Below are 144,179 nucleotides of genomic sequence, written 5' to 3' on the forward strand. Positions count from 1 at the left end.
AGCCTAGGAGGTCGGAACGTCACAGAGGCAGATTTAAAGGATCTCCTTTGAGTCCTAAGAAAAAGAAAGGAAAGAAGAAGTCCTGATGTTATTTCTTTTTTTGTTTTTCTTTAATTTATTTTTGTGATGTTTCTGATCATTTCTTCCCTTAATGTCAAGTGTATGACAACTATAGCAAGGAGAGCTGCAATTTTTAAATTATTATCTGTATGTTCTGCTAATATTTTTTGTTTGTAGGAATGTGGTCTCTCTGAACATCCTAAATGTGCTGACTGGGAATATGGTCCTAAAGTGTGGTCTTGTTCTTCTGATAGGAATGGGGGGGTGGGAGTTTTGTTTAAGGGGTTTAGTTTTTCTATACTTAATGTAGTTCATATTGTCCCAGGTCGGGTACTTTTGGTTAGTTTTAGTTTTTGTGGGACTGTTTTTCGTTTATTTAATGTATATGCTTCTCCAAATAGGGTAGAACGTTTGCTTAATTTTGAAACTTTAAAGTTTTTTCTGCCAGGTCGAGAGCCAACTTTTTTGGTTGGGGATTTTAATTGTATTATTAAGAATGGGGACAGAGAGGGTGGGAGTGATTGTAGGGTGGATAGCTCAGGGAAGTTTTTACTTGATTTGCTTAAATCTTTCAGTTTGAAGGATGCCTTCGGGTCTGTTTCTTTTTCAGGGGAGGGTTTTACTTTCTTTAGTTATAGTGGTGGGATAAAATCTCGAATTGATTTTTGTTTTTTATCTAAATTTTTATGTGTTGATAATTTTTCTTTAAAGCGGATGCCCTTTACGGATCATGCTCTTTTGATGTGTAAGGTGAATTGTGATTTGAAGATCAAGTATGGTAAGGGTGTTTGGAAACTGAATGTGGATTTGTTAGAAGATGAGAAGTTTAAGCGTCAGTTTGTTTGGATGTATGAAAGGTGGCGTGAAAGAAAATGTGATTTTAGTAATGTGCTTATGTGGTGGGAATGGTTGAAGGTGGAAATAAAGAGGTTTATTATTAAGAAAGGCTGTGAGAAAGCTAGAATGGAAAGGGAGTTGTATGATAAATGGTATCTGAGGTTGTTGTATTTGTATGAATTGAGAAATTGTGGTATTGATGTGCATGAGGAAATTGCTGAAGCAAGAAAGATAATTAAAAAGTGTATGCATGAACAAGGAAAGAAAATTGTTTTTATGGCAAGATTGGAGAAAATGGAAAAGGATGAGTCTTGTAGTAAATATTTTTTTAAGAAAGCTTTTGAAGGAAAGACTGGTTTTGTTAGTGTTTTTGATAAGGTTGAGTGTGAAGTTAATGGTACGGTTTTGCGTGAAGTTCATGAGTTTTACAGTGAGCTGTATAAAGAAAAAACAAGAGATGTTTTATTGGAAAATGAGTTGTTGGAAAACATTGAGATTAAGTTGGAAAAATATGATAATGATTTGTTAGAAAGGGATCTAAGTTTGGATGAGATTGCAGAGGTTGTTAGGAGTTTTAAGAATGGGAAGGTACCTGGTTGTGATGGTTTGCCTGTTGAATTTTATACTTGTTTTTGGAATTTGATTGGGGTTGATATGTTGGATGTTTGTAAGTTTGTTTTTAGAATGAATGTTTTGCCTGTTTCAATGAGGAAAGGTTTGATTGTTTTGTTATTTAAAAAGGGTGATAAGAGAGATTTGAGGAATTGGAGGCCGATTACGTTGTTGAATGTTGACTATAAGGTTATTGCAAAGGTGTTGGCAAATAGAATGCGTGGAGTGATTGGTAAGGTTGTGGGTGAAGAGCAAGTGTGTGCTGTTCCTGGGCGTCAGATTTCTGAAAGTTTGTTGTTACTACGTGATGTACTGTGGTATGTGAGGGAGAGGATGAGGTCTGTTGCTGTTGCTATTGTGGATTTTGAAAAAGCGTATGATAGGGTAGTGCATGATTTTATGTTTCATGTTTTAGAACGTTTAGGTTTTTCTGGTAAGATTATTGGATGGTTTAAATGTTTGTATAGTGATATTGTGAGTCAAGTTCAGGTGAATGGTTTTTTGACTGAGGAATTTTGTGTTAAATCTGGAGTGCGTCAAGGATGTCCTTTGTCTCCTGTGTTATTTGTATGTGTCATTGAGCCATTATTAACTAGTTTGAGGAAGGATAAATTAGTTAGAGGTGTGAGTGTTCCTGGTAGTAATGGAAGGTGTTTAAAAGTGATTGGGTATATGGATGATGTGAGTGTGGTATGTGAGACTCAGGTTGGTTTGAGGAGGGTGAAAACTTTAGTTGAATGTTTTTGTATGGCAAGTGGTTTCAGAGTTAATTGGAATAAGTGTAAAGTTAAAGTTTTTGGTAATGATAGGGAGATTGATTCTTGTGGATGGCCTGTGACTGAAGGTGCAATTGAGGTGTTGGGTGTGAAATTTGATGTGGATTTGAAAGGTTTGGAAAGTTGGGAGAATGTTTTTGATAAAGTGAGTAGAAAACTTCGGTTTTGGTCTTTAAGGACTTTATCTTTGGAAGGAAAAATGTTAGTTATTAAATCGGTTTTGATCCCTATTATGTTATATTTGGCGTTAGTTTTTCCGCCACCTGAGAGGATTTTTCGGAGAATTTTGAGAGTGTTGTTTTCTTTTTTCTGGAGTTCTGGTATGGAGCGTTTGAAAAGAGATGTTGTTGTTAAGAGTAAGAATGTTGGTGGTAAGGGTTTTCCAAATGTGGAGAGATTTTTGGCTGTGAAATATGTTAGTAGGTGTGTGGTTCTGAGTGGTAAGGATAGCATGGCTGGTTGTATGGTAAAGTATGCTTGTGGAAATGTTTTAAGACGATATGGTTTATTTGAGATTGATAGAAAGAAACCGGTATGTTTTGCTGTTCTGTGGTTTTATGTAAGGGTGGAATGTTGGATTAAAAAATATGGTTTGGAGAATGTTAGTAGGGAGATGTGGTGTGCAAACAGAATGGTGTTGAAAATGTTGGAGAAGAAGGAAGGTCTTGAGTTGATTGGGGGTTTGAATGAAAATGAATGTGTGTTGGTATGGAAAAATGTGTGTAATAAGTATTTGATGAATAGGCAGAAAGATATTAGTTGGATGAGTGTGCATAAGTGTTTGCCAACAAGGGATTTTCAGAGAATGCGTCGTTTAGTGGCTTCAGAAGTGTGTCCTAGAGATGGTTGTTTTCAAAGCGAGAGTGTTATTCATTTGTTTTGGAATTGTGAGTATGCTAGGGATGTTTGGAGAAGTTTGAAAAGGATGATTAAGGGTTTGACTGGAGTGCAGTTTTTTACTTTTAATATGATGATGTATGGTTTGTGTGGAAGTGGTGTGGAAAAGGAGAAAGCAAGATTGATATGGTTGTTGGCATGTTGTGTGAAGGAGGTTTTGTGGGATGTGCGTAATATTTTGATTTTTAAGAAAGAGGTAGTTACTGTAGGTAATTGTGTGGGTATGATCCGTGGGAAGTTGTTTTTGTATTTTTCTTTTGATAGGAGACGAAATGGGGAATTAGATTCGGAAGGCATCTGGAAGACAAAGAAGTGGAAGGATTGGATTATTTAATTATTTTTTTTTCCTCCAGTTTGTTTTTGTCTGTATTGGAAATATGTTTAATTTTATTTTGTGTGATTATTTAAGTTTAATGTTTGCATTTTGTTTTTTTTCTGATGACAAAAATTTGGGTCAATATTTCAGTTTTGTAACACGAGATATTTTGTTTGCTTTTGTTGTTATGATTTTATTTTGTATATATGCATATATGATTATTTTTCTAATAAAAGAATTACGAAACGTACGTCTGGGGTTTTGCTGTTTCTCTTGTTCAGAGAGGGATTGCCTGGTATTTCGGGGCTGGACTGTACTGTGAAGTCAGGATCAGACTGATATGCTACAGGAAAGTTCTTCTCTGTGAAAGGCACATATTGAGCAAAAAGAGGCTGCTTCTAGGGTGGTAACTAGCCATAGAACAAGCTATTATGCTATTGTTCGTTCCCAGGTTGAGCGCTTCTCTGTTTTTATTTATGCAAATTATGACACTTGGGGAAGTCTCCCTAAGTGTGATGCGGGAATCCAGACGTGGACCCGTTGCTCAGTGTGCCTAGAGGGATATGGCTGCACCTCACTGACGAGGCCCACAATAGGCCGAAACGTACGTCTGGGGTTTTGCTGTTTCTCTTGTTCAGAGAGCGATTGCCTGGTATTTCGGGGCTGGACTGTACTGTTAAGTCAGGATCAGACTGATATGCTACAGGAAAGTTCTTCTCTGTGAAAGGCACATATTGAGCAAAAAGAGGCTGCTTCTAGGGTGGTAACTAGCCATAGAACAAGCTATTATGCTATTGTTCGTTCCCAGGTTGAGCGCTTCTCTGTTTTTATTTATGCAAATTATGACACTTGGGGAAGTCTCCCTAAGTGTGATGCGGGAATCCAGACGTGGACCCGTTGCTCAGTGTGCCTAGAGGGATATGGCTGCACCTCACTGACGAGGCCCACAATAGGCCGAAACGTACGTCTGGGGTTTTGCTGTTTCTCTTGTTCAGAGAGGGATTGCCTGGTATTTCGGGGCTGGACTGTACTGTGAAGTCAGGATCAGACTGATATGCTTCAGGAAAGTTCTTCTCTGTGAAAGGCACGTATTGAGCAAAAAGAGGCTGCTTCTAGGGTGGTAACTAGCCATAGAACAAGCTATTATGCTATTGTTCGTTCCCAGGTTGAGCGCTTCTCTGTTTTTATTTACCCAAACAGTTTCTTGTTCATTCCTGTGAGATCACCAAGATGCCTCATATTCTATTCAGTGAGACATCTTTACAATAGCAAAACAGACATGAAAATACTTTACAATTACAGACAATTACATAAACTGTTTTGTATGTGCATTTCCTAAGTGTTACAGTTGTAAGGGAAGAAAAGGGAGAGGCGCATATTAAGTATATTAAGGGGCTTAGTGAAGCTGAGGCTGTGAGTATTTTTCATAAAAAGAAAAATTCAAGGACAAGGGGTCATGGTTTTAAGCTGAAGGGTAGTAGATTCAGGAGTAATTTGCAGAAGCACTTCTTTAAAGAAAAGGTGACTGATTCATGGAATAAACTTCCACAAGAGGTGGTAATTACAAACCCTGGGGGGGGGGGGGGGGGGCTTTAAGAATGCCTGGTAAAAGCATAAGGCTGTCCTACAAACTAGAAAAGTTTTTTTTTTTTTTTTCACTTTTCCTAAATCATGTGACAGCCATCAGACAATCACAAATGCATATAGTATATTCTGTGACTTCTTGCACATACTCAGTAGGAGCTGGTGACTTAACAAGTGTAAATATAAAAAGACTGTGCACATTTTGTTTATGGAAGTAAATTGCAAAGTTGTTTAAAATTGCCTGCTCTATCTGAAGCATGAGTGTTTAATTTTACCTGACTATCCCTTTAATTAAGGGACATTAGGTGAATAGGGAGTATTTTGGTAATGGGGTTTAAAGGGACAGTATACTATAAAATAGTTTTTCCCTTAATGTGTTTCCAATTACTTTTTTATTAGTTGCAGAGTATAAAATGTATGAGATTTGCTTTTTTAAGGCTTATTTGTGTATATGAATGAGCTGATTTTTTGTTTTGAAGCCACAACCTAATAAAATGGGTTGAGCTTGTAGGTATAATCAGATCTCATTACTTTATCACATTGTGTACATATACATGCTTCTTTATCTTATATCTGTCCATAAAACAATCACCAATGCTTGGAGATAACAATGGAAAAACAAAATGTATGCTTACCTGATAAATGTATTTATTTCTGGATATGGAGAGTCCACGACATCATCAATTACTAGTGGGAATATCACTCCTGACCAGCAGGAGGAGGCAAAGAGCACCACAGCAGAGCTGTTAAGTATCACTTCCCTTCCCATAATCCACAGTCATTCAACCGAAGGGAAATGGAAAAAAGTAATAACACAAGGTGTAGAGGTGCCTGAGATTTAGTCAAAAATATTTGTCTTAAAATAAATTTAGGGTGGGGTCTTGGACTCTCCATATCTGGAAATAAATACATTTATCAGGTAAGCATAAATTTAGTTTTCTTTCCTAAGATATGGAGAGTCCACAACATCATCAATTACTAGTGGGAACCAATATCCAAGCTTGAGGACACAGATGACTAGGGAGGGATAGGAAGACAGGCAGACCTACACAAAAGGCACCACCGCTTGAAGAACCTTTCTCCCAAAAGAAGCCTCGGCTGAGAAAAAAGTATCAAATTTTGAAAATTTGGAAAAAGTATGCAGAGGACCAAGTTGTAGCCTTGCAAATCTGTTCCACAGAAGCTTCATTTTTTAAAGCTCAAGAAGAGGAGACAGCCCTCGTGGAATGAGCCGTAATTCTCTCAGGAGGCTGCTGACCAGCAGTCTCATAAACAAAATGAATAATACTTCTCAACCAGAAAGAAAAAGAAGTAGCAGTAACTTTCTGACCCTTACGCTTTCCAGAGAAACAAACAAACAGGGCAGAAGACTGGCGAAAATCCTTAGTCGCCTGTAGATAAAATTTTAAAGCACACACAACATCCAAGTTGTGCAACAAATGTTCCTTATTAGAAGAAGTGTTAGGACATAGAGAAGGAACAACAATTTCCTGAGTAATATTTCTATCCGAAAACACTTTCGGAAGAAAACCTAACTTAGTACGAAGAACCGCCTTATCAGCATGAAAGATTAAATAAGGCGAATCACACTGCAAAGTCGAGAGTTCTGAGACTCTCCAAGCAGAAGAGATAGCAAAAAGAAACAAACCTTCCAAGATAACAACTTAATATCTATGGCATGCATTGGCTTAAATGGAGCCAGCTGCAAAACTTTAAGAACAAGGTTAAGGCTCCAAAGAGGAGCAACAGACTTAAGCACAGGCCTGATTCTGACCAGGGCCTGACAAAAATATTAAACATCTGGCACATCCGCCAGATGTTTACACCAATAAAGGTATATATGCCCTACTTTTTGGTAAATCTTTCTAGTAACAGGCTTGAAAGCATGAATCATGGTATCAATGACTGACTCAGAAAAAACACGCTTAGACAGAACTAATCCTTTAATTTCCAAGCAGTCAGCTTCAGAGAAGTGAAATTTGGAGAAGGAATGGACCCTGAGTTAGAAGGTCCTTCCTCAGAGGCAACCTCCAAGGTGGCCGGGATGACATCTTCACTAGGCTTGCATACAAGATCCTGCGAGGCCACGCAGGAGCTATTAGAATTACAAATGCTCTCTCCTGTTTGATATGCGCAAAGACTCACGGAAGAAGAGCAAACGGAGGAAACAGAGATGCCAGACTGAAATACCAAGGAACCGCCAGAGCATCTATCAGGGTGGCCTGTGGATCTCTTGACCTTGAACTGTACCTTGGAAGCTTGGCATTCTGCTGAGACGCCATCATATCCAACTCCGGCACCCCCCATTTGAGGGTTAACCTGGAGAACATCTGCAGATTGAGAGCCCACTCCCCGGGTTGAAATATCTGTCTGCTCAGGAAGTCCACTTCCTGGTTGTCCACCCCTGGAATGTGGATGGCAGATAGACAGCAATTGTAAGCTTCCGCCCACAGAACAACCAGAGCCACCTCCTTCAGGGCTAAGGAACTCCAAGTTCCTCCCTGGTGGTTGATGTTAGCCACTGAAGTGACATTGTCCGACTGGAACCTGATAAACTGGGCTAAGGACAACTGAGGCCAAGCCATCAGCATTGTAAATTGCTCTCAACTCCAAGATATTTATGGGGAGAGCAGACTCCTCCTGAGTCCAAAGTCCCTGTGCCTTTAATGAGTCCCAGACAGCTCCCCAGCCCAGCAAGCTGGCGTTCTTGGTCACAATCACCCAGAAAGGCCTCCGGAAGCATGTGCCCTGAGACAGATGCTCCTGAGAAAACCACCACGGGAGAGAGTCTCTTGTCGCCTGATCTAGATCTATTCTCTGAGACAGATCCGAATGGTTCCCTTTCCATTCTCTGAGCATGCATAACTGCTGTTAGGATTTGCTAAGTTATTATAGAAAACACTACTACAACAGCTTACTGCCAATGTAGGACCACTCAGTCTCACACCTTACCTCGGATTCCCACAGATTGAACTTAAGGGAACCCTGATATGCTCATTGATCTGAGGGTCACTACAGCAGGGTAGCTGAGTGAATACGGAACCTTCACGCAACAATGACTGCAAGCAGCAGAAAGGAGAGTAATTCATAAGGGAAAGCAACTTCAACAGTAGTGAAAGAGTTAATTACTGCAGGTGCTTTGATTCACTCACACAAGCAGTGTAACATAAAGTTTATGCAGCAAGCTTTAACAAGCACACCAACAATCACACAGCACTTTGTTATCTGAATGAACTAATCAAGCTGAGAGCATTATATAATCCATAATTTGATAATGAATGTTAGTTATATCCAAACTTGTTCAATGAAAGTATAAGAAGCTGTGTTGGTCACTTGAAACAGATAAAGTTGAAGTTATACAAACAGTCATTTGCGAACAGATATGAGGGTAAACTGTGACTAAGACCAATGTATGCTTAGGAAGTCTGTTTATGAAAGAATGGTAGCAATATATATCTTTATCACAGTTGTTTGTATGCAAATTAGTAAGTAGATAAAATAGATAAATGCATATTTGTCATCTGTAGCATATATGATTCCTCAGCAGGTGTGCGTTACACAGATAATATGGCAAGCTTGCAGATAAATGGAGTTGCAGTAGTACACACAGTTCGTATAATGCAAAATATACAGACCAGTATTACAGGAGATGGCAATGAGCAGAGTAATACTGTTACCAGACAGCAAACAGTCCCAGCGGTACCACAGCGAGCCTGAGTCTGAGCCGCGGCGGGAGAATGTAGGGCGTGACGTCACACGCTGCAGGGAGTAACTTCAATACAGGAGAGACACAGAGGTCTCTGACTGAAATAAACGGTGAAAATCTCCAGGCACAAAAGAGCACAAGCAGGTAGATTCAAGCAGGCAGAAACTCAGGGTGAGTTTAGAGAGCAATGTAATGAAATACAAAGTTGTATAAACGGCAAGGTCTCTTCAGAAGCAGCTTGTCACTGAGCAACAAATTACCAAGCAATGAGTTCTGTTGGGAGGTGCCTTAAATAGGGCTAGTGAGTTCACTTTCTTAAAGGTATAGCATAACCAGAGATGAATCCCTGACAGGACACCCCCCCCAAGGAGCTGCTCCGCGGATCAAGGACCAGGACGATCAGGATTTCTACGATGAAACAAGGAGACAAGACGGGGAGCAGAGACATGAGTGGAAGGTTCCCAAGAGTCCTCCTCCGGACCAAACCCTTTCCAACTGACAAGATATTGGAGTTGATTATGATGGTAACGAGAGTCTAAGATGGACTCAATTTCATACTCCATGCCATCAGTAACTCAAGGATCCACCATGTCATTCTGAGTTGTGTCTCTCATTGTACAGTACGGTTTCAAGAGTGAAACGTGGAATGTGGGATGTATCTTCAGAGAATCTGGTAGCTGAAGTGTTACAGCATTAACATTTACAACCTTTTGTATTAGATAAGGCCCTAAATATAAAGAAGCGAGTTTTTTAGAAGGAACTTGTAACCTCAAATGTTTAGTGCTTAACCAGACTTTGTCGCCAATCTTGTAATCTGGGGGCTTGGATCTACGTAGATCATAGTGGTGTTTCTGAACAGCCTGAGCTTCTTGTAAGACTTGTTTCAATGTTGTGAAATTAGTGGCAATGGTGTTAACAAGATCGTTGACTATAGGCATATCGGAATTGTTGATCTGATTTGGGTAATATGAAGGATGAAATCCATAGTTGATATAAAATGGTGTCATTTTAGTTGACAAATTTACAGCATTATTATGGGCAAATTCAGCAGTAGCAAGTAGAGAATGCCAGTTATCTTGTTGTTGGGTGCAGTAGCAACGAAGATACTGTTCTAATGTTTGATTTGTCCTTTCTGTTTGACCATTCGTTTGTGGATGATAGGCGGTACTCAATCGTTTGGAAATATTGAGAGAGGAGCACAGTTGATTCCAAAACCTTGAAGTGAATTGCGTACCTCTGTCTGTGGTAATTGACTCAGGTAAACCATGTAATTTCACAATGGGATTCAGAAAAAGTGAGGCAGTTTCGGATGCTGTAGGCAATCCTCTATGTGGTAGGAAATGCGCCATTTTAGAGAATAAGTCCACTACTACTAATATGGTGTTATAATTAGCAGATGAAGGTAGGTCAACAATGAAATCCATAGCAATCGCTGCCCAAGGTCTATCTGGTACTGGTAATGAGAGAAGATAACCATATGGGCTCTTATGCTGATGTTTCTTAGTTGTACATACCACACAGGATTCAATGTACTGTCGAATAGTATCATGCATCTTGGGCCACCAATAATTCCTTTTAAGCAAATGAGCAGTTCTATGAACTCCAGGATGACCAGCCAACAAAGAGTCGTGGGCAAAAGCAAGTACTTTATTCCTGAGAGAAGGAGGTATATACAATAGAGTGCCATGGTAATATAAGTTGTCTGAATGTTTTAGTACATCCAATTGATCCAAAGATGAATCATTCCTTAAATGTTCTTGTAGAGTGGTTTTAAAATCAGTTGTGAGACAGATAATTCTATCCGAAGGTATGATAGATGAAGGAGAAACCAGATCAGTAGGACGAGGGTCTTTTCTAGATAGAGCATCGGCTTTCATATTTTTGGATCCTGGTCTATAAGTTATAACGTAATCAAAACGAGAAAAGAACAAACTCCAACGAACCTGGCGTGCAGTAAGGGTCTTGTTTGATTTTAAATATTCTAAATTACGGTGATCAGTATAGATAGTGATTGGATGTGTTGCACCCTCCAGGAGGTGTCGCCAAAACTCCAAAGCTGATTTAATTGCAAGAAGTTCTTTATCACCGATTCCATAATTAATCTCCGCTGAACTCATGGTTCTAGAATAGTAGGAGACAGGATAAAAAGGTTCTTTATCTGAGTGTCTCTGAGATAGAACAGCCCCTACAGCAAACTCAGAAGCATCAACTTCCAGCGTAAATTGACATGTGGGATCTGGGAATTGTAATATAGGGGCTGAGATAAATTTACTTTTTAGAAGATTGAAGGAATGGTCAGCATCTTGATTCCAGACAAACTTAATTTGTTTACGTGTTAGCGTAGTGAGAGGTCTGACAATAAGAGAGAAATCTTTGATGAACTTTCTATAAAAGTTTGCAAAGCCCAGGAATCTTTGAACATCTTTTTTATTACGTGGAATAGGCCACTTAGTGATAGCGTCCACTTTGCTCGACTCCATTGAAATTCCAGCTGGTGAGATGCAATATCCAAGGAATGATATGGTGTTTGTGTTAAAAATACACTTTTCAAGCTTTGCATAGAGATGGTGTGCCCTTAAACGTGTTAACACTTGTTTGACATGTACAATGTGAGCCTGTAGAGAATTTGAATAAACCAAGATGTCATCCAAGTATACGACAATACAGACATCTAACAAATCATGAAAGACATCATTTATAAAACATTGAAATGTCGCTGGGGCATTGCACAACCCAAAGGGCATTACAGTGTATTCATACAAACCGTATCTTGTACGGAATGCAGTTAACCATTCATCCCCTGCCCTCATCCTGATCAAATTATAGGCACCTCTGAGATCTAGTTTAGTAAAAACTGTGGCACCTTGTAAACGTTCAATAAGTTCAGGTATGAGGGGCAGGGGGTATCTGTTCTTTTTTGTGCGTTTGTTCAACTGCCTATAATCGATAATAGGCCTAAGACTGCCATCCTTATTTGTTACAAAGAACATTGCAGCAGCTGCAGAGGAGGTGGAAGGTCTAATAAACCCTTTTTTCAAATTGTCATCTAAATATTGTTTTAAATGATTTAACTCTGGCTGTGACAACGGATATATGTGACCGTATGGTATGGAGCTTCCAGGTATAAGATCAATAGGACAGTCATAGTCTCTGTGTGGAGGTAAGGACTCAGCCTCTTTTTTATCAAAAATGTCAGCAAACTCACTATAGCATTCTGGTAGCTTATGTTCAGTGATTTGACAAAGTGTGTGTACCCCAAAACAGGATTGCTTACAATGATTTGAATCGAAAACTACTGATGCTGTAGACCACGATATAGTGGGATTATGTTTTATTAACCAATTCAATCCAAGGATTAGTGGATAAACAGAAGATGGAAGGACATCAAACGAAATAAGCTCTGTGTGTCCTGAAGGGGTAACCACTTTGAGTGGAATAGTGTGGTGAGTTATGGGACCAGAGCTAAAAAATGAACCGTCAACCAAACGAATAGCTAGTGCAACATTCTTTTTTATTAGTGGTATGTGATCATTAACAACAAAAGTGTTATCAGCAAAATTCCCAGAAGCCCCAGAGTCAATTATGGCCTGAACGTTTATCTTCTGATGGGACCACTGTAAGGAGACATAAATAGATAGATGAGATTTTATGCTGTTAACCAAATTAACTGTATGGTCATTAGATGAAATCTTACCCTTCTTTTGTCTAATCAATGAGGGACAGTCCCTAACTCCATGGTTCTTTTCAGCACAGTATAAACATAAATTTAGAAGCTTACGCCTTGCTTTCTCTTCGGGTCTTAAGGGTCCCCTAATGACTGCAACATCCATGGGTTCTTCAATGGATCTAGTGGAAACTGTGGAAGGAGGTGAGTGATGATAGTTAGGAGTCCTTCTGGTGGTATTCTCCGAATAAGATCTTTCTGACTTCCTTTCCCTAAGTCGACAATCTATGCCAATAGAGAGAGTCATCAAGGCATCCAAGTCCTCTGGAATCACACCCCTTGCCAACTCATCCTTAACTGCATCGTTTAACCCCAAACGGTACTGATTGCGTAAAGCAGGAATATTCCAAAGGGTGTCAGGAGCCCATCTTTTGAATTCAGTAATGTAATCTTCTACCATTCTTTTGCCCTGTCTTAAAGATCTAATGGCAGTTTCAGCAGTATTCTTCTTATTGTGATCTTCATATAAGAGAGACATAGCAGAGAAAAATTCTTCTAAGGAATTTAGAATGGGATCATCCTTTTCATAAAAAGCATTGGCCCAAGATCTGGCCTCACCTCTGAGAAATGAAATTACAGTTAGAACTCTAATCCTGTCAGTTGGGTATGACTTAGGTTTCAGAGTAAAAAGCAGAGTGCAGGAATTCCTGAAATCCCTGAACATAGATCTGTCGCCAGAGAACTTTTCAGGCGGACTAACAATGGGTTCTGGGGTTGATTCAACATTGGGAGTTTTGTTAGCAAGATGATCATTAATAAAAAAAATTATATTCTGATTCTCTAATTGAATATCCCTTAAGCCTTGAATCATGTGATCCATACTCTGAGCTAGAGAACCAACTCTCCTGGACAGTTCACTTATGTCCATGATTTTAGCTGTTAGTAGTATTCTTTTTTTAAGGCTTGGTAATATGTTTGGATTTGCTAAGTTATTATAGAAAACACTACTACAACAGCTTACTGCCAATGTAGGACCACTCAGTCTCAGACCTTACCTCGGATTCCCACAGATTGAACTTAAGGGAACCCTGATATGCTCATTGATCTGAGGGTCACTACAGCAGGGTAGCTGAGTGAATACGGAACCTTCACGCAACAATGACTGCAAGCAGCAGAAAGGAGAGTAATTCATAAGGGAAAGCAACTTCAACAGTAGTGAAAGAGTTAATTACTGCAGGTGCTTTGATTCACTCACACAAGCAGTGTAACATAAAGTTTATGCAGCAAGCTTTAACAAGCACACCAACAATCACACAGCACTTTGTTATCTGAATGAACTAATCAAGCTGAGAGCATTATATAATCCATAATTTGATAATGAATGTTAGTTATATCCAAACTTGTTCAATGAAAGTATAAGAAGCTGTGTTGGTCACTTGAAACAGATAAAGTTGAAGTTATACAAACAGTCATTTGCAAACAGATATGAGGGTAAACTGTGACTAAGACCAATGTATGCTTAGGAAGTCTGTTTATGAAAGAATGGTAGCAATATATATCTTTATCACAGTTGTTTGTATGCAAATTAGTAAGTAGATAAAATAGATAAATGCATATTTGTCATCTGTAGCATATATGATTCCTCAGCAGGTGTGCGTTACACAGATAATATGGCAAGCTTGCAGATAAATGGAGTTGCAGTAGTACACACAGTTCGTATAATGCAAAATATACAGACCAGTATTACAGGAGATGGCAATGAGCAGAGTAATACTGTTACCAGACAGCAAACAGTCCCAGCGGTACCACAGCGAGCCTGAGTCTGAGCCGCGGCGGGAGAATGTAGGGCGTGACGTCACACGCTGCAGGGAGTAACTTCAATACAGGAGAGACACAGAGGTCTCTGACTGAAATAAACGGTGAAAATCTCCAGGCACAAAAGAGCACAAGCAGGTAGATTCAAGCAGGCAGAAACTCAGGGTGAGTTTAGAGAGCAATGTAATGAAATACAAAGTTGTATAAACGGCAAGGTCTCTTCAGAAGCAGCTTGTCACTGAGCAACAAATTACCAAGCAATGAGTTCTGTTGGGAGGTGCCTTAAATAGGGCTAGTGAGTTCACTTTCTTAAAGGTATAGCATAACCAGAGATGAATCCCTGACAACTGCAGAGCTCTCAAATGGAATCTAGCAAAGGGAATGATGTCCATGGAAGCGACCATCAGACCAATTACCTCCATACATTTAGCCACTGATGGCCGAACAGTAGACTACAGAGAGAGGCAAGAGGAAAGAATTTTGGATTTTCTGACTTCTGTCAGAAATATTTTCATAGATAGGGAATCTATTATGGTCCCTAAGAAAACTACCATTGTAGCTGGAACAAGGAAACTCTTTTCCAGATTTACTTTCCATCAGTGGGAACGTAGAAAAGACAACAAGATCTATGTATGAGAGTTTGCTTGTTGAAAAAATAGTGACTGAATCAATATGTTGTCCAGGTAGGGCGCCACTGCAATTCCTTGAGACCTGATCACTGCCAAGAGAGCCCCCAGAACCATTGAGAAAATTCTGGGAGCTGTGGCAAGGCCAAACGGAAGAGCCACAAACTGAAAATGTTTCTCTAGAAATGTGAATCTCAGGAACTTGTGATGATCCCTGTGGATGGGAACATGAAGATACGCATCCTTCAAGTCTATGGTTGTCATGGACTGACCCTCTTAAGCCAGGGGAAGAATGGAATGAATAGTTTCCATTTGGAAGGATGGTACCCTGAGAAAGATGTTGAGACACTTTAGGTCTAAAAAATTCCCTCCTTTTTGGGAATCACAAAACAGATTTGAATAGAATCCTAGACCCTGTTCCCTTATGGAAACTGGAACTATCACTCTGCTGAACAGCATCATCCTGAGAGACATTAGACTTAGAGGTAAAACACAGAACTGCAAAATTGAAACAATTATTGCCTCAATACAAAGCAAGCATTTAATAACATACACAGAGTCTTTTCAAAAATAAGCTGTGAAGGATTTTTTTTTATAAATTATACTTTAATTTGAAAGGTACTGTTACTTTAAGAACAGGATTTCTCCAGTCTACTTCTAGCCTACAATAAAAAACAAAGGGTAAACATTGCCCCTTTTAATTTTAATAGTCAACTCAGGTTAAGGCTAGAAAAGTAGGAATCAGATCTCTTAAAACCAATTCTACCAAAAGCCGGTATGCACCAAGAGGGAGGTACCTGAAGCGGTTTTAATTTCTAACAAAAACAGAAAATGTCGGCATCACTGCAGACACTGCTCCGCTAAAGAACTGAAGCTTAAAACGGATCACGTGACTCGCCGGCAAGAAACAGCGCAGGCAAATCACAAGCGCACGTTTCTATGCTGAGCTCCCTGCTATGAGTCTGTAATGGCGGATAAGATTTAAAGTGCGAACCACTTAATTACACTTGAGACAATACAGTTACCACACATATAATATTTCACTGTTCCAACTCACTCAAATCATCCGAGCATATCACAAGCTCAGCAGATTGATCATATCAACAGAGTTTTAAACCAAGGCAGTGTAAACAGCCTCCATATAAACAAACACCCTTGTTACGATGAGATCCCACTGAGAGCAACGCAGCATTATTCTGCTTGCCGCTGAAAAACTTGGTGAGAATTATAGCTACCTATAAGGCTAAACTAAAGGAAGTGTATAACAATAAGCATGCCTATAAAAATTACAATAGCCACAAAAAATAAAGGGGAGAATACTTTACAAAGTAACAACCCCAAGACTCTAGTCAATAGAAGTGCCTGCTCCCTGCCTGCAAATATCCTTATAAAGGATATATATGTCCCAGATAATGTTGCAGCTCAACCTAATTAAGTGCACAGTCTCCAATACCTAGAAGACAAAAGCATTTACCTGCAATCCAGCCGTCCGGCAGGAGGACAGCTTACAAGGTGTGAAAGGACCCATACTCCTTAGTCCTTACAAGGACCTGTAGAAAAAAGAAGGAACAGAGTAAGCCTACTCTGGCTTTCTATACTATTGTAGCAAAATGTTAGGAAAACGCAGCAAGGCCCACCTGACAAGTTCCTAATTGCTTTAAAGCCGCCCCTACTCTACTGCAGAGATTGACGTGGACTACAGCTATACCCAAACATCTTGCTTGTAGCGAAAATAAATCCAATTTTCCTCAGACACCAAAACTTCAACTCCTCCATTGATGAAGGCAAAGAGAATGACTGTGGATTTTGGGAAGGGAAGTGATTGTTAACAGCTCTGCTGTGGTGCTCTTTGCCTCTTCCTGCTGGCCAGGAGTGATATTCCCACTAGTAATTAATAACGTTGTGGACTCACTATCTTAGGAAAGAAATTAACATTTTATTACCTTCTATAACCCACTGGGAGTGTAATTTCTTCTACTGGCCATGTTAACACAGTATAGCCTTGAGGCCAAAAGCTTTCAGAACGGGTGGGCATACCACAGGCTAAATAAACTATTTTAAATGCCAATATAAGGGTAAAGGAAATACTTGTAAACAATTTAATACACTCCAACAGGTAAAGTGGATCATTGGGAACAAATTAAAGGTGAGAAAGTTTTTAAGTAAACTGTCCCTTTAATGCTTTATATATATTACCCACAGTGATTTATATTACAGTACTGTTTCAATGCTGATAAAGGTGTTTATCTTCATCCATTATAAGAAATTAAGGTCGCTGATGTATTCCATTGACTCAAACAGATTAAATGTCTTGATATGTGATGGGATTAAAATAAGGGTTTAACTAATGGGCAATTTTTAACAAATAGGAAAAGCTGTGACATGACTATAGGTTTGCATAATAGATGTAAAAAAATCTTAGTGGAGCATAATGGCCAATAAAGACTGGCGTCAGGTAGATAACAGGTGCTAAAAATAAGTGGCTGATACACAGACAGTAAGCAGATGGAAAAGCCAAAAAGCTGGGTGAGACTCCAAAAGACACAAAAGATATAACGGCTGTGATAATAATTTATATAAATATGAGCCTCACTTCCAGACAACCACCGTTAAACGTAGGTAGGGCAATAAGCCAAAGGATACCTCAACCGCTCGCCCTATACAGAACACTGCGACAGGGGAAACAAGCCACTCACTTAAAGTGTCATAAAACAGGTTGAGATCTGTGCATAGCCTAAAAGGGCTAATTAATTTAAAATAGTTTGCATAAATATTTTTTTTATTATTGAATTAAATAGCAATGATACATGTTACATGATATGCTATACATAAGGTATGATTTACATTTGCAGTTAGTTACATAAATAATGTCCTTTGGAAGGTTTTACGTATAAAATGCTTAGATATACTTAGTAGTTGGCACTATTTTAATGTTTGTATAATTGGACAATATTAACAAAGCTGTTGTGGTGTACAAGATATCAAAAAATAAATCCCAAGATAAAGAAAATCAAGATGGTTGTTACCAGCAAAGTTCTGTCAGCAGGACTGCTGAGAACAATGTCTTTATTTCCCTGGTGAAGTGTTGACATTGGCTTGAATAATGTACTAGACTAATTTTTGCCAAAAGGAAACTTTATGGCCCAAAAAGATTAAATTTCCCTCGTTTTTCAGGCTTCATCTACAGTGATGTCTCTAATCTAAGTAAAAGGTTTCTCTTCAATGAACCTCAATGAAAAGTATTCACAGAATTCATACACTTGGGATAGGGACAAGCACTATTTAACCCTTTGAGTGCTAACGATGGCTCTGCAAACACCCACCTTAAGGGCAATCTGGGGGCTTCCATCTACTCCCACCTGGCGATCTGGCCTGAATAGTGAGAGACATCACTGGGGCTTCACAATTTGTGCAGTGACGTCATGTGCAATGACATGATAACGTTACCGTGCAACTTTATTAAATATTAACAATGGACAATATAGGGAAATGGGGGCATGCTGCTTAGAAGCCTGTACATACCCCCAACTGTCACGATTTGGGTGGGACAGTCCCGCTTTCAAGGGTCTGTCCCGCTGTCGCGCACAGCCACCCTTAAGTCCCGCATTGCCCCCGGTCCCCAAGACACTCAGTGGTTCACAATTCGTAAACAAAAAACTTTCTATTGACTCCTATGCTGTCACATGACCCAAATACTTTTCCAATAACAGATACATGCTGCTGCAGTGCTAAAGTAACTGAGGCACCGTGAAGCAGCATATATATATTATTGGATCGCAGCAGGCACAGCTGATGATCCTCGCGTAGCTGATGCAAGTGCTGCTGCCTACTCCGTGGGAAAACATTCCCTGGCAAACACCAGCAAGGTCTGCTTGCTTGTCCACTAGCTTGATAATGTATATTCACAGGTGTCACTGACTAATCCTGCACAGTTTAGATACACGCAGTAAAGGTCATCACCTACACATCCCATACACACATTCTTTCCTCCTTATTCAAGTGCAGCTGCAACGGAGGGTGACATTTGATTCAAGGCAGGAGAACTCAGAGCAATTGGTGCTAAGGAGGAGCAAGGGAGGGAGGGAGTTTGGAGGGCTGGACTCGATCGATCGTATACTACAGATTCAATCAAAGGTGAGGAGAGAGAGAAATGCTAAGGACAACACAGTTTATGTGACAGGGAGAAAAACAGCCAACACAGTGAGAGAAATATGGAGAGTGACAGAACATGTCATAGGGATCAAAGTTAAAACGACAAGAATAGTAAAAGGTTTTATAGAGAGAGAGGGACAGAGTAACTGATTGCAGTATTTGTCATGATGCCGAAGTTAGCTCCTTATTTGGCCAGCTTCTTATGTCTCAGTAATTCGGATGTTAAATGACCTGTTTTGAAACTGTTTGCATAAGTGTCTTTATACTAATATTTTAAACCATACATAGATATAATTATTTCCATGAGTATGTCATCTTTATTGGCTGCAGTCCAGCATTAATCAGCCTGTAGTCTCCATTGTACACTTGTTATTTGACAGTGTTAGCAGGCCTGTGACTTTGTTATACAAATTCTCTAATGTAGTTAAAAAAAGCTATAGAGAGAGACTAATATTTTCATTATATATTTGCTCTGTAATCAGGGCCGGTGCTAGGATTTTTGGCCACACAGACGAGGATACAGCCCCCCCATTACATACCATCCCATTGCTAGTTAAAGGGATATAAAACCCACATTTTTTAGAGCATGACATTTTAAGCAACTTTCTAATTTACTCCTATTATCAATTTTACTTCATTCTCTTGGTATCTGTATTTAAAAAGCAGGAATGTAAGCTTAGGAGCTGGCCCATTTTTTGGTTCAGCACCTGGGTAGAGCTTGCTGATTGGTGGCTAAATTCAAATCAATCAGTGGTAACGCAGCATAGCAAATCAAACTGTGGTAGTGCAGCATAGCAAATAAAACAGTGGTAGTGCAGCAAAAGCAAATCAGACAGTGGTAGTGCAGCATAGCAAACCAGACAGTGGTATTGCTGCATAACAAATTAGCAAGTGGTTGTGCTGCATAACATATAAAACAGTGGTCGTGCTGCATAACAAATCAGTCAGTGGTTTTGCTGCATAGCAAATCAGACAGTGGTTGTGCTGCATTATCAAATCAGACAGTGGTTATGCTGCATAGCAAATCAGACAGTGTGTGTGCTGCCTAGCAAATCAGACAGTGGGTGTGCTGCCTAGCAAATCAGACATCTGGTGTGCTGCATAGCAAATCAGACAGTGTGTGTGCTGCCTAGCAAATCAGACAGTGGGTGTGCTGCCTAGCAAATCAGACAGTGGGTGTGCTGCATAGCAAATCAGACAGTGGTTGTGCTGCATAGCAAATCAAACAGTGGTTGTGCTGCATAGCAAATCAGACAGTGGTTGTGCTGCATAACAAATAAGACAGTGGGTGTGCTGCATAGCAAATCATACAGTGTTTGTGCTGCATAGCAAGTCAAACAGTGGTTGTGCTACATAACAAATAAGAAAGTGGGTGTGCTGCATAGCAAATCACATGTAAGAAATCACATGTAGGAAATACAGATGCTCTAGTCTAAGCTCTAAACAGACAACTGATGTGTGTAGTGGGGGTTTTTACTATATGGGGTAAAGTATTTCTGATGTGTCTAGTGTTTTTTTTTTACTATATGGGGTAAAGTTTTAATTATGTGTGTAGTGGGGGTTACTGTATGGGGTACAGTATAACTAATGTGTGTAGTGGGGGTTACTGTATGGGGTACAGACAGTATAACTAATGTGTGTAGCGGGGGTTACTGTATGGGGTACAGTATAACTAATGTGTGTAGTGGGGGTAACTGTATGGGGTTAAGTATCACTTATGTTTGTAGTGGGGGTTACTGTATGGCCCATACAGTAACCCCCACAACACACATCGGTTATACTTTACCCCATACAGTAACCCCCACTATACACATTAGTGATACTTTACCCCATATAGTAACCCTCACTACACACATCAGTGATACTGTACCCCATATAGTAACTCTCACTACACACATTAGTTATTCTTTACCCCATACAGTAACCCCCACTACACACATCAGTGATACTTTACCTCATATAGTAATAACCCCCACTACACACATCAGTTATACTTTACCCCATACAGTTTGGAGTAAAGTATAACTGATGTGTGTAGTGGGGGTTACTGTATGGGATAAAGTATAATTGATGTTTAGTGGACCAATATGAAAGAAGCTGGACATCTTGTCAGCCAGCATGGTCACTCATGGATGGTCTGCACGCCCAGCAGTGCAGCACCAAAGCATGTGATGGGATATGCCCCCGCAACATGTTGCGCGCACTCCCGCACCAAGTGCCAGGCATTAAGGGCAGGTAAGCCAAAAACAGGCTCACTCACCTCTGTCACACCCGCGACGGCAGGCCAGGTTGCAGCCCTGCAAGGTGTTAGCAGGGATGACTGGTGGAGGGTGGGTGACAGAGCGCCACACACGCACATTATGGTAGAGCCGGAGGAGGAGGAGGCGGAGCTTATACCAGCATGGCACACTGCTGGTCTGGCACCTTAGGGAAAGTTTGGGAAGCTGCTGCCAGCTGGGCCCTCCTAAGTGGCACATCTCCAGGGTCCGGTGGCCGCAAATGGATTGGTTTATGCAAACTTTGGGAGCCTGGAAATTCCGCCGCTGATAAAATGTAAAAAAAATAATTAAATAACACTGCTCTCCAATTCTGCGCGTGCTGGGGCGCCCTAAGGCAGTTGCCCAGATTGCCTTTATGCAAGCGCCGGGCCTGTCTGTATTTGAGACTGTTTACATGTGTGTGGATATTGTGTGTCTGCATGTATGTGTATGCTGTGTGTTGCTGTGTATTTGAGACTGTGTACATGTGTGTATATGCATTGTATGGTGTGTGTTGCTGTGTGTGCATGTTTGTGTATTTATGACACAGGATTTACAGGATTTTTTAAATGTAGATGAGTAGATGTTTTTTATTTAAAATTGAATTTACATTACATAATTTTCATGATTTTTTAAGCCACTCCCCATCGCTGCTCCTGGGGGGGGGGGGTGTCCCTCTTTTGAATTTGGAATTGTTGGGAGGTATGCCTGTATCTCAGGCATCTAAGCAGCTACAGACCCCCAAGTCCCACTGTTGGAAAGGTAATCGTCTAACCTTTCCAATGGTATAAGTCTTGGGAATCTGGAAAAAAAGTAAAAAAGTAAAAAATAAATATATTTAAAAAAAGTAAAAAAAAACAAACAAAAAAAAAACCTCAAATCCATCTTAGCACCCAGGTGGGAAATGGCTTAGCGCCAATAATAGGGAAAAATTACATGCAACAGGGTTTTAAAAAAAAAATAATCGAATTTATATAGATACTAGGTGATAAGCCTGCCCAGAAGGCAGTCTATGTTTAAAAAATACAAACCCCCAAGTTAAATTTACAAAAAATAAAAAAATAAAAATTACAGAAAAAAATAAACAAAGCTATCCAAAATAAAAAAATTAAACCTAAACTAATACCCCTATAAAAAATATCCCCCCCAAAATAAAAACACCCCCTAATTTAATACTAAACTACCAATAGCCCTTAAAAGGGCTTTTTGTAGGGCATTGCCCTAAGTTGAACATCTCTAAAAAATACTAAGTCCCCCCTAACAGTAAAAAAACCCACCCACCAAACCCCACAAAATAAAAAAAAAATAACACTAAAAAAACTAAACTACCCATTGGCCCTAAAGGGGCATTTGTATGGGCATTGCCCTTAAAAGGGCATTCAGCTCTTTTTCAAGCCCACAAAAAACCCTAATTAAAAAAAAAACAACCCCCAAAAATTAAAATAAAAAAGCCTAAACCGAAGCCCCAAATAGGTACTCACTGTTCCTGAAATCCAGCGGAGAAGGTCTTCTTCCAGACGGATCCATTATCTTCTATCTTCATCGGAGTGAAGGCGGCGTGGAGCGAAGGTGTGGAGCTGTGTTCCCAATGCCTTTTTAGAGGTAAAAGAGCTGTTTAACTTAGGGCAATGCCATACAAAAGGCCCTTTTAAGGGCTATTGGTAATTTAGATTAGGGGTGTTTTTATTTTGGGGGGTCTTTTTTATTTTCATAGGGATTAGGTATAATTTTTTTATTTATTTTTGATAATTGTTTTTTTTTCTGTAATGTTAGACTTTTTTATTTTTTTGTAATTTAATGTTAGTTTTTTTTTAATTTTAATTGTAATTTAGTAGTAATTGGGGTTAATTTAGGGGGTGTTAGGGGGTTAGGGTGCTTAGTAATTAAATTAGTTATTTGCATTGTGGGGGGGTTGGCGGTATAGTGGTTAATATATTAATTAGGGTTATTGCGATGTGGGAGTTTGGCAGTTTAGGGGTTAATAGGTTAATTAGGTTTATTGCGATGTGGGGGGTTGGCAGCTTAAGAGTTGATAGGTTAAATATGTTTTCTGCGATGTGGGGGTTTGGCGGTTTAGGGGTTAATAGGTTAATTAGGGTTATTGCGATGTGGGGGTTTGGCGATTTAGGGGTTAATAGGTTAATTAGATTTATTGTGATGTGGGGGTTGGCGGTTTAAGAGTTAATAGATTAAATAGGTTTTCTGCAATGTGGGTTTTTTTGCGGCTTAGGGGTTAATAGGTTTATTGCATTGTGGGTGGTTGGTGGTTAAGGGGTTAATATTTAAATTATGTTATTTGCTGATTAGGGGTTAATTATTGTTTTGCAATGTGGGGGTTGACGATTTAGGTGTTTGTTAATACTTTGTGCGGTAGGTTAGGTTTTTTAGTTATACTTCGTGCGGATGGTTACATGTTTTCATTTTTATTTCTTGCGGGCGGTTACGTGTTTTTTAGTTATTTTGTGAGGGCGGTTGCGTGTTTTTTTTTTAAGGCTTTGGGTTTGCCTACGCTGCATCCAGGTGGATTCCGAAAATGGCAGGGTGTTTTTTTGGAAAAGCATTATCAGTTTGTTGGTTTAGCTACAGCTCCAAGAATATTTACCAAGGTTCTCAGTGCCCTTTTATCTGTAATCAGAGCTCAGGGTATTGAAGTACTTCTTTACCTGGATGATATCTTGGTACTAGCTCAATCTTCTCATTTCGCAAAATCTTACATCAAACATCTATTGTTGTTTCTCCAAAGACATGGTTGGAGGATCAATTTACCAAAGAGTTCCTTAATTTCTCAGACAAAGGTCACCTTTTTTGGGTTTCCAGATAGATTCAGTGTCCATGACTCTTTCCCTGGCAGAAAAGAGACAAGTACAATTGATATCAGCTTGTCTGAACCTACAGTCTCTCTAATTCCCTTCAGTGGCTCTGTGTATGGAAGTACTAGACCTCATGATTACAGCGTCAGACGCAATTCCATTTGTTCGCTTTCATATGAGACCTCTTCAGCTTTGTATGCTACGCCAATGGTGCAAAGATTATACTTAGATATCCCAAGAGATATTCTTAGATCTCAGTGTGCACCTATCTCTCAATTGGTGGCTGAATCACCAGTCTGTTATTCAGGGGGCTTCTTTTGCTCGTCCTACTTGGTCTGTGATTACTACAGATGCAAGTCTTTCAGGTTGGGGAACTGTCTGGGGGTCTCTGACAGCACAAGGAATTTGGAATCCTTGGGGAGGCGAGGTTTCTAATTAATGTTTTGTAACTCTGTGCACTCTTCAGGACCCTTCAGGCTTGGCCTCTATTGAAAGTGAGCCTTATTTCCATTATCAGACAGACAATGTCAATCATCAAGGGGGAACTCACAGTCTCATGGTCCCTTCTTTCATCCAGATCTAAAGTCTCTACATTTGATGGCATGGAAATTAAACACTTAGTTCTTATTCATAGAGGATTCTCTGACTCTGTGATTGACACTATGGTTCCGGCTCGGAAGCCTGTTTCTAGGAAAATCTATCACAGAGTTTGGAAAATTTATATTTCATGGTGTATCATCCATAATTATTCCTGGCATTCTTTTAGAATTCTTAGGATTCTTCAGTTTTTGCCTAATAGTTTAGATAAAGGTTTATCTGCCAGTTCTTTGAAAGGACAAATCTCTGTTCTTTCTGTATTATTTCATAGGAAGATTGCTAACCTTCCTGATGTTCATGGTTTTGTTCAGGCTTTAATCCGGATTAAACCTGTTATTAGGCCTATTTCATCTCCTTGGAGTCTTAACCTAGTGTTAAATGCTTTACAGGCTTCTCCTTTTGAACCTATGCATAAAATGGGCATTAAACTACTTTTTTGGAAAGTGTTGTTTATTGTGGCTATCTGTTCTGCTAGAAGAGTTTCTGAATTGTCTGCTCTCTCTTGTGAGTCTCCTTATCTGATTTTCCATCATCATGAAGCTGTTTTGCGGACTTCAGTAAAAATTTTGCCTAAAGTTGTTTCCTCACACAACTTTAATATGGAAATTGTTGTTCCCTCCTTGTGTCCTAATCTAAAAAATGCTTCTGAGAAATCTCTGCATTTTTTGGATGTTGTTGGACCATTGAAACATGTTAATACTACTAAGGATTTCAGACAGACTTCAAGTCTGTTTGTTCTTTTTTCTGGCCCTAAGTAAAGTCAGAAGGCCTCTGCTATATCTTTAGCCTCTTGGTTGAAACTTTTGATTCACAAAGCTTATATGGAGGTGGGTGAACTTCCGACACAGAGAATTACAGATCATTCTACTAGATCGGTTGCCACATCTTAGGCTTTCAAGAATGAGGCTTCAGTTGACCAAATTTGCAAAGCAGCCACTTGGTCTTCTCTGTGTACCTTTACTAAATTTTACCATTTTGATGATTGTGCCTATATATTGAGTTTGTCATAAAATACATTTTTTGGGGTTTTGAATTTAATTTATCAGTGAAAAAAAGCTGTTTTTATTTTAATCCCTCCCTTTATTGTTACTTGTGGACTTCCGCATCTTGGGTATTATATCCCATACATAACAGCTCGTAGACTCTTGCCACCTATATGAAAGAAAACATAATTTATATCTTACCTGATAAATTAATGTTTTCATGGTGGTGAGAGTCCACGAGCCCCCACCCCTTTGGGTTGCTTTTTTGTTTAAAGCACATCTTTTTTCCTGCTCCTCATTTAAGGATTTACTCCTTCTTTACACCTCACCACTTGGCTATACGTTAAACTGAGGTATGAGTGAGATGGGAGTTTTTTTTAAAGGCTTTTGAGGTTTGGGAAACTTTGCCTCCTCCTGGTAGGAATATATATCCCATATGTAATGGCTCTTAGACTCCCGCCACCATAAGAGAAATTAATTTATCAGGTAAGATATAAATTATGTTTTTCTACTATTATGGCTCTCCAAAATATATGGAGTTGTAGAGTTCATCTTTTTTTAGGCAAATGTTTATCATTTAGAACCATCAGTCTTGCTTTACATATATAAATAAGTATACTTATTTAAAGGGACATAAAACCCAAACATTTTCTTTCATGATTCAGATAGAGTATGCAATTTAAAAAAAAAAACTTTTGGGTTTACTTCTATGATCTAATTTGCTTGTTCTCTTTGTAAAATTTGTTGAAAAGCATATCTAGATAGGCTCAGTATCAGCAATGCACTACTGGGAGCTTGCTGGTGACTGGTGGCTGCACTAATATGCCTCCTGTCATTGGCCTACCCAATGTGTTCAGCTAGCTCCAAGTAGTTTATTGTCATTCCTTCAACAAAGGATACCAAGAGAATAAAACAAATTTGACAATAGAAATACATTGTTATCTAAAATTGTATACTCTATCTGTATTGTATTATCTAAATAATTTGTGTTTTTAACTATCATTAAGAATGATGAAAGACAGCAAATCTTTTACAAAACAATTTGAAGCAAAAAGTTCACAACTAACTCAAAAGGGCTCTGACCAAAAAAAACATATTTTAAGAGCTAACAGCAGTTCCTCTGTCAGGACGTTGGAATCAGCAAGCAGATTGTATATGCTGACATCAAATTCTGCAATGACAATGGCTAGCTAGAAAAACAATACCTGAATGTTGTCATATGAACCACATCGCTAAAAAGTCTAGGGAAAAAATGTCACAAATGTCTTTACCCAATGACATGCACTATTCCTTCATTTGAGAGATGAAAAAAGACAGGGTAGATTATTTTGCAGTTCTTCCAAACTGTCCCAGAAGACCCTGGATTTTTTTTGTCTTTTAAAAAGCCTACAATAAGAGGCGCTATGAACACATTTATTAAGGAAAGTTTTTTTTCTATTACAGTCAAAAATGTTATCCTCGTCCAGAGCACAAATTGAAGATATTTGGAGTGTCATTGGATGTGACTCACACTAGTTTAAATGCAAATAAAGCGTCAAACAATTCAATTTAATAATATAAGCATTGAAACATTGTTTCTTTCATGTAATTGGCAATAGTCCATGAGCTAGTGACGTATGGGATATACATTCCTACCAGGAGGGGCAAAGTTTCCCAAACCTCAAAATGCCCATAAATACACCTCCTCCACACCCACAATTCAGTTTTACAAACTTTGCCTCCTATGGAGGTGGTGAAGTAAGTTTGTGCTAGATTTCTACGTTGATATGCGCTTCTCAGCAGGCTGAAGCCCGTTTCCTCTCAGAGTGCAGTGAATGACAGAGGGATGTGAAGGGAGTTTTACCTATTGAATGCAATGGTCATCCTAACAGGGATCTATTTCATAGGTTCTCTGTTATCGGTCGTAGAGATTCATCTCCTACCTCCCTTTTCAGATCGACGATATACTCTTATATACCATTACCTCTACTGATTCTCGTTTCAGTACTGGTTTGGCTGTCTACTTTATGTAGATGAGTGTCTTTTGGTAAGTATGTTTTCTTTTACTTATGACACTCTCAGCTATGGTTTGGCACTTAATATGCCATGATTCAGGTTAATCAGTATACCTGTATTTCCTTCTTACAGACTGTCAGTTTCATTTTGGGAAATGCATATGAAAAAAAAAATTCTTACCTGAACATTTTTCAAATTGACTTTCTTTTCTAAATTGCGGGCTGTTAGGCTTGCGGGAGCGCAAAATGCTATAATTTATTGCGTCATTTTCCGGTGTCTTAGTTGGCGCCGAGAGTTTTCACGTAGTTGCGTCATCTATGACGCTCGTTTTTTTTGCAGGCGTTTTTGGCGCCAAAAAATATTTTGCCAGTTGGGCGTCATACTTGGCACCAGATTTTTGACATTACTTGTCATTATTTCTTTTTGCTTCTGGTTTCCAGAGGCTTATTCTGTTTGCATTTTTTCCCATTCCTGAAACTGTCATATAAGGAAATTGATAATTTTGCTTTATATGTTGTTTTTTCTATTACATATTGCAAGATGTCTCAAGCTGACCCTGTTTCAGAATCTACTACTGGAATCCTGCTGCCTGATGTCGGTTCTACCAAAGCTAAGTGCATTTGTTGTAAACTTGTGGTAACTGTTCCTCCGGCTGTAGTTTGTGTTAGTTGTCTTGATAAACTTTCAAAAGCAGACAATATTTCCATTAGTAGTAATCCATTACCTGTTGTTGTTCCTTTAACATCTAATGATCAGGATATTCCTGTTAATGTGAGAGAATTTGTTTCTAATTCTATTCAGACGGCCCTGTCTGTTATACCACCTTCTAATAAACGTAAAAGGTCTTTTAAAACTTCTCATAAATTCGATGAATTTTTAAATGACCAACAGCATTCTGATTTATCTATCTCTGATGAGGATCTATCTGGTTCAGAAGATTCTGCCTCAGATATTGACACTGACAAAACTTCATATTTATTTAAAATGGAGTATATTCGTTCTTTATTAAAAGAGGTGTTGATTGAATTAGATATGGAGGAGACTAGTCCTCTTGATATTAAAACCAGTAAACGTTTAAATTCGTTTTTTTAAACCTCATGTAGTTATTCCAGAGGTTTTTCCAGTTCCTGATGCTATTTCAGATGTAATTTCTAGGGAATGGAATAGTCTGGGTACTTCATTTACTCCTTCTTCAATGTTTAAGAAACTGTACCCTTTGCCGACTGATAAAAGATCCCCAAAGTTGATGGGGGCTATCTCTACTCTTGCAAAGCGTACTACTATTCCTACGGCAGATAGTACTTCTTTTAAAGATCCTTTAGATAGGAAGCTTGAATCTTATCTAAGGAAGGCTTATTTATGTTCAGGTCATCTTCTTAGGCCTGCTATTTCTTTGGCTGATGTTGCTGCAGCTTCAACTTTTTGGTTGGAAACTTTAGCGCAACAAGTACCAGATCCTAATGTGTTAAGCTAATTCAACATGCTAATAATTTCATTTGTGATGCCATTTTTGATATCATTAGAATTGATGTCAGGTATATGTCTTTAGCTATTTTAGCTAGAAGAGCTTTATGGCTTAAATCTTGGAATGCGGATATGACTTCTAAGTCAACGTTGCTATCTCTTTCTTTCCAAGGTAATAAATTATTTGGTTCTCAGTTGGATTCTATTATTTCAACTGTCACTGGGGGAAGGGAGCCTTCTTGCCTCAGGATAAAAAATCTAAGGGTAAATTTATGGCTGCTAAACGTTTTCGTTCCTTTCGTCAGAATAAGGAACAGAAACCTGACCCTTCCCCTAAAGGAACGGTTTCCAATTTGAAGCCTTCTCCGGTCTGGAATAAATCAAAGCCTTTTAGAAAATCAAAATCAGCCCCCAAATCCGCATGAAGGTGCGGCCCTCATTCCAGCGCAGCTGGTAGGGGGCAGACTAAGATTTTTCAAAGATGTGTGGATAAATTCAATCCAAAATCATTGGATCCAGAACATTGTTTCTCAAGGGTACAGAATAGGTTTCAAGGTAAGACCGCCTGTGAGAAGTTTCTTTCTCTCACGCATTCCAGTGAACCCAGTAAAGGCACAGGCTTTCCTGAAGTGTGTTTCAGACCTGGAGTTATCCGGGGTAATTGTGCCAGTTCCCTTTCCGGAACGGGATCTGGGGTTTTATTCAAATCTGTTCATTGTTCCAAAGAAAGAGAATTCTTTCAGACCAGTTCTGTATCTAAAAATTTTGAATCGTTATGTAAGAATACCAACATTCAAAATGGTGACTATAAGGACTATTCTGCCTTTTGTTCAGCAAGGGCATTATATGTCCACAATAGACTTACAGGATGCATATCTTGATATTCCGATTCATCCAGATCACTATCAGTTCCTGAGATTCTCTTTTCTAGACAAGCATTACCAATTTGTTGCTCTTCCTTTTGGCCTAGAAACAGCTCCAAGGATCTTTTCAAAGGTTCTCGGTCGCCTACTCTCTGTAATCAGAGAGCGGGGTATTGCGGTGTTTCCTTATTTGGACGATATCTTGGTACTTGCTCAGTCTGCAGAATCTCACACAAATCAACTAGTGTTGTTTCTTCAAAGACATGGTTGGAGGATCAATTTACCAAAAAGTTCCTTGATTCCTCAGACAAGGGTAACCTTTTTAGGATTCCAAATAGATTCAGTATCAATGACTTTGTCTCTAACAGACAAAAGACGTCTGAAATTGGTTTCAGCTTGTTGGAACCTTCAGTCTCAGTCATTCCCTTCAGTAGCTATGTGCATGGAGGTTTTAGGTCTCATGACTGCAGCATTGAACGCGATCCCCTTTGCTCGTCTTCACATGAGACCTCTTCAGCTTTGTATGCTGAGCTAATGGTGCAGGGATTATACAAAGATATCACAATTAATATTCTTAAATCCCAATGTTCGACTATCTCTGACTTAGTGGGTAGATCACCATCATTTAGTTCAGGGGGCCTCTTTTGTTCATCCAACCTGAACTGTTATTACAACAGATGCAAGTCTTTCAGGTTGGGGAGCTCTCTGGGGATCTCTGACAGCACAGGGGGTTTGGAAATCTCAAGAGGGGAGATTACCAATCAATATTTTGGAACTCTGTGCGATTTTCAGAGCTATTCAGTTTTGGCCTCTCCTGAAGAGAGAACCATTTATTTGTTTTCAGACAGACAATGTCACAACCGTGGCGTATGTCAATCATCAAGGTGGGACTCACAGTCCTCAAGCTATGAAAGAAGTATCTCGGATACTTGCATGGGCAGAATCCAGCTCCTGTCTAATCTCTGCGGTCCATATCCCAGGTATAGACAATTGGAAAGTGGATTATTTCAGTCGCCAGACTTTACATCTGGGAGAATGGTCTCTTCACCCAGATGTGTTTCTTAGATTGTTCAGATGTGGGGGCTTCTAGAAATAGATCTGATGGCTTCTCATCTAAACAGGAAACTTCCCAGGTATCTGTCCAGGTCCAGGAATCCTCAGGCGGAAGCAGTGGATGCATTGTCACTTCCTTGGAATTATCAACCTGCTTATGTCTTTCCGCCTCTAGTTCTTCTTCCAAGAGTGATTTCCAAAATCATAATGGAGCGTTTATTTATACTGCTGGTGGCTCCAGCATGGCCACACAGGTTTTGGTATGCGGATCTGTTCGGATGTCCAGTTGCCAACCTTGGCCACTTCTGTTAAGGCCAGACCTTCTATCTCAAAGTCCATTTTTCCACCAGGATCTCAAATCATTAAATTTGAAGGTATGGAGATTTAACGCCTAGTGCTTAGTCATAGAGGTTTCTCTGACTCAGTGATTAATACTATGTTGCAGGCTCGCAAATCTGTGTCTAGAAAGATTTATTACAGAGTTTGGAAGACTTACATTTCATGGTGTTCTTCTCATAAATTCTCTTGGCATTCTTTTAGAATTCCTAGAATTTTACAGTTTCTTCAGGATGGTTTGGATAAGGGTTTGTCTGCAAGTTCCTTGAAAGGACAAATCTCTGCTCTTTCTGTTCTGTTTCACAGAAAGATTGCTAATCTTCCTGATATTTATTGTTTTGTACAGGCTTTGGTTCATATCAAGCCTGTCATTAAGCCAATTTCTCCTCCTTGGAGTCTTAATTTGGTTTTGAGGGCTTTACAGGCTCCTCCGTTTGAGCCTATGCATGCTTTGGACATTAAATTACTTTCTTGGAAAGTATTGTTCCTTTTGGCCATCTCTTCTGCTAGAAGAGTTTCTGAATTATCTGCTCTTTCTTGTGAGTCTCCTTTTCTGATTTTTCATCAGGATAAGGCGGTTTTACGGACTTCATTTAAATTTTTACTTAAAGTTGTGAATTCCAACACTATTAGTAGAGAAATTGTTGTCCCTTCGTTGTGTCCTAATCCTAAGAATTCTTTGGAAAGATCTTTACATTCTTTGGATGTGGTAAGAGCTTTGAAATATTATGTTGAAGCTACTAAAGATTTCAGAAAGACTTCTAGTCTATTTGTTATCTTTTCTGGTTCTAGGAAGGTCAGAAGGCTTCTGCCATTTCTTTGGCGTCTTGGTTAAAGCTTTTGATTCATCATGCTTATTTGGAGTCGGGTAAATCCCCGCCTCAGAGGATTACGGCTCATTCTACTAGGTCAGTTTCTACTTCCTGGGCTTTTAAGAATGAAGTTCTGTTGATCAGATTTGCAAAGCAGCAACTTGGTCTTCTTTGCATACTTTTACTAAGTTTTTGGTAGAAAAGTACTTCAGGCAGCTGTTTCAGTTTGATTCTTCTGCTTATAATTTCATTTTTTTTCATTATAAAGATTAAAACTTGTGGATTCTTTTTTCAGCGGAATTGGCTGTCTTTATTTTTATCCCTCCCTCTCTAGTGACTCTTGCGTGGAGTTCCACATCTTGGGTATTTGCTTTCCCATACGTCACTAGCTCATGGACTCTTGCCAATTACATGAAAGAAAACATAATTTATGTAATAATTTACCTGATAAATTAATTTCTTTCACATTGGCAAGAGTCCATGAGGCCCATCCTTTTTGTGGTGGTTATGATTTTTTTTGTATAAAGCACAATTATTCCAATTCCTTGTTGATGCTTTCGCTCCTTCTTATCACCCTACTTCTTGGCTATTCGTTAAACTGAATTGTGGGTGTGGTGGGGGGTGTATTTATAGGCATTTTGAGGTTTGGGAAACTTTGCCCCTCCTGGTAGGAATGTATATCCCAATATGAAAGAAATTAATTTATCAGGTAAATTTTTACATAAATTATGTTTTTCTGTTTGGAAGCTGGAAAATAAGAGATTATCCACATCTTTTTCCTGGAATAAGTTTTTTGTAAATCTTCCAATTTCCTGCAAGCTCTTAGCACTGACAGAATGATGTGTGTCAGTTAGTTTAACCACTCTTGTGGGAGGCCTTTATTCTTTTCAGAAGTTGTTCAGAATCATGACTCCTCTTTCTTTTAAAGTCTAATTTTCTAATGAGCAACAATTTTCTGTCTTGGAGAGAAATCTCACAAAATCTTTGGGGGATTTTTCGAGTATTGTATGGTAATGAAGCATGTGTCTCTCCTTCACTTCCAGAACCATGCATAGTAAAATAAACAGCTCTCAAGCTAAAATAGGTTTTTCTAAGATTCTTTAAGGGACCTCAGAGGCTCGTAGTACTGACGAGACTGCTTAGATAATCTCTCTAGGGCAGAGCTTAAGATCATTAAGCCCTATGAGCAAAGACTCCCTTTGCTACTTATATTCTCCATGTTTTCTATTAGTTAGTTACTAATGTAAATGCTTCTGCTGTGAGTTAAGTAAATAGGATGTTTTTAATGTAAATGCAGTGAATGATATTTAATCATCTGTGATATACATGAAGGTATTTTCATAGACATTTGTGTTAAAAGAGGCTTTATTGGATAAGCTGATCTTCAGTCATAACAAGAAGGGAAAATGTTGTAGGTTCAACCCCCCTCACCACACATCTGTGACAATAGTAAGAAATTCATTTTCTTTATGCACAAAACAGATCTTAGGCTTATGGACCAACAAGTTACCAAAAACTTTTTTTCTTCAAAACAACTCTTTATTCCCTATACACCTCAGTTTCATACATTCCAGCACTTCCTGTTTAGTAAGGAAGGCTTCATTTTCTGAACTCAGTTCCCTTTCTTCCCTTTACTGTGACTGTAAAGCCAATAGTTTTGTGCGTACCTACCTGGAGCTGACAGGTCATTACATATTTAAATCACAAATTAGACTGGCAATATTAAGAAATTAGCTTTTCCTTGTTCTACAATGGACAAGGGGAGAGACCTAATTAGTTTTAGATGCATTTGTTGCTCTCAGGAAATGGTTGTGATGTCACAAGAGAAGAGCAATGGGGAATCTCCAAAGGAGAAACTTTGGCGATTGTGTTTTAAATAAATCAGCGGCCGTGACTTCTTATGGGTGTTGGCTACATGCTTCTAAAAAAAATTCAAGTCATGTTGCAAAATTAGGCACCTAAGACTATGCACAAGTTTGCCTCCAGCTACTGGAGTTTGCCCAGGCTCTAATTTGAACTCCAAGGAGCCTAGAGAAAATATAAACATAGCATAGGGTCAGGGGTGTATTATGGCCTAGGCCAACAAGGCCAGTGCCTAGGGCAGCAGATTTGGGAGGGGCAGCACATCTGCCCTGTCCTCTCTCTAAAAGCCAGCACACAGTACAGTGAGCGATAAAGTGCAGGACTTTACAGAAAAGACAAGGCCTGTGCACTGATTAAGGTCATTCTTTACAGGCAGTGCTCCTTTAAGCTGTTGCTTCATTTAGAGCTGCCGGCATTTTTGCAATGGAAGCGTTCTTGGTGAGAAACTTGCCCAGGGATATGCTTATAAGGTGAGGCTGGAGAAGACCTTGTGCCGATATGCTGCCTTCCCTTGTCAGCTGTGGTGGGTCTGCGAGCGCAGTGCTTATTGCAGGTCTTAGTTACTAACAGACTGGATGCGTCTGTGCACTGCTTAGAACAGCTTGTGATGTCTAATTGTAAACTCTCAGTGCTAATGTATGTTAGCTACTAAAAGCTTGCTTTCTCTGCATTCATGAACCCATGGAGTAAATAGTAAACGGACACTTAAAACGTTTCATTACTTGAATGATGGTAATTACAGTATGTTGTTGCATGTAAAGGGCAGTGATAGTTTTCAAAGTGTATTCTTCTTTCCCTCCCTTCCTCTCTCCCTTCTTTCCCTTTCTCCCTCCCTCCCTTCCTCAACTCCCTCCCTTATTTCTTTCCCTCCCTCCCTCCCTCCCTTCCTTCCTCCCTCCCTCCCTTCTTTCTCTAAACTCCTTCCCTTGCTCCCTTCTATCACTTTCTTTCCCTCCATTCTTTCCCTCCCCCATTTTCTCCTCTCCCTACCCACTTTTCTCTTCTCCCTCCCTTCCTTCTTTCCATTCCCTCCCTTTTCTCCCCTCCCCTTCTTTTCTCTCCCTTCTCTCAGGGAGAAAATTGTATGAGATGAATGCAATTCAACCCACCTGTATGCAAGTGTTTTGCTAGCCATTTTTCTTTTGAATTGTTATGAAAAAAAGAAAGAAAAAAAAAAAAACATTTTAACACACTGACCCAAAAAAAATATTAAGGGGAAAAAAGGCCTAAACCCTTTTTTTGGGAGGGGGCAGCAGAATTTTGAGTGCCTAGGGCAGCACAAAACCTAAATACACCCTGCATAGGGTATCCTGCCCAAATAAAACGTGTCACTGCAAAAATGACCAGGATACTTATTTTTAAGGCAGACTACGTTGAATGCAGGTTTAGTACTTATTGTAACCCTTCTGTGGTTGTCACTGTGAATGTTGGAGTTTAAATTGGCAATTATCCTAAACATTGAAAATTTTAAAATGGTTATCTTACAGATTTTGGACGCTAATATAGTAGGAAAAAATGTTTAAGATAGATTTCTAAAGGACTACATGTTGACTATATAAAGGGGTTTTACACAAAAATAGTAGCAGTCAGATTGTGACGTTTGACAGTAGTTATGTTACGTTCTACTTAAAACATTTTTTGCAATTATCTTCTTTTGCAGTTACTTTCTCAATGCTCCTCAACAGCAAACTAGAATAGAACATCCCTCCTATTCTTTTTTGGCCTGTCTGTTTTTGAAAACTCCTGCTGAGTCCATCTTCATCCACCTTTCTAATGATTATCTGCATCTCTGGTGCTTCTCTGTCTAAAACATACATGTCTTGTGTTTTGAAGACTCACTTTCCTATGGTTAAACCACTTTTAGAAATAATACCCCCAGAACTCCTTAGGAACATACCCAGTATTGTACACATATTAGAACTTGCATTTAACCTTAAAATACAACCATAATCAATGCTTCATTACAACTTATTAATTAATTAATTAGCTGGATGATGGATGTGCCAATCTGGCACTCCATATATACATTGTGCTTTGTTCCGCTAACCTGTGTTTTAGAAACATAACTGTCTATATTTTACTGTGCATAGCTATATTTATCAACATGGGTCATATGACTTTCATGTATAGCATAATTGTTTGTTTTCTGTTTTAAGCAGCCATTTTGTAAATAACTCCTTCACAAGTTAAAACACAATGATATATCTTCCATGTTTTTCTAAGTCACAATGTGTACTTTAGTTGATTTTTTTAAAATACGCCAGTAAGGAGTCAAAGCTAAAGTTTTTATTCCTACAAGACAAACTTATTTTAACCTGGCAGCAATTTGCGTGCATTCACCACATGTCAATGATGGTAGTGCAATGTCCATACTAAACAACACAGTGCTTTGAAATGCAGACCAGGACCTTTATGGGATGGGAGATTTCAGGTTGAAGAAACATAAGAAGATAAAAAATAGCTTTGCTGTAAATATATACCTGTGAATATGACAGGAGCATTTTTATTAATACTTCACTGCTTGTGCGGCTGCTGGGCTTAAAGATTGGTAAATATATATATATATTTTATTTTTACTTGTTATTAAGAGCTGGAAAAAGTAAATGAAAAATACATGTGTATATGAAAAAGAAAGGAAATTGGTTTGAAATGTGAAAAAAGGTTATAAATCAAGCTGTCCACATGGAAGTAACACAGTACCCCTCATTTTCATTATTCGCTGTCGCTTTTCTCAGCTAATACAGCATCAGTGTCCTCTGTGATCTGTAACAGCTCATGGGCATCAGGACTTTCTCCTCTCAATAGCTCAGAAACTTCACCTTCCTCTTCATCCTCCAATCCTACTTCTACCATCTCTGTAGCCTGAACTTCTACTTCCCCCTCCCTGATCTTTTTGACATAGAAGGTGAATGGTGGCACTTTGTAGACAGCCGTTTTGGAACGGGCATAGACAGCGTGGTCAGGTGTGAAGGACTTCTTGAACTTGTCTCTAGAGGTCTTTATCTTTTCCCGCCTCTCATTTGTCACAATCTTGGTTCCCAGCTTATTCATCCTCTTTTCAATGGTGTGCCTCGTCTTCTCCAAGTTCTGCTTAGTTTTCTCCAAATTCTCTTTGGTTTTGACTTTAGTCTTCTCCAGGTTCTCTCTAGTCTTAAGCCTGGTCTTCTCCATTTTCTCCTTGGAAAAGGCTTTCTTGATATCATCAACACGTCTCATCCCACTTTTTTTGATGCGCTCAGCTCTAGACTCTTCAATTATTTCTTCCACTTCAACTTCTTCATCAGAAGATAATTGGATTTCATCTTCATTTTCATCCTTATTTTCCTTCTGCTGATCTTCACCTTCCACCGCCTCTTTCTCAGTATTCTTCAAAGACTTGCTGATGCTCAGTTTGGAGGGTAACTTCACTTCATCCTGAGAAGGGATACAAAAATAATTCATCAGTATAAAAAGGTACCAACAATTTATAATGTGACAATAAGCTTAAATGAATAATTATATAACGTATATAAATGCTGACACCCAGATAAGAATTAAATTTTATGATTGTATTTATTTATTTTGCAAAAAAAGCTTATAGGGACATTATACACCTAAAAATATGGGCTATTTAAATAAAGCATTCAAAGAAGATAGAGTTTGTAATTGACCTGTATTAGCAATTTTGCTGCCAAAGCTTCTAAAAATTATGATAAACCTTGTAGTGCTTTCACTGCATATGAATACGTACGTCATGCACACTAGCTAGGGAGCAGGGTTTTTCCCTCACTCCCTAACTAGAGTCCTTACAGCCAACCCCTATGCTGGAGCTGTCTGTGTAATGTTTAAACATTAGAAAAGCTGCCAATATAAACTAACAGCACTCAGTCATTTATCCCTCTCTGTTCAACTGTGCAGGTATCCCACTCCCCCTCTGTCCTCCCCGTTACTACGGCATTCTACAGACACCAAGCTTAATATTTCGCACATAGCTCAGTAGAACGATCTCAAGATCATATTTCACAGAGATGTGCGTAAAATATTCAGCTTGGTGTCTGCAGAATGCAGAAGTAACAATGAGGACAGAGGGGGAGTGAGATCCCTGCACAGTGGAACAGACAGGGAGAAACGGCTGATAGTTTATGGACTCGATTTATCAAGCCCCTACGGCTGCAAGTTCTCACAAGAACTTGCTCGCCGTAATTTATCAAGCAGCGGTCACCAGACCGCTGCTTCCCTAAGCTCTTCTCCACCTCTAAGGTGGCGAAATTCAATCTCTGCGGTCGAGTCCGACCAAGGAGATTGACAACTCCTGCCCACGCGTGATTGGCTGTACGCGGGCATGGGGCGGGATTGCATGCGAGTGCAAAATTGCGCTCGTGTGCAATGTTGATTACCTGCGGGTAATTTTGCCCCGCCACAGGCGAGCTGAGGTGTACAGGGGAGCGTATACATGCCCCTGTACGCCTCAGCTTTGATAAATCTAGCCCTATATCGGCAGATTTTTTAAGCACAGGGGCTGGTCTTTAAGGACACTAGTTAGGGAGTGAGGGAAAAACCCTTGCTCTCTAGCTAGTGTGTATGATGTATGTATTCATATGCAGTGAAAGCACTACAAGGTTTAGCATCATCATTTTAGAAGCTTTAGCACCAAAATTGCTAATTCATGTCAATTACAAACTTTATCTTTTTTGAATGCTTTATTTAAATAGCCCATATTTTATCAGTGTATAATGTCCCTTTTTAAATTTAATAAGCTTTTACATTTAAAGTGACACTAACAAAGTGCATGACTTTATTGCTCATTGGCCAACAGGAACACCTCTCACAAGGAAAAACATGGTTTGTTTAGCACAGGAATATACATTTTGAGATAACAAAATAGTATAATGCACACTGAAATAAAAGAAATGTGAATATGTATTTAGTGTCTAACTGCAAGCTTCAACTTGTTTGTTTGTTTTTACTGTTTTCATCATCTTTTCGTATTTCCACTTCTCAATATCATTTAAACCTGCTTGTAAATAACCTGTTTATAAAAAATATGTTCAATTGCTGCTGCTTGATAGCATCTTTAATTCTTTACTGGTAAGTAAAATTAATTGTGGCTGCTTTATTTCCTTATTTATAAAATAGATATTAGCATATTGATATCATATTATGTTTATTATTATCATTGTTAAAGCTTTAACATATTCTATAAGAGACAAAATTAAACTTCCATGGTTCAAATTGAGTATGCAATTTCATAAGACTTTTTAATTTACCTATATTATCAAATTTACTTTGTTTTCTTGGTATCCCTTGTTTAAAAGCCTACCTAGATGGGCTTTGGAGCAATACTGCACTACTGGGAGCTAGCTAGAGATTGGCAGCTACATACATATGCCTATAGTCATTGGCTTTCCAGATATGTTCAGCTAGCTCCCAGTAGTGCTGCTCTGGAGCTGACTTTAACTGTGTGTTGCGTGGGTTAAACAAAGACAGTTATATACGAGCAATAATGCAACAATAAGATGCACAGACATAAAGGGCTAGATTATGGGTGGAGCGCTGTATATCGATCCCGCTCGTGCGCCAACGGTGCTCAGCTTTGGCTTTTTGTGCACGTCGGTTACTGGGTGTATTACAAGTTAAAAGTACAAAAGTTTTCACTTGCGCACTAACCCGACACGCACAAAAAGCCAAAGTTACAATTCGCAACTGCGTTAATATATTCTCCAATAAACCTTAAAGGGCCAGTAAAGCCACCAAATAATGTAATATAATTCTGCACATAGTGCAGAATTATATAACATTAGCCTAGCACTAGTTTTCTAAATCAAAGTGTTTCAGAAATATTTATCTACAAAAACTAATTTTACAGACCGCCGCTCCTTACTCTACTGAACGGGTCTGTTTCTTTCCTAAACGCATCTGGGCACGCTGTCTAGTCACAGCCAGCCCGAACTAAATTTTGCTCGCTCCCGCTCTGGTCTGTTGGACGACTATGTGCAGAATTATATAACATTATTTGGTGGGTTTACTGGCCCTTTAACACCCAACAAGTCACGCAAAACTGATCGCATTTTCTCAAGTGCGCTAACCAGACATGGAATATGAATATTTCACATTCCAATACTCATATAGCAGAATATGTTCTATTTAATTTTAAATATATATATATATGTATGCATATATATATATATATATATATATATATATCAGTGAAGTGCAGTGACGTCAGAGGCTGGTGAGGCAGTGGCTAGGATACACCTTCATTCTTTAGATATCCTTTGTTGAAGAAATAGCAATGCACATGGGTGAGCCAATCACATGAGGTATCTATGTGCAGCCACCAATCAGCAGCTACTGAGCATATTTAGATATGATTTTCAACAAAGGATATCAAAAGAATGAAGACAATTAGATATTAGATATAAATTGGAAGTTATTTAAATTTCTAAATCATGAAAGAAAACATATGGGTTTCATGTCCCTTTAAATGGTGTTTTGGAAAACTGGTCAACTTAGTAAACATCTTATTTTAGTCTAAAGGATTGTAACAGAAACTCTTGCCAGATAACAAAATGCTTACTCTGATTATGAGATCTAGAAATCCATGCCCATTAAAATATGTTTAAAACATACTTTTTACTTTAATGCTGCAAATTATGCTTATAGATTCTTTAATTATTCAGTAAATATAAAAGTGTCTTGATCCAGTGGCGGCTGGTGAAATTTAAAGATGGTGGGGCGGTTGACCCCACCCTTTTAAATAAAGTCACACCATCAGATGGCACTACCAATTCATTAATTAAATAAATAAAAGGTAGACATAAACACAGAAAAGCACTCGGGGGGAGAGGGAGAGAGAGACAGGGGGAGAGAGAATATATGTATATGTTTTTGGTAAAATATATATCTCTACCTATACCTACTTCAATATGAATATTGAATAAACATGATTTTACATGTGTTCAGCTACTTGATTGCAAATGGCTCCAATGCACTTATATATATTTTTATATGTATACATATGTATATGTGTATATGTCTGTAAATACCTATATACACATATAAATACATAAATACATATGTACAAACATATATACTTATTTAGAGATGTATATGTATGTAACTCTTTGTTAAAACCCTTTGCAGTATTTTTTATTTTCTAACAATTATTCAATAAAAAAATGATTATTTTTTTTGGAACTGTACTGTTTATCCAATGTGAAAAACATTTTCAAAGGACAAATGCACCATCTAGTGGCCATATAACAAAGTGGATAGAAGCAAGTTCTTTGTAGCTGATAATACATTTTAAAGTCAGTTCTAATAGTTTTTTTCATAAAAATCTTATAGGCATGTAATAAGGAACTGGATGAAAGGGAAACTATAGGGAAAAATTAAAGCAACAACAGAAGGACATATTATATATTATTAAAAAAAAAGCCCAACTATTTCTGAAAAACAAGAGATTTATATCAACTCCTCATCATATGCACAAGGTGTGAGTGACTCTCCATTTAAATCTCTGATTTTCGTTCACATCTTAGCAAACAGAACCAAGCTATACTGTAATGGATATTAATATCACAAAACCTTACAAATCAAACTTATTAATTAAAACAGGGAAACAGCATATAATATATGCACACACAAAAAAAAGAAAAATAGAAAATTAAAAAGAAAAAATCATCATCTTCGAAATAGTGACACGTGACATTGGGGCAGTATACTTCAAATAGGCAATAGTCTTTATGAGTTCCACAAGCTTGATGTTAGTGTAGGTGAAAAACAAGATCTTATGCCTAGATTGCTCACAGTCAGCTGGTCTACAAGGTTTTTTTTTTTTAAAAAAAAATCTGTACAGTGAGACTTGTTTTTCATAACAAAACAGAAATGAGAATATTTTAAATTTACAAGCATTAAGCGCCTGATAAAATGTATTTCCAGTATGAGGCCCCTCAGGGATTATTTTAAAGGAAATTTTACCTTGGAGGGGTAACTTATATTCTTTATGTTAAAGGGATAGAAAAGTCAAAATTAAACTTACGTGATTCAGATGAAGCATGCCATTTTAAACGACTATGTAAATGTAAAACTCTTTCGGCTAGATTACGAGTCTTGCGTTAGCCTTAAAAAGCAGCGTTGAAGGGTCCCAACGCTGCTTTTTAACGCCCGCTGGTATTACGAGTCAGGCAGGAGAGGGTCTACCGCTCACTTTTTTTCTGCGATTTTAGCATACCGCAAATCCCCTTACATCAATTGCGTATCCTATCTTTTTAATGGGATTTTCCTAACGCCTGAAAAAGTGAGTGGTAGACCCTCTCCTGGCAAGACTCCTACCGCATTTAAAAGTCAGTAGTTAAGAGTTTTATGGGCTAACGCCGGAACACAAAGCTCTTAACTAAAGTGCTAAAAAGTACACTAACACCCATAAACTACCTATTAACCCCTAAACCGAGCCCCCCACATCGCAAACACTTATCTAAAATGTTCAACCCCTAATCTGCCGACCGGACATCACCCCTAAACCACCGCACTCCTGCCTCGCAAACACTAGTTAAATTTTATTAACCCCTAATCTGCCGTCCCTAACATCGCCGACACCTACCTACATTTATTAACCCCTAATCTGCCGCCCCCAATGTCGCCACTACTATATTAAATTTATTAACCCCTAAACCTAAGTCTAACCCTAACACCCCCTAACTTAAATATAATTTAAATAAAACAAAATAAATTTACTACTATTAAATAAATTAATCCTATTTAAAACTAAATACTTACAGATAAAATAAAACCTAAGCTAGCTACAATATAACTAATAGTTACATTGTAGCTAGCTTAGGGTTTATTTTTATTTTACAGGCAACTTTGTATTTATTTTAACTAGGTACAATAGTTATTAAATAGTTATTAACTATTTAATAACTTCCTAGTTAAAATAAGTACAAATTTACCTGTAAAATAAATCCTAACCTAAATTACAATTACACCTAACACTACACTATCATTAAATTAATTAAATAAACTAACTACAATTATCTACAATTAAATTAAATAAACTAACGTACAACCCCCCCACTAAATTACAGAAAATAAAAAAAGAATTACAATTTCTCTTGTTAAGTGTATCCAGTCCACGGATCATCCATTACTTTTGGGATATTAACTCCTCCCCAACAGGAAGTGCAAGAGGATTCACCCAGCAGAGCTGCTATATAGCTCCTCCCCTAACTGCCATTACCAGTCATTCTCTTGCACCCAACGACTAGATAGGATGTGTGAGAGGACTATGGTGATTATATTTAGTTTTATACCTTCAATCAAAAGTTTGTTATTTTATAATAGCACCGGAGTGTGTTATTCCTTCTCTGGTAGAATTTGAAGAAGAATCTACCTGAGTTTTTACTATGATTTTAGCCGGCGTAGTTAAGATCATATTGCTGTTTCTCGGCCATCTGAGGAGAGGTAAACTTCAGATCAGGGGACAGCGGGCAGATTAATCTGCAAAGAGGTATGTAGCAGCTTATTATTTTCTGACAATGGAATTGATGAGAAAATTCTGCCATACCGATATAATGTAAACTCAGCCTTAAATGCAGTAGCAGCATCTGGTATCAGGCTGTCATGTATGTATATTTTACACTTCAGTATTCTGGGGAATGGCACTTCACTGGAATTATACTGTGTGCATAAGACTTTAGCCTAATTTGCAGGGACTGGCAACAGGCTCTTTAATAACACTTAATTTATGTTAAACGTTTTTTGCTGGCATGTAAAATCGTTTCATTTTCTGAGGTACTGGGTGAATAAAATGTTTTGGGCATTATTTTTTCCACTTGGCAGTTGTTTTATTTAATTTATGACAGTTTACTGATCTCTCTCACTGTTGTGTGTGAGGGGGAGGTTAAAAAAATTCAGTCAGAAGCTCATTGTATTTCCTGCATGATCCGGTTCATCTCTACAGAACTCAGGGGTCTTCAAAACTTGTTTTGAGGGAGGTAATCATTCACAGCAGAGCTGTGAGATTGTAGTTGACTGTGATAAAAAAACGTTTATTTCTGTAACCTTTTTTTCTGCTATCAGGGTTAGTTATCCTTCGCTAATGGGAACAAGCCTTTGCTAAAATTGTGTTTTTTACAAAGATTTGATGCTATAACCTTTCAGTTTATTAACTTTCAACTGTCATAACTCTTTCTGTGCTTCTTATAGGCACAGTACGTTTTCATATTATAGTAAATTACTTGAAAAGTATTTCCAAGTTGCTAGTTTATTTGCTAGTGTGTTAAACATGTCTGATTCAGAGGAAGACATCTGTGCTATATGTGCTAATGCCAAAGTGGAGCCCAATAGAAATTTATGTACTAACTGTATTGATGCTACTTTAATAAAAGTCAATCTGTACAAATTGAACACATTTCACCAAACAACGAGGGGAGAGTTATGCCGACTAACTCGCCTCACGTGTCAGTACCTGCATCTCCCGCTCGGGGGGTGCGTGATATTGTGGCGCCGAGTACATCTGGGCGGCCATTACAAATCACATTACAGGATATGGCTACTGTTATGACTGAAGTTTTGGCTAAATTACCAGAACTAAGAGGTAAGCGTGATCACTCTGGGGTGAGAACAGAGTGCGCTGATAATGTTAGGGCCATGTCAGATACTGCGTCACAACTTGCAGAACATGAGGACGGAGAGCTTCATTCTGCGGCTGACGGTTCTGATCCAAACAGATTGGATTCAGATATTTCAAATTTTAAATTTAAGCTGGAAAACCTCCGTGTATTACTAGGGGAGGTGTTAGCGGCTCTGAATGATTGTAACACAGTTGCAATACCAGAAAAAATGTGTAGGTTGGATAAATATTTTGCGGTACCGTAGAGTACTGACGTTTTTCCTATACCTAAGAGACTTACTGAAATTGTTACTAAGGAGTGGGATAGACCCAGTGTGTCGTTCTCACCCCCTCCGATATTTAGAAAGATGTTTCCAATAGACACCACCACACGGGACTTATGGCAAACGATCCCTAAGGTGGAGGGAGCAGTTTCTACTTTAGCTAAGCGTACCACTATCCCGGTGGAGGATAGCTGTGCCTTTTCAGATCCAATGGATAAAAAGTTAGAGGGTTACCTTAAGAAAATGTTTGTTCAACAAGGTTTTATATTGCAACCCCTTACATGCATTGCGCCTGTCACGGCTGCAGCAGCATTTTGGTTTGAGTCTCTGGAAGGGACACTTGAATCAGCTCCATTAGATGAGATTACACACAGGCTTAAAGCTCTTAAGTTAGCTAACTCATTTATTTCAGATGCCGTAGTACATTTAACTAAGCTTACGGCTAAAAATTCCGGATTCGCCATTCAGGCGCGCAGAGCACTGTGGCTAAAATCCTGGTCAGCTGACGTTACTTCTAAGTCTAAATTTCTTAATATACCTTTCAAAGGGCAGACCTTATTCGGGCCCGGATTGAAAGAAATTATCGCTGACATTACAGGAGGTAAAGGCCATGCCCTACCTCAAGACAGAGCCAAACCTAAGGCTAGACAATCTAATTTTCGTTCCTTTCGGAATTTCAAAGCAGGAGCAGCATCAACTTCCTCTGCTCCAAAACAAGAAGGATCTATTGCTCGCTACAGACAAGGCTGGAGACCTAACCAGTCCTGGAACAAGGGCAAGCAGGCCAGGAAACCTGCTGGTGCCCCTAAAACAGCATGAATTGAGGGCCCCCGATCCGGGAACGGATCTAGTGGGGGGCAGACTTTCTCTCTTCGCCCAGGCTTGGGCAAGAGATGTCCAGGATCCCTGGGCGCTAGAGATAATATCTCAGGGATACCTTCTGGACTTCAAATACTCTCCCCCAAGAGAGAGATTTCATCTGTCAAGGTTGTCGACAAACCAAATAAAGAAAGAGGCGTTTCTACGCTGCGTACAAGAGCTTTTATTAATGGGAGTAATCCATCCAGTTCCACGGTCGGAACAGGGACAAGGGTTTTACTCAAATCTGTTTGTGGTTCCCAAAAAAGAGGGAACTTTCAGGCCAATCCTGGATTTAAAGATCCTAAACAATTTCCTAAGAGTTCCATCGTTCAAAATGGAGACTATTCGGACAATTTTACCCATGATCCAAAAGGGTCAGTACATGACCACAGTGGATTTAAAGGATGCTTTCCTTCACATACTGATTCACAAAGATCATTACCGGTATCTAAGGTTTGCCTTTCTAGACAGGCATTACCAGTTTGTAGCTCTTCCATTCGGATTGGCTACGGCTCCGAGAATCTTCACAAAGGTTCTGGGTGCTCTTCTGGCGGTACTAAGACCGCGAGGAATTGCGGTAGCTCCGTACCTAGACGACATTCTGATACAAGCTTCAAGCTTTCAAACTGCCAAGTCTCATACAGAGTTAGTACTGGCATTTCTAGGTCGCATGGATGGAAGGTGAACGAAAAGAAGAGTTCTCTCTTTCCACTCACAAGAGTTCCCTTCTTGGGGACTCTTATAGATTCTGTAGAAATGAAGATTTACCTGACAGAAGACAGGTTAACAAAGCTTCAAAATGCATGCCGTGTCCTTCATTCCATTCAACACCCGTCAGTAGCTCAATGCATGGAGGTGATCGGCTTAATGGTAGCAGCAATGGACATAGTACCCTTTGCACGCCTACATCTCAGACCGCTGCAATTGTGCATGCTAAGTCAGTGGAATGGGGATTACTCAGACTTGTCCCCTACTCTGAATCTGGATCAAGAGACCAGAAATTCTCTTCTATGGTGGCTTTCTCGGCCACATCTGTCCAGGGGGATGCCATTCAGCAGGCCGGACTGGACAATTGTAACAACAGACACCAGCCTACTAGGTTGGGGCGCTGTCTGGAATTCTCTGAAGGCTCAGGGACAATGGAATCAGGAGGAGAGTCTCCTACCAATAAACATTCTGGAATTGAGAGCAGTTCTCAATGCCCTTCTGGCTTGGCCCCAGTTAACAACTCGGGGGTTCATCAGGTTTCAGTCGGACAACATCACGACTGTAGCTTACATCAACCATCAGGGAGGGACAAGAAGCTCCCTAGCAATGATGGAAGTATCAAAGATAATTCGCTGGGCAGAGTCTCACTCTTGCCACCTGTCAGCAATCCACATCCCGGGAGTGGAGAACTGGGAGGCGGATTTCTTAAGTCGTCAGACTTTTCATCCGGGGGAGTCAAATACTTCGACGTTGGGGCAAACCAGAGATAGATCTCATGTCGTCTCGACAGAACGCCAAGCTTCCTCGTTACGGGTCCAGATCCAGGGATCCGGGAGCGGTTCTGATAGATGCTTTGACAGCACCTTGGACCTTCGGGATGGCTTATGTGTTTCCACCCTTCCCGATGCTTCCTCGATTGATTGCCAGAATCAAACAGGAGAGAGCATCAGTGATTCTAATAGCGCCTGCATGGCCACGCAGGACTTGGTATGCAGATCTAGTGGACATGTCATCCTGTCCACCTTGGTCGCTACCTCTGAAACAGGACCTTCTGATCCAGGGTCCCTTCAAACATCAAAATCTAATTTCTCTGAAGCTGACTGCTTGGAAATTGAACGCTTGATTTTATCAAAACGTGGTTTTTCTGAGTCAGTTATTGATACCTTAATACAGGCTAGGAAGCCTGTTACCAGAAAGATTTACCATAAGATATGGCGCAAATACTTATATTGGTGCGAATCCAAGAGTTACTCATGGAGTAAGGTTAGGATTCCGAGGATATTGTCTTTTCTACAAGAAGGTTTAGAAAAGGGTTTATCCGCTAGTTCCTTAAAGGGACAGATTTCAGCTCTGTCCATTCCTTTACACAAACGTCTGTCAGAAGTTCCGGACGTTCAAGCTTTTTGTCAGGCTTTAGCTAGGATCAAGCCTGTGTTTAAAACTGTTGCTCCACCATGGAGTTTGAACTTAGTTCTTAATGTTTTACAGGGGGTTCCGTTTGAACCCCTTCATTCCATTGATATCAAGTTGTTATCTTGGAAAGTTCTGTTTTTAATGGCGATTTCCTCGGCTCGAAGAGTCTCTGAGTTATCTGCCTTACATTGTGATTCTCCTTATCTGATTTTTCATTCAGACAAGGTAGTTCTGCGTACTAAACCTGGGTTCCTACCTAAGGTGGTCACTAACAGGAATATCAATCAAGAGATTGTGGTTCCATCTTGTGTCCTAATCCTTCTTCGAAAAAGGAACGTCTGCTACACAATCTAGATGTAGTCCGTGCCCTGAAATTTTATCTACAGGCAACTAAGGATTTTCGACAAACGTCTTCCCTGTTTGTCGTTTATTCTGGTCAGAGGAGAGGTCAAAAAGCTTCGGCTACCTCTCTCTCCTTTTGGCTTCGTAGCATAATACGGTTAGCCTATGAGACTGCTGGACAGCAGCCTCCTGAAAGAATTTCAGCACATTCTACTAGAGTTGTGGCTTCCACTTGGGCCTTTAAGAATGAGGCTTCTGTTGAACAGATTTGCAAGGCTGCAACTTGGTCTTCTCTTCATACTTTTTCCAAATTTTACAAATTTGACACTTTTGCTTCTTCGGAGGCTGTTTTTGGGAGAAAGGTTCTTCAGGCAGTGGTTCCTTCTGTATAAAGAGCCTGCCTGTCCCTCCCGTCATCCGTGTACTTTAGCTTTGGTATTGGTATCCCATAAGTAATGGATGATCCGTGGACTGGATACACTTAACAAGAGAAAACATAATTTATGCTTACCTGATAAATTTATTTCTCTTGTAGTGTATCCAGTCCACGGCCCGCCCTGTCACTTTAAGGCAGGTAATTTTTCCATTAAACTACAGTCACCACTGCACCCTATGGTTTTCCTTTCTCTGCATGTTTTCGGTCGAATGACTGGTAATGGCAGTTAGGGGAGGAGCTATATAGCAGCTCTGCTGGGTGAATCCTCTTGCACTTCCTGTTGGGGAGGAGTTAATATCCCAAAAGTAATGGATGATCCGTGGACTGGATACACTACAAGAGAAATAAATTTATCAGGTAAGCATAAATTATGTTTTTTTTAAACTAATTACACCTAATCAAAACCCTCTAATAAAATAAAAAAGCCCCCCAAAATAATAAAATTCCCTACCCTATACTAAATTACAAATAGCCCTTAAAAGGGCCTTTTGCGGAGCATTGCCCCAAAGTAATCAGCTCTTTTACCTGTAAAAAAAAATACAATACCCCCCAACATTAAAATCCACCATCCACACACCCAACCCTACTCTAAAACCCACCCAATCCCCCCTTAAAAAAACCTAACACTACCCCCTTGAAGATCACCCTACCTTGAGCCGTCTTCACCCAGCCGGGCACAAGTGGACGTCCAGAGGGGCAGAAGCCTTCATCCGATCCGGCCAGAAGAGGACATCCAGACCGGCAGAAGGCTTCATCCAGGCGGCATCTTCTATCTTCTTCCATCCGGAGCGGAGCGGGTCCATCTTGAAGACTTCCGAAGTGGAGCATCCTCTTCCATCCAACGGCGACTGAAGAATGAAGGTTCCTTTAAGTGACGTCATCCAAGATGGCATCCCTTCAATTCCGATTGGCTGATAGAATCCTATCAGCCAATCGGAATTAAGGTAGGAAAAATCCTATTGGCTGATGCAATCAGCCAATAGGATTGAAGTTCAATCCTATTTGCTGATCCAATCAGCCAATAGGATTGAGCTTGCATTCTATTGGCTGATTGGAACAGCCAATAGAATGCAAGATCAATCATATTGGCTGATTGCATCAGCCAATAGGATTTTTCCTACCTTAATTCCGATTTGGCTGATAGGATTCTATCAGCCAATCGGAATTGAAGGGACGCCATCTTGGATGACGTCACTAAAAGGAACCTTCATTCTTCAGTCGCCGACGTTTAGATGCGGATGTTCCGCGTCGGATGTCTTCAAGATGGACCCGCTCCGCTCCGGATGGAAGAAAATAGAAGATGCCGCCTGGATGAAGACTTCTGCCTCTTGGAGGACCTCTTCTGGCCGCATCGGATGAAGACTTCTGCCCCTCTGGACGTCCACTTGTGCCCGGCTGGGTGAAGACGGCTCAAGGTAGGGTGATCTTCAAGGGGGTAGTGTTAGGTTTTTTTAAGGGGGGATTGGGTGGGTTTAGAGTAGGGTTGGGTGTGTGGGTGGTGGGTTTTAATGTTGGGGGGGTATTGTATTTTTTTTTTACAGGTAAAAGAGCTGATTACTTTGGGGCAATGCCCCGCAAAAGGCCCTTTTAAGGACTATTTGTAATTTAGTATAGGGTAGGGAATTTTATTATTATTTTTTTTTTTTAATTTTATTAGGGGGATTAGATTAGGTGTAATTGTAGTTAATTGTAGCTAATTTATGTAATTAATTTAATGATAGTGTAGTGTTAGGTGTAATTGTAATTTAGGTTAGGATTTATTTTACAGGTAAATTTGTATTTATTTTGGAGGGGCAGATTAGGGATTAATAACTATAATGTAGGTCGCGGCGATGTTGGGGGCAGTAGATTAGGGGTTCATAAGTATAATGTAGGTGGCGGCGGTGTCCGGAACGCCAGATTAGGGGTTAATAATATAATGTAGGTGGCGACGATGTTGGGGCGGCAGATTAGGGGTTAATAAGTGTACGATTATGGGTGTTTAGACTCGGGGTTCATGTTAGGGTGTTAGGTGCAGACATAAAATTAATTTCCCCATAGGAAACAATGGGGCTGCGTTAGGAGCTGAACGCTGCTTTTTTGCAGGTGTTAGTTTTTTTTTTCCAGCCAGTTCAGCCCCATTATTTCCTATGGGGAAATCGTGCACAAGCACGTTTTGCCAGCTTACCGCTACCGTAAGCAACGCTGGTATCACAGTGAGATGTGGAGCTAAATTTTGCTCAACGCTCACTTTTCTGAGGCTAACGCCGGCTTGAAGAAAACATGTAATACCAGCGTTGGCTTAAGTGAGCGGTAAGAAAAAAAGGCTCGTTAGCACCGCACAGCCTTACCGACAAAAACTCGTAATCTAGCCGTTTGTTTGCACCAATATGCTGCATACAAACGTAACTATACAATGTACAGCACCATGCTAATCTGGGAGTTTGTTAATTTAACAGCAAAATATTTTGCAAGGGGAGCACAGAGTTTAAGGTCTGAGTTTCTATTAGGAGACAGCTGAAACCATAAACTTTCCTTCTTTTTCACTGAATGAGAATTATGGTATTAATGCAAGTTTATTTTCTAAAAAGATATATGACACATAAAATTTTACTTAAAAGGAGTTTTTTGTTCTTTAAAAAGATAGATAACCTTTTACTATCCATTCCTCAGCTATGCATATATGTGCCATATAGATAACATTGTGCTCACTCCCGTGTAGAATGATAATAATTATGTAGGAGCAAGCAATAATGGGCTAACATGTAAATGTGTAAAAAGCACTGAGATAAGGTGCAGTCTAAGCAGAGGCTTAGATACAAGGTAATCATAGAGGTAAAAAGTATATTAATATAACAGTGTTGGTTATGCAAAACTGGGGAATGGGTAATAAAGGGATTATCTATCTTTTAAACAATAACCATTTCCAAGTAGACCGTCTCTTTAAACACTTGCAGTCAAGACATTAAGTTTACTCATAACCAGAACTGGCTATATATGTGAGCCTGCAACTGAAAGGTCATTATTATAAAAAAATGAAATGCTCTAATCTGTTGTAGCAGGTCATTTTAAAACTATCAACCTGATCCAATCAGCAGTGCTAGTCGCACGACTCAGATGTGCTCGCACTGATAGAAACAACAGTGTTTTACGCTGGGGACCAGCAGTGCACTGTTAGTCCCGTGCGGTATGTCTTCTGTGTGTTTAACCCTTTGTGGGGGTTAAACACACAGTAGTCTGTGGTCGGCAGTTTTAAAATGACATGTTCTATTGGATTAGAGCATTTCATTTCTCAACTTTAATGCACCGGTCGTATAACTGCTGCTTGTTAGCGTGTCCACAACCTCAGAGGCTAATAATGTCAGACTGTATCTTTGTGAGAACCCTGTGCGCATGAAGATAAATGGGGGCCTTAGTAGTTATATATTATGATTTTTAATATGATTCAAAATAAAAAAAATGTTATTGTATATTTTATTTTAATATTGTATTTATTCGTTTTGCTTTTGAAATTATGATATTTGTGTGAGCCCTATAGTAATGCATGCATCTGCTTCACATACTCAAAAGCAGGGAACAACCCTTTGAGAGACTCACTGTCAGTAGAGCCGTTAAGGGGGCGGGCACTAGCCCTCCCAGCATAATGGCTGCTCCTACATGTGTTCCCCTAACTGTATTTGATTTCTTAGAAAAACTCACAAGCCCAGAGCAGAGAGCTTCAGATAATCAGTCTCTAGATGTGGGATATCAGTTGTGTGCAGTGCTAGTTGTCAATTTATCAAGCTCCGTACAAAGCTTGATGCCCCGCTGCTCCATAAAATGTCCACCTGCTCTGAGACGGCAGACAGAAATCAACCCGATCAAATACGATCGGGTTGATTGACACCACTGATTGGCCGCGAATCTGCAGGGGGAGGTATTGCACCAGCAGTTCACAAGAACTGCTGGTACAATGATAAATGCCGACAACGTATACTGTCGGCATTTATCGATGTGCGGCAGACATGATTCGCTATAGCGGATCATGTCTATCCGCACCATGATAAATCTACCCCTAGTGTTAAATTTAATTGAACTTAAAAACAGTTAAATACTTTAATAGAAAGTGTGTGGTATTATTTCTGATATATGGGGCCCTATTTATCAAGGTCTGTGGGACCTGATCCGACAGTGCGGATCAGGTCCGACAGACCTCGCTGAATACGGCGAGCAATACGCTTGCCATATTCAGCATTGCACCAGCAGCTCACAAGAGCTGCTGGTGCAATGCCGCCCCCTGCAGACTCGCGGCCAATAGGCCGCCAGCAGGGGGTGTCAATCAACCCGATCGTACTGGATCGGGTTGATTTCCGGCGATGTCTGTTCGCCTGCTCAGAGCAGGCAGACAGGTTATAGAGCAGCGTTCTTTGTGACCGCTGCTTCATAACTGCTGTTTCTGGTGAGCCTGCAGGCTCGCCAGAAACACGGGGCATCAAGCTCCGTACGGAGCTTGATACATATGCCCCATGGGATGCTAAAAATACTCTAATCTGCTACAGCATTTTCTTACTGCACTATTGTTTGTTTACACCTATGTGTAGAAACCCCTGCAAAGGGGTTAAACACACAGTTAAAGTCAGCTCCAGAGCAGCAGTGCACTTCCAATGTGGAGCTGAACTCGGCTGGTGATTAGTAGATACTCACATATGCAGCACCTAATTGGCTCGGTGTCAGTGTTCAGCTCAGGACCAAAAGAGCATTGATCCCTTTGTGGAAGACCAAATATATAATTACTAGTCCTAAAGCCCGTGTACACGGGCCATTTTTTGCAGTACAGCGGTCCCACCCCTTGCTCCCTCTCTATCTCCCCTCTCTTTTGCTCTCTCTTTCTCCCCTCTCTCTTGCTCTCTCTTTCTCCCCTCTCTTTTGCTCTCTCTCTCCCCCTCTCTTTTACTATTTCTCTCTCCCCTCTCTTTTGCTCGCTCTCTCTCCCCCCCTTTTGCTGTCTCTCTCCCTCTCTTTTGCTGTCTCTCTTCCCCTCTCGTTTGCTCTCTCTCTCTCCTCTTGTTTGCTCTTTGTCCCCCTCTCTTTTGCTCTTTCTCCCCTTCTCTCTTTTGCGCTTTCTCCCCCTCTCTTTTGCGCTCTCTCCCCCTCTCTTTTGCGCTCTCTCCCCCTCTCTTTTGCGCTCTCTTCCCCTCTCTTTTGCGCTCTCTCCCCCCTCTCTTTTGCGCTCTCTCCCCCCTCTCTTTTGCGCTCTCTCCCCCCTCTCTTTTGTGCTCTCTCCACCTCTCTTTTGTGCTCTCTCCCCCCTCTCTTTTGTGCTCTCTCCCCCCTCTCTTTTGTTCTCTCTCCCCCTCTCTTTTGTACTCTCTCCCCCTCTCTTTTGTGCTCTCTCTCCCCCCCTCTCTTTTGTGCTCTCTCTCCCCCCTCTCTTTTGTGCTCTCTCCCCTCTCTCTTTTGTGCTCTCTCCCCCTCTCTTTTGTGCAATCTCCCCCTCAATTTTGTGCTCTCTCCCCCTCTCTTTAGTGCTCTCTCCCCCCTCTCTTTTGTGCTCCCTCCCCCTTTCTTTTGCGCTCTCTACCCCTCTCTTTTGCGCTCTCTCCCCCCTCTTTTGTGCTCTCTCCCCCCTCTCTTTTGTGCTCTCTCCCCCCTCTCTTTTGTGCTCTCTCCCCCTCTCTTTTGTGCACTCTCCCCCCTCTCTTTTGTGCTCTCTCCCCCCCTCTCTTTTGCGCTCTCCTCCCTTCTCTTTTGCGCTCTCCCCCCTTCTCTTTTGCGCTCTTTCCCCCCTCTCTTTTGTGCTCTCTCCCTCCTCTCTTTTGTGCTCTCTCCCCCCTCTCTTTTGTGCTCTCTCCCCCTCTTTTTTGTGCTCTCTCCCCCTCTCTTTTGTGCTCTCTCTCCCTTAGGGTTGCCACCTCAGCCATGTTTTCCTGGACACTTATGAGTTACACATGCTGCAGGGTGTGCAGGGAGGAACATGTATTGTGTTTCTGGACAGCACTATTCATTTTCCTCCCTGCACACCCTGCAGCATGTATAACTTATAAGGGTTCTGTATTTTAAGGGACAGGTGGCAACCCTACTCCCCCCTCTCTTTTGTTCTCTCTCCCCCCTCTCTTGTGTTGTCTCTCTCCCTCTCTTTATCCCCCCTCTTCTGCTCTCTCTATCCCCCCTCTTTAGAGCTCTGTCTCGGCAGTCAGCCCCGGCATCTGGCCCCGCCCGCGTCACGCCGGCCCACCCGGGCCCCCCAACGTCGCACCCACCCGGCCACGCCCACTCCACCACACGCTGACACCAGATGTCAGGTCAGTTTGAAGGCCAGGTGTGTTTGTCCTCACACGCAGTCTCTACTGCGCATGACAACTTCGGACAAACACACTTAGCCTTTTATTATATAGGATGGTCATGCAATAGTGCGATAATACACTGGTGTAGCACATAAAAAAAAGTTGCATTACTCTTTCACAACTCTGTAACAAGAAAGGTCAAGTTATTTATTGTACCGAACTGAAAGCTTGTTCAGTTAGTAATGAGTTAACACTACCATGTGGTATGCAGGCCACTTCTGACACCCTTTTGTCTGTCCATTGTTTTAAACTTTAGTCATATTTACTCAATGCAATTCTAAATTGCCTGCCAGGGGAATAATTTTTTTCTTTCCATCCACACAGGATTTTCCATTCTCTTAAATTTGTGCCAGATTTCTCCATAAACACAAAAACATTCACTCCCTCCCACCCACACATCGAGAAGCAGCAGTTATTGAGAAATGTCTGTTATATGGGCACATTGATCTGTGTTACACGGCCACTGTGGGGAAAATTCTATAGCCTGCAACACAAATATTCATAGACTGACTTTATTTAGGGAGCAGTTTAAGAAGATGTTGTTTATGTATCTGTACTGAGGGTGTTCCTCTAATGCACAGGGTGTGTTATTGGGGTTTATTAACAAAATGCACAATATACACCAGAGGGCTTTATCTTTTTGCTGCATTTTTATCTCTCTGCACAACTTAACTCCTCCACATCTGAGAAGACAATGACCTCTTTATCTGAGACGTCCCACGGCAAAATATTAAAATCAATATTCCTAAAACATGCCAAAATTCATAGAAAAAATCTCCTTTGTTCTCAGTCACACGCTTGCTTGACATTTCCCACCCTGCTAACCATTTGAAATTGTAAATGGTTTAATACCTCAGTAACACAATCCTGTTGTATGTGAGGGAGTAACAGCGCATTGGATAGCTGGAGCACACCCTGAGCACATGAATCCCCCAACCCCGGCAAAGAGATGAACCTTATATTAACATCATCTCCATTCTATAACAGCTTCTGCAAGAGTTACACTACAGGAACGTGCCTTAAAATGATCACATTAAAGGGACACTGAACCCAAATCTTTTTCTTTCATGATTCAGATAGAGCATGCAATGTTAAGCAACTTTCTAATTTACTCCTGTTATCAATTTTTCTTCGTTCTCTTGCTATGTTTATTTGAAAATCATGACTGTAAATCTTAGCAGCCAGACGATTTTCGGCTTAGCACCCTGGATAGTGCTTGCTTATTGGAGGGTGACATTTACCCACCAATAAGCAAGCATAACCCAGGTTCTCAACCAAAAATGGACCGTCTCCTATGCATCACATTCCTGCTTTTTAAATAAAGATAGCAAGAGAACGAAGAAAAATTGATAATAGGAGTAAATTAGAAAGTTGCTTAACATTGCATGCTCTATCTGAATCATTAAAGAAAAAAAAATTGTGTTTAGTGTCCCTTTAGGCTGTCTGTACAACAGGATGCCAACTTGTATCTAGGGAGAGAGGTTTACCAGCAGGAGATTATTTTCCGACTTAAAAGTATCCGGACGCAGTTGCAATGTTCCAATACTGCACTCAAATTTCACAAACAATATGTTATCCTGAAGATGTCACTGATGCAACATTGTCATGTCCATGACTAGATAAATTATAATGCATTTATTTTAATCCTAATTAGCATGATCCTACAACACTAGACTCCCCAACTGTCTAGCAATCCACTGTACTGTTATTAAAAGTTGTGGTTCCAGGGGTGTTTGAGGGTGCACCCTCCATCCTTAAAGGGACATAATGGTCAGAATTAAAAGGTGCATGATTGAAGCATTTCAAGTTTGAATAAGTAAACAAAGAAGTAAAAATGCCTCTAGTAAAAGTTATTACAGTTTCAGTAGTATATGCAATATGTTGTTCATGCTCATTAACCAGCATTCACACACCACGTCTACTCAGCTCAAGCAGGGTGTTTATTGTGTCAGTGATTATAGCACGTTCATGAACTTTATTACTAGATAAATAAAAACTGTGTGGAAGAGGGGATAGACTGCAATATAGGGAAGGGAAAAAGTGCTGTAGGGCGGAGAGAGTATTATTATTTTTTTTAAGTCACTATATTGTATTTCTTGGGTTTTGAATATTGTTCATTTTCATATATCCAAAATTCCAGCGTAGTGCAAATGTACATAAAAATATAGAGTTTTCCAATAAATACTTTTCTCATAAATATAAAAAAATAAGAGCCTTCTTTCTTTCAGCTGAAAACCAGAAGTAGAGTTTTGTTGTTTTTTGGCAGGTGTATAAACGTTTATTCTGTGGTGTGAGAGGCAATGTAATGCCTATACAGGGAGTGCAGAATTATTAGGCAAGTTGTATTTTTGAGGATTAATTTTATTATTGAACAACAACCATGTTCTCAATGAACCCAAAAAACTCATTAATATCAAAGCTGAATAGTTTTGGAAGTAGTTTTTAGTTTGTTTTTAGTTATAGCTATTTTAGGGGGATATCTATGTGTGCAGGTGACTATTACAGTGCATAATTATTAGGCAACTTAACAAAAAACAAATATATACCCATTTCAATTATTTATTTTTACCAGTGAAACCAATATAACATCTCAACATTCACAAATATACATTTCTGACATTCAAAAACAAAACAAAAACAAATCAGTGACCAATATAGCCACCTTTCTTTGCAAGGACACTCAAAAGCCTGCCATCCATGGATTCTGTCAGTGTTTTGATCTGTTCACCATCAACATTGCGTGCAGCAGCAACCACAGCCTCCCAGACACTGTTCAGAGAGGTGTACTGTTTTCCCTCCTTGTAAATCTCACATTTGATGATGGACCACAGGTTCTCAATGGGGTTCAGATCAGGTGAACAAGGAGGCCATGTCATTAGATTTTCTTCTTTTATACCCTTTCTTGCCAGCCATGCTGTGGAGTACTTGGACGCGTGTGATGGAGCATTGTCCTGCATGAAAATCATGTTTTTCTTGAAGGATGCAGACTTCTTCCTGTACCACTGCTTGAAGAAGGTGTCTTCCAGAAACTGGCAGTAGGACTGGGAGTTGAGCTTGACTCCATCCTCAACCCGAAAAGGCCCCACAAGCTCATCTTTGATGATACCAGCCCAAACCAGTACTCCACCTCCACCTTGCTGGCGTCTGAGTCGGACTGGAGCTCTCTGCCCTTTACCAATCCAGCCACGGGCCCATCCATCTGGCCCATCAAGACTCACTCTCATTTCATCAGTCCATAAAACCTTAGAAAAATCAGTCTTGAGATATTTCTTGGCCCAGTCTTGACGTTTCAGCTTGTGTGTCTTGTTCAGTGGTGGTCGTCTTTCAGCCTTTCTTACCTTGGCCATGTCTCTGAGTATTGCACACCTTGTGCTTTTGGGCACTCCAGTGATGTTGCAGCTCTGAAATATGGCCAAACTGGTGGCAAGTGGCATCTTGTCAGCTGCACGCTTGACTTTTCTCAGTTCATGGGCAGTTATTTTGCGCCTTGGTTTTTCCACACGCTTCTTGCGACCCTGTTGACTATTTTGAATGAAACGCTTGATTGTTCGATGATCACGCTTCAGAAGCTTTGCAATTTTAAGAGTGCTGCATCCCTCTGCAAGATATCTCACTATTTTTTACTTTTCTGAGCCTGTCAAGTCCTTCTATTGACCCATTTTGCCAAAGGAAAGGAAGTTGTCTAATAATTATGCACACCTGATATAGGGTGTTGATATCATTAGACCACACCCCTTCTTATTACAGAGATGCACATCGCTTAATTGGTAGTAGGCTTTCGAGCCTATACAGCTTGGAGTAAGACAACATGCATAAAGAGGATGATGTGGTCAAAATACTCATTTGCCTAATAATTCTGCACTCCCTGTATATGTGTGTACAAAGACACTGCACATGTGCTTCCCAAAAGCAACAAGCACTTAGGAGTGTGCTGCCACTGAGAATAATGGGTGGGGCACTACAACCATTGATTAGCTGCGGTGCCTTCAGACTATGGACCCTGATGACCAAAAATTCTACATTTTGGAGAAATGTTTTAATGTAGCCTTCAAAGGGGCTGAACTCACAGATTTTTTTTTAAGAAAAATGGGTGGAACCTGGAAGTCCCAGAGAGTTAAGAGCTTACTCCTAAAGAAAGTAATGAAGCTCTCTGGGATAGAGAATATCACAGGGGATAGTGGAGTTAACAGGGGACAACCTGGCACTGATATAAAGTCTCCGCTTGCTGCAAATACAAATTACATTATGTTTTCGCTATAATGTAATTTGTATTTTACCTCTAGTTTAGTAACATTATTTTTATGACAGTTAAATAAGTGTATTGTGAATTTTGAGCAAACTTCACCTGCATACAGCTGGTGAGAGAAATCAGTGAGACTAAAAGCACAGTTTACTCCAGAATTTTGATTATTTAAAAAGATAGATAATCCCTTTATTACTCATTCCCCAGTTTTGTATAACTAAAATTGTTATATTAATATACTTTTTACCTCTGTGATTACCTTGTAACTAAGCCTCTGCAGGCTGCCCCCTTATTTTCTTTCTTTTGAAAATAAATAACTCCATGGGCTGTCTAACTGTGAAAAACTGTCAAAATGCACTGAAATAATTGGCAGCCTTCAAGGGCTTAGAAATTGGCAAATTAGCCTACCTAGGTTTAGCTTTCAACAAAGAATACCAAGAGATCAAAGCAAATTGTGATGATAAAAATAAATTGAAAAGTTGTTTAAAATTGAATGCCTTATCTGAATCATGAAAGTTTGACTAGACTTTCATTTTAAAAGTGTAAAATGCTTAGAGAATATTATGAGAATTGTGAGAGAGATTCAGACACACCTTGGGAACTCCCTTGTTCAGCCCAGGGAACTCCACTGTCCCTCCCAATTTCTGAAAAGATCAGGCTTACTTCACATAGAAAAAAAATACAAAGTACAATGTAATTTGTAAAAAGATATACAGAAACATGCAAAATATGATCCTAATTTGTAAAATCGCAATCCTAAATACATTGCTGTATACAGGATCTAACTGCATTAAAATACAAAATATAAAGTGCAAAACTTAAATGTAATAAAATTTAAGAGACAAAGTCTAAAGTAATATAAAATACAAAGCACACAGTGTAAATGTAACAAAACTCTCAAGTCTGCTATATTTCACTGGGCTTGTCTCTCCACATCCAGAAAAGTATAGCAAACTCTGCCATTCTAGAATCTTGTGAGGGACCTTGCAGTGCTGGATTATTTTTACATTATCTAATCCAAACAGAGAACTTTAGATCATCGGGCCTGTGTTTTTTTTTTTTTTTTAAATAATGACACAACTAGGGGCTAGCAAAAAACTGCGGAGATAGGGTTAATTTCTTTCATGACTCAGATAGAGAATACATTTTTAAAAAAGTTTCCAATTTACTTCTATTAACACATTTTCTTCATTGTCTTGTTGTTCTTTGTTGAAGAGATATCTAGATAGGTAGCGTGCCCATGTCTAGAGCACTGCATGACAGAAAATAGTGCTGCCATCTAGTGCTCTACTAATGTATAATATAGTACTGCAGACACGTGCACACTCCTGAACTTACCTTCCTGCTTTTAAACAAAGGATAACAAGAATCATGAAAGAAAAAAGTTTTATGTCCCTTTAATTTAGATATGTATGAATAAAACATGCATCTTCCCTGCGCTGCAGATGTACTAAAATATGGTCATACGTTAAAGCATAACTCCAATATTTCTTTACATTATGGCTGCACACCCTTGTTACTCTGACACCTGGTAGGCCTGGAATTATTTACATTGCATGCCCACTTCTGTGGTGGGCTCTTACAGATTCTGCTGCCATAGCAACCCTTCAACTGTTTTGTGCAGATAGATTTATGGGAGGAGTCAATGAGTTCTTTCTGGGACAGCTGCTGGTATGTGTCACTGTGACATACAACAGGGCACTTGTAGATGCACAGTGCGGGTTTGATGTGACAAGAGAGAGAACAAAATTGATTTCTTATAGAGTACGGTCAGTGCTATTGTTGGAGTTTAAAGTGTATTCTCACTGTGACCAAAGTGTTCTAACCACAGTGATATTTTTTATTTAATTATTTTTTTGTATGAGAAAAGGTTCTCAGACTTTGGGGGATATTTATCAAAGCCTCAACTATGCTGGATTCGCCTGCACCAATACGCTCGCCTAACATCGCGGCCGCGGACCTGAATATACTCTCCATATTTATAAAAAAAGCCGGCAAAAAGCTGCGCACCAAGTACGGGGCGATGAGCATCGGACTGTTGTTAACTAGCAGTCATCGATATTGCTGCTATTCGGCTTTATATCCTGTCACTAAACGCTGCCACTATAATAAAATGTTTAACCCCTATCCCGCCACTCCTGGACCCCGCCGCAGCTGTAATAAAGTTATTAACCCCTATCCTGCCGCTCCCGAGCCCCGCCGCAACTTTAATAAGGTTATTAACCCCTATCCCACCGCTCCTGGACCCCACCGCCACTAAATAAATGTATTAACCCCTATTCCGCCGCCACCTAAATAAACGTATTAACGCCTAAACCTCTGGCCTCTCACATCACTACCATTAACTAAACCTATTAACCCCTAAACCGCCAGCCACCCACATCGCCATAAACTAAATTAAGCTATTAACCCCTAAATCTAACAACCCGCTAACTTTACATTAAAATTACACCAGCACCTCTATTTATCACCAGCACTGCAGTCACATGTAACTGTACCAGATGATATCTCTCACCAAAACAGCAGTCACATGTGTAGCTGCACCCAATGATATATCTCTTTCTCACCAAAACAGCAGTCACATGTGTAGCTGCACCTGAAGATGCCTCTCTTTCTCACCAGCATTGCAGTCACATGTGTAGCTGCACCTGAAGATGCCTCTCTTTCTCACCAGCACTGCAGTCACATGTGTAGCTGCACCTGAAGATACCTCTCTTTCTCACCAGCATTGCAGTCACATGTGTAGCTGCACCTGAATTTACCTATCTCCCCAGCACTGCAGTCACATGTGTAGCTGCACCTGAATTTACCTATCTCCCCAGCACTGCAGTCACATGTGTAGCTGCACCTGAATTTACCTATCTCCCCAGCAATACAGTCACATGTGTAGCTGCACCTGAATTTACCTATCTCCCCAGCACTGCAGTCACATGTGTAGCTGCACCTGAATTTACCTATCTCCCCAGCACTGCAGTCACATGTGTAGCTGCACCTGAATTTACCTATCTCCCCAGCACTGCAGTCACATGTGTAGCTGCACCTGAATTTACCTATCTCCCCAGCAATACAGTCACATGTGTAGCTGCACCTGAATTTACCTATCTCCCCAGCACTGCAGTCACATGTGTAGCTGCACCTGAATTTACCTATCTCCCCAGCACTGCAGTCACATGTGTAGCTGCACCTGAATTTACCTATCTCCCCAGCATTGCAGTCACATGTGTAGCTGCACCTGAATTTACCTATCTCCCCAGCACTGCAGTCACATGTGTAGCTGCACCTGAATTTACCTATCTCCCCAGCATTGCAGTCACATGTGTAGCTGCACCTGAATTTACCTATCTCCCCAGCATTGCAGTCACATGTGTAGCTGCACCTGAATTTACCTATCTCCCCAGCACTGCAGTCACATGTGTAGCTGCACCTGAATTTACCTATCTCCCCAGCATTGCAGTCACATGTGTAGCTGCACCTGAATTTACCTATCTCCCCAGCACTGCAGTCACATGTGTAGCTGCACCTGAAGATACCTCTCTTTCTCACCAGCACTGCAGTCACATGTGTAGCTGCACCTGAAGATACCTCTCTTTCTCACCAGCACTGCAGTCACATGTGTAGCTGCACCTGAAGATACCTCTCTTTCTCACCAGCACTGCAGTCACATGTGTAGCTGCACCTGAATTTACCTATCTCCCCAGCACTGCAGTCACATGTGTAGCTGCACCTGAATTTACCTATCTCCCCAGCACTGCAGTCACATGTGTAGCTGCACCTGAATTTACCTATCTCCCCAGCATTGCAGTCACATGTGTAGCTGCACCTGAAGATACCTCTCTTTCTCACCAGCACTGCAGTCACATGTGTAGCTGCACCTGAATTTACCTATCTCCCCAGCACTGCAGTCACATGTGTAGCTGCACCTGAATTTACCTATCTCCCCAGCACTGCAGTCACATGTGTAGCTGCACCTGAATTTACCTATCTCCCCAGCAATACAGTCACATGTGTAGCTGCACCTGAATTTACCTATCTCCCCAGCACTGCAGTCACATGTGTAGCTGCACCTGAATTTACCTATCTCCCCAGCAATACAGTCACATGTGTAGCTGCACCTGAAGATGCCTCTCTTTCTCACCAGCACTGCAGTCACATGTGTAGCTGCACCTGAATTTACCTATCTCCCCAGCACTGCAGTCACATGTGTAGCTGCACCTGAAGATGCCTCTCTTTCTCACCAGCACTGCAGTCACATGTGTAGCTGCACCTGAAGATACCTCTCTTTCTCACCAGCACTGCAGTCACATGTGTAGCTGCACCTGAAGATGCCTCTCTTTCTCACCAGCACTGCAGTCACATGTGTAGCTGCACCTGAAGATGCCTCTCTTTCTCACCAGCATTGCAGTCACATGTGTAGCTGCACCTGAAGATGCCTCTCTTTCTCACCAGCATTGCAGTCACATGTGTAGCTGCACCTGAAGATGCCTCTCTTTCTCACCAGCATTGCAGTCACATGTGTAGCTGCACCTGAAGATGCCTCTCTTTCTCACCAGCATTGCAGTCACATGTGTAGCTGCACCTGAAGATGCCTCTCTTTCTCACCAGCATTGCAGTCACATGTGTAGCTGCACCTGAAGATGCCTCTCTTTCTCACCAGCACTGCAGTAACATGTGTAGCTGCACCTGAAGATACCTCTCTTTCTCACCAGCATTGCAGTCACATGTGTAGCTGCACCAGAAGATACCTCTCTTTCTCACCAGCACTGCAGTCACATGTATAGCTACACCCAATGATATATCTCTTTCTCACCAGCACTGCAGTCACATGTGTAGCTGCACATGAAGATGCCTCTTTACTGCAGGCACTAGTTAAGGCTGTATATGATCCAACCAGCAATACTAGAATCCTGGGTAACTACAGCTCTTTTTCTCTCCACTGCCCTCTTTCTCTATCTCCTACATCTCTCGTTGTCTCTCTATAGACAGGATAAACATTCAGATTCCTGTACAGTCCAAGTGAAAACTAATAGGTGTGTCTCCCTCCAGCTTCACCAGTTCCAATGTTAGTCTATGCAGCTGATTCACGCAAGATTGGAGAGGTGAATGAGCTTTAGTGAATATGCAGTGAACTGCATAGGATAACATTGTAACTGGTGACACTGGTGCATTTAATAGTGTGTATGTGTGTGTGCACAGACAAACAAGGTGTAGTATTAGAGAGATTAACTTGATAGTAATGAATGCATTGACAGGAAATGACCAACAACAAAAAAAGAATGCTCTCTTAATTCTACTCATGGTGACCACCCCAGATTGTATCATAAATGTACATAAGTCCAGGGGCCAAACTTCCAGTGGTGCAGTGGCACCAGGGCATTCGTGCTGGGGTGTGGGGCATAGCAGCCACTTTATGTATAGGTGTGTATGTATGGATATGCATCAACATTATACTGTGCAGATACTCATCAGTGTGTACCCACATCATTATATAGAGCAGTGCGTTCACAGTACAGAGAAGCAAGTATATTATTACTATTCCTTATTACTGAGTTACCATCTGGGAGCCAAAAACGTTTTGCACCAGGGCCCTCTGTTCAGTAAGTCTGCTAATGCTACTTAGCCCTAGATGTGTATGCACAGTTTATTACCACTGGTGTAATACAATCTCTATAAGGAGACCCTGAACATCCATTCACCTCCCTAATTAATCATACACACTGATGTATGTCACAAAATGCACAAATGCATCAAAAGTTTAAAATCATATTAGTTAAACCTGGGTGTTTATGGAGTGGAAATGGGTAATAAGGTTGATTGGCAGCCCCTGCACTAGTATATAGATTATTGTTATTTCCGATAACCGGTTAAAAACACAGAAATGCTCTCTGTAAATGTGTCAGAGAGCTCCAGCTGTATTTTATACATGGGCAGCTGCTTGTCACCTAATCTGCCAGCAGGGGCCCCATCTGGGTATATTATGTGCTCAGTTACAGAGGATAAGGGGCATAGCTTTTGATTATTTAAGGGAAAAACACTTTTTGCATTAAAACAAATAAGCAAAAGCTGTTTAAACGGAAAATAACAGAAAGTCCATGTTTCCTACCTAGATATTCACTGCTTTTTTAGTTATAAGGTCAGCCCTATTGGTGGAGAGGGATAAGATTCCACAACCCTGACAAGAAAAACTTTGTGCAGCTCAGGAACATCCATTAAACAAAAAAGTACTGTAATATAATTTAATATGCCCTTTAGAATATTTCATTATTGCACATAACTGTTAGTTTAATCCCTGCAAATAGGTTTAACATACAGTTAAAGTCAGCTACAGACTGGCTACGCACTACTGGTACCTAGCTGAAGACATTTGGTGATCCAACGACAAGAGATATATGTACACAGCCACGAATCAACAGCTAGCTCCCAGTAGTGCATTGCTGCTCTGGAGCTCACATTAACTATGTGCTTAACCCAAGCCAATGTGCAATAATACAATTGCCTAAAACATTTTATTTTTAAGTCTCTTTAATAATTTTCAAGAAATTGCCATGATTGCTTTTCAAATCAAAATAACCAGCACACTATATATATTTTTTTAATTACCTAAAAACTAGTGCAGAATTGCAACTAAAACCTAGAAACCGGATGAGGAGCGATATCCCAATGGTCGCAGGTATGGTTTGAGCAGTGGCATGTAGCGCCAGGCTGGTAAGGAAACAGATTGTGTGCTAGTGCAGATGGGACCTTGAGTGCAGCTTTCCAACTGCGGTCAGCTTATATTGGGCTGGTAAGAGAACGGACTTTGTGCACATGCAGGTGGGACCTTAAAGGGACAGTCAACACAAAAATTGTTATTGTTTAAAAAGATAGATAATACCTTTACTACCCATTCCCTAGTGTTGCACAACCAACATTGTTATATTAATATACTTTATAACCTTTAAACCTTTAAATTTCTGTCTGTTTCTAAGTCCCTAAAGACAGCCCCCTGATCACATGCTTTTGTATTTGCTTTTCACATCAGGGGAAGCTAGTTCATGTGAGCCATATAGATAACATTGTGCTGACGCCCGTAGATTCTAACAACACAGCACTAATTGGTTTAAATTCAATATTCTCATAAGTAATCTATTCTCCTACACCCCCTGCTCCCCCTCTTCATCAGCTCTCACTCATTCTCATATGTAATCTATTCTCCTATACCCCCTGCTCCCCCTCTTCATCAGCTCTCACTCATTCTCATAAGTAATCTATTCTCCTATACCCCCTGCTCCCCCTCCTTCTCATCAGCTCTCACTCATTCTCATATGTAATCTATTCTCCTATACCACCTGCTCCCTCTCCTCATCAGCTCTCACTCATTCTCATAAGTAATCTATTCTCCTATACCCCCTGCTCCCCCTCCTTCTCATCAGCTCTCACTCATTCTCATATGTAATCTATTCTCCTATACCACCTGCTCCCTCTCCTCATCAGCTCTCACTCATTCTCATAAGGAATCTATTCTCCTATACCCCCTGCTCCCCCTCCTTCTCATCAGCTCTCACTCATTCTCATATGTAATCTATTCGCCTATACCACCTGCTCCCTCTCCTCATCAGCTCTCACTCATTCTCATAAGGAATCTATTCTCCTATACCCCCTGCTCCCCCTCCTTCTCATCAGCTCTCACTCATTCTCATATGTAATCTATTCTCCTATACCACCTGCTCCCTCTCCTCATCAGCTCTCACTCATTCTCATATGTAATCTATTCTCCTATACCCCCTGCTCCCCCTCCCTCCATCAGCTCTCACTCATTCTCATAAGTAATCTATTCTCCTACACCCCCTGCTCCCCTCCTTCTCATCAGCTCTCACTCATTCTCATAAGTAATCTATTCTCCTATACCCCCTGCTCCCCCTCCCTCCATCAGCTCTCACTCATTTTCATAAGTAATCTATTCTCCTACACCCCCTGCTCCCCTCCTTCTCATCAGCTCTCACTCATTCTCATAAGTAATCTATTCTCCTATACCCCCTGCTCCCCCTCCTTCTCATCAGCTCTCACTCATTCTCATAAGTAATCTATTCTCCTATACCCCCTGCTCCCCCTCCTCATCAGCTCTCACTCATTCTCATAAGTAATATATTCTCCTATACCCCCTGCTCCCCCTCATCATCAGCTCTCACTCATTCTCATAAGTAATATATTCTCCTATACCACCTGCTCCCTCTCCTCCTCAGCTCTCACTCATTTTCATAAGCAATCTATTCTCCTATACCCCCTGCTCCCCCTAAACATCAGCTCTCACTCATTCTCATAAGTTATCTATTCACCTATACCCCTGCTCGCCCTCCTTCTCATCAGCTCTCACTCATTCTCATATGTAATATATTCTCCTACACCCCTTGCTCCCCCTCCTCATCAGCTCTCACTCATTCTCATAAGTAATCTATTCTCCTACACCCCCTGCTCCCCCTCCTCATCAGCTCTCACTCATTCTCATAAGTAATCTATTCTCCTATACCTCCTGCTCATCAGCTCTCACTCTATTCTCATAAGTAATCTATTCTCCTATACCCCCTGCTCATCAGCTCTCACTAATTCTCATAAGTAATCTATTCTCCTATACCACCTGCTCCCTCTCCTCATCAGCTCTCACTCATTCTCATAAGTAATCTATTCTCCTATACTCCCTGCTCCCCCTCCTTCTCCCTAACTCTCACTCCCTTCTCTGAAGTAATCTTTTCTGCTATACCACTTGCTCTCCCTCCGCCTCATTAACTCTGACTACTCCCTTCTTATAAGTTATCTATTCTTCTATACCTCCTGCTCATCAGCTCTCACTCATTCTCATAAGGAATCCATTCTTCTATACCACTTGCTCTCCATCCTTCTTATCAACACTCACTCCATTCTCATAAGTAATCTATTCTCCTACACCCCCTGCTCCCCCTCCTTCTGATCAGCTCTCACTCATTCTCATAAGTAATCTATTCTCCTATACCCCCTGCTCCCCTCCTCATCAGCTCTCACTCATTTTCATAAGTAATCTATTCTCCTATACCCCCTGCTCCCTCTCCTCATCAGCTCTCACTCATTTTCATAAGTAATCTATTCTCCTATACCCCCTGCTCCCCCTCCTTAACTCTCACTCCCTTCTCTGAAGTAATCTTTTCTGCTATACCACTTGCTCTCCCTCCGTCTCATTAACTCTCACTCCCGTCTCATAAGTTATCTATTCTTCTATACCTCCTGCTCATCAGCTCTCACTCATTCTCATAAGTAATCTATTCTCCTATACCACCTGCTCCCCTCCTCATCAGCTCTCACTCATTCTCATAAGTTATCTATTCACCTATACCACCTGATCCCCCTCCTTATCAGCTCTCACTCCATTCTCATAAGGAATCTATTCTCCTATACCACTTGCTCTCCATCCTTCTTATCAACACTCACTCCATTCTCATAAGTAATCTATTCTGTAGCCACCAATCAGCAAGTGCTACCCAGCGTGGTGAACCAAAAATGGTCCGGCTCCTAAGCTTAGATTCTTGCTTTTTAAATAAAGATAGCAAGAGAACGAAGAAAAAATCATAATAGGAGTAAATTAGAAAATTGCTTAAAATTGCATGCTCTATCTGAATCATCAAGAAAAAAAGTTTGGGTTTAGTATCCCTTTAAAAAAACAACATATATTGAGTTTTATACAGGAATATATAATGAAGAGTACACAAACATAGGCTTTCAATTAGAATTTAGGAACTATGGTTCCCTGGATTCGTCAAGCCCTGTGTTAGGCTTCCTTTGTGGGCTGTGCAGCGTGTAAAAAACACAATACCATGCACAATCTGTGAACAGCAGTCAATGATTTCTAGGTTCTCTCCCAGTGACACCCAGAACATGAAATCTGTTTTTTCAATTAAGACAAAATTGGAAAATCACGTAACAATGGAGAGAGTCAGGGCAGTTTCTAAACAATGAATGTTAACAGTGTCCGGAAACACAAAACCCCATAGGCTGATTACTGACCTGAGATAGAAGGGCAAAGGAATTAACCTTTTAACTGCCAAGGGGAGGGAGCAATCTACTTCTAGAGTGTAAAATAATTCTCTTTAAAAGACAGAGAAATGCTTACAGTATATAAATGAGCCTAATCCTTTATAACTCAGTGATCAGTGAATTTTGATGCTGTAGAGTCTACTATATCCATATCATGTAGGAAACAAGCCTATTTACATATGCTATTCACATAAATAACTAGAGGGGTATGGTCTTATCTGGGTACCTTGCTACAAGCTTTAAAAAGCGGAAGCAAGCAGGCAATGGCCTATATTTAACAAAGTCTGGCGGACCTGATCCACCTCGCTGAATACAGAGATCAATACGCTCTCTGTATTCAGCATTGCACCAGCAGCTCACAAGAGCTGCTGGTGCAACGCCGTCCCCTGCAGACTTGCGGCCAATGGGCCGCCAGCAAGGAGGTGTCAATCAACCCGATCGTACTCGATCGGGTTGAATTCCGGCGATGTCTGTCCGCCTGCTCAGAGCAGACGGACAGGTTATGGAGCAGCGGTCTTTGTGACCGCTGCTTCATAACTGCTGTTTCTGGCGAGTCTGCAGGCTCGCCAGAAACACGGGGCATCAAGCTCCATTCTGAGCTTTATAGATAGGCCCCTATGTATAAAAGGAATTAGCATGAGGGCTGCAATATTTGGGAGTATAATCCAACGTTTTGCAAAGCTCACAAATAGAATTCCCATATGTAACACTTTATGGTCTGTACATAAAATTAATTATTTGTTCTAAAGCCTTTAAAGGGTCAGTAAACACTTTCTAATTACATTTATTTTCTGAAGAACTTCCTATAGATTAACATAGCAGAATCGGAACTATATTACTATAGATTAACAACTTGATTGCTGTAATTGTTTTTCAATTGTCAACCTCCACCAACCACTTTCCCTATTTGAAGGAAAAGACTTGGACTTGAGTCTGGAGAAGAAAGGGGTTGCCACTGTCATTGTGTTAACAAAGTCTTCATTGTTGGATTCAGCAGAAAACAATAACAAACTCCAAATTATGGAGAAATATGTGGCAACATTAGTCCTGGGAAGCCTGGGAAGCCTGCCATGTGCTCTTTCAGTTTTCAGGACTGGAAAATTTACAATCTTCAGACATATTACAGGAAAGGGGAAAAAAATAAATAATGAAACTACGTTGCAAAGGTGTTTTACCATTCATAATTAAGCATTTTATATTACAATCTTAAAGGGCTCCATTTATGAAGCAGCAGATGCGGCTTTGGAGGCCCATAGTGTCAGGCTCGCATGAAACGGAAGTAAAGAGGCAGCGGTAGACTGTTGCTCCTTAACCTGTCCGCCACCTTTTAGGTGGCGAATTGAAATCATCCCGATATGATCAGGATGATTTACAGCCCCTGCTAGCTGGTGATTGGCCACCAGTGAGCAGGGGGCGGCATTGCACAAGCATTTCACTGGAAATGCTTGTGCAATGATAAATGCTGACAGGGTATGCTGTTGGCATTTAGCGATGTCGAGCGGACATAATTTCCTATAGCGAATGTCCCCAATATGTTTGGTGCCACTTTAGCCCTTTCTTATAAATTTGTGTCAATCTTTGTGGGTTTTTTTTTATTTTTTTATTTTTATAATGGCCAAATACTTCAATTATGAATTAACATTTTCCTAGTTTAAAATTCGTGATCTGTTCACAACTTTTAAAAAATATTATGAGAAAAAACTCATCAAAATAGTGTTTTGATGGACTACAATAAAGTTGGTGACAATTAAAAACCATTAGAAAAGCTGTTTTTCAGATTGAAAAGGCCTTGAGTTTGGAAATGGCTTAGTGTGCCATATTAAAGGGGCATGCAAATAGAAATTAAACTGATTCAGATAGTGTGCAATTTTAAGACTTTTCAATTTACTTTTACCAAATTTACTTTTTTCTCTTTAATAGTTTGTTGAAAAGCATACCTAGATAGCTGGATATTGGTGGCTACATACATATGCTTCTTGTAATTGGCTCAACAGATGTATTCAGCTTGATCCTAGTAGTGCATTCCGGCTTTGGAGTGGATTTAACTATGTGTGTAACCTTTCGCAGGGGGTTAAACACACGGGGGTCAATTAAAATCTTAATTTGATAATTTTTTCTTAAAGGGCCATAATACCCAAATGTTTAAACACTTGAAAGTGATGCAGCATAGCTGTAAAAAGCTGATTAGAAAATATCACCTAAACATCTCTATGTAAAAAAGAAAGATATTTTACCTCAAAAGTTCCTCAGTAGCCACCTCCCATTTTAAAGGATTTCTAAGCAGCATATTAGTATGTCTGTCCCGGGACAACTGAAAGGATGAGCTTCGTGCACTCTCATATTATTTCACCAATCAGGTAAAGGAAGCTTACTATGAAATCTCATGAGAGTTAAGTCAAATCTCATGAGATCACAGTAAGAGTTCATGACCTCAGCACTGCTGATGCTGATTGGCTGCTGTTCATTTCTTCATTTTTTTACCTGCAGCTGGGAGCAGCTCAGTATAACTTTTTACACAGAACTTACTCTGGTGAGCTGAGGAAATTGTGAGGTAAAATATCTTCCTTTTTTACATAGAGATACTCAGGTGGTATTTTCCTTTCAGCTTTTTACAGTTATACTGCATCAGTTTCAAGTGATTTAGCATATGAGTATTATGTCCCTTTAAGGATTGGAACTGACCCCACAGTAATATGCAAGCAGCAGTGCAACACATTGGAGCATATTGTTTTTGCACTTTTATGGCCTTTTCATCTGTGGTAAAATGTATTCAAGTAGATTAGAGGCAATACACCAAACGGCCTTTAAAGGGACAGTCAACACCAGAATTTTTGTTGTTTAAAAAGGTTGATAATCCCTTTTGTTACCAATTCCCCATTTTTGCATAACCAACACAGTTATATAAATACACTTTTTACCTCTGTGAATATCTTGTATCTAAGACTCTGCAAACTGCCCCCTTATCTCAGTTCTTTTGACAGACTTGCATTTTAGCCAATCAGTGCTCGCTCCTAGGAGCTTCACGTGCATGAGCTCAATGTTATCTATATGAAACACATGAACTAACGCCCTCTAGTGGTGAAAAACTGTCAAAATGCTTTCAAATTAGAGACGGCCTTCAAGGTCTAAGAAATTAGCATATGAACCTCCTAGGTTTAGCTTTCAACTAAGAATACCAAGAGAACAAAGCAAAATTGGTGATAAAAGTAAATTGGAAAGTTGTTTAAAATTGCATGCCCTATTAAAATCACAAAAGTTTTTTTTGGACTTGTCTGTCCCTTTAACCCCTTAACGACCAAGGACGTACGCCAGACGTCCTCAAAAAAAATACAGTTAATGACCGAGGACGTGTGGCGTACGTCCTTGGTCTGGAAAGCAGCTGGAAGCGATCCTGCTCGCTTCCAGCTGCTTTCCGGTTATTGCAGTGATGCCTCGATATGGAGGCATCCTGCAATAACCCCCCTTGGCCATCCGATGCAGAGAGAGCCACTCCGTGGCCCTCTCTGCACCGGACATCGGTGGCCGGTATCGTTGGCGGGTGGGAGCTTACTTGGGAGGCGGGTGGGCGGCCATCGATGCTGTGTGTGGAGTGGAGGGGGGCGGGATCGGGGGCGGGACCTGCGGGGGCGCGCGCGGGAGCGCGCACGTGCACGGGGGGGTGGTGGGCGGGCGCGTGCACGGGCGGGAGCGGGTGGGAACCGCTACACTACAGAAAAAAAAAAGTTCAAAGTAAAAAAATAAAAATACATTTTCATCATTATAAATTTAATCTAAGGGATCTGGAAGGGGTTGGGGGTTGGTCTTGGTGGGGGGGAAAGCTACACTACAGAAAAGGGATTTTTTTTTTAAGAAAAGCCACATTTTGTACAAAACTGGGTACTGGCAGACAGCTGCCAGTACCCAAGATGGCGCCCATTAAGGCAGAGGGGAAGGGTTAGAGAGCTGTTTGGTGGGGGATCAGTGAGGTTGGGGTCTAAGGGGGGATCCTACACATTAGCATATGTAAATATGCTTCTTTTTTTTTTTAAAAAAAAAAGGGCCAAATACCTTTTATTTTAGTACTGGCAGAGTTTCTGCCAGTACTTAAGATGGCGGGGACAATTGTGGGGTGGGGGAGGGAAGAGAGCTGTTTGGGAGGGATCAGGGGGTCTGATGTTTCAGGTGGGAGGCTGAGCTCTACACTAAAGATAAAATTAACCCTGCAAGCTCCCTACAAGCTACATAATTAACCCCTTCACTGCTAGCCATAATACACGTGTGATGCGCAGCAGCATTTAGAGGCCTTCTAATGACCAAAAAGCAATGCCAAAGCCATATATGTCTGCTATTTCTGAACAAAGGGGATCCCAGAGAAGCATTTACAACCATTTGTGCCATAATTGCACAAGCTGTTTGTAAATCATTTCAGTGAGAAACCTAAAATTGAGACAAATTTAACGTTTTTTTTAATTTGATCGCATTTGGCGGTGAAATGGTGGCATGAAATATACCAAAATTGGCCTAGATCAATACTTGGGGTTGTCTACTACACTACACTAAAGCTAAAACTACCCCAAAAAGCTCCCTACATGCTCCCTAATTAACCCCTTCACTGCTGGGCATAATACACGTGTGGTGCGCAGGGGCATTTAGCTGCCTTCTAATTACCAAAAAGCAACGCCAAAGTCATATATGTCTGCTATTTCTGAACAAAGGGGATCCCAGAGAAGAATTTACAACCATTTATGCCATAATTGCACAAGCTGTTTGTAAATAATTTCAGTGAGAAACCAAAAGTTTGTGAAAAAATTTGTGAAAAGTGAACGATTTTTGTATTTGATTGCATTTGGCGGTGAAATGGTGGCATGAAATATACCAAAATGGGCCTAGATCAATGCTTTGGGATGTCTACTAAAAAAAAATATATACATGTCAATGGATATTCAGAGATTCCTGAAAGATATTAGTGTTCTAATGTAACTAGCGCTAATTTTGAAAAGAAATGGTTTGGAAATAGCAAAGTGCTACTTGTATTTATGGCCCTATAAGTTACAAAAAAAGCAAAGAACATGTAAACATTGGGTATTTCTAAACTCAGGACAAAATTTAGAAACTATTTAGCATGGGTGTTTTTTGGTGGTTGTAGATGTGTAACAGATTTTGGGGGTCAAAGTTAGAAAAAGTGTGTTTTTTTCCATTTTTTCCTCATATTTTATAATTTTTTTTATAGTAAATTATAAGATATGATGAAAATAATGGTATCTTTAGAAAGTCCATTTAATGGCGAGAAAAACGGTATATAATATGTGTGGGTACAGTAAACGAGTAAGAGGAAAATTACAGCTAAACACAAACATCTCAAAAATGTAAAAATAGCCTTGGTCCCAAACGGACAGAAAATGGAAAAGTGCTGTGGTCATTAAGGGGTTAAACGTGTCAGTGTGAATAGCAGAACAAGGATGTCTGAATAAAGTGAATATTCCCACTATCCTTCTCTCTGTCTCAGTGAGTCATTAAATTAATCACATTTTTCCACAGTTACAGTAACCATAACACATTAAAAAATAGCTTTCTCCCTATGTAAACTCTTACAGAGCCAAGGGGCACTCGCAAAACTAGTGAGGATTAAACAGTTATATGTGGGATTCTGGGTGACTCATTGCTTCTGCTTTACTATTTTTCCTTTATAAATACATTTTTAACAAATATAGGTTGATTTCAACCCCTCCACCATAACATAATGTTGATGATTAATGTTACTAGTAGGCTACAGTGCTTTATTTAAAAACTATAAGAAATAATATGCTATTAACATAGCATGAAGGACCTAACATATTCCAGTTTTTCCTTAAAGGAACATAAAAATAAGAAAATAACTTATCTAATGTCTTAAGTTTTATCATTGCAAAGTTGTTAAACACATAATTAAAGTTAGCGCTAAAGCAGCAGTGCGCTGCTGGGAGCTAGATGAACAGATCTGGTGAGCCAATAAGAGGCATATATGTGTAGGCTACCTAGGCATGATTTTCAGCAAAGGATGAAAAGAGAACAACATACATTTCATAAAAGAAGTAAATTGTAAAGTCTTTTTAAAAAACGACATGCTCTATATTAACTATGAATGTTTAATTTTGACTTTTATGTCCTTAAAAAGGGATATGGAGGTGACCCATCTATTGACACAATAATAATAATAATACTAGTTTAAATAGGTAAATGATATACTTATTTATATGCTTACGTTTAACCAAAAAATATATGTAAACTAATAAAGCTTAAATTACTCATTACTTTAGGCCCAATGGAATTCACACTTCCCTTCCCAGGCAGCATGGGTAGAACTGCTTCAGTCTCACAGTGCAGAACAATTTCTAAACAGTGGTCACACAATAGCTAGAGGAAAGCAGTAAATAAGTCTTAAAGGGCCAACCCAGAGCAACCTATTATAGGGCTCTATAGCCCTTTACTAATGCTAGCTAAGACACACAATATAAATGAAGTTTGGATAGCCGTGTTACAGATCATATGTCGTTCTAGATTCCCACTGTACATCTAAAGACTAGGGGTAACAAACATTGTAATGTAGATACAAATATTATTAATAGGATTGTGCTAAGGTCACTGGTTCTATGGAATGTGACATTATAAGTAAAACACGTTATATCGTATCCTACATTTCTGTATTCCAGAAGCTATTTCAGCCGTCTTTGATGAGAGGAATTTTATCAAATAACAACAATTCTACTAGTCCTATGAGTAACAAGTAGCTATTGTTGAAGATTTACACTTTTGACATTAAATATCTGTGTTTATGTAGCAAATACCTTTGGAATGGGAAGTACACAAAGCCTATTTGAGCAATCAATTAAATGCATATTAAAGAATACTCATGTTTCATAAGTAAATAAACCACTGTTTACTAAGACAATATGGCCATTATCAGATCAAAGTATTGAGTACTGAATTAAAGTATCAGCCCAGGAACTGAAGGGATGAAAGAGTAGCCAAGATAGGCTTGCAGCAAGGGTATTGACTGTTGAAATGTACAAGTGCATTTTGGGTTTGAATAAAAGAATCTTTGCAATACACAAGATTGAGTAAAAAAAAATGCCTCTACTATTAGCTTTTACGGTTTCAATGATATATTTTACTGGGCACAGGGCATACATACATTCCAGCAGACTCAGACAGCAGTGGCGTAACTAGGCCACAGGGCAAAGGCTGTGACAGGGACCCCTCCATTTCAACAGTGCCCTTTTTGGCAGATGCTGAGCCAGCAGTCATATTCATATTGTAAAGACACATCTATATATTCACTAATTAAACTGTGAGTCCAGTTATGCAGGGGGATAGATATGATGCAGGTGGAGTCTGGGTTCCACCTGGCCCCTCTGAAGTGACACTACTACTGATTCCAGGGCCCCCTAGGTTAAGACCCCTGGTGGCCTGAAGAATCAATGTGTGTAATCACCTATAACAGAAAAATGGTTATTGCTGTATTGGTCCCATAGAGATGTTCCTTTTAGTACATTGTGTTACCTTTTAATGGACCAACAAAATCAAGGTGTTATATTCCATAAGCTTTCATATGTAATAGCCTATGAGATACACATCACAGGTGACTCTCTGATCAGGGGCAGTGTTTTAGTGCAGGTGCATGGGGTATATCTACATATGCTCTGCATGCTCATGCACAGGGAACTCTAGCACCGAAACAGTGATAGACCTTAGCAATACTTTTGAATATGGTAAACACAACAGGATTATAACAAGATTTAATAAAAGAGTTAGAAGTAGAATTCTAACTAAAGTATATAGTAAAATCCTTTCAAGCTTCTTCAATTGTTATCCTGATAAAATGACAATAACATTTAGCAGAGTCTTGGGTGATTCGAGATCTATTTTTTGTTGCAGGTAGTTTCACAATGGACCATAAAAAAATTGTAATAAGAGAAATTAAACATAAATTGGTATTTTCCTTCAATATTCACAAAAGTTTTTATTGATAAATGGCCCTTAGTCATTACCTTGCAAAATTAACACTGTTTAAATTACTGAATTATTGTGCTAAATGCTTAATACCCCAGGATTGGATTCCCCTAGTACACCATACAAATTCTCTAGAACATTTTGCAAATGGTTATAATGGTAAACGTGACTTTTTTTTCTCAGGTTGAATTCTTTTGAGAAAGTAGACCAAATAGTGCCCAATGAAGGGATAGTCTGTCCTACACATTCTTTTGGTTGACAGTTGTTATGGGGAGGGCCGGCTTATAGGGGCTTTCTAGTTGTCTGTCACATATTATTATTTGTCTGTGACCCTCACTCTAAGAAGATGCTTTAGGGATACACTTTTCTTTTCCTTTTCTTAGTTAACTGATTCCTTACACTTAATAAGGAACAACTTCACCTCTAGTATTATTATTTTTTTACACTTCCCCTCACTTCTCTCTTTTTACCCCAGATTCGTACGAGGTGGTTTATCATTATTTTGTGTATTCAAGTGTGAGACAATTTGCTGAATAGTTTAACATTGCTCCCCGTGCTCTAACACAAATTGTTTCAGTAATTAATCTTTTGTGACAACAGTTAATTTTCATTGTTAGAACTAACAAATATCACTAATTGTATCGGGTAAATTCTATTTTTACTCAATACTGCTTACGATTCATGCAAGATGTTATCTCTGAGGTGGATATACAATGTTGCTCATCACTTATGACACTAGGACTGGGTACCTCAATCCTCATTATTACACATCTTGTTATTATGAAGGTTGATTTATATCTCATTATTTTATATTTATTATACTTTTTATTCTTGTTGTACATTGTTCTTGCTTAAAATGTAGTAAACCATTTAAAATTAATAAAATAATTGTGGCGCAGCTCGCTATATGCAACCATGCTTAGGAATTTGACTCTGAATCTCAAGATTCAAGAACCAGTTTCCAGCTGTCTACTAGCAATTAGTTATGTATTGCAAGGGCAATAAGGAATGCAGTGCTCTTGGTTCTATGTATGCAGTCTATACATCCCTATGTATCTTATCATATTATATATAGTCCAGGGTTTCTTCATTTTTGTTTTACCTGAGACCCCTTTTTACATTGGAAATGTTTTTTTCTACCCCCCCCCCTTATTATAGTCTAACAGAAACTCCTTGTCAGATGGATATACCATTTTTTTTATATATCAATATACCATATAAGTAGTGGGGGGAAAAAATGAACTCTCATGGCCAATGCTAAATACTAAGGGTTAGACCTTTTGTCTAACTCCAAGTACCTTTCATGTACCATGTAGGCTTCTTCCCAGGTATGGCAATGGGCAATGCCCACACACTGTATGGGCTCTGCACGCAATGCTCCCTCCATTTTTTTAAGCCAAGTGACAAAAATCTGTGCACACATTTAAAGAGGTACAACATTAGCTACGTGTCTACCTGACATTAAGCAAAATACAGAAAACAAGTTACTTAAACAAGCAAACACACCAATATATACACACAGGGGTAAATGTATCATACCTGCAGGAGGACAGGTTTGAAAAAAGTGAACCTATCTGCATGCAATCAGCACTTGCAATGTTTCATCACAAGGCAACATTTAACATGGCACAAGATGTTTATTGTGCAATGTCGCCCCCTGTTCCGGCACAGCCAATTCCACTAGAGCAGGGCATGTCAATCACTCAGAACGAGCGAGTGTCGGGTGATTGATTTCACCACTTTTGAGGTGGCAGAGAAAAAAAAAGCAGTTTCTGCTTCTTAAATATGCGGGGCAGACTTGCATATGTGAGCTTGCTCAACCTAGCAAGAAAAGCTTAAGAAACACGGATATAGATATAGACCATGCAGATGTATCAATATATATTATATGTGGGGTGAAGCCTTATTTCAAGTTGTAAGACCGCTGCTCCTTAACTTGTCCGCCACCTTTAGGTGGCGCACTGCAATCATCCTAATCAGATACGATCGGGATGATTGACACCCCCTGCTAGCGGCCGATTAGTGCAAATGTGCAGAGGGCGGCATTGCACAAGCATTTCACTACAAATGCTTGTGCAATATTACATGCCGACAGCGTATCGTGACGGAATTTATCAATGTCGGGCGGACATGGTTCGATATAGCGAATCATGTCTGCCCGACATTTGGTAAATTGATACATTTTGGTAAATTAATAAAATTTGGTAAATTGACCACTTTGTTGTTGCTTTTATACTGTAAGTTTTGGGCCGAACTTATTTCTGATGCAAGGTATTGGTTGACAAATCTGAAGGACATTTTGTGTATAACCACCCCACAACAAACAAATCATGTCAACAACATTAATATGCATGTACCCTTAAGTGAGCAGCCACAGCTTAAAGGGACATATAAACACTAAATATAGTTCATGCTCTCTCCTCTAATTATGGGTGCAGCCATTTTGGAACCTATTTTTCATTAAAGGTATCTGAAGGAGAGTTTTTGCACATGTGCGAACACGCCAGCACTAGAATGCAGTAGAATTCAGTTGGCACCCATTACTAGATGGAGGGTGGGGAATAACCTAAATACATGTATTTAGTGTTCAATGTCCCTTTAAAGGGACAGTTTACCCCAAAATGTACCCCTTTTAATTTGTTCCCAGTGATCCACTTTACCTGCTGTAGTGTATTAATTTGTTCACAAGTAACTCCTTTACCCTTATTTTGGCATTTGAAATAGCTGATTAAGCATGTGGTATCCCCACATATACTGAAAGTTAATATATTTAAGTCCAGGCTATTAACAGGCAATGTAAACACAGCAAGCAAAAGACATTACACTCCTGGCAGGGTGTAGAAGAGATAACTAATAAAATGATAATCTTCCATTGTCCTCTCTAAGAATTAAGCTGGGGTTTACAGACAAATATAAGATAAGGAAGCAAGTGTGCGTACACAAAGTGATAACATAATGCAATCTCATTTTACCTGCAAGCTCCACCCATTGTAATAGGTTGTGGTTTCAAAGCACATAACCTATGGCCATATTTTAGGAAACAGTAAAAACTGTTAGTAGAAGCATTCTTTCAATACACATGTTCCAAAAATGTTTGTAACTCAAATGCACTGCATTTCTATTTCACTAGAATGTTCCTCTAATTCCAGTTTTTATCTTCTCATTCAAAACTGAAAAATAAGATAAAATCTGGTTTTCTTACTCCTGCAATACCAATGCTACTATTAAATTCCCATCTCCCTTGTGGGTAAGTGTAGTCAGTTGTGCTTGCACACAATATGTAGGGAGCACAGATTGTAAGTTGAACATTTCCAGATTTTTCTTATTTAACTAACTAAATAACATTTTTTTTGCTATTGAATAAACATTTATGTCTACTTCTTTTATTTATTTATATTGCTACTTTTCTAAGTCAAAAGTAAGTTGTATTGCTAAATTTTTTAATTTTTTGTTACAAAGTTAAAAGTGACCTGAAAGTCAAAACTAATTCTCATGGTTCAGATAAAAACTTAATAGCTCAGGAGCAGCGATGCACTACTGGGAGCTAGCAGATGATTGGTGGCTACACACATATGCCTCTTATTATTGGCTCATCAGATGTATTCAGCTATATCCCAGTAGCACATTGTTGTTGTGGAGCTGACTTTAACTATGTGTTTAATTTGTAGGGAATAAACACAGTTCTATGCATGCAATAGTACAATAAAAAAAATACTGTAATACAGAGCATTTTCTTTTTGCACTTTTATGTCGGCTGAGTGCATTGTATTGAGAACAAAGGTTAGTAGAACAATATTCTGTGGGTCAGGTTAGATGCCATTTCCTGAGGTCTCATGAGGACAGGGACACCAGCCTCCCTGGACATTAGTGAGATCCTATGGTCACAAAATATGAGCAGGCAATAGCATTGAAAGAGCTGGCTGAAGGGCTGAGGCCCTGGGAGTGCTGCTAATGCCCAGTTCCCGCAGGCGAGTGGAATGCAGGGATTTTGCGTGTCTGAAACGTGAATCACACAGCTAAATATGGGCTCTTGCTCCTGCCAAGACAGCACGAATATAGTGTCTGCTTACAATCTACAGTACTCCTGTGAAATAAGTGAGCAGAATAGTGCTGTGGGATGGAGACAGTAAGAGAAGAATCTGCTCTCTTTACAATATACATAAGGATCCTTATTTTTTAAGGTTACTCATAACTAATACACAGACATCTCACCTTTCCCTGTGCACAGACATCATGAGATATACTAGCTGCTTTGTATAACTTTTTATTTGGGAAACCAAACATAACTGGATACCCCTAAGTGAAAATTGGCACTAAAACAAAATGACCTGTGCTCAGCTATCAATATGCTAAAACCTCACAAGTTAGGTTTAGAAACCACTGGCATATACCTCTCCCATCTTTTTAGCACACAGGCTTTAGGACACCTACCCCTTCTCAGTAAGTAGCACATTATGTATACTGCTCCTTTACCTTCTAATACACAGCTATCAGTGCAAGAATATCCCTCCTACTACAAACATTAAGAAATGCACATATCACCCTTGTAATAGCAAGTACGATGGACACATATGACTCACTCTCTCATATGAAAATACACATATCTGTCACTTGCTCCTACTACACTAGGGGACATACTGCAAATGTATTTACTACTCCCACACACAGATCACAAACCTCCCACCTCTTCATACCAAGATATAAACCAATCACCTTCCCAACCCACCCAAAGGTCAGATATACTAATGCTTTCTCCTAGGTCAAAAATACATTCCACCCACCCTCTACTCCCACACAGTCAGATATCCATATGCTCCATCTCATTTACTTTAGATGCAGAGATATCAGAACAAGTAACATTCATCATGCTCAAATTCACAGACACTGTATATCTCACCAAATCAGAATACAAACCTAGAAATCTCATTTGAAGTATAAGCGCACATAAACAAGGACACAATGAAAAGTGTTCTCTGACTGCTAAATCTGTAAACTGGTTCCTAGATCTTAAACACATTTGTCAAGCCTTGTCCAGTTTAAAACATCTACTGAGCCTAGTGAACACCTATATCACAGCAGAATTAGCCTTCAAAGCTAGTTGTCACCCATGCCACAGATAGACGTCATATCACTGTGCCTTTGCTGCCATTCCTAAGTATGCACTGTATGACCCAGGAATTAAAGATGCTGTACACGTGCAGTAATACCAACAGTGGTGCCCTTTTAAATGCTAGAATTTGGTACCTGAATTCTCAGCACACAACAGTAGCAGGGAGAGTATTGCAAAGTGTAAACTATTTTTTATTGAGTTATTTATTTATTTATTTTTGTCCACTTAAATCGTGCCAGTCTCAGTTAAAAAAGGCAAGCACAGCCTTTTGTAACCTGCTATTTTAATGTAAAGTGTGCTACAATAATATGTTAGCAGTAGCTATAAAATTTTGCTTTATTGAACTTGCTGAGGAGTATATGGAGTATGGCAAAATCAAGAAGATTATCCAGATCAGCTTCCTAGTTAAATGCAATTATCACTCTACTAATGAATAATGGGGTAGATTTGCTAAAATACCATCCCAATGCATGTCTGTTCCTATGATATTGTAAAGAACCAATTCAGGAAAGCTCACACACCTCTCCATTCTTTAGCAAATGACCTCTATATAATAACATGGAACCTGAAGTGATTAGAGAACTTAGATTGCTGGAGTGGACTATTAGTAAATCTACCCCAGTGAGACAGTGTAGTAATGTATAACTGAAATTGCCTTTTGTAAATCTGGAATGCTACATATTATTGTCAGCTGGCATCTAAATCACAAATTATATTGTCAAAATAGATGTCAAGCAGTGTCTCTGTGCCAGTGCCTTTTATTATGAATATGTCTATCATCATTTTTGTATAAGCCTCCACCGGTTCCTATATAGTCTTATACCCTGAAAGTGCAGTGGGCAACTGGGCAATCACCTATCTCATATCTCATACAAGAGACAATCTATGAACAATATATATATTATAGTAGAACAAAATCTTATAATGAGACAATTGCAAAACAATACAAGTGGGTAAAATTAGTCATTCTTTTCTTTCCATAGACAATATACAGCTTGGTGCTAAGTTAAGTCCATCTCCAAAACCATAACAAATCAGTGACATGCTTTAAAATGGAACACTCACTTCTCACTGGTAGTATACTGAAACCTGTCACTGTTGGCTAAGTGCGATCCTTAAAACTGCCAAAACGGGTTCTTGAAAATACAACAGGTTATCAGACAAAGCTTTCCATTAAGCATCACAGGAGATGGTCAATTTCAATTGCTTCATGAGGAAGTCAGTTTATCCAAGTAAGAGAAACATCTATCTGCAAAATCTATATATTTTTATGTAGAAAAGAAGACTTTGCTCATGCACATAATTCCCAGGAAACCTACAATTCTGTGCAATCTGTGGTTGCCCAGTTCATAGGTTGTCTATCAGCTGGACAGAATTATATCACCTGAGATAGTCCTTGGGTTCTTTTCTGCTGCATACTATAATTTAATGATTAACTGTCACATCGTTAAAGGGACAGTCTACACCAGAATTGTTATTGTTTTAAAAATAAAATAATCCCCAATTTTACATAATCAACACAGTTATATTAATTTATGTTTTACCTCTGTGATAACCTTGTATCTAAGCCTCTGCAGACTGCCCCCTTATCTCAGTGCTTTTGACAGACAGGCAGTTTAGCCAATCAGTGCAGACTCCTAAATAACTCCACGGGAGTGAGCACGATGTTTATCTATATGACACATATGAACTAGTACTGTCTAACTGTGAAAAACTTTCAAAATGCTCTTAGCTAAGAGGCGGTTTTCAATGGTTTAGAAATCAGTTCGGGCCTACCTAGGTTTAGATTTTAAAAAAGACCACCAAGGACACAAAGCCAATTTAATGATAAAAGTCAATTGGAAAGTTGTTTAAAATGACATGCCCGATCTGAATCATGAAAGTGCAATTTTGACTAGACTGTTTCTTTAAAGCAATAACTGTGCCAGGGTGAACCCTGACCATACAGCACACTGTTATTTGCAATTACATTTGAGATACACGTTTTCTCTTTGCTGCCACTTTATTAATATGCTCCTCATGGATGCTGCTGAACTACCTACCATATGGAGTGTTTGCTTCAGCTTGTATTGCCATTGTTTGCTCCATCTGAGAATGAATGCAGGTAGTTATGGTCCTCTGTGACTGAGGTGATTAGGCCATACACACATATTCACAATTCAGCACATTGCCACCTGTGATTAACTTCATGCATAATTGTGATTTGCTATCCATAAGGCTCTACAGGTTTCATGTTTAACAGCCATTACTCATATAACATTTCCAGAGGATCAAGTGTGAATTGTTGCCAAACACTCTTCATTTTTTTTTTTTAAGATTACAGGTTGGCAGAAAGAGTCTTCATGTTTTACCCATGAGTCACAGACATCTTAGATGTTCAGAATAATGGTTTTCATGTACAGACGCATACAATACATTCAGTCACTGTCACATACACTCAGTATTTGTTTTGCCCCCCCCCATGGTAATTCAGTAGTAAGCAATAGTAATAATACACATGCTGCTCTGTATAATGATTTTGTGGATAGCTAGATAGATAGATGCAGTAATAAAAGGCTCCCTTGCATTAGGATTGTACACATCCTGCACACGCCTTTGTACAGACCATGTAAAGACCATGTAAAGACCATGTATAGACTATGGGGCTGATTTATCAAAGTCTGGCGGACATGATACGCTGTAGCGTATTATGTCCGCCAGACATCGCTGAATGGTTCTGGTGAACCGCTTGTGCAATGCCGTCCCCTGCAGACACTAGCAGGGGGTGTCAATCAACCCGATCGTACACGATCTGGCGGATTAATGTCCGCAGCCTCAGAGGCGGAGGACCAGTTAAGGAGCAGCGGTCTTAAAACCGCTGCTTCATAACTGCTGTTTCTGGCGAGCCTAAAGGCTCGCACGGAAACAGGGGCATTAGGGGTCATTCGGCCCTTGATCAATTGGCCCCATTGTATAGACTATGTTTAGACTATGGGGGAGATTTAATAAGCAGCGGATGGTGCTTTCTCCGCCTGAAGTTTCCGGCTCCCTGGAAACATAAGTTTAGTATAGTAAATGTACATGTTCCGCTACATACACACATTTGGCAGCATTTGGACAGGCATGCATTTACCGCTTACTCAATTGTTTTATGATGGAATTGTGATAAAAACCATTGGCAGTGGTGTATAAGGGGAGCTGTAGATTGCTTGTATACTGGTATCATTTCTATAAATTGATTTACTGATATTTTATGCAATCAATTGTGCCTTTAGGAACATGTTGGAGTTTAGAGTTTCTTTAGTTAAATACAAAGAGAACTAATTAGAGAAAGGAATCTCAAAATGAACTATTTTATTTCCAGGTCTCACTTCTTGATCCTTCTTAGTTACTGTTGCCAATAAAATATTCTATAAATGGAAATGTCTGCCCGATCATTTTCTAAACACAGAACACAAAGAACACAAAGTCTGAATTCTTTAATCTTCCGGTATTAACCTTTTAAAGACTTTTACCCCAGTACCTGTTTTGTTTGACACAACTATATCCTCATTTTCATTCCAGCCAGTGACAATTATAAACAAGCCTCATAGGGCCTATCTATCAAGCTCCGGATAGAGCTTGAGGCCCCGTGTTTCTGGCGAGCCTGCAGGCTCGCCAGAAACAGCAGTTATGAAGCAGCAGTCTAAAGACCGCTGCTCCATAACCTGTTCGCCTGCTCTGAGCAGGCGGACAGACATCGCCGCAATTCAACCCGATCGAGTACGATCGAGTTGATTGACACCCCCCTGCTGGCGGCCGTGATTCTGCAGGGGGCGGCATTGCACCAGCAATGCTGAATACGGAGAGCATATTGCTCTCCATATTCAGCAAGGTCTGGCGGACCTGATCCGCACTGTCGGACCAGATCCGCCAGGCTTTGATAAATAGAGGCCATATACTTTAATAAAAAGTTTTACAGAGAAAACTTAAAGGCAAAACAAAAGCCACATATTTCCATTCATGATTCAGATAGCGCATGTCATTTTAAACAACTTTCTAATTTACTTCTATCAATTTTTATTTGTTTTCTGGGTGTATTTTGTGAAACACAGGGACGTATGCTTAGGAGCCTGTCCATTTCTAGAGCACTATATGGCAGCAGTTTTACATGAAAGTTATCCATTTGTAAGAGCACTAGAGGGCAGCACTATTTCCTGCCATGTAGTGCTCCAGATGCCTACCTAGGTATCTCTTCAACACAGAATATCATGGGAACTAAGCAAATTTGATAATAGAAGTAAATTGAAAACTTTTTCAAAATGGTGTGCTCTCTCCCTTTAAGTTTTTTATTTAAATCCTCCAAAATGCACATACACACATTTGTCTGCCCAGTTGTAACTCCTTACACTTAAAGGGACAGTCAAGTCAAAATTAAACTTTCATGACTCAGGGCATGCAATTTTAAACTACTTTCAAATTGACTTTTAAAATCAAAATTGCTTTATTCTCTTGGTATTCTTTTGTTGAAAGCTAAACCTAGGTAGGCTCAAACTGATTTCTAAGGGGTCTATTTATCAAGCTCGGAACGGAAATTGATGCACTGTGTTTCTGGTGAGCCTTCAGGCACGCAAGAAACATAAGTTATGAAGCAGCGGTCTAAAGACCGCTGTTCCATAACCTGTCCGCCTGCTCTGAGGCGGCGGACAGAAATCAATCCGATCGAATACGATCAGGTTGATTGACACCCCCTGCTAGCGGCATTTGGCCGTGAATCTGCAGGGGGCAGTATTTCTCGATGTACGGCAGACATGGTTCATGTCTGTCCGCACAATGATAAATGGACCCCTAAGACTTTGTAGGCTGCCACTTATCCCAGTGCATTTTGAGTTTTTATAGTTAGACAGTGCTAGTTCATGTGTGCCATATAGATAACATTGTGCTCACACCAGTGGAGTCAGCACTGATTAGCGCTGCAGAATCTGTTAGCGCTCTACAAATTACCGATAATAATAATAATTGGCTAAAATGCAAGTCTGTTAAAAGAACTGAGATGAGGGGGCAGTCTGCAGAGAACTTAGATACAAGGTAATCACAGATGTAAAACGTGTATTAATATAACTGTGTTGGTTATGAAAAACTGGGGAATGGGTAAGAAAGGGATTATCTATCTTTTAAAACAATAAACATTTTCAAGTTGACTGTCTCTTTAATAGTCATTTTAATGAATAATAACTACTAAATGGGAATGCTTCTAGAATACTTTGAAGCAGTGCAATTGCTAAACCTGTAAACATTGGGTTTACTGTTAAAACAGCAAATTTGAGAAGTTTTCTATATTCATTTTTACAAATTTAACATCTTTTTTTATATTTACATAATTACAGTGCTGTAGATTCTGAACATATTCATTGTAAAACAGTAAACCATGGTGGTCCCTTCCATCTTTTAGGATTGTGATGTGTCAGGTGTGCCAAGATTGTGAGTATATAAATATAAGAATAATGGAATTCTATGTTGTTTGATAACTCAGTGGCGCCCCCTTATGTTTTTTTGTTGCCGAAGAATACTAACAAGTGGAACCACCATTTGAGTTGGGGAGATGCAGTCTGAGCAGTGTCAAGAAGAATTTGAACTGTGACTTTTTTGATTGATTTTGATTTGTATGTGTTCCCAGTGTTTGATACCTGAATGTAGGAACTGTTACATGCTGTGGCTAACACATTCATCTCTACTTTGGCAATGTGGATGACATTGGGGGGAATGAGTGTGAATTGTAATTATCTACATCTTTTTCAATACCATTATCTAATCTTGTTTTTGCCCAGCCTCAGAAGAGTTCAGTATTACTATTGCTAAAAGGGACATTCTATTGTATAAATGACAGTTTGTGCATTACTTATACTAGATAACTATGGGGTGGATCACAATCCAAAAGCTTGTTAAATGATTATCATCAGAAAAGTTAATTTTTGTAGATAAATGGTTTGATAAGTTTTTCTTAAGGATTGTGAACGACCCCTGGGGGGTCGATCCGATATAGATCGTAGTTTGCGGCGCAAGCGAGGGAACCCGCGTCGCCCGCAGTTTCAGCTCGCAACTTGAGCTATCCCATATATGTCGCCGTCAGATGCTAACGTGCCGTAAGTCTGATAAACCAGCGATGTCCAGAAATCTGCGCAAGTACAAATTTCTGGCGTCGCCAGTGACTTGCGGCACGTTAGAAACTGCCGGCGCCTACAAAACCTGACTAAAGTCTAAATTACCCGCACTGTCTAACACGCCTCCCTAACATAGCCCGACACGTCTAACACGCCTCCCTAACATAGCCCGACACGTCTAACCCTCTATCCGCTATCCCCCCTCACTAGCCTAACAATAAAATATGTATTAACCCCTAAACCGCCGCTCCTGGAGCCCGCCGCAACCTAATAAAATTATTAACCCCTAAACCGCCGCCAGCTATACTAAATCTATAACCCCCTAAAGTGAGCCCCTAACACCGCCGCCATCTACCTTACCTACCCCCTAAAGTGAGCCCCTACCCCGCCGCTATCTATTTTAAAATTATTAACCCCTAATCTAATCCCCCTACCCCGCCGCCATCTATATTAAATTATTTAACCCCTAAAATACTAAACTATCGCTACCACTAAACCTAAGTCTAACCCTACAAATAGCCCTGAAAAGGGCTTTTTGCGTGGCATTGCCCCAAAGTAACAGCTCTTTTGCCAGCCCTTAAAAGGGCTTTTTGCGGGGCATGCCCCAAAGTAACAGCTCTTTTCCCAGCCCTTAAAAGGGCTTTTGGCGGGGCTTTGTCACAAAGTAAACTGCTCTTTTGCCTACAATCTACATCCCCCTACACCGCGGCCACCTATAATAAATGTATTAACCCCTAATCTAATCCCCCTACACCGCCGCCAGCTATATTAACTATATTAACCCTAATTATATTAGGGTTAATATAGTTATTATATTATATATATTAACTATATTAACCCTAATTATATTAGGGTTAATATAGTTAATATCGTTATTATATTATATATATATTAAGTATAATAACCCTATCTAACTCTAACATCCTAACTAAACTCTTATTAAAATAAATCTAATATTAATATTATTAATTAAAATATTCCTATTTAAATCTAAATACTTACCTATAAAATAAACCCTAAGATAGCTACAATATAATTAATAATTACATTATAGCTATGTTAGGGTTTATATTTATTTTACAGGTAAATTGTTAATTATTTTAACTAGGTATAATAGCTATTAAATAGTTATTAACTATTTAATAGCTACCTAGTTAAAATAATTACCCAATTACCTGTAAAATAAATCCTAACCTAAGTTACAAATACACCTACACTATCAATAAATTAAAGAAACTACAAATATCTATCTAAAAATACAATTAAATAAACTAAACTAAATTACACAAAAAAACAAACACTAAATTACAAAAAATAAAAAAAAAGATTACAAGATTTTTAAGCTAATTACACCTATTCTAAGCCCCCTAATAAAATAATAAAGCCCCCCAAAATAAAAAAAATTCCCTACCCTATTTTAAATTAAAAAAAGTTCAAAGCTCTTTTACCTTACCAGCCCTTAAAAGGGCCTTTTGTGGGGGCATGCCCCAAAGAAAACTGCTCTTTTGCCTGCAAAAAAACCCACAATACCACCCCCCAACATTACAACCCACCACCCACATACCCCTAATCTAACCCAAACCCCCCTTAAATAAGCCTAACACTACCCCCCTGAAGATCTCCCTACCTTGTATTCACCCAGCCGGGCCGAACTCCTCATCCGATCCAGGCGATGTGTTCCAGCAAGCGGCAGTGAAGTCTTCTTCCATCCGGGCGATGTCTTTGAAGCAAGCGGCAGAGAGTCTTCTTCCATCGGCGACGTCTTCAAGCAAATCGGCATCTTCAATCTTCTTTCTTCGCTCCTCCGCCGCGGAGCATCCTTCCGGCACGACGACTTCCCGACGAATGAGGTTCCTTTAAATGACGTCATCCAAGATGGCGTCCGCCGAATTCCAATTGGCTGATAGGATTCTATCAGCCAATCGGAATTAAGGTAGAAAAATCTGATTGGGTGATTGAATCAGCCAATCAGATTCAAGTTCAATCCGATTGGCTGATTGGTTCTTGGATGACGTCATTTAAAGGAACCTCATTCGTCTGGAAGTCGTCGTGCCGGAAGGATGCTCCGTGGCGGAGGAGCGAAGAAAGAAGATTGAAGATGCCGATTTGCTTGAAGACGTCGCCGATGGAAGAAGACTCTCTGCCGCTTGCTTCAAAGACATCGCCCGGATGGAAGAAGACTTCACTGCCGCTTGCTGGAACACATCGCCTGGATCGGATGAGGAGTTCGGCCCGGCTGGGTGAATACAAGGTAGGGAGATCTTCAGGGGGGTAGTGTTAGGCTTATTTAAGGGGGGTTTGGGTTAGATTAGGGGTATGTGGGTGGTGGGTTGTAATGTTGGGGGGTGGTATTGTGTTTTTTTTTGCAGGCAAAAGTGCAGTTTTCTTTGGGGCATGCCCCCACAAAAGGCCCTTTTAAGGGCTGGTAAGGTAAAAGAGCTTTGAACTTTTTTAAATTTAGAATAGGGTAGGGAATTTTTTTATTTTGGGGGGCTTTATTATTTTATTAGGGGGCTTAGAATAGGTGTAATTAGCTTAAAAATCTTGTAATCTTTTTTTATTTTTTGTAATTTAGTGTTTTTTGTTTTTTTGTAATTTAGTTTAGTTTATTTAATTGTATTTTTAGATAGATATTTGTAGTTTCTTTAATTTATTGATAGTGTAGGTGTATTTGTAACTTAGGTTAGGATTTATTTTACAGGTAATTGGGTAATTATTTTAACTAGGTAGCTATTAAATAGTTCATAACTATTTAATAGCTATTATACCTAGTTAAAATAATTAACAATTTACCTGTAAAATAAATATAAACCCTAACATAGCTATAATGTAATTATTAATTATATTGTAGTTATCTTAGGGTTTATTTTATAGGTAAGTATTTAGATTTAAATAGGAATATTTTAGTTTATAATATGAATTAGATTTATTTAATAAGAATTTAGTTAGGGGTGTTAGGGTTAGATAGAGTTAATATAGTTAATATAAATACTATAGTAACTATATTAACTATATTAACCCTAATATAATTATGGTTAATATAGTTAATATATATAATGTAATAACTATATTAACTATAATATACTTAGGGTTAATATAGATAATATAGCTGGCGGCGGGGTAGGTAGATTAAATTAGGGGTTAATAATTTTAATATTGATGGCGGCGGTGTAAGGGGTTCACATTAGGGGATAGATCAGTTAGATGGTGGCGGTTTTAGGGGCTCACAGTAGGGGGTTAGTTTATGTAGATGGAGACGGTTTAGGGGTTAAATACTTTATTATGGATTGCGGCGGTGGATCGCGGTTGACAGGGAGATAGACATTGCGCATGCGTTAGGTGTTAGGTTTATTTTCTAGCTAGTTTAGGGAGTTACGGGACTCCAATAGTCAGCGTAAGGCTTCTTACGGCTGCTTTTTGTGGCAAGGTGAAAATGGAGTAAGATTTCTCCATTTTCGCCACGTAAGTCCTTACGCTGCATAATGGATACCAAACTGCGCTGGTTTGGTATACCTGCCTATGGCCCAAAAAACTACGGGCGACGGCAGAAATATACGGGCGTAACTTCTAGGTTACGCCGTATATAGGATACCAAACCAGTGCAAATATTGGCGTCGCCGGCTTTTGCGGGCGACGATTTTTATCGGATCGACCCCTATGTGTTTATCCTCCGCAGATCCTGAGCAGGACACCGATGGTGATTGGCAGAGCTGTGCGACTATTACTTCTGATTCGCTGACCTTTTATGTCCTACTTTGGATTTGCAGTGCTTTGCACTTGCCAGGGGGACATTACCTATGCCTTTAACCTCCTTCACACGGGAAAACACGAACTCCTAGATTACGAGTTTTGCGTTACGGCTTTTAACGCTGAAAAAATGGCAATTTCAGCATAAAAGCAGTAACGCAGCTATTGCGAGTCGTGTCGGTATTGCTATACCGCAAGTATTTTAGCCTGTAATGCAACATCCATTCCGCACTCAAAAAATTGAGTACGAGATTTTCATAGTGCCGGTATTACAGGTTGTGCGGTCCAGGTAAAATGCTTGCGTTACAGCCTATATCGACACGATCCATACCGCCATCTGAGAGCAGTAGTTATGAGTTTTGCGCCACAATTTGTTTTTCACAAAACTCAAAACTAAACTTAGGGCAATGCCCTACAAAAGGCCTTTTTAAGGGCTATTGGTAGTTTATTGTAGGCTAGGGGGTGGTTTTATTTTGGGGGGATTTTTTATTTTTATAGGGCTATTAGATTAGGTGTAATTGTTTTTATTTTTGATCATTTTATTTATTATTTTTTGTAAGCTTAGTGTGTTTTATTTTTAGGAATTTAGTGTTTATTATTTTTTGCAATTTCAGATTTTTTATTTTTTTTGTAGTGTTAGTTTTTTAAATTTGTAATTTAGTATTTTTAATTGCTAGTATTTTTTATTTTATCAGAATAGTAAGGTTAGGTTAATTTATAGTTTAATGTTAGGTTTATTATTATTTCACAGGTACGTTTTTATTTATTTAAAGATACTTATATTGTAATTTTAATTTAAAGTTAGGGGGTGTTAGGTTTAAGGGGTTAATAGTATAATGTAGTGTTTTTCGTTGTGTGGGGGCCGGTGGTTTAGGGGTTAGTAGGTTTATTTAGTGCCGGAGATGTGGGAGGCTGGAGGTTTAGGGGTTAATAGGTTTATTTAGTTGCAGAGCTGTGGGAGGCCGGAGGTTTAGGGGTTAATAACTTTATTATAGTGTCGGACTCGGCGATGTCAGGGAGCGGCGGAATAGGGGTTAATAACTTTATTATAGTGGCGGTGATGTCAGGGAGCGGCGGAATAGGGGTTAATAACTTATTAATGTCATCGATGTCGGTAAACAGCAGATTAGGGGTTAAAGGGACATGCCACCCACATTTTTTCTTTTATGATTTAGAAAGAGAATGCAATTTTAAACATCTTTCTAATTTACTTATATTATCTAATTTGTTTTATTCTCTTGATATTCTTTGATGAAAAGCATATCTAGATATGCTCACTAGCTGCTGATTGGTTGCTGCACAAAGAAGCCTCGTGTGATTGGCTCACCATGTGCATTGCTTTTTCTTCAACTAAGGATATTTAAAAAATGAAGCAAAATAAATAATGGAAGTCAATTGTAATGTTGTTTAAATTTATATTCTCTATCTGAATCATGAAAGAAAGATTTTGGGTTTAGTGGCCCTTTAATAACTTTATATAGGTGTTGGCGATGTTGGGGGCGGCTGATTAAAGGTGTTTAGACTTGGGGTTTATGTTAGGGTGTTAGGTTTAAACTTAACTTTTTTTTCCTCATAGACATCAATGGGGTTGCGTTACGGAGATTTTTCATTCCGCACTTCAGGTGTTAGGTTTTTTTCTGACACTCTATCCCCATTGATGTCTATGGGGGAAAGTGTGCACAAGCACGTCAAAGCAGCCCTTAGCTTTGTGCGGTATGGAGCTTAACACCACCATATCGTACGCACAAGGAGGCTTTTCAGTAACTCGTAATTGCAGCGATATGGAGGGTGAAATAATGCAACTTTTTTGCTGTTAGTTTCACACCCTGTTTAGTGCAAAACACGTAATCTAGCCGATTGTTATCTAGGCTAAATAATGCAAAAAACACACCCTCTGTCTACCTTTATCGGCTGTTTGTTTGTTTTTTGGAAAACTGTGCAACCTCTTTAGAAAAAGCCATTTTCTCTGCAGCATTTTACTTTACGCTATTGTGTAAAATATATATTTCATTCTTATTACTCACTTTTGTACTTATGGAAACAAATTACAGTAGCAGAGAAACTGAGAACCTTGTAGCATTCCGAGTAACATTAATAATTTTAAACAAATAACATTAATATACTATGGAAATGTTTCTGGCTGTTGGGTATCAGTGTACATTTTAGGGGTGCAATGTAATTCATTTCTGTATCACATCCAAATTTCAGATACAAACTGCCTTCAATTGAAGCTAGTACAACACAGGGAAAGGATAAAGGTAGGGAGAATTAAAACATATTATGACTTAAGGTCATCTATCACTAACCCCATCATTGTTGATATTTAGCTTCCCCCCCCCCCCCACCCCCCACATTTTTGTACCACTAAATGTTTTTTTTTCTGATAAAAAATGTTAAAAATGAAGAGATCAATGCAGTCTGGGTAGGTAAAAGCTACAGGATCTTTGAAGGCAGAATGAGAACCAGTAAGATGGCAGGGAATATGGGAACCAACAGAAGAAACTATGAAAAAGGAAAAAACTAAGACTTTAGCAAAAAGACATCATAGTGGAAATTCTTAAGGCCTTTTTATTGGGGGGAGGATTTATCAACTGCACTAATGGAAAATGTGCTCCTGATCTGCCCAGCATTGTATAACAAGCTAGTACACACCAACTAGTATAACTACATGGGTGTTTTCATAACACCAACATAATGCTGCTATATTAAAGAAGTGCTTATCTACATAACAGAATAAAGTAAAGAGGCAATGAAAATGATTACTGCTGAGGGTTAAACAGATAAGAGGAGGTGGGGTACATGAAAGGATGAATATAAAGGGCATATAGAATATAGATGATGGGAATTGAAAGTAGAAAGAAAGTAGTGTACGTGGCTGGATATAAAAGAAGGTTGCACTTGAAAAATGAGGAGTAAAGTTTATGTATAGAGAGGCGGTGGAGAGAGGAGGGGTATCCATGAAGAATGATGATGATGGACAAAGTGAGTGGTACTTGAAGAATTTGGTGGCCGAAAAGGGTGTGGTGTAGCTGAGAGGAGGGGAGTACATAGTGTTTGTATGTACACAGGGGAGAGGTGCACAAACTTGAGAATGTACAAAAAGGAGACATAGACTAAGGGTCTACATGGAGGGTGAATAAAGACAAGTGCACCTGTAAATTGAGAGGGGTGTGAAAGAATAAAAGGAGGAGGATATATCCAGAACTTAAGCAGGGCTGGTGTAGTAGGTGTAGGGGGAGATAAGTCCCACACCAGGGGAGTTACTAAGGGGGAGGGCTACAAGTGCTTGATGTCCAAAGAGCTCTAAAGGGGAGCTCCAAATATCCTTAGGGTTTAACTGGTGCAAACATGACACCTGGCTAGATTACTATTTATTTATATCCACAAACAGCCATTCTTTCATTTGGGCTATATATCTCTATAATAGCTCTTGCATGAGACTGCAAGCTGTATGACTGTTCTGTGTATCTGTGCTCATACCCCTGATGGAATGGACAGGTTCCAGGGCATTAAATTAGTGCAGTCAATTAGCACTTGCGCCTGTGTTTATTTTTACATGTGATTGTAAATCTAAACTACAAAACAGAGAGCTATGCAGATCTGGGGAATGAATGATTGTCCTGGTGCATAGTGCTAGAAGCTCCCAGAATTGGCAGTGGAAAAGGGCTCCATAACATTACACATATTTTAGTTTTACTGGGGGGGAAAAAAGACTCTGAACAATACAAAAACCAAACACTTATCAGACAGAGTCAACATTTTACAGATTGTTCTGAAGTTGCAGGCTAACACAATAAAAAGCAAACGGGGGGTGTAAAAAATTATAAATTAGTAGAAACATTGAAATATGTCAAAGCAGAGATGGCAGTTATATAGAAAAATATTTAAAACAGTATTGCAATAAATCCCTAATGCAAAGTAACAGCATGTATATTAAAGTTTCTGAATTTGAAAAATATACTAGATATGTTGGGAAGTGTAACTGACAAGTATGATATCACAGTAAATATACTGACACATGAGACTGTAAGGTCAATTGTATTCGTCATAATCTTTGCTAAACTCCCAATGCTTTACAATTCAACAAGAGGAGAAGGAAAGTCACTTTGCTGATCCCCCATTCTTTTCTTCTCAAATATTCATCAGGAAAGTTGAGTAAATACATCTTTAAATAATGTCCCAGGACTCCCAGATGGAAAAGTTTGCACCTTTAATACATCATATTGGCTGAGCTGAACCAATTTTAAATCATCCACTTAGATTCATGAATGCGTAGAAAAATATGTTAACTTTTGTTTCCCTTTCAGCGTACATAACCCTAATCTGAAAACAACTTTATTTGTCTCATATATATATATATTCTCAAATGTAAGCCTAAAGTGAGTTTTATATTGATATCTATTGTCTATTGACAATGCTTTGTAAAGTGGAATACAATTTGGCAGACGGATAGATTGATAGGATGGAATAACCTAACTAAGATTGGCACAAGGCCAAATTTGGAGACAACCAAAGTTGGTTCTCAGTAGAAATATAACTGGCATGCACCACTCTCCCACACCCTTTAACCTAATCACTGCTGGACTGGCATGTAATGCATTGTGAAGAAATCTGGATGGGGAAATATATTTCAGCTGTAACTAAATATAAACAGTCAGATGCAAGCATGCAGGGTGCACATTTTGACATATTATTACAATATACAATAAAATCCCAAATCTTAGTAGCATATTTGTAGGCAGTGACACATTTTAGGGCATATGTGCTTTATATCTGAATGTTGACAAGGTAGAAATGTTTAGATATATTTTATACAAATAACTGAATATTTGGGCTCATAGATGTGAAGCTCTATATTTAGATGCAGCATTAAATACATAAGGTTGTAGTTATTGATAACAAAGATTTTATATGAAATTAATATTTAAAATTCATAGATTTAAAACTTAATAATTGGGGGTGCTTACGTAGCGCCCTGTATTTCTCTATATTAATGGTGGAGGGAGTTATTTGTGGGAGCACTTGCAAATCTACATCTATTGAAATGTTCGAGAACTGGGGGGGACTACAACCACCAAACACTAGAGCCAGCCCTGCTCAAATGATAAACTTGGGTAAACCCTAAATGTATTTTAATAATTATATTTATAGATAGAGAACAGTTAGTTGGAATAATTACCATAGATCTCCCCACCACTGTCCCATCACCTCACCTGGTAGATCATAACTTTGAAGTTCCTTCGTCTCAGCAGCTCAGACTCATTGCTTTCCAGCTTTTTGATCTGTGCTGCTTGCCTCTCCAGGTTCTGCCTCACTGTCTTGACATTGACACTCACTTTCCTCACCTTCTCCAGCAGTTTGCTTGCTGTATTGCTGGTGGTAGCATGGGACTTGGTAAGTTTGGTCAGTTCCCCTTGGATGCTGCCAACTACACTGTCCATCTCTTGTTGCCTCTCCTCCAGCTGGGCTTGGGTCAGCTGGATCTGGTCCACAGCACCTATGATCTTGTCCAATAAACTCAGCACCAAGACCCCATTAATCTGATCTGCTTTGATGGGTTCACTGTCCACCTGTGGTTCCTCAGGAGGGGTATCAGGAGTAATTGGAGTAGTTGGCTGCTCAACAATCTGCAGAGTAGTATCCGCCATGCTTACAGATGCTTTACGATAAAAAGTATTGACTGTATTCAAGCTGTAAAGTTAACAGGGAGACAAAACAAGCGGCCTGGGATCCAGGGGCCTTGATAATACTGGTTACTGGGACACTGGCCAGAAATAGCGAGCATAGAACAGAAGTGTGTATGTGTGTGTGTGGGAGAGGGAGCTTCTATGCAGAATACCAGTGCTCTGCATAACTGTACTGGTAAGGGCTGGCCTTGGGAGGAGGGAGTGGGACAGACCCTGTTCAGTGCTTTCATGCAATTGGATAACTCCACCTAGGCTATATTGGTTAAGTCTGCTGCTGACCCAGCCTCTCCCTCACAGATGATTAAAATAGTTATAAGGGAGGTGACTTCACATCTTGCATGCAAGTACAAGCAGTGGAATGCACTAGCAGAGAAGGGGCACAACAAACACTATTTACTTGTTATAAAATCTGTATTCTTACAAGGTCTGATAAAAAAAAATGAGAGTACTTAAAAGGCATAAAAGGGTTAAAACATTGCAAGCTTCATCAGTAACTAATGTTGAAGTTACTGCTGCAGTCAGCAAGGAAGTCGTTAATGAGGGCTTAAGCAAATGACAGGGGAATGACTGCGTGTAAGATACTTTATTTTTATATTAGTTGTTTGCAACTCTGGAACTACACAGGCTATTAACACTATACATAAGTGTAATTCCAACACAAACCCATTCCAGCTCTATAATGTTAGAGAGGATATTAATGCCCTGTAGTCACAGGATGGCAGGGTCAAAGGGTTAATGTTAAAAAGGTAAATATTCAAACTATGTAGTAGATTCGTAGAACAGACACCCAGCAGAAAAGGTATATAATAAAAGGTAATGGGTACGTAAAACAACAAATAGACATTATTAAATGTAAAAATAAGGAAAAGGTCAGACTGGGTGCAGCAGATTGATCCGAACTGGAGACAATTTCTGGTCTCTAATTTTACACTTCTTCTGCAATATTAGCACAGATGTATTTAAAAAGACTTAATAGTATTTCTATCCGAACTAGGTTTAAATAGATACAAACAACTGAAAAATACTGAATGTAAAATAAAATAAATCACACTAAATAGAAACTATAAAACATTTTGCACAATGCATAGAAGAAAAAAAGTGAAATCTTATCATGTACAGCAGGTGGGTGGGCTCAGTGCAGAGGAGAATGGAAAATAGCTTTATAGCAAGTGGAAAAATGCTTGAAATGATTAAATGTCAGATGTTTCCCTTTTAGGAACACTCCCTGGGATTGTGAGGGAATTCCATACTGCCTGGCACTGACGTAAGGCTAAGCACTACATTTCACAGTAGGATAAGGATCTTACAGGCAGCACTCTAGGGTGAACACACTGACCTGGATTCATTGAGATTAAAGAAGCCACTATAGAGAGACACAATTCCCCAATTCTTATGTTACTTCATTAACCAAACAAACTGAAGCAAGAAAAGTTATACAAATATATCTCACATGAAACTTGTATGATTCAGATAGAGCATGCAATTTTAAACAACTTTCCAATTCGCTTCCATTAACAAAATGTGCACAGTCTTTTTATATTTAAACGTTTTGAGTCACCAGCTACTACTGAGCATGTGCAAGAATTCACAGAATATATGTATATGAATTTGTGATTGGCTTATGGCTGTCACATGATACAGGAGGAGTGGTAATAGACATAACTTTGAAATTTGTCAGAAAAAGATCTACTACTCATTTGAAGTTCAGACCAAGGGGCCGATTTACTAAAGTGCGGGCGGACAAGATACAATGTAGTGTATTATGTCCGCCGCACATCAACCAATGCCGACAGCATACGCTGTCGGCATTTATCATTGCACAAGCAGTTCTGGTGAACTGCTTGTGCAATGCTGCCCCCTGCAGATTCACGGCCAATCTGCCGCTAGCAGGGGGTGTCAATCAGTCCGATCGTTTAGGATCGGGCGGATTGAAGACTGCAGCCTCAGAGGCAGCGGACAAGTTATGGAGCAGTGGTCTTTATACCGCTGTTTCATAACTAATGTTTCCAGCGAATCTGAAGGCTCGCGCCGAAACTGGGGCATCAAGCTCCATTCAGAGCTTGATAATTCTGCCCCCAAGTATTATTGCATTGTCTTTTTATCATGCATTTTTTGATTATGGAAATCGACTGTATTTACTGGTCCTTTAATATTCATTCTTCTCTGGATAGTGACTGATTTTGAGAGAGTATGTGTATGTATATACAGTATATATATATATATATATATACAGGGAGTGCAGAATTATTAGGCAAATAAGTATTTTGACCACATCATCCTCTTTATGCATGTTGTCTTACTCCAAGCTGTATAGGCTCGAAAGCCTACTACCAATTAAGCATATTAGGTGATGTGCATCTCTGTAATGAGAAGGGGTGTGGTCTAATGACATCAACACCCTATATCAGGTGTGCATAATTATTAGGCAACTTCCTTTCCTTCGGCAAAATGGGTCAAAAGAAGGACTTGACAGGCTCAGAAAAGTCAAAAATAGTGAGATATCTTGCAGAGGGATGCAGCACTCTTAAAATTGCAAAGCTTCTGAAGCGTGATCATCGAACAATCAAGCGTTTCATTCAAAATAGTCAACAGGGTCGCAAGAAGCGTGTGGAAAAACCAAGGCGCAAAATAACTGCCCATGAACTGAGAAAAGTCAAGCGTGCAGCTGCCAAGATGCCACTTGCCACCAGTTTGGCCATATTTCAGAGCTGCAACATCACTGGAGTGCCCAAAAGCACAAGGTGTGCAATACTCAGAGACATGGCCAAGGTAAGAAAGGCTGAAAGACGACCACCACTGAACAAGACACACAAGCTGAAACGTCAAGACTGGGCCAAGAAATATCTCAAGACTGATTTTTCTAAGGTTTTATGGACTGATGAAATGAGAGTGAGTCTTTATGGGCCAGATGGATGGGCCCGTGGCTGGATTGGTAAAGGGCAGAGAGCTCCAGTCCGACTCAGACGCCAGCAAGGTGGAGGTGGAGTACTGGTTTGGGCTGGTATCAAAGATGAGCTTGTGGGGCCTTTTCGGGTTGAGGATGGAGTCAAGCTCAACTCCCAGTCCTACTGCCAGTTTCTGGAAGACACCTTCTTCAAGCAGTGGTACAGGAAGAAGTCTGCATCCTTCAAGAAAAACATGATTTTCATGCAGGACAATGCTCCATCACACGCGTCCAAGTACTCCACAGCGTGGCTGGCAAGAAAGGGTATAAAAGAAGAAAATCTAATGACATGGCCTCCTTGTTCACCTGATCTGAACCCCATTGAGAACCTGTGGTCCATCATCAAATGTGAGATTTACAAGGAGGGAAAACAGTACACCTCTCTGAACAGTGTCTGGGAGGCTGTGGTTGCTGCTGCACGCAATGTTGATGGTGAACAGATCAAAACACTGACAGAATCCATGGATGGCAGGCTTTTGAGTGTCCTTGCAAAGAAAGGTGGCTATATTGGTCACTGATTTGTTTTTGTTTTGTTTTTGAATGTCAGAAATGTATATTTGTGAATGTTGAGATGTTATATTGGTTTCACTGGTAAAAATAAATAATTGAAATGGGTATATATTTGTTTTTTGTTAAGTTGCCTAATAATTATGCACAGTAATAGTCACCTGCACACACAGATATCCCCCTAAAATAGCTAAAACTAAAAACAAACTAAAAACTACTTCCAAAAATATTCAGCTTTGATATTAATGAGTTTTTTGGGTTCATTGAGAACATGGTTGTTGTTCAATAATAAAATTAATCCTCAAAAATACAACTTGCCTAATAATTCTGCACTCCCTGTATATATATATATATATATATATATATATATATATATATATATATATATATATATATATATATATATATATATATATATATATATATATATATAGCCAAAAAAGAAAGGAATATCCAGGCTGCAAAATTTAAAACAAAGTCTTTATTATATTCCACTTAGGATAAAAAAGCAACAGGGGGATCCAGCATATCAGTGTGGCCAAAAAGCTCCGCTAACATGTTTCGGTGAAAACCGTAATTATAGCTAATTGGAGACTGGTGTGCTGGCCTTATAAAAGACTAAAACAACACTTATTGGACAATATTAAAACCAATAACATGGTCACACATACACGTTAAAAAGTGAAAAACAAACACTCCCTGTCATACCAGTTAACATACTCGTAAGCCACATCAAGAAAGATAATCAAATATATGTGGGGGCTACAAGTAATAAGCAATAGAAAGGGGAAATAGGAAAAAAGGGGGAAATAGGAAAAAAGGAAAAAAGGGGGCATGTGATTTAATACTGCACCTAAAACGTATAGCAATGCTGCAGGTGAAAGATCATATAATGAGGACAGAGAATGCTCCCAGTAATAAAGTTAAATACACACCTTACTCCAGAAATATCCAAACATATAAATAGATGTATAAATATATATAATGATAGAAAAATTCATATAGAAAAATATATAGAAAAATATATTGAAAAATATGTAAACAGTTATATTTGGAAAAGAGGGGTCTATAAAAATAAGGGCTACTGCAGTGCCCAAATGACCTAATCACAAACATAATCTATTATCATCCAAGTCCCCACCATGTAAAAGTGACAGGTGTGTATCAATACAAGGGGGTAGCAGTGACCTGTATGTATAAAGGATTAATTTGAATGATAATACAACTATTTAAACCTGAAAATACTAGGGGAATAAAATGGAGTGATATCCATACATATAATGGGAAATATAGATACATATGTATATAATTCTAAATAATTGGAGAATATACTAGGAGTATATGTGGATAACAAGGTGCATTCACTGTCCTCAATTGATGGTTGGCATATCCTGCATAAAAGGACCATCTGCTGATGAATAGTAACCTGCCAGAAGAGTACAAGAAACATAGTATATATGTAGAATGTATATATACATACATATATATAAGTAGTAAAAGAAAGAGAGAGTGTGTGGAGTGTGCTCGGCATGCGTAAGATATAAATACCACAGAGATTATTATTTCCAATAGTTGATCAAATCGTATTCGGAGTTAAGACCCTCTGGTACTCTAGTACGCAATTTAAAGATCCAAAACATCTCACGCTTGCCGAGCATCTGGTTCCTATCACCTCCTCTAGGTGGTGCCTTAACATGTTCAATGGCTTGCCATCTAAGTGTGGAATTACTTTTGTTGTGAAAATTTCGGAAATGCTTAACCAGGGGGTTACTGGCTTCACCCAATTTTATTGTGGACAGATGGTTTCTAATTCTAGTGTTCACGTCAGTGGTGGTAAGCCCCACATACTGTAAATGACACTCTAAGCAGTAGAGTAGATAGATTACATAGGAGGATGTACAGTTAAGGCAGGAAGATATCTTAAAGATCTCTCCAGTGACCTCTGATCTAAATTCATCAGATGCAATGATGAATTTGCATGGCCTGCATCTTGATCTGCCGCACCTGTACATCCCCCTATGTTGCAACCAGGATCTTTGTCTGTCTGGGTTTTTTGCCAAAACCTCTGAGGGGGCCAGAATATTTCCCAGGGTCCTGTTCTTTCTATAGGAGCAACGCAAACCACCCTCCACACAACTTACAAGGCTATCATCTGCAGATAGCAAACTAAAATGTTTCTTGACAATCCTACAGATATCCCTATAGTCAGTACTGAAATCAGTCACAAAAGTGACCTTGTGTTGTACGTTGGTGTTCTCTCTTTTATTCTGACGATTGGATTCGTTCAAAAGAGACCGACGATCCAATAAGTCAACCTGTCTCTGTGCTCTATTTATTACATGACCAGGATAACCTCTTTCTCTGAGTCTGTTCTGCATTTCTAGACTTTGTACTCTACAAGTATCACTGTTACTACAGTTCCGTTTAACTCTGATAAGCTGTCCCTTGGCTACTGCCATAGGGACATGTACAGGGTGGCAACTTTTTGCGTGAAGCAAAGTGTTTTTAGATATAGGCTTCCTGTACATATTGCTCATGATTTTTCCATCATCCCCTGCAGTCAAGGTAAGATCCAGATAGTTGATGGTTTTGGAATTTTTCTCAAAAGTGATACTTGTAGAGTACAAAGTCTAGAAATGCAGAACAGACTCAGAGAAAGAGGTTATCCTGGTCATGTAATAAATAGAGCACAGAGACAGGTTGACTTATTGGATCGTCGTTCTCTTTTGAACGAATCCAATCGTCAGAATAAAAGAGAGAACACCAACGTACAACACAAGGTCACTTTTGTGACTGATTTCAGTACTGACTATAGGGATATCTGTAGGATTGTCAAGAAACATTTTAGTTTGCTATCTGCAGATGATAGCCTTGTAAGTTGTGTGGAGGGTGGTTTGCGTTGCTCCTATAGAAAGAACAGGACCCTGGGAAATATTCTGGCCCCCTCAGAGGTTTTGGCAAAAAACCCCGACAGACAAAGCTCCTGGTTGCAACATAGGGGGATGTACAGGTGCGGCAGATCAAGATGCAGGCCATGCGAATTCATCATTGCATCTGATGAATTTAGATCAGAGGTCACTGGAGAGATCTTTAAGATATCTTCCTGCCTTAACTGTACATCCTCCTATGTAATCTATCTACTCTACTGCTTAGAGTGTCATTTACAGTATGTGGGGCTTACCACCACTGACGTGAACACTAGAATTAGAAACCATCTGTCCACAATAAAATTGGGTGAAGCCAGTACCCCCCTGGTTAAGCATTTCCGAAATTTTCACAACAAAAGTAATTCCACACTTAGATGGCAAGCCATTGAACATGTTAAGGCACCACCTAGAGGAGGTGATAGGAACCAGCTGCTCGGCAAGCGTGAGATGTTTTGGATCTTTAAATTGCGTACTAGAGTACCAGAGGGTCTTAACTCCGAATACGATTTGATCAACTATTGGAAATAATAATCTCTGTGGTATTTATATCTTACGCATGCCGAGCACACTCCACACACTCTCTCTTTCTTTTACTACTTATATATATGTATGTATATATACATTCTACATATATACTATGTTTCTTGTACTCTTCTGGCAGGTTACTATTCATCAGCAGATGGTCCTTTTACGCAGGATATGCCAACCATCAATTGAGGACAGTGAATGCACCTTGTTATCCACACATACTCCTAGTATATTCTCCAATTATTTAGAATTATATACATATGTATCTATATTTCCCATTATATGTATGGATATCACTCCATTTTATTCCCCTAGTATTTTCAGGTTTAAATAGTTGTATTATCATTCAATTTAATCCTTTATACATACGGGTCACTGCTACCCCCTTGTATTGATACACACCTGTCACTTTTACATGGTGGGGACTTGGATGATAATAGATTATGTTTGTGATTAGGTCATTTGGGCACTGCAGTAGCCCTTATTTTATAGACCCCTCTTTTCCAAATATAACTGTTTACATATTTTTCAATATATTTTTCAATATATTTTTCTATATGAATTTTTCTATCATTATATATATTTATACATCTATTTATATGTTTGGATATTTCTGGAGTAAGGTGTGTATTTAACTTTATTACTGGGAGCATTCTCTGTCCTCATTATATGCTCTTTCACCTGCAGCATTGCTATACGTTTTAGGTGCAGTATTAAATCACATGCCCCCTTTTTTCCTATTTCCCCCTTTTTTCCTATTTCCCCTTTCTATTGCTTATTACTTGTAGCCCCCACATATATTTGATTATCTTTCTTGATGTGGCTTACGAGTATGTTAACTGGTATGACAGGGAGTGTTTGTTTTTCACTTTTTAACGTGTATGTGTGACCATGTTATTGGTTTTAATATTGTCCAATAAGTGTTGTTTTAGTCTTTTATAAGGCCAGCACACCAGTCTCCAATTAGCTATGATTACGGTTTTCACCGAAACATGTTAGCGGAGCTTTTTGGCCACACTGATATGCTGGATCCCCCTGTTGCTTTTTTATCCTAAGTGGAATATAATAAAGACTTTGTTTTAAATTTTGCAGCCTGGATATTCCTTTCTTTTTTGGCTATACATTTCCAGCACTCTGGGCTGTTCTAGGAGCGTGCCTCTATTCCACTCCCCCTTCATCCTTCTATACTGTGCATCCCCTCCTACGTTGACTTCTGGAGCCTCCTGGTAGGCAAACGGATCCCATTGGCTGTGACGCCCGATGCACATCATGTGACCGGAACCGGCTGGATTTTTGCATCAGGGCTGTTCTAGACGCCGTGGAAGACGTAGCACACAACGGGATTTCTTTTCACACATTGTGAGTCTTCAACTTCAAGCAAGAGCGGTGAGTTACACAGCTATAAGCTGTTTGGGTATTGCTATACACATCCCGCTATACTACTGCATTTGATGCACGAGGGTGATACATCCTCAGTTATTGATACTGACACTCACTAGTTTGCTCTGATATACGGTATCTCTGCAATGGCTGCTTGAGGGGTTTTGCACATTCTACGACAGTACATTCTGTTTTTTTACAGCGAACTGTTGATGGAGTTTATACAGGGGTTGAATGGAATAGATATCCACATGGTGGCTTAATTTACACACATTTTTTGGAAGTCCCTTTACCACACCTCCATTGTTTCTTTTATATATATATATATATATATATATATATATATATATATATATATATATATATATATATATATATATATATATATATATATATATATATATATATATATATATACATATATACATACATACACACACACTGTTAATGAGCATGCTACCCATTATAATAATACACTGCTCTGTTTGAATATGATGAGTATGTATACTCTGATGAATATGCTGTGCTGTATAATTACACAATATCTATACAATAATAGTGAACACTGCACTGTATAATGATGATATTATATATACTTTGATGAGTATGCTGCACAGTCTTATGTTTTGGTTTTTTTTTTCAACTGACTTTATTTACGTTTTTGATCGTTACAATATGGGAAGCGCAGCTCCCCAATGGTTACATAGTTTGGTCAGTACATTTTACATATTAATAACAAAGATATAGAAAGTGAAACAGAAAAACCTTCTTTTATAATTATTATGGTTTTCAGTTACATATCAGTTGTATAAATGTTTTGCGAATCTTAGTGTTCTAAATATGTAACGTTGTGTTGGTGTTGAAGGTGAGAAGAAAGAAAAGGTAAAAAATGTTAAGAAAAGGCTGTTTTATAATCTGTTCAGGAGCTGATTATGGTATTTTGCGTTTGAGACATCTTGGTCGTATCTTGTTGTTAAAACTTTTTAACTACACGTATGTAATTTTGTTTCTGGTGGTAGTGTTTGGGGTTACCCCATATGGGTTAGTTACATAAGATTAATTATTGTTTACAATAAGGGATGTTTTGTCTGATTGTTCGTATATGTGGGTTTTGTTTTTGAGGTGTTGTTCCCATGTGTTTAACATTTCTGCGTAAGTGTATAGTTGGGCATTTTTAGCTTTTTTAAAATATTTTTTTATTGGGGTTTAAGAAATTACAAAACATTCAGTTTGCTCATTTAATATGCATAGTTCACCTGTCAAGAAGATGATATGACAAGGTCAGATGTATGACTACATTAAAGGGACAGTTCACCCCCAAATTTTCTCCCATTTAAATTGTTCCCAATTATCAATTTTAGTTGCTGGAGTGTATTAAATTGTTTACAATTAGCTCCTTTACCCCTATTTTGGCTTTTGAAATAGCTGATTTAACTTGTGGTTTCCCCACCTATACTGAAAGTTTTGATACTGGAGTCTCAGCTATTGAATAGCCTAAGTAAAAACAGCCAGCAGAAGAAATTAAACTCACAGTGGGGTGCAGGATAGATAAGTAATAAATAAATAGATAAGTAATAAAATGATAATTTTCCATTGTTCTCTCTATGTATTGAGCTTTAGTTTTCTAGACAAATATAAGGAAGCAAGTGTGTGTACATAAAGTTATAACATAATGAGATCTGATATTACCTGAAGCTCAACCCATTGTAATAGGCTGTGGTTTAAAAGCACAAAACCAGCTACTTCATACACAAATAAACCTGAAAATGCAATTCCTCATACATTTTGTACTCTGCAGCTGGTATAACAAGTCATTGAAAATACATTCATATAAAAGCAATTTTACAGTGTACAGTCACTTTAATTTACATGAACAGATTTAGTTTTTTGACAGACACATTCAATTATCACAGTACAAAATAAACCAATCATCAAATATTTACCGAGCAAACCCATGAACATCCCTCTATTTTTCCTTCATTAACAAGAGGCCACTTTTGGACCCCAAGTATCTAAACTCTATAAAATAATGTTTTTTAGGTGACGCAGGCCACTTTTGGACCTGTACATTCGCTATTTATAGGCAACAAGTATAAAGTTATAAGACTATGATTAAAGAGATGAAAAAATTATTGTAAATATATTAAGTTAGAGCCACTTTTGGACTTCAAGTAATATTAAGACAACTCAGTGGAAGATAAAATCTCTAACTCACAAGCCACTTTTTGATCTCAGTAAATATGGTACTCTAAGACTGCTTAATGTATTACATATGCAGAAAACAAATATAATATTATTCTGTAATACTGAGTATATTATTGTCATAAGAAACAAGGCCGCTCTTAGACCTAGAATGATCCATATAAGTAACTATTTCTGGACTCATTTTATATAGCTCATAACCTAAGAAACTTAGCCCAAATAGTATATAGTGACTTCTCATGGTCCTCCTTTACTAAGGTTATATATAATGAGCATTATATGAGGTTATAAGAATACATTTTTGCTCTTTATTAGGGTAATATATCAACACATATCTATCTATCTATCTATCTATCTATCTATCTATCTATCCGAAATAAGAAAATACATATACTCTAACAAATATTTAAGACCTCTAACCTACACTAGCCACTATTAGGCCTCTAAAATATCCAAATAATACTATTTTAATATTTTCTAAGTAAGTGACCACCTTAACAAAAGGATTATTTATCTTATACTCCATCTTGTACATGAAACTACATTAAGTAACCCACATAAAACCTTTAGGTTTCTAATAAACTATATAGAAGATATACTCTCTATTAGGATATTGCATCACCTCATCTAAACATATTTATTCTAGAAATAGTGGAACACTCTTGTACATGCATCGCTACATTAGGTAACACACGTTTCTAATAAAGTATATAGATTGTGTACTCTCTATTAGGATATTTCATCAATGCAACTAAACATATTTATCTCTCAGAAATAAGAAGACACATATATTTTCTCATATATAAAGAATTTCTAAATTGCACATTTTCTAATTTACTAGTTTTCCCCCCATGTCCAACAAGGCCACTTTTGAACCTTAATGATATCTGCCTTCTAATCTGGGGGTAAAGGCCTCTTTTGGACTTGCATGATGAAAACTATGCATTAGGGATGGAGGACTGTCTTTTATATAACGACTACAGCGCCATTAGCCCATAGCAAAGTCTCATGAACTAAAAGTAAACACAAGGGCCCAACAGTATTAAATGCACTAACATGGGTCTCAGCATCAGGTATAACATTTCTCAGAACAGTGTCCGTGATCGAAGATCAAGGAGGGGCGCAGTTCGTGGTTAAAATACTTAGTCGGACCTGGCGGTCCAGAATCCGCCATTATGCTGATTGTGTTATAAATTCCCCGACTCTTGCACAGATGCCCAAGTCCAGGGAGCCTCCAGATAATGGATCCATCCATTTTGGAGTCGAGTCTATTGCTAAGTCCTGCACACGCCATGTCCCTAGGCCATAGCCTATGCAGAGTCCCAAGGTAATAAAGTAACAGCGGGCTACCAGCACCCGGTTCTCACCTGCAAAGCCGTCCACTGGAGAGCTGGCCACTCTCTCTCCCATGCGACTAAGCAAGCGGCATCAATCTGGATATCCCCATTAGAGTAACCACTATGGACCTCCACTATTTCTTGCTTGCTGGCTGTAGACCCTTTAATCGCAGTCGTCTCCTTCTCAGGTAAATCGTGTTCCTGCATGACCCCTGGTTCACACACACCTCCCAAGCTTTCCTCTTCAGGGCTAGCCTCTCGCTGCCCCCTCTCCGATAAAGCGACTTTTATATGTGTGCTCTTATCACACGGCTGTTGGGCGCCACGCTGCGCACTTAAAACTGTCAGCCCCGCCATAGTAGACCTGGAAGGCTTCTTTTCTGGGGCATCTAATAATGCCATGAGGCGGTCAAATCTGCACTGTATCTGCTGCTCAGATTCAGCAAATAAGGCTCGTATCTTAGCATAAAAGTCCTCCTCCATGCTGAAGAATATTTTATGCAGAGGATTTCAGTATACTCTGCTTACCCAGTTTCCCGGTGGGATCTCTCACCTTAGGACCCGCCAGAAATACTCAGCGGTCCAGTCTGGGAAGTCCTGTTATAGTAAAAAAAAAAAAAAATTATATGGTCCCATTCAGCTAAGTGTCCCCTGCGTCATGTAGTGTGAATTCTTGCTGGATGGCTATTCAGTCTTCAGATTACAGGCGGATTGTGAATCTGTTTTACAGAGCTTCCAGTTTAGCGGCCATCTTAGACCATAGCCCGGACATGCCCCCCATTTTCGCATTTTTAATGTAATTATATTCTTCTAATTCTAAAAACTCTGAGACACGACAAGTCCACATAGTCAAGGTCGGGGCCTCTTTACTTTTCCAGTTTTTAGCTAAAAGGTATTTTGCACTGTTTATCATAACATAAAATAATTTTAAATAAGGTTTGTGTTTAATTTTAGGGGGTTTGTTTAATAGCCAAACCAAGGGATCTAGGTTGAATTGCGTATCTAGCATTGTTTCTATTTCTTTTTTTTCTCCAAAAATTTGCTGCCTTTATGACCACATGACGTTTATTGGGGGTTAGGTACCATCGGTGTAGGAGTTTAAAATTTATTTCTAATAAGGTTAGTGAGATTGATGTTTTTGAAATATTTTGGAAAAGAGTGATACCCGTATGTGGTAGAATTATTATTCCCAGGTCGTCTTCCGTATTTCTAGGAAAGGGGGGGGGGTGTAGCCAGGTGGATTGGTAGTTAGTATTTTAAAGATCATTGAGAGAGTATGGGTGATTGGTGGGGCACGGATGCATACATTTTCAAAGTTTGTTAATGGTCTAACCATGTTTCTGGATTGTTTGTGTTGGGTAATAAAATGGTGTACTCAGTGATAAGTGAACCAATTGTGAAAACATGTGTAGCCTCTGTCTATGAGGTCCGATTGTGGAAGTATCGTTTCCTTAGTTATTAGCATGTGGATTGAGATATCGCGGGTAAGCTTATTTGATAGGTGGGTTATTACATTAGGTCCTATCATGTCCGTTTTCTATAAGTGAGGTTAGGGTGGAGGGTTTAGACAAAATTTTAGTGTGTTCTTTTAGAATATATTTCCACATATGGAAGGTTTCTGCTATCATCGGGGAGTTATATATTAGTGTGTTTTTTTATTTCTCTGTGCTCCAGCATAATCTCCCCAAGGGAGATGTGTTGGTGATTAAATTTTCTAATTGTATCCAGGATTTGTGGTTGTAATGTATGTGCCAATCAACTATTCTTTGTAAAAAGATGGCTTGTCTGTATAGAGTTATGTTAGGTATCCCTAGGCCACCTTGGAGTTTGGGGGTTTGCATGATTTTGTTATTAATTTTAGGTGGTCTTCTGTTCCAGACAAAGTCACTGAATTCCTTTTGTATACTTGGGATATAGTTTTTAGGTAGTGGGATTGGTAATGATTGAAAAATATATAATAGTCTGGGGAATATGTTCATTTTAAGGACATTTATTTTGCCTAACCATGATGGTCTTTTTGATAACCATGACGAGAGATCTCCAATTATAGTTTTTTTAATCCGTTCAAAGTTGCTGATGTAGGTTTCTTCTATTGTCTTCTATACAGGGGTGCATTGCCTGGGCAGTGTGCATTGTAACAATACATAGCATATGTTCACATTTTCAAAGTGAACATTTTATAAGTGAGGCATTAATTTTTAAGAATTTTACAAGAATTACACTCAATACTCTCCACACTGCTGGTTACTAACTATCAAACTGCCTACTGACATCTGCTAAGGAATGCTGAGTTAACCTACTGTCTCTTCTGCTTTCAGGTACGTGAACTAAGGCCCTGCACTGAAATCTTGCTATTCCCTGCTTTTCTGTCATTTTACAACAAATCCTTCTTTTTGGTACGTGAACTAAGGCCCTGCACTGAAATCTTGCTATTCCCTGCTTTTCTGTCATTTTACAACAAATCCTTCTTTTTGGTACGTGAACTAAGGCCCTGCACTGAAATCTTGCTATTCCCTGCTTTTCTGTCATTTTACAACAAATCCTTCTTTTTGGTACGTGAACTAAGGCCCTGCACTGAAATCTTGCTATTCCCTGCTTTTCTGTCTTTTTACACCAAGTCTCTCTGTGTATATATATATATATATATATATATATATATATATATATATATTGAGCAATTTAATTTAGTCTATTAAAATTAAGTCCTGCATTTTTTTTAATGATTTTTCCCAATGTCTCAATTCTAATGTCTAGTTAATTGCCATGTGATGCTCACTCCTTATCAATACTTGCTATAACTCTAAAATTTATAGCTTTCTTATGTCACAGTTTTAACCCCCTCCAAATTTTATTGTCTGTTTACTTAACTCATCTCACCCTGACCAGATTCTAACATTCCAATTGGCCTTACCAACTGTCTGATTAGCAATTAAGTAAATTTAGTGGACTCAGCTGACTGCCCTACCTGTATATATTTCAGACTAGTTTGGCGAAGTGCATTGCACAGGGGTGCATTGCCTGGGCAGTGTGCATTGTAACAATAGCATATGTTCACATTTTCAAAGTGAACATTTTATAAGTGAAGCATTAATTTTTAAGAATTATACAACAATTAAGTGAACATTTTATAAGTGAGGCATTAATTTTTAAGAATTATACAAGAATTAAGTGAACATTTTATAAGTGAGGCATTAATTTTTAAGAATTATACAAGAATTAAGTGAACATTTTATAAGTGAGGCATTAATTTTTAAGAATTATACAAGAATTAAGTGAACATTTTATAAGTGAGGCATTCATTTTTAAGAATTATACAAGAATTAAGTGAACATTTTATAAGTGAGGCATTCATTTTTAAGAATTATACAAGAATTGAACAAGGATTGGGCAAGGGGCAAGACACAAGGCAAGTACTCTTGTAATACTATGTTTTATGTATCTCATTGTATCCTTTTGCAAGTGCTGCTGTAACACTGTGTCTTATGTGTTCACTTGGTTCCAACTTTCAGAATTATGCTCAATATCTTCATACTCCTTTTTGCTACCTCTTGTCTCTATAACAAACTACATTACTCAATTACTCCTTCTCCCTCTCCACCTGCACTGTTCATTAGCCCATCTCTCTTATACTCACCTTACTTTTGTACTCATGAACTCTACTTATTCCTAAATACTCTCTCTCCCCCCTGCACTTCAGCCAAACAACAGTCTCATTACTGCAAATCTGCTTCTCAACTCATATCACTCTCCCTCTTGCTCATACTAGCTGCTGGCGACATCTCCCCTAATCCTGGTCCCTCACAACCTCCTAACCTGTCACATCCTTGTGTGCCTTTCAATAGACTTCATAAACTAAACTCTGGTAACCTTAATCGCATTCCTCTTACATCTAAAAACCCCTCCCCCTTCACTTGTGCACTCTGGAACTCTCGCTCTGTTTGCAACAAGCTCACTTCTATCCATGATCTCTTTATCTCCCACTCTCTTAACCTTCTGGCTCTTACAGAAACCTGGCTCTCTGCTTCAGACACAGCATCCACTGCTGCACTGTCACATGGGGTCTCTATTTCAGCCACACTCCTAGGTCTGGCAATAGACAAGGAGGTGGTGTCTGTATTTTACTTTCCTCTCGTTGCACCTTCCAACAAATACAGCCCTTCTCTTCACTCACATTTTCTTCATTTGAAGCACACATGATTCGGTTATTCTCTCCCCTGTCTATACATGTTGCAGTCATATACCGCCCCCCTGGCTCCCCAACTCAATTTTTAGATCACTTTGCTGCCTGGCTTCCTTATTTCCTTTCCTCAGACACCCCTGCCCTCATTGTTGGCGACTTTAACATCCCTCTTGACAATCCCAATGCCTCCTCTGCAATACAACTTCTTCAACTGACTTCCTCTTTCGGCCTGTCACAATGTACTGACTCTCCCACTCACAAAGATGGTCATTCCCTTGATCTGATTTTCACCTATCGATGCACTCTTTCAAATTTAACAAACTCCCCTTTTCCTCTCTCTGACCATCATCTCCTAACTTGCAACATCACTTCCCTACCTACAACTCCCCCTCCCTCTCCCTCTACCCCTCACACCAAACTTCACAGAAGCACTAAGTCACTAGATCTGCATCAGCTCGCTAGCTCCCTCAAACCTCTCCTCTCATCCATCACCTCCTTTTCCTGCCCTGACCAATCTATCTGCCAGTATAATTCCACCCTTCCAACCTTAGCTCAGAAACCACACTCCCATCCTCAGCCCTGGCATACTCCTCTGACACGATACCTACGCAGATGCTCCCGTACTGCTGAGCGACATTGGAGAAAATCTCGGAGTTCAGCTGACTTTCTTCACTACAAGTTCATCCTGAACTCCTACTATTCTGCCCTTAATCTTTATAAGCAACAATATTTTTCTAATCTCATCTCTACTCTTTCCTCTAACCCTAAACGTCTGTTCAACACGTTCAACACTCTTCTCCGCCCACCCCCACCTCCTAACACAAGCTCTCTCTCAGCTCAAAATTTTGCAAGCCACTTTAACAACAAAATTGACTCCATCAGAAGTGAAATCAGCTCTCAACATACTTCCAATCTCCCACCCCCTCAAAAGCTCAGGATCACCCAAAACCCAAATATCCAAAAATGCAGCTCTTTTGCCCATGTTAATGAGGATGAAGTTTCTGCCCTTATAGTGTCCTCCCACCTCACTACCTGTCCCCTCGACCCCATCCCCTCACAGCTACTCCCCTCCCTCTCTTCTACCCTCACACCCATACTCACACACATTTTCAACCTCTCCCTCAGCACTGGTATATTTCCCTCATCTCTAAAACATGCACTGGTTACACCTATCCTCAAAAAACCTTCCCTTGATCCAACCTCCCCTTCAAATTACCGCCCTATTTCCCTACTCCCTCTTGCCTCAAAGCTCCTTGAAAAGCTAGTTTACTCACGTCTATCGCATTTGCTAACACTAAACTCTCTTCTTGACCCACTGCAATCTGGATTTCGTTCCCATCACTCTACAGAGACAGCAATTGTCAAGGTTACCAATGACCTACTTGCAGCAAAATCCAAAGGCCACTTCTCTCTGCTTATCCTCCTTGACCTGTCTGCAGTCTTTGACACTGTTGACCACCCTCTTCTGCTCCAAACCCTCCAATCCTTTGGCATCTGTGACACAGCTCTCTCGTGGTTCTCTTCCTATCTGACTAACCGTACATTTAGTGTAGCCTTCTCCGGAGCATCCTCTGCCCCGTTACCACTTTCTGTTGGGGTACCTCAAGGCTCTGTCCTTGGTCCCCTTCTCTTCTCAATCTACATGTCGTCACTAGGTTCCTTAATAAAGTCCCATGGGTTTCAATACTATCTGTATGCCGATGACACCCAAATCTACCTCTCTGCACCAGACCTACCTCCTTCCTTACTAACCCGTGTCACTAACTGTCTTTCTCACATCTCATCTTGGATGTCCTCTCACTACCTTAAGCTAAATCTCTCCAAAACTGAACTCCTTATTTTTCCCCCTTCTTCCAATGTCTCCACCCCCAAAATTTCTATAACTGTTGATAATTCCACCATTACCCCTACCCCGCTCGCCCGATGTCTTGGGGTCACACTTGACTCAGATCTTTCCTTCACTCCTCACATCCAGTCCTTGGCTAAAGCCTGCCGCTTCCACCTTAAAAACATTGCTAAAATTAGACATTTCCTTACACAAGATACAACCAAGATTTTAATCCACTCTCTGATCCTTTCCCGCCTCGACTACTGCAATTCCATCCTCTCTGGTCTACCTAGCTGCCGCACAGCTCCTTTACAATCCATTATGAATGCCTCTGCCAGACTCATCTTCCTTACTCGTCGCTCTTCATCTGCTGCACCTCTCTGCCATTCCCTTCACTGGCTTCCTCTTGCCTCTAGGATTAAACATAAAATCCTCACCCTGACATATAAAGCTCTCAACTGCACTGCTCCCCCCTACATCTCAGAACTTGTCTCTAGATACTCTCCCTCCCGTCCCCTTCGATCAGCTCAGGATCTCCTCCTCTCCTCCTCTCTTGTTACTACCTCACATTCACGTTTACAGGACTTCTCCAGACTGGCCCCCATCTTGTGGAATTCCCTGCCTCGCTCCATAAGACTCTCCCCTAGTTTTAACAGCTTCAAGCACTCCCTAAAAACTTTACTATTCAGGGATGCATACAACCAACACTAACCTTTCCTAACGCCATTGCTTTCCCCTTGAACCCCTTAGATTGTAAGCCTATGGGCCCAGCTGTTTACAGATCGCTTCGTAAGAGCCGACTACAACAGTGATACTCTCGGCATGTCCCTCTACCCACTTGACCCCTACAAAAGCTATCCTGTACACCGACTATGTTTACAGCGCTGTGGAATCTGTTGGCGCTCTACAAATACCTGATAATAATTGTCGTTGCTAATTTAATACCTAGGTAGTGTAATGTGTGGGGACACCATGTGAAAGGTGTTCATTTTTTAACCTTGTGTAAGGTGTGTTAGTCTAAATTAATGTTTAGAACTTCTAATTTTGCTGTATTTATCTTGAAGTTAGAGAGTGAATGAAAGGTTTGGAATTCTTGTAGTAGTGGGGGAATGGAGGATTCTGGATCAGTAATTGAGAAAAGTATATCATCTGCAAAGAGGCACATGACATAAGATTGGCTGCACAGTCTAATGATAATGTGTATCTATACACAGATAATGATTACATAGGCACACACACCTATGTATAGACTGGTTGCACTGGCCCTGGTGCCCCTGCTGCACCAATGGTAGTTTTGCCCCTGGCATGTCATAGGAATTATCACACTTTAGTGAATAGCATTTATATAAAACACAACAATAGTAGAGACTTACTATTACACAGATGTTCCCCCTCTCTTTGTAAATTATAGTCAGTCACTAAATTACATCCATCTATAGTTCATAGTTATCAGCTTATGCATTATAAAGTGAGGATAGTGTGTGCTCAACTGAGTATATTTAAAGTGGTGGTAAATCCTAGCGTTTTTTTAAATGGACTTACCAGTGTGAACAATAAATAAGACTTTCATTTATGAAGTATAAAAAAACTTCAGGGGGGCGTGTCCAGGCGGCAGTCATGTCAGACTGAAAAAAACTAAAGCTCTGAGAAATGCCAACTAAATCTGCCAATTATCATTGGAACTCTCTATAATCCACCGAGAATAATAATATATCTAGCTTTCTGAAACTATTTCCAATCAGGATTCACTTTCTTTTTGATACGCTACAACTTTAGTGAGCTGATCTCGGCCATTGGATCTTAGGTGGCAGCCTAACACACAGATTTCAACACCCCCCCCCCCCGGCTTCTCGTGTAAAGGAACGGATCCACTCAGGTATACAGCTTTAATTGACCACAGTGGAGAATATCACCACCTTCAAAATATTATTTATGTCTAACCATATCCTAACGGACTGCGAACAGGAGACCATGAGGGAAGATCTAACTACAGTGATAGTCCTTCTAGAAGGCCTCGAGCAGTTGATGACTACCAGATACAGCCAGCTCAGCTTACCGCACTTGAGAAATCTTCAGGAGTCTCCTCCAGAGCCTAACTGATCCAAGTAAGTTACTCTGCCAAGAAAGATCACTATCAGTGCCTTGTAATGGACATTCAGAGCACTATGGACATGGGGAAGGTATCACCACCACAATGTAGCCTTTATGAGTGTGGTGTGGGTTAACAAGGGACTTCCCAACCATGCTAGGGGTAAGGCTCAACATCAATCATCCTATATAGTATGGTTTGGGAACGGTTCCAAGGAGAATGAATTTAAAGATAATACTCAACTGCTTCCTCTAACATTGGAGCTGCATATTTTAGGTTTTCTTTATGTCTTCTTATACAATGTTAAGAGACACTAAATGTTTAATAGAAATTATCAGGTCTCCATAATATATTGCTTTCACTGTCTATTATTGGTGTCTGTTGCTCATAACAATTTACCATTTGGCTCAATGGGGGGTTGCTTTGTTTCTCATAGGTTTAATATATTTTCTGCTGGGAAGTTCATTATTACGACAAAGGGGACTGCTCCTGTAATTACCTGTCCTTTCACAGAACAACTTGAGAAAAGGATGCCACTACTAAACCTATAACCTAACTTACAGTTGTGTATATAGATATGTAGATATAAGGTAGCTACTGCTTTTATATAGATGCATTCACTAAGTAGTTAGATCCTCTAAATGACATAAGACCTTGCAGACACACTTTAAGCACTCACAGTTTTACTTTTACCTTATTGTTGCTCGAGTGTGAGAGGAGCTTTTTGTATGCTTGCTGCTACATGCTACTATTCCCAGTTTCCTTTGTTATCTTTTGAGATATTCTCTATGTGTTAGGACAGGAACTCCCTGATCTACTGTAGTACCAGACTCCTCCCTTGTTCATATATTTACATTTCTTCTGTTAAGTGTGATCAGTCCACGGGTCATCATTACTTCTGGGATATTACTCCTCCCCAACAGGAAGTGCAAGAGGATTCACCCAGCAGAGCTGCATATAGCTCCTCCCCTCTACGTCACTCCCAGTCATTCTCTTGCACCCAACGACTAGATAGGATGTGTGAGAGGACTATGGTGATTATACTTAGTTTTATATCTTCAATCAAAAGTTTGTTATTTTAAAATAGCACCGGAGTGTGTTATTATCTCTCTGGCAGAGTTTGAAGAAGAATCTACCAGAGTTTTTGTTATGATTTTAGCCGGAGTAGTTAAGATCATATTGCTGTTTCTCGGCCATCTGAGGAGAGGTAAACTTCAGATCAGGGGACAGCGGGCAGATGAATCTGCATAGAGGTATGTAGCAGTTTTTATTTTCTGACAATGGAATTGATGAGAAAATCCTGCCATACCGATATAATGTCATGTATGTATACTTTACACTTCAGTATTCTGGGGAATGGTACTTCACTAGAATTACACTGTAAGAAATACATAAAGCTGTTTAATAACTAGAGATTATGTTTAACGTTTTTGCTGGAATGTAAAATCATTTTCATTTGCTGAGGTACTGAGTGAATAAATGTTTGGGCACTATTTTTCCACTTGGCAGTTGCTTAATCTGTTTTCTGACAGTTTTTGTTCTCCCTCACTGCTGTGTGTGAGGGGGAGGGGCCGTTTTTTGGCGCTTTTACTACGCATCAAATATTTCAGTCAGCAACTCATTGTATTCCCTGCATGATCCGGTTCATCTCTACAGAGCTCAGGGGTCTTCAAAACTTATTTTGAGGGAGGTAATTTCTCTCAGCAGAGCTGTGAGAATTATAGTTTGACTGAGATAAAAAACGTTTATTCTGTAATTTGTTCCTGCTTTCAGAATTTGTTATCTTTGCTAATGGGATTAAACCTTTGCTAAAGTTGTGTTGTTTACAAGGATTGAGGTTATAACTGTTTCAATTTATTAATTTTCAACTGTCATAGATCTTCTGTGCTTCTTAAAGGCACAGTACGTTTTAATATTATTCTAATTGAATTGTATTTCCAAGTTGCAAGTTTATTTGCTAGTGTGTTAAACATGTCTGATTCAGAGGATGATACCTGTGTCATTTGTTGCAATGCCAAAGTGGAGCCCAATAGAAATTTATGTACTAACTGTATTGATGCTACTTTAAATAAAAATCAATCTGTACAAATTGAACAAATTTCACCAAACAACGAGGGGAGAGTTATGCCGACTAACTCGCCTCACGTGTCAGTACCTACATCTCCCGCTCAGAGGGAGGTGCGTGATATTGTAGCGCCGAGTACATCTGGGCGGCCATTACAAATCACATTACAGGATATGGCTACTGTTATGACTGAGGTTTTGGCTAAATTACCAGAACTAAGAGGTAAGCGTGATCACTCTGGGGTGAGAACAGAGTGCGCTGATAATATTAGGGCCATGTCAGACACTGCGTCACAGGTGGCAGAACATGAGGACGGAGAACTTCATTCTGTGGGTGACGGTTCTGATCCAAACAGACTGGATTCAGATATTTCAAATTTTAAATTTAAACTGGAAAACCTCCGCGTATTACTAGGGGAGGTGTTAGCGGCTCTGAATGATTGTAACACAGTTGCAATACCAGAGAAAATGTGTAGGTTGGATAAATATTTTGCGGTACCGACGAGTACTGAGGTTTTTCCTATACCTAAGAGACTTACTGAAATTGTTACTAAGGAGTGGGATAGACCCGGTGTGCCGTTCTCACCCCCTCCGATATTTAGAAAAATGTTTCCAATAGACGCCACCACAAGGGACTTATGGCAAACGGTCCCTAAGGTGGAGGGAGCAGTTTCTACCTTAGCTAAGCGTACCACTATCCCGGTGGAGGATAGCTGTGCTTTTTCAGATCCAATGGATAAAAAGTTAGAGGGTTACCTTAAGAAAATGTTTGTTCAACAAGGTTTTATATTGCAACCCCTTGCATGCATTGCGCCGATCACGGCTGCAGCGGCATTCTGGATTGAGTCGCTGGAAGAGAACATTGGTTCAGTTACTCTGGACGACATTACGGACAGGCTTAGGGTCCTTAAACTAGCTAATTCATTCATTTCGGAGGCCGTAGTACATCTTACTAAACTTACGGCGAAGAATTCAGGATTCGCCATTCAGGCACGCAGGGCGCTGTGGCTAAAATCCTGGTCAGCTGATGTTACTTCTAAGTCTAAATTGCTTAATATACCTTTCAAAGGGCAGACCTTATTCGGGCCCGGGTTGAAAGAGATTATCGCTGACATTACAGGAGGTAAAGGCCATGCCCTGCCTCAGGACAAAGCCAAAGCCAAGACTAGACAGTCTAATTTTCGTTCCTTTCGTAATTTCAAAGCAGGAGCAGCATCAACTTCCTCTGCACCAAAACAGGAAGGAGCTGTTGCTCGCTACAGACAAGGCTGGAAACCTAACCAGTCCTGGAACAAGGGCAAGCAGACTAGGAAACCTGCTGCTGCCCCTAAAACAGCATGAATTGAGGGCCCCCGATCCGGGATCGGATCTAGTGGGGGGCAGACTTTCTCTCTTCGCCCAGGCTTGGGCAAGAGATGTTCAGGATCCCTGGGCGCTAGAGATAATATCTCAGGGATACCTTCTGGACTTCAAATACTCTCCTCCAAGAGAGAGATTTCATCTGTCAAGATTGTCAACAATCCAGACAAAGAAAGAGGCGTTTCTACGCTGCGTACAAGAGCTCTTGTTAATGGGAGTAATCCATCCAGTTCCACGATCGGAACAGGGACAGGGGTTTTACTCAAATCTGTTTGTGGTTCCCAAAAAAGAGGGAACTTTCAGACCAATCCTGGACTTAAAGATCCTAAACAAATCCCTAAGAGTTCCATCGTTCAAGATGGAGACTATTCGGACAATTTTACCTATGACCCAAGAGGGTCAGTACATGACCACTGTAGATTTAAAAGATGCTTACCTTCACATACCGATTCACAAAGATCATTATCGGTACCTAAGGTTTGCCTTCCTAGACAGGCATTACCAGTTTGTGGCTCTTCCATTCGGATTGGCTACAGCTCCAAGAATCTTCACAAAGGTTCTGGGTGCTCTTCTGGCGGTACTAAGACCGCGGGGAATCTCGGTAGCTCCATACCTAGACGACATTCTGATACAAGCTTCAAGCTTTCAAACTGCCAAGTCTCATACAGAGTTAGTGCTGGCATTTCTAAGGTCACATGGATGGAAGGTGAACGAAAAGAAAAGTTCACTCGTTCCACTCACAAGAGTTCCCTTCCTGGGGACTCTTATAGATTCTGTAGAAATGAAGATTTACCTGACAGAGGACAGGCTAACAAGACTTCAAAGTGCTTGTCGCACCCTTCATTCCATTCATCACCCGTCAGTGGCTCAATGCATGGAGGTAATCGCCTTAATGGTAGCGGCAATGGACATAGTACCCTTTGCACGCTTACACCTCAGACCACTGCAACTGTGCATGCTAAGTCAGTGGAATGGGGATTACTCAGACTTATCCCCTTCTCTGAATCTGGATCAAGAGACCAGAAATTCTCTTCTATGGTGGCTTTCTCGGCCACATCTGTCCAGGGGGATGCCATTCAGCAGACCAGACTGGACAATTGTAACAACAGACGCCAGCCTTCTAGGTTGGGGTGCCGTCTGGAATTCTCTGAAGGCTCAGGGACAATGGAGTCAGGAGGAGAGTCTCCTGCCAATAAACATTCTGGAATTGAGAGCAGTTCTCAATGCCCTCCTGGCTTGGCCCCAGTTGACAACTCGGGGGTTCATCAGGTTTCAGTCGGACAACATCACGACTGTAGCTTACATCAACCATCAGGGAGGGACAAGAAGCTCCCTAGCTATGATGGAAGTATCAAAGATAATTCGCTGGGCAGAGTCTCACTCTTGCCACCTGTCAGCAATCCACATCCCGGGAGTGGAGAACTGGGAGGCGGATTTCTTAAGTCGTCAGACTTTTCATCCGGGGGAGTGGGAACTCCACCCGGAGGTCTTTGCCCAAATACTTCGACGTTGGGGCAAACCAGAGATAGATCTCATGGCGTCTCGACAGAACGCCAAGCTTCCTCGTTACGGGTCCAGATCCAGGGATCCAGGAGCAGTCCTGATAGATGCCCTGACAGCACCTTGGGACTTCAGGATGGCTTACGTGTTTCCACCCTTCCCGATGCTTCCTCGATTGATTGCCAGAATCAAACAAGAGAGAGCATCAGTGATTCTAATAGCTCCTGCGTGGCCACGCAGGACTTGGTATGCAGACCTGGTGGACATGTCATCCTGTCCACCTTGGTCTCTACCTCTGAAACAGGACCTTCTGATACAGGGTCCCTTCAAACATCAAAATCTAACTTCTCTGAAGCTGACTGCTTGGAAATTGAACGCTTGATTTTATCAAGACGTGGGTTTTCTGAGTCAGTTATTGATACCTTAATACAGGCTAGGAAGCCTGTTACCAGAAAGATTTACCATAAGATATGGCGTAAATACCTATATTGGTGTGAATCCAAAGGTTACTCTTGGAGTAAGGTTAGGATTCCTAGGATATTGTCTTTTCTACAAGAAGGTTTAGAAAAGGGTTTATCTGCTAGTTCATTAAAGGGACAGATCTCAGCTCTGTCCATTCTGTTACACAAACGTCTGTCAGAAGTTCCTGACGTCCAGGCTTTTTGTCAGGCTTTGGCCAGGATTAAGCCTGTGTTTAAAACTGTTGCTCCACCATGGAGTTTAAACCTTGTTCTTAATGTTTTACAGGGCGTTCCGTTTGAACCCCTTCATTCCATTGATATAAAGTTGTTATCTTGGAAAGTTCTATTTTTAATGGCTATTTCCTCGGCTCGAAGAGTCTCTGAATTATCAGCCTTACACTGTGATTCTCCTTATTTGATTTTTCATTCGGATAAGGTAGTTCTGCGTACTAAACCTGGGTTCTTACCTAAGGTAGTTACTAACAGGAATATCAATCAAGAGATTGTTGTTCCTTCCTTGTGCCCAAATCCTTCTTCGAAGAAGGAACGTTTACTGCACAACCTGGATGTAGTCCGTGCTCTAAAATTTTACTTACAGGCAACTAAGGAATTTCGACAAACGTCTTCTCTGTTTGTCGTTTACTCTGGGCAGAGGAGAGGTCAAAAAGCTTCTGCTACCTCTCTTTCTTCTTGGCTTCGTAGCATAATTCGTTTAGCTTATGAGACTGCTGGACAGCAGCCTCCTGAAAGAATTACAGCTCATTCTACTAGAGCTGTGGCTTCCACTTGGGCCTTCAAGAATGAGGCCTCTGTTGAGCAGATTTGCAAGGCTGCAACTTGGTCTTCGCTTCATACTTTTTCCAAATTTTACAAATTTGACACTTTTGCTTCATCTGAGGCTATTTTTGGGAGAAAGGTTCTTCAGGCAGTGGTTCCTTCTGTATAAAGAGCCTGCCTATCCCTCCCGTCATCCGTGTACTTTTGCTTTGGTATTGGTATCCCAGAAGTAATGATGACCCGTGGACTGATCACACTTAACAGAAGAAAACATAATTTATGCTTACCTGATAAATTCCTTTCTTCTGTAGTGTGATCAGTCCACGGCCCGCCCTGTTTTTAAGGCAGGTAAATATTTTTTTAATTTATACTCCAGTCACCACTTCACCCTTGGCTTTTCCTTTCTCGTTGGTCCTTGGTCGAATGACTGGGAGTGACGTAGAGGGGAGGAGCTATATGCAGCTCTGCTGGGTGAATCCTCTTGCACTTCCTGTTGGGGAGGAGTAATATCCCAGAAGTAATGATGACCCGTGGACTGATCACACTACAGAAGAAAGGAATTTATCAGGTAAGCATAAATTATGTTTTTACTATGTTCAATAGATTGCCTAAACCATCTACATTAATAATGAACCAAGAACAGATACATCGTCATGGAGATTATTGGCTTTACCAATATGAGATGAGATAAGCTCTTCATAGAAAATATTTATATGTATATACAGTACATGATACTCAGATATCTCCTTATTACATATACTCATATACAAGTTAAGCTTAGTCCTATAATATACTCAGACAAGGAAACCTGTGTCTGTTTGTAGCATTTTATGACATCCACAACACAGTCATATACACTCTCATACTGCTCGAGTTTATGTAGAAAACAACTCATCTAACCTATAACTCCTCTCCTACCTTTTATCATTTTACTATCCTAAGCTGTGTACCTGAGATGATTCTGCTTTAAAACAGGACCCTAAAAGAGGCCCTCCATATATGCTAGTTTATTTAAATCCTCAAACTCATAAGAATTTATCCTAGTTTTATAGGCTAATTTTATTTTTCCTATATTACTTCAAGCGGTGCTTACCCGCTGATAAACTTTCTTAGATCTCATGCAAGCTTACATTTTACTGTTATTGTTCAGATTATGCTTTACTTTATTAGCAATCTAGATATTTACATACCTATTAAGTGTCATTGGACCCCATTGGGGCCACGGGTGCAACTATCATGTCTCACTCATCTTTCTTAGCCAAATGGTCCATAAGTCGCCAGCTAAATAGTCATTTACGAAATGCTATTATTATTGTAAAATTGAGGTTTCAGAAGCCCATATTTTTTCATTCATCCTCCTCCTTACTTATAACATTGTTTATTGCTCAACTGAGATTGTGCCATTACTGTTACATGTATTTGTTGTATATTTTTTTTATTGCAGAACCTCAATAAAAGAATAAAAAAAAACAAAAAAACTTCATGCTGAAAGTACCTTTATTTTTCCCGCGAGTTTATGCCATGCTAAGCATCTCTGGCAGCCCACGGCAAAACTCTATTTTTTCAATGAGGTGACATTTCCACCTCTTGTTTGATGCTTAACCCTTAGCTTTTCAGTGCCTTTGAGTACTTTTTAGCGCTTTTGTAAATTCCACTTTGTTCACCTCTTCCCTTTGTTCTGGTAGTGAGACCAGTCCCACAAATAGCTCCCTAAGGGTTAAAGAATAGCGCTTTTAGTTACCCTTGTTTTTTCACTTACTCCACTTCTCACTGTTCTAAAAGCAGCTCACACTTTAAATAAATCAATATGGAATTATTCCAAGTGCGTCAGAATCTGTTATCAGAAATACTAGCTAGTAACAATACTCCCCTAATTGGAGAAAATACCAATTTAATGGAAATAATGCATGAATTAGAACATATACTTATTAAGAATTAAAACAAAAAACGGAACTAGCATATTTAGATAGGTAGATTACCCTACAGATAATACCTAGAGGCTTGAGATTAGAGAAAGAGTGTACCTTTTAATTAAATACAGAACTACAAACAGAATGGTACACAGTATTAGAGAATGCATCTTTTGATCTAATAAACATAATTAAAAAAGCCCGTAATATCTCTTATAATGACATTTGAAGCCAGAATCACTGAAATTAAAAATGCACTGGAGAATCCCAAAGATGATACATTTTATAAAGATAGGCAATTAGAAATTATTGAATCACTTAGAAATAAGAAAATGGAATTGACTTGTAATAAAAGTAAAAAAATGGGATCAGAATGATTATAAAAAAACATTAGAACACGAAGACACAGATCACGAAAACACTCAATTAGTAAACACTAATACCACAGAGAATACATGGAATACAGTCATTCCTAAAAACAAAAATATAGGAATCAGAATTATAATAATAAGAAAAGACAAGTACATCTAGACACCGATAGATCTCATAATAATAGAGTCTAACATCACAAAGATAATTATTATATACATCCCAATAAAAACTGGTGATGAACAAATGACACGAATAGCGAGAATAATACACTTAGAAATAATAATGGGCAGAATAGAAACACAATGAGTCATAGGTTTGACTATAGGAATAATAACACCAACTACAACTGGAACACTAATTCTAATTGGTATAATAGCGGTTACAAAGGAAACCATAGACATTACACAGAACCAAGAGGATGGTTTAGACGACCTACCTCTAGAGATGGACAGGAGGAGTATACAAGTAATACAATGAAAATTTGGAGGGTTCCCCTGAGTAATCGTTACACACCATTAAGAGGCCATATGAGAGAGGATATTTATATAATGAATGAATGAAATGATACTCCAAACTCTCCATTTCAGGGTACATTGACTGATTTTTTTAGATCTAGGCCCAGTATCCAGAACTCCTCGGTTAAACAGAAAAAGTAATAGAGGAGGAAAACGAACAAAATCAAAAAAGATAGAAGTAGATGACAGAGGTATATTTAATTTAAGTAAAGTTAAATTATAACAAGAAGAAAAGAAAATACTTAAAAGAGGTCTAACATTTGCACCCACCCAATTCACACAAATCAGTTTGTTCGTAAGTTAGCATTAAAGAGAGATTTTCTCAAACATCCAAAAGAAAGAGAAATAAATATCACAAGACAAAGTACAAACCAAACTTCAAACATTATACACACAGACCTTGAACCCCAAAAAGATCTGGCAAAACATGAATATACCAAAAACAAAATTAATTGTAACTTAAGTACGAATGAAAGATCATTACTAGAAAATCGGAAAAACAATAAGAACATAACTATAAAGCCTGCGGATAAAGGAGGTGGTATCGTAGTAATGGATACAGAATATTATATAAATTAATCAAATAGAATATTGAATGATCAAACCACCTATAAAGAACTTAAAGGGATACTAAACCCAAAAAAGTTCTTTCATAATTCAGATAGAGAATACAATTTTAAACAACATTCCAATTTACTTCTATTATCTAATTTGCTTCATTCTTTAGATATCCTTTGTTGAAGACATAGCAATGCACATGGGTGAGCCAATCAGACAAGGCATCTATCTGCAGCAACCAATCAGCAGCTACTGAGCCTATCTAGATATGCTTTTCAGCAACATATTTCAAGAGAATGAAGCAAATTAGACAACAGAAGTAAGCTAGAAAGTTGTTTAAAATGGCATGCTCTTTCTAAATCATGAAAGAAAAAAATTGGGTTTAATGTCCCTTTAAACTTAACCCAATAAAAAAGATGGCTGAAAATTTTAAAGCATTACCAGTAGAAGCAAAGAAAAGAAAATATTAAATAACAAACGGCTAGATTACGAGTTGTGTGTTAAGGTAAAAAAGCAGCGTTAAGAGGTCCTTTTTTACGTCCGCTGCTTTTACGAGTCTTGCAGGTATAGGTGTACCACAAAACTTCTTTGGCCTTACCGCAAAACGACTTACGTAAACTTCGTAAAGTTTTTTTTCTATGGGACTTCCATAGCGCTGGTATTACAAGTCTGTCCTGGGAGGCCAAAAAGTAAGCGGTAAACTCTACCCCATCAAGAGTCCTAACGCATTTAAAAGTCAGTAGTTAAGAGTTTTATGGTACAAAGCCGTCACATAAAACTCATAACTAAAGTGTTAAAAAGTACACTAACACCCATAAACTAGCTATTAACCCCTAAACCGAGGCCCTCCCGCATCGCAAACACTAAAATTAAATTTTTAACCCCTAATCTGCCGCTCCGGACACCGCCGCCACCTACATTATATTTATGAACCCCTAATCTGCTGCCCCCAACATTGCCGACACCTACATTATATTTATTAACCCTTAATCTGCCGTCCCCAATGTCGTCGCAACCTACCTACACTTATTAACCCCTAATCTGCCGCCCCAACGTTGCCACCACTATAATAAACATATTAACCCTTAAACCGCCGCACTCCCGCCTCGCAAACATTAGTTAAATATTATTAACCCCTAATCTGCTGTCCCTAACATCGCCGCCACCTAGCTACATTTATTAACCCCTAATCTGCCGCCCCCAACGTCGCCACCACTATACTAAATGTATTAACCCCTAAACCTAAGTCTAACCCTAACCCCCCCTAACTTAAATATAATTTAAATAAATCTAACTAAAAATTCCTATCATTACCTAAATAATTCCTATTTAAAACTAAATACTTACCTATAAAATAAACCATAAGCTAGCTACAATATAACTAATAGTTACATTGTAGCTAGCTTAGGGTTTATTTTTATTTTACAAGAAAGTTTGTATTTATTTTAACTAGGTAGAATAGTTATTAAATAGTTATTAACTATTTAATAACTACCTAGCTAAAATAAATACAAAAGTACCTGTAAAATAAAACCTAACCTAAGTTACAATAACACCTAACACTACACTATAATTAAATACATTAACTAAATTAAATACAATTACCTTAATTAAATTAAATTAGCTAAAGTACAAAAAAAACAAACACTAAATTACAGAAAATAATAAACAAATTACAAGATATTTAAACTAATTACACCTAATCTAATAGCCCTATCAATATAAAAAAAGCCCCCCCAAAATAAAAAAAAACCCTAGCCTAAACTAAACTACCAATAGCCCTTAAAAGGGCCTTTTGCGGGGCATTGCACCAAAGTAATCAGCTCTTTTACCTGTAAAAAAAAAATACAAACAACCCCCCAACAGTAAAACCCACCACCCACACAACCAACCCCCCAAATAAAATACTATCTAAAAAAACCTAAGCTCCCCATTGCCCTGAAAAGGGCATTTGGATGGGCATTGCCCTTAAAAGGGCAGTTAGCTCTTTTGCGGCCCAAAGTCCCTAACCTAAAAATAAAACCCACCCAACACACCCTAAAAAAAAACTAACACTAACCCCCTGAAGATCGACTTACTGTTCTGAAGATCCGACATCCATCCTCAAGGAAGCGGCAGAAGTCTTCATCCAACCGGGCCGAAGTCCTCAATAAAGACGGGAGAAGTCTTCATCCAAGCCGGGCAAAGTGGTCCTCCAGACGGGCAGAAGTCTTCATCCAGACAGCATCTTCTATCTTGATCCATCCGTCGTGGAGCGGCTCCATCTTCAAGACATCCGACGCGGAGAATCCTCTTCATCCGACGGACTAACGACGAATGAAGGTACCTTTAAGTGACGTCATCCAAGATGGCGTCCCTTAGATTCCGATTGGCTGATAGAATTCTATCAGCTAATCGGAATTAGGGTAGAAAAATCCTATTGGCAATCAGCCAATAGGATTGAAGTTCAATCCTATTGGCTGATCCAATCAGCCAATAGGATTGAGCTCGCATTCTATTGGCTGATTGGAACAGCCAATAGAATGCGAGCTCAATCCTATTGGCTGATTGCATCAGCCAATAGGATTGAACTTCAATCCTATTGGCTGATTGCATCAGTCAATAGGATTTTTTCTACCTTAATTCCGATTGGCTGATAGAATTCTATCAGCCAATCGGAATCTAAGGGACGCCATCTTGGATGACATCACTTAAAGGTACCTTCATTCGTTGTTAGTCCGTCGGATGAAGAGGATGCTCCTCGTCGGATGTCTTGAAGATGGAGCGGCTCCGCGTCGGATGGATGAAGATAGAAGATGCCGTCTGGATGAAGACTTCTGCCCGTCTGGAGGACCACTTTGTCTGGCTTGGATGAAGACTTCTCCCGGCTTCGTTGAGGACTTCGGCCCGGTTGGATGAAGACTTCTGCCGCTTCCTTGAGGATGGATCTTCAGAACAGTAAGTCGATCTTCAGGGGGTTAGTCTTAGGTTTTTTTAAGGGTGTATTGGGTGTGTTTTAATTTTAGGGACTTTGGGCCGCAAAAGAGCTAACTGCCCTTTTAAGGGTAATGCCCATCCAAATGCCCTTTTCAGGGCAATGGGGAGCTTAGTTTTTTTTAGATAGTATTTTATTTGGGGGGTTGGTTGTGTGGGTGGTGGGTTTTACTGTTGGGGGGTTGTTTGTATTTTTTTTTTACAGGTAAAAGAGCTGATTACTTTGGGGCAATGCACTGCAAAAGGCCCTTTTAAGGGCTATTGGTAGTTTAGTTTAGGCTAGGTTTTTTTTATTTTGATAGGGCTATTAGATTAGGTGTAATTAGTTTAAATATCTTGTAAATTGTTTATTATTTTCTGTAATTTAGTGTTTGTTTTTTTGTACTTTAGCTAATTTAATTTAGGTAATTGTATTTAATTTATTTAATTATAGTGTAGTGTTAATAACTATTTAATAACTATTTACCTAGTTAAAATAAATACAAACTTGCCTGTAAAATAAAAATAAACCCTAAGCTAGATACAATGTAACTATTAGTTATATTGTAGCTATCTTAGGGTTTATTTTATAGGTAAGTATTTAGTTTTAAATAGGAATAGTTTAGCTAATTATAGTAATTTGATTTAGATTTATTTAAATTATATTTAAGTTAGGGGGTGTTAGGGTTAGACTTAGGTTTAGGGGTTAATACATTTAGTATAGTGGTGGCGACGTTGGGGGCGGCAAATTAGGGGTTAATAAATGTAGGTAGGTGGCGTCGATGTTAGGGACGGCAGATTAGGGGTTAATAATATTTAACTAATGTTTGCGAGGCGGTTTAGGGGTTAATATGTTTATTATAGTGGCGGCGACGTTGGGGCGGCAGATTAGGGGCTAATAAGTGTAGGTAGGTTGCGGTGACATTGTGGGTGGGAGATTAGGGGTTAATAAATATAATGTAGGTGTTGGAGATGTTGGGGGCAGCAGATTAGGGGTTAATAAGTATAATGTAGGTGGTGGCGGTGTCCGGAGGGGCAGATTAGGGGTAATAAATATAATGTAGGTGTCGGCGATGTTGGGGGTGGCAGATTAGGGGTCAATAAGTGTAAGATTAGGGGTGTTCATGTTAGGGTGTTAGGTGTAGACATAAATTTTATTTCCCCATAGGAATCAATGGGTCTGCATTACTGAGTTTTACGCTGCTTTTTGGCAGGTGTTAGACTTTTTCTCAGCCGGCTCTCTCCGTTGATTTCTATGGGGAAATCTTGCAGGAGCACGTACAACCAGCTCACCGCTGACTAAAAGGGACACTGAACCCAAATTTTTTATTTTGTGATTCAGATAGAGCATGAAATTTTAAGCAACTTTCTAATTTACTCCTATTATCAAATGTTCTTTATTCTCTTGGTATCTTTATTTGAAATGCAAGAATGTAAGTTTAGATGCCGGCCCATTTTTGGTGAACAACCTAGGTTGTCCTTGCTGATTGGTGGATAAATTAATCCACCAATCAAAAACTGCTGTCCAGAGTTCTGAACCAAGAAAAAAAGCTTAGATGCCTTCTTTTTCATATAAAGATTGCAAGAGAACGAAGAAAAATTGCTAATAGGAGTAAATTAGAAAGTTTCTTAAAATTGCATGCTCTATCTGAATCACGAAAGAAAATTGTTGGGTTCAGTGTCCCTTTAAGCAGCGCTGGTATTGGAGTGCGGTAAGGAGCACAGTTTTGCTCAACACTCACTTCTTGCCTTTTAACGCCGGGTTTGTAAAAACCCGTAATACCAGCGCTGCAGGTAAGTGAGCGGTGGGTGAAAACTGCTTGTTAGCACCGCACAGCTCAAAACGAAAAACTCGTAATCTAGCCGATTGAATTTAAGTTCCTAAATCAGGAATATCCCAGAATGGCTATCTTTTATTTCTTACCAAAGATACACAAAAACATTACACAACCCCCAGGAAGAACCATCATCTCTGGGATTGCTTCAGTCACAGACAAAATACATAGATATCCAGTTACAGAAACATGTAAAAACATAATTTATGCTTACCTGATAAATTTATTTCTCTTGTAGTGTATCCAGTCCACGGATCATCCATTACTTATGGGATATTCTCCTTCCCAACAGGAAGTTGCAAGAGGATCACCCACAGCAGAGCTGCTATATAGCTCCTCCCCTAACTGTCATATCCAGTCATTCGACCGAAAACAAACAGAGAAAGGAGAAACCATAGGGTGCAGTGGTGACTGTAGTTTAATTAAAATTTAGACCTGCCTTAAAAGGACAGGGCGGCCGTGGACTGGATACACTACAAGAGAAATAAATTTATCAGGTAAGCATAAATTATGTTTTCTCTTGTTAAGTGTATCCAGTCCACGGATCATCCATTACTTATGGGATACCAATACCAAAGCTAAAGTACACGGATGATGGGAGGGACAAGGCAGGATTAAGCGGAAGGAACCACTGCCTGAAGAACCTTTCTCCCAAAAACAGCCTCCGAAGAAGCAAAAGTATCAAATTTGTAAAATTTGGAAAAAGTGTGAAGCGAAGACCAAGTCGCGGCCTTGCAAATCTGTTCAACAGAGGCCTCATTTTTAAAGGCCCAGGTGGAAGCCACAGCTCTAGTAGAATGAGCTGTAATCCTTTCAGGGGGCTGCTGTCCAGCAGTCTCATAGGCTAGGCATATTATGCTCCGAAGCCAAAAGGAAAGAGAGGTTGCCGAAGCTTTTTGACCTCTCCTCTGTCCAGAGTAAACGACAAACAGGGTAGATGTTTGACAAAAATCTTTAGTAGCTTGTAAGTAAAACTTCAAGGCATGGACTACGTCCAGATTATGTAAAAGACGTTCCTTCTTTGAAGAAGGATTAGGACACAATGATGGAACAACAATCTCTTGATTGATATTCTTGTTAGAAACCACCTTAGGTAAAAACCCAGGTTTGGTACGCAAGACTACCTTATCTGCATGAAAAATCAGATAAGGAGAATCACATTGTAAGGCAGATAGCTCAGAGACTCTCCGAGCCGAGGAAATAGCCATCAAAAACAGAACCTTCCAAGATAAAAGTTTAATATCAATGGAATGAAGGGGTTCCAACGGAACTCCTTGAAGAACTTTAAGAACCAAGTTTAAGCTCCACGGGGGAGCAACAGGTTTAAACACAGGCTTAATTCTAACCAAAGCCTGGCAAAATGCCTGGACGTCTGGAACCTCTGCCAGACGCTTGTGCAAAAGAGTAGACAGAGCAGAAATCTGTCCCTTTAAGGAACTAGCTGATTATCCTTTGTCTAAGCCCTCTTGGAGAAAAGACAATATTCTAGGAATCCTAACCTTACTCCATGAGTAATTCTTGGATTCACACCAATAAAGATATTTACTCCATATCTTGTGGTAGATTTTCCTGGTAACAGGCTTTCGTGCCTGTATTAAAGTATCAATGACTGACTCGGAGAAGCCACGCTTTGATAGAATCAAGCGTTCAATCTCCATGCAGTCAGTCTCAGAGAAATTAGATTTGGATGATTGAAAGGACCTTGTATCAGAAGGTCCTGTCTTAGAGGCAGAGCCCATGGTGGAAAGGATGACATGTCCACTAGGTCTGCATACCAAGTCCTGCGTGGCCACGCAGATGCTATCAGAATCACTGATGCTCTCTCCTGTTTGATTTTGGCAATCAGTCGAGGGAGCAGAGGAAACGGTGGAAACACATAAGCCAGGTTGAAGAACCAAGGCGCTGCTAGAGCATCTATCAGCGTTGCTTCTGGGTCCCTGGACCTGGATCCGTAACAAGGAAGCTTGGCGTTCTGGCGAGACGTCATGAGATCCAACTCTGGTTTGCCCCAACGATGAATCAACTGAGCAAACACCTCCGGATGGAGTTCCCACTCCCCCGGATGGAAAGTCTGACGACTTAGAAAATCCGCCTCCCAGTTCTCCACGCCTGGGATATGGATTGCTGACAGGTGGCAAGAGTGGTACTCTGCCCAGCGAATTATATTTGAGACTTCTAACATCGCTAGGGAACTCCTGGTTCCCCCTTGATGGTTGATGTAAGCCACAGTCGTGATGTTGTCCGACTGAAATCTGATGAACCTCAGTGTTGCTAACTGAGGCCAAGCCAGAAGAGCATTGAATATCGCTCTTAACTCCAGAATATTTATTGGAAGGAGTTTCTCCTCCTGAGTCCACGATCCCTGTGCCTTCAGGGAATTCCAGACTGCACCCCAACCTAGAAGGCTGGCATCTGTTGTTACAATTGTCCAATCTGGCCTGCGAAAGGTCATACCCTTGGACAGGTGTACTCGAGACAACCACCAGAGAAGAGAATCTCTGGTCTCTTGATCCAGATTTAGCAGAGGGGACAAATCTGTGTAATCCCCATTCCACTGACTCAGCATGCATAATTGCAGCGGTCTGAGATGAAGGCGCGCAAATGGCACTATGTCCATTGCCGCTACCATTAAGCCGATTACCTCCATACACTGAGCTACCGAAGGGCGTGGAATGGAGTGAAGAACACGGCAAGCATTTAGAAGTTTTGATAACCTGGACTCCATCAGGTAAATTTTCATTTCTACAGAATCTATAAGAGTCCCTAAGAAGGAGACTCTTGTGAGTGGGGATAGAGAACTCTTTTCCTCGTTCACTTTCCACCCGTGCGACCTCAGAAATGCCAGAACTATCTCTGTATGAGACTTGGCAACTTCAAAGCTTGACGCCTGTATCAGGATGTCGTCTAGACACGGAGCCACCGCTATGCCTCGCGGTCTTAGAACCGCCAGAAGTGAGCCCAGAACCTTTGTAAAGATTCTCGGGGCTGTAGCCAACCCGAAGGGAAGAGCTACAAATTGGTAATGCCTGTCTAGAAAGGCAAACCTTAGAAACCAATGATGATCTTTGTGAATCGGTATGTGAAGGTAGGCATCCTTTAAGTCCACTGTGGTAATGTACTGACCTTCTTGGATCATGGGTAGGATGGTCCGAATAGTTTCCATTTTGAAAGATCGAACTCTCAGGAATTTGTTTAAGATCTTTAGATCCAAAATTGGTCTGAAGGTTCCCTCTTTTTTGGGAACCACAAACAGATTCGAATAAAAATCCTGTCCTTGTTACGTCCGCGGAACTGGATGGATCACTCCCATAACTAGGAGGTCTTGCACACAGCGTAGGAATGCCTCTTTCTTTATCTGATTTGCAGATAGCCTTGAAAGATGAAATCTCCCTTGTGGAGGGGAAGCTTTGAAGTCCAGAAGATATCCCTGAGATATGATCTCCAACGCCCAGGGATCCTGAACATCTCTTGCCCACGCCTGGGCGAAGAGAGAAAGTCTGCCCCCTACTAGATCCGTCGCCGGATAGGGGGCCGTTCCTTCATGCTGTCTTAGAGGCAGCAGCAGACTTTCTGGCCTGCTTGCCTTTGTTCCAGGACTGGTTAGGTTTCCAGGCCTGCTTAGATTGAGCAAAAGTTCCCTCTTGTTTTGAAGCGGAGGAAGTTGATGCTGCACCTGCCTTGAAATTTCGAAAGGCACGAAAATTAGACTGTTTGGCCTTTGCTTTGGCCCTGTCCTGAGGAAGGGTGTGACCCTTACCTCCAGTAATGTCAGCAATAATTTCCTTCAAACCAGGCCCGAATAAGGTCTGCCCCTTGAAAGGAATGTTGAGTAATTTAGACTTCGAAGTCACGTCAGCTGACCAGGATTTAAGCCATAGCGCCCTACGCGCTTGGATGGCGAATCCGGAATTCTTAGCCGTTAGTTTAGTCAAATGAACAATGGCATCAGAAACAAATGAGTTAGCTAACTTAAGTGTTCTAAGCTTGTCAATAATTTCAGTCAAAGAAGCTGTATGGATGGCCTCTTCCAGGGCCTCAAACCAGAATGCCGCCGCGGCCGTGACAGGCGCAATGCATGCAAGGGGCTGTAAAATAAAACCTTGTTGAATAAACATTTTCTTAAGGTAACCCTCCAATTTTTTATCCATTGGATCTGAAAAAGCACAACTGTCCTCAACCGGGATAGTAGTACGCTTTGCTAAAGTAGAAACTGCTCCCTCCACCTTAGGGACCGTCTGCCATAAGTCCCGTGTAGTGGCGTCTATTGGAAACATTTTTCTAAATATAGGAGGTGGGGAAAAAGGCACACCCGGTCTATCCCACTCCTTGCTAATAATTTCTGTAAGCCTTTTAGGTATAGGAAAAACATCAGTACACACCGGTACCGCATAGTATTTATCCAGCCTACACAATTTCTCTGGTACTGCAACTGTGTTACAGTCATTCAGAGCAGCTAATACCTCCCCAAGCAACACACGCAGGTTCTCAAGCTTAAATTTAAAATTAGAAATCTCGGAATCAGGATTCCCCGAATTAGAGATGTCACCCACAGACTGAAGCTCTCCGTCCTCATGATCTGCATATTGTGACGCAGTATCAGACATGGCCCTTACCGCATCTGCGCGCTCTGTATTTCTCCTAACCCCAGAGCAATCGCGCTTGCCTCTTAATTCAGGCAACCTGGATAATACCTCTGACAGGGTATTATTCATGATTGCAGCCATGTCCTGCAAGGTAATCGCTATGGGCGTCCCTGATGTAATTGGCGCCATATTAGCGTGCATCCCCTGAGCGGGAGGCGAAGGGTCTGACACGTGGGGAGAGTTAGTCGGCATAACTTCCCCCTCGTCAGAATCTTCTGGTGATATTTCTTTTATAGTTAAAGAATGATCTTTACTGTTTAAGGTGAAATCAATACATTTAGTACACATTCTCCTATGGGGCTCCACCATGGCTTTCAAACATAATGAACAAGTAGTTTCCTCTGTGTCCGACATGTTTAAACAGACTAGCAATGAGACTAGCAAGCTTGGAAAACACTTTAAACAAGTTTACAAGCAATATAAAAAACGTTACTGCACCTTTAAGAAACACAAATTTTGTCAAAATTTGAAATAACAGTGAAAAAAGGCAGTTACACTAACGAAATTTTTACAGTGTATGTAACAAGTTAGCAGAGCATTGCACCCACTTGCAAATGGATGATTAACCCCTTAATACCCAAAAAATAATAAAAGACAAAAAAACGTTTTTTTTTCAAACAGTCACAACAACTGCCACAGCTCTACTGTGGCTTTTTACCTCCCTCAAAAACGACTTTGAAGCCTTTTTTGAGCCCTCCAGAGATGTCCTGGATCATGCAGGAAGAAGCTGGATGTCTGTGTCTGTAATTTTTGCTGTGCAAAAAAACGGCAAAATAGGCCCCTCCCACTCATATTACAACAGTGGAAAGCCTAAGGAAACTGTTTCTAGGCCAAATTCAAGCCAGCCATGTGGAAAAAAACTAGGCCCCAATAAGTTTTATCACCAAATACATATAAAAACGATTAAACATGCCAGCAAACGTTTTATATTACATTTTTATAAGAGTATGCATCTCTATTAATAAGCCTGATACCAGTAGCTATCACTGCATTTAAGGCTTTACTTACATTAGTTCGGTATCAGCAGCATTTTCTAGCAAATTCCATCCCTAGAAAAATATTAACTGCACATACCTTATTGCAGGAAAACCTGCACGCCATTCCCTCTCTGAAGTTACCTCACTCCTCAGAATATGTGAGAACAGCCATGGATCTTAGTTACTTCTGCTAAGATCATAGAAAACGCAGGCAGATTCTTCTTCTAAATACTGCCTGAGATAAACAGTACACTCCGGCACCATTTAAAAATAACAAACTTTTGATTGAAGAATAAACTAAGTATAAAACACCACACTCCTCTTACGACCTCCATCTTGGTTGAGGCTTGCAAGAGAATGACTGGGTATGACAGTTAGGGGAGGAGCTATATAGCAGCTCTGCTGTAGGTGATCCTCTTGCAACTTCCTGTTGGGAAGGAGAATATCCCATAAGTAATGGATGATCGGTGGACTGGATACACTTAACAAGAGAAAGAACTACTAACTTATTTAAAAGATATGGGACAAGTATTATCTAGCAACATATGACGTCACGGCTTTATATACAAGTATTATACACGGAAAAGGTTTAGAAGCCATTAGATTTTACTTAGATGGGGTCAGAAACATGGTACAGAAACAGAAAGACTTTATCCTGAGGGGGGTGGAATTCATACTTATGAATAACGTATTTGCATTTAACAATAAACTATATATTCAGATCAGAGGAACAGTTATGGGCACGAGGTTTGTGCCTAGCTATGCCAATTTGTTTATGGGCTTATGGGAGCAAAGATTTTTGGAAACCCATGATCTGGGCGCGAACCTTGTGCTCTTTACGCGTTATATCGATGACGTGTTGATTGTGTGGAAGGGAGGTGAAGAGAGCTTATTGGCAATGTTTGGAGATATGAACAAGAATACCAATGAATTACAGTTTACACATGAGATCAATAAAGATAAGATAACTTTTTAGATTTGGATATATTTGTAGAAGTTAAGATTTTATATACTAAAAATCCTTTTAAAGAGGTGGATGCAAATGGCTATGTACACTCAGATAGCTACCAAGGTGGATTAATAACATTCCGAAAGGCCAATGCCTAAGAATCAGTAGAAATTGCTCAAGACTGACAGATTATGAGACCCAAATAAAAATTCTGGAAGATCGCTTCCTAGAAAGGGGATATAATCAAGGGATAATAAAAACAGCCATAGAGTATGGTAGGGAAATGAATGGGAAATGTAGAAAAAGGACAGTTAAAAAAGAAGAAGATAATATGAAGCTCAAAGTTCCAGTAATAACAAATTTTTGTAGTGACTACAAAACAGTTGAAAAAATAGTCAGAAAAAACTGTCACTTGATAAAAGGTGATCCAATTATAGGTGAACAGTTAACAGACAAACCAAACTTTGTATATAGAAGGGCAAGAAATATGAAAAGTATACTGGCCTCCAGCGAATTTACACTGACAACAAAGAAACAGGATATAGATTTAAAAGGTAAGCAAATCATGGGATTCTACCCATGCTACAGCTGCAAAGCTTGTAAACACAGCAGCAAAATAAAAGAGATAGAATCACTGAAACCATTAGATGTAGTGATCATGGTGTTATATATATATACTCCAATGCACGTGCAAATTACAATACTTGGGTAAAAATGACTAGATGCCTCCGTACTTGTATTCGAGAACATTTATGGAATATAGAAAAAGGGGAACAAGAAACCCACTTATACAAGCATTTTAGACGAGAACACAACAATAACATTAGTGATTTGTCATATTGGGGCATCAAAAAAGTGAAAAAACAATGGAGAGGAGGCAATTTCGAAAAACTATTGCTAAAGAAAGAAGCTGACTATATATACAATATGGAAACCCTCTTTCCAAAAGGTCTTAATTCGGAATTGGACCTCAGTCCATTTGTACTAGATTAAAAGAATTCAAAGGAATTCATAAGTTTTAAATATATATATGTTATATTGTTGATTTTATCATATTTTTGATAATTTAAGCCAAACATGAATTATAGTAGTTTCAAGATGTTTATAATAGGGGTTATACACAAATTTTGACCCAGTTAAATACATATTTGTTCCTATTAAAGTAGACTCAATCATATACATTTATAAATGTAATTCTAGGTTGATACTGGGTGGCCTTTATTTATGTTTTCTTTCTACGTTTTTATCTATACCTATATCTATGTATTTATTTGCAATCCCAAGTGTGTGAAATTGCAAGGAGCTTTTGGGCAATAATATATTATTTCAAATACACACAAGGAAATAATACCATCTTAAAGTTTAAGAAGTCGATTGGTTTAAATTGTAAATATGATTTTGGTGCGACTTTGTTTGATAATTATCTGTGTATTTATTTACAATTTAGATATTTAATTAATTTTTTATAAGTTTTAAAATTTAGAAGGAACTTTTGGGCAACAATATACCACCTTAAAAATAAACAAGAGAACAATACTACCTTAAATTCTAAGAACTCAATTGGTGAATGTTCAACAAATGAAAATACAAGGAGGGGTATTTAAATTGGACAATGTAACCATGAATATCAGTCTTGAAAAAGTGAATCTTTTTTTAGTCTGAAAAGACAAGAGAAAAGAAGGGGCGCTTCCTAGTGCAGATCAATGGATGACCAAAAAATATTCTAGTGGTTATGTTACTCACAAACAAAGCAGCACTCGTTGTGCTGTTGGGCGCAGACTGAAGATTTATTTAGCGCTTCAGCTCACTAATGTGGATATCCTCCAAGGTGGTCAGTTGGGGATCCTAGTGCCTCAATAACATCTTAGACTGTATTCTCCAAACTGGATAAGGCAAAAAGAACATACAACACACACTCCCTTGTGCAGATCAAAAATGCACCAAAAAAAGGCTCAGATGTGGTGTTTAAGTATTATACTCACAAGCGTTGCAGCTCTCTGTTGTGCTGAAGGATACAGACTGGAGTCTCACAGAGCTCCAGCTCACTGATAAAGCTCAAATTCTGGAGACAGGTGAAGGTCAGTCCGGTTAAGTAGACTCAGATGGATAGAATGCTGTGAGCCTATTTGAACTTATATTACTCAAACATAAGATAGCACAGGATACAAAGTAATTAAAAAGATATCATTTAATAAAACACTTGTAAAAATATTAAAGAGTGCACAAAAGAAAATTGCTACACGTTTCTCGGTCCTCAGACCGTTTCCTCAGGCATAATTACTAAAAACGTTCTATCCTATTTAAATCCACATTGCCCAATCACTTTGCTGCACAGTAATTATGTCATAGGTAACCCGGATTGCTACACTTGGATACTTAGCCTCAGTATCGTAAATATTTGACACATTATGTACTTGTAAAACGTTATCCTGTGCATACACAACAGACTAGTAGAGATTCCTACATACAGCGATACAATGTATTACATTAATCGTTGGTACTGATTGCGACAATGTATACAATGTTAATGAACAGTATTATAGTAACAGAATTTGGACAAAGCCTTCTATTCTAAAGCTGGAAGTTTCAAATAAACCATCGGCTTAAACCAATCCATAACCAAAGGATTGTAAAAAGGCTGTATAGATGTTGCTAGTTCTCTATATCACATAATGTAAAATTTCACTCAAATTCAGCGTGTATGTTTTCAATTGCATTACTACATAGTGATTGCGTCACCAATAACCCAGAAGGCTGTAATCTAAGAGCCAGCCTCCACTGCGTGAATGCTCATCACATTAAACAAATATAAGATGTTACAATGTACATATGATACAAACATGTAGAGCATTTACACATTTCAAGCTTGTTTCTGAAGTAGTTATAATTGTTTTTACCCCTTACCAATAAGTTCTTGTTTCATGAGCCAGATTTCATGTACTGAGCAGTTAATACAACTATAGTTTTAATGGGAAAAACACCCAGCTTGGAAGTTGTAAAAGTGACGCTTAAATAATTTGAAACATGATCTCACCTTTAAAACGAATGCCCATCTGCATCCTCACAAACATCTATGAAACTAGCCCTTTGTGACATTGGGGCCTATTTAACAAAGGGCTGTCGGACCTGATTCGACAGTGCGGATCAGGACTGACAGACCTTGCTGAATGCGGAGAACAATACGCTCTCCGTATTCAGCATTACACCAGCAGCTCTTGTGAGCTGATGGTGCAACGCCGGCCCCTGCAGATTTGCGGCCAATCGTCTGCCAGCAGGGGGTGTCAATCAACCCGATCAGACAGTGTCATGAACCAAGCCTCCAGACGAAAAAGAAAAAGAAAAGGTCTGGGAGGCATTCTGCTAAGAAGGGCTGTGTGGGGATTTGAACCTGTGGCTCTGTGGTTGCTATTTCTGTTTGCTTACATGTTGAGCCACAGCCAGTTCTAGCAATAGCATGTATCTTAAAAGATCTGATAAATAACTATTTGCCTTACTTGTTATTACACCTGTGCAACACACAGGTGTTCTCAATTCTGGAATTAATCAGAACCAACCCTGTGCAAAACCTCCCTATTTAAGGATGGCTTTTAGTCTGCATTTTGGTCTTCACATTGGATCTGTTTTGTCAAGTCAGAACCTGTTTCCTGTACTTCTTTGGAGAAAGATTTCCTTTGCACCTGTTTACAAGGTATTACCAGGAGAAAGCCTTTACCTTTAAACCTGTTACCAGTTTGCAAGTTGTTTCCTGCATTGTGCAATTCCTGCACTCAGCAATTACAAGGAGAGAGACTTTACCTTTAAACCTGTTACCAGTTTGCAAGTTGTTTCCTGCCTTGTGCAATTCCTGGACTCAGCAATTACAAGGAGAAAGACTTTACCTTTAAACCTGCTACCTGTTTACAAGTTGTTTTCTGCCTTGTGCAAATCTTACATTTCAGTTATTACCAAGAGAAAGACTTTCCTTTTTGAATCTGCATCTCTGCTTACTAGTTTTCTTTATTTTCACTCCTGCTGTATGTGGTCTTAACATACCTCAGTAGCATATTTAAATATTCTGCAAGTATTTGCTTAAACAAAGTATTTTGTTGTTTAAATAAATTTGTTTTCATTTTCAATCAGTATGGCTTCTACTAATCTTCCTTTAAAGCAACTGTTCCAGACAATGAGGCTCTCACATGATATCCTGAGACAGAACATGACAGAATGTGAAGACCATAAAAGAGAGCCCTCTGGGATTATTGCTGTATTGGATTCAGTGTTAAAGTTTATTAAGGACATACTCATTAACTTTATGGAGCTGGTGGAAATGTTATCTCTCCCAACCGAAACCTTGTCTAAAGTTACCTCCCAAACAAGGAAAGGTTTTAAAGAACCCTTAACAGAAGAGGAGAAAATTCGGCGAAGACAACTTAACCTCTGTTTCTATTGTGGGGGACCTGGTCACCGCATCACAGGGTGTCCAGTAAGACCTCCTAGAGGATCAAGTCGAGATACAGCCAAGTTTAAAATGGACTCTGATGTTAAGGGAACAAATTATTCTTCCACTAGCAAACTTATAGATACCCCTGGAGAGGATCCAGCTACTGAGAATACATCTATTCTACAAGCAACCGTTTCTAACACGCTTCAAGAAATGGTACCTGATTTGAAACAGATGGTTGTTGGCAGTACAACTTCAACAACATCCACTACCCATGCCACTGCCTCTGTTTCTGCATCTACCACATTGGGGAACTCTGCAAAAACACCTCCTGGAAATCCTGCACATTACCTTGTTTCTGCCTTGGTTGGAGATCCATCTAACAAAAGTCACTCATCAGACATAAAAGTGACAAATCTTCCAGCTGAATCAGACCCTGACAAATCTAAAGTTCCACACCTCCCTGCACCACCTTCACCCAGCTACTCATTGACTGAGAAAGAATTGAATGAGATGGTTGAATTGGATATAAATGACACAGAAAATGAATTCCTGGACTCTGAAGGAGAGGTCATACCTTACCCGGAGGTACTCTACCCATCAGGCAGATATGACCCAGATAACGAATTCCTTGACTCTGAAGGAGAGGTCTTTTCCTACCCGGAGGTACCCTGCCCATCAGCCAGTCCATTGCAAGCTGCTGGGTATAATCAGGAACCTCTAAATCAAAACTGTCTTGGTTTTTCAGCTCTTGTTATGCCTACAGGGATATCTTCTAAGGGTCCACAATCTCAGGCAGCTGTTCCAAGCAAAGAATCCATTCCGTCTGATTGTATTAGGGCTTCAAATGGAACACTTGTTAGTAAATCCCACCTTCAGATGTTTGAACAGGCTTTGAGCGCCCAGAGTGCGCTCTTTGGAGGGGGCATCTGTCATGAACCAAGCCTCCAGACGAAAAAGAAAAAGAAAAGGTCTGGGAGGCATTCTGCTAAGAAGGGCTGTGTGGGGATTTGAACCTGTGGCTCTGTGGTTGCTAT

The 144,179-nt window shown here is 39.6% G+C and overlaps 1 protein-coding gene across 1 annotated transcript; it reads right to left on the minus strand.

Moving 5' to 3' along the window:
- Nucleotides 1-36,350: 36,350 nt before the first annotated feature.
- Nucleotides 36,351-98,099, minus strand: CAVIN1 (caveolae associated protein 1). Its single transcript, XM_053699138.1, has 2 exons — nucleotides 97,455-98,099; nucleotides 36,351-37,493 (listed from the first exon to the last, which is right to left on the minus strand). The coding sequence occupies exons 1-2, from the start codon at nucleotides 97,887-97,889 to the stop codon at nucleotides 36,792-36,794; spliced, it is 1,137 nt and encodes a 378-aa protein (XP_053555113.1). The 5' UTR covers nucleotides 97,890-98,099; the 3' UTR covers nucleotides 36,351-36,791.
- Between the last annotated feature and the right edge of the window lie 46,080 nt (nucleotides 98,100-144,179).

This window comes from Bombina bombina, chromosome 1 (genome assembly GCF_027579735.1).
Source record: "Bombina bombina isolate aBomBom1 chromosome 1, aBomBom1.pri, whole genome shotgun sequence".
Classification (NCBI taxonomy): Eukaryota; Metazoa; Chordata; class Amphibia; order Anura; family Bombinatoridae; genus Bombina; species Bombina bombina.

Excerpts from the sequence above, each read along its gene's own strand:
- CAVIN1 (XM_053699138.1), bottom strand. The coding sequence starts at position 97,889 with ATGGCGGATACTACTCTGCAGATTGTTGAGCAGCCAACTACTCCAATT. Across the intron at positions 37,494-97,454 it reads TCAAAGTTATGATCTACCAG|GATGAAGTGAAGTTACCCTC; the intron begins GTGAGGTGATGG and ends ATCCCTTCTCAG.